Consider the following 144179-nt stretch of genomic DNA (forward strand, 5'->3'; position numbering starts at 1 on the left):
TATCGCTTTCAGTTTAGACTGCAAGAAAATCACAAGTCGTGATGCAAAGCCTCGCTTCAAATGTCACTTTGTGCTGGGGAAGTAACCGTATTCTATTGAAAATATTTTCATTAAAGCCAAGGTTAACAAATTGCAGTCAAGTATTACTACATCAGAAATTATGCAATTTTCACTTTTCTTACTGGGTGGGTAAAAAAACGCTTAAGCAGTCTGCCTAATCGTGTTCATTAGCTTTTTGCTTGATTCCGTCATTGCTAACCGCTTGTGGGCATGTACACTATTTGTTGCTGTTTATTTAATGTCGGACGTTCACGTTTGGGTATTTGATGACGACTTAGCTTTATAATATTAAATGTCTTCCCTCTTATTAGTAGTATTCCCAACCAATGATATGAATTCCTTGACACGCTGCTTCTGACTGGCAGTTGCTCCCTGACAGTATGCGAAATTTTTCTCACATTTGCATGATATAGCCAGTGTCTCTATATTTCAGTGACTACAATGCTTGCTTCGTGCTGATCGGTATCCCACCCTGCCCTGCGCACATGGTCATGTGACTCAAATTAATATTAATTGGGGGCAAAAATATTGCCTAGACCAGTGTTTCTTAATCCTGGTCCTGGGGACCCAAAGGGTGCACGTTTTTGTTTTTGCACTAGCACTCACACACCTGATTCAAATTAAAGACTTGACATGGTTTCAAGCTTATATCCTCCTCCAACAGTACAGATGACGGAATTAGCATTTGCCGAATGTACATACAAGGCGTAGTTGCCACTACGGTGTGGTCTAAAAATGCAAGGTTGCACAAATAACTCCAGGAGACAGAAAATCATAGAATGTCAGTTGCCCAGACAGCCTGGTCAAAGGCTGCTAGACAGTTACTATATGGGGACTTAAGTTGACTATGCTCTTCCCAATAAGGAATGGAGCTCTGTTCACCTGTAGGATGTAAGTAATAATAACCCCCCGCTGTTCAAGAGCTTCCTCCTAGAGAACAGTTTCTTATGGCGGTTTTATGGCACAGGCAGAGGCCTGTTTCTCTTACTGCTAAAAGGAGCCAAGGCCCTGCTCAGCCGACATTCCATTCATCACTACCCCTGAACACAATATACTGGCATTATAAGTTGGAGACAGAGAGAGAGACTAGGTTTCTAGCATATGTGTAATTGATAAAAAAATACAGAGTACAAGACCCTTCTAATAAAATAATGAATAAATAAGAATGCCAATAAATTATTTTTCTACACTATCAATATAGGTGACTGACTTTTTCGTCAAGTGAAAAGACAAGAGAATCGTGTAGCCAGTGAAGTTTTTGTCTATCATGAACAAATCCTAATACATAATTAGAAAATCCACCAGAAATAGTTGTACTATAACAGTGAACAGTTTTATTTTAGGCTTCCTATAATGTATCTACTGAATGGTGTAGCCAGCAACGTTTTTGTCTATCCTGAACAAATCTTAATTTGCCACTGGCCGTTTTAACAGCTAATTAGCCATTCGAGAATAACTTTGATATAGTATTTATCAATATAGGTGACGATAACTGACTTTTACGTCAAGTGAAAAGATAAGAGAATCTAGTTCACGTCTCTAATCACTACACTATTTAACAAGGGGAAGTCAGTCAGTCAGTCTGGCACTCAGTCAGTCAGTCAGTCAGTAAGAGACATTCGCTCTTCTTGGCCGGCTCCGTTTACACGGTCCGGCAAAAACAGTTTCTCACTTTTAAGTTATAATAGGAAATTATTATGATGACCTCCTGCTAAAATAAAAGTAAAAAAAAAAATACTACAGTCAGTGAACATTAACAACACGATATAATTGTAATTAAAATGTTATTCTACCCACACCATACATACCGTATACCATAATTAACAGTTAATGCTTGCCAAAATGGGGATATGTTGTACATTACTTTAATATGCCTTAAAGTAATACTTAGCAGAGGTAATATACATTTGGTATTCACAAAAAGACTAGGCTACTGACATGCTCTCCCTTTGGCATCTCTCCACAGGCCCCTGTCACCACAAATGTCAGCTTCATGATGACTTGTCAGTTCAGTCGAGCTGACAGTAGGTTGTTTCCATAACAACATGTCCATTTTGCCAAAGTCGTCTTACCAGGACAGAACAGGTTTTTTTTGAGTGCTTCTGTTTTGGAGAGGGAAGATATCCTGTTTTTAAACATGGCACCTACTCATATTTTCCTCTTTGAAGGCTTAATGGAGGTCCATTTAGGATAACATACAGTACACATACAGTACACATACAGTGTGGCACTTACATATGATTTGCCAATATACAATTTAATCATTATATCATCTTTGAGCAGAATCTCATAGTGAATGTGTCCTCTATCAGTGTCCAGTGTTCTGCTGCTGCCTCTGGGTCACATGTACTGCTGCAGCATGGTTTCAGGTCCGGCTCACAAATCTTTCAGTAGAAACTCAACAGTATCATTCGCAAACACCAAAGCCTGTCAACATGTTTTCATTCAACTATTTTAATCATTGCCAATATGCTGGCTTTGTTTTCTGTTCATTTCAGAGAGATAAAATAAAATACATTTAAATATTCAGTTTTTTCTTTCATATGACCCACTGTTATCTTTTGTCAAGTGCAAATGTCATTGGCTTAATGAAGGATACATTTCTCATTATTAGAGTTTGTCAGTATTTAGTGATAATGGGTTGAACGTAATTTGAAAATGTAAGAAAACTAATTTACTCCCTGTAAATGTTTCCCCCCTAGGGCATATTGGGAGGTCCTAGTGGTAACTGACCTTGAAAGTTTACCTGTTTTTTAAGAAGGTTTTTAAAGTCATACACAACTGTTTCTTAATATCTAACAAACAACATGGAAAGCGTGGCAGCCGGATGTTTCTAAGCATTTTGATTTAATTATTTCAGTAGAGAGGGAGACAGGAGCAGGAGAGTGCAAGGACATAGAGGAGTTTCAGTGTCAATTTTGAGAGGGTGCAAAACATATCAATGTAGTACAGTAACAATAACCTATAATGAATGTTAAGTATTAGAGTTACAAAAGACAATGAATACAATTCAACAACAGCAAATAATTGTATACCTGTGTTTAAAAATATGACCTTGCATTCTTCATTCACCCTTTCAAATGTTAATTTTGATGAGCACCTGAGCGAACTTCCAATTCAGCACATGAGAACTCTTAAAATCTATTCAGTTGTGCAACTGTAGGTATATATCGTTTGTTCTCTGCAAGGAAACAAATGCTAAACCAGCTAACCAAACTATTAGCCTCATTAAAGTGATTATCCTGCAAGCAAAGGGATTCAGTTAATATAAGATCTCTAACACTAACCCGGGGTGTTCAACTCTTAACTTTTCTGTTCTACCTCATCAGTAATTGCACCCATCTGGTGTCCTAGGTTGAAATAAGCACCTGTTAGGATTGAAAGGAATAAAATGGAGTGGAACTGGCTTTGAAGTCCAGAGCTGAATGCCCTGAGCTGAATATATTTCACTAATGTTTTTACTTTCTTTACAGATATGCATGCTCCATCTAAATAAGTATGAGTGAAGAACACATCATCCTCTATAGTTCACTGATACTATTGATAAAATAAGTATGACAAGAGCTAAGGCGAGAAATCCCGCTTCAATTTGAGAAATTATTAGTGAGGAGCAAAGGCACCCACACCCCACAATTCTTTTAATTAATGTGGAAACAGTGACTTACACTTGAGCACTATGACCAGGACTCGAGCACCGCAACCCCGATTTTGGCCATAGGTCTGGTGGCTTGGACTCAGATTTACTGTGACTCAACTCTCAAGATTTAGAGACAAAACTACATCTATAGCCATTCTCTACCAACTGAGCGACACAGAGCGCACTTTTCTTCATCATCACCAATGCACCTCTCTCAAACGGCATCGCTAATGGGCAGGGGGATGACATGATTATGCAGGTGCAGTCTGGACGCTGTGCGTTGGCGCTGGTCGCAAGTACTTACCCACTGGTTGCATCTGCAGTATCTACCCACATCTTGGGTATCCATGGCCAGAAGAAGCGCTGGAGGCCACCAAGATGTGGCTGTGGGCTAGCTGGAGTACCGTGTCCGTGTAAGATCTAGTCATCATTAGGAACACCCTAACGACCCTGCTCCTTTTAACTAGCCAATGTAGGAGACCCTGTTAAATTAAGTAAAAGGGAGGAGAGGGCTCATCTGCCGCGTTGAGTGGCTTGTTGTCAACCATCCTGTCTCGCCTCATGGCACTATGGAGAGCCGGATCCATATGTTGGCCTGTATTAAACTGCCCCGAGGGGTAGGCTACCCAGCTGATTCTGTTTAGGGGCAGGCGTACGGTCCACATCCCCCTCTGGGGTGCTGGAAGCAAAGCCTCTCCAGGTACCTTCCACCACAGAGCCTTGGAAAACCTGGCAGAGTCATTGCTCGTTCCTCCATGTCTTCCCCTGGAGAGCCACACCAGGTCCTCTCACTGGTGGTCTCCCGGAACAGTTGGATGAGCCATTGTTCCTGTAGCTCAGGTGAAGAGCTGCTGGACGTGAAGTCCCCCTGGAGGGCCGGTAGACGCCCATGGTTCTTCCTTCTACGCCCTCTCTTCCCTGCAGAGTGAGCAAGGGCTTGTTGCAGAGGTTCCCGGTTGACAGTGCTGACGACAGGCCTTCCTGGGGATGTCTTGGCAGAGTCTCGACCCAAATGTAGGGGAACTCTGAGATTAGCGGCGGCTCCCGCTTTGATCCAACAGTGTCCCTTGGGTGTGAAAATGGTGGTAACCCTTCGTTGTAAATGGACTAATAGGATTTCAGCCATAACTGTCATCCCAACACAACTGAACTGTACTGACTGTCAGTTAAACCGTTGCATGCAAAAGCCTGCCAAGCTCCCCTTATCCCTCAAACATTTTTATAAATAATAATACAGAAACTACAGCACATTGAAAGAATATGGTAATAACTGTGGTCTAGGAATTGTTTCTGTTTTTCAGTGAAGGGGTGTATCCATTGTAAATTACAGGGCCCTGGTGAAACAAAACCCTGATCTACTATTTTAATGATTCCGAGGTATACTCTACACACAATGATCCCAATTAATCATGTAATAGTTTGTGTATTAACAACATGTTAGATTTCTATGCTAGTGAGTCACACCAAAGATTGGAAGGCACCACTGAAAAGACAAGACTCTCAGCTTTCAGCAGACACCCTGGATACCCAGATAGGGCCTACCTATTCTCATTTAAGACTGAATTTAATTAAGTAACAGATGTACCCCAAATATGGGGTACTTACATTCAGGGAGTTTTAACTAGGGTGTGAAAAAATCTGGTTTACCTAGCACAGAAGTGACACAAAAGGTTATTTTGGTCTGGGCCGGGTGTTCTGGTGTTCTGGTGTCCTGGGGTTATTTCGACCTACTACCTTCTTGTGTTCAAATGGCAACTCATTGTGGGCTTTGTCCACTATTACTGTTTCCAACATATGATCTACCCTTTCTGCAGGCTCTAGCTTGTTCCTGGTAGTCCGTACCAGGGAATAGAGTTTGGCCTACACCGGCTCTTCCGGCTAGTACCTCCACTGATGGAATTTCAGGGCCCTATGCCTTTGGGTGATAACATGCCAGAATTCAGTTCAGAATAGTCAGTTGTGTCTCCGACTCCAGGTCACAAAAGGCACTCTGTGCAACTCATGTCAGTAGAGGAGTCAGTAAAGTAGCCCGCTCCCCTATTGGCCATGTCTCTTGCGTCACAGTTTGCTCTAACATTGCAAGCCTCAATGTTATTTTCTAATGAGAGGTGAGAAAGGATTTCCCTCAGCAGAGTGATGCATTGGTCTTTCCTCAGCTGTGCGTCTGGTCACTTCCTGTCACAGTAATTCCAGGCTTGCCTGCTGTGCCAGTGCGCATGTCACCAGATGGTTTAAAAGGTTTACACACACGTTTTCTTGTTTCTCTCCTGGATGAAGTGAAAGAAAAACCTCTACTCGTCCACCTTAGAATGCCCACATCCTCCACCAAAGTAAGCTGTTCGGGAAACAAACGACATTTAAGTCAAAATAAAATTGAGATATGGTCAAGACAGATGGAAAATAATGAGGTTGTAGAGTCAGGAAGCATTTTTCTTTTTTCTTTTATATAATTAACTTTTTTTTCTATCAAACAGAAGATGGAGTCGTGCACAAACACAAAGTAACAGCCATTGACTACTGGCTAAGGCTTTTAGTCTTACAACTCTTCCATAGTTTATTAAACAAAACAAAACAAAAAAAACAAGAAAAGGAACGAGGCAAGCCTTGTTCAGCCGGCCTGTAATTAGAAGGAATAAATGTTGTTGACCTCGCTGGATTTGAACCGACATTGTTAAACAAACCGGCGTTCTGCATTGTTAAACAAACCGGCGTTCTGCATTGATAAACAAATCAGCGTTCTGCGTTGATAAACAAATTAGTTCTGCGTTGTGAAACAAACTGCCGTTCTGCATTGTTAAACAAATTAGTCGAAACTCCACGGTTCTCGAAACTAGTTCCCAACATTAGGTAATATCCAAACCAACAGCAGGTATAACAGGGTTGATGCATTTCATTCAATACATTAAATTAAAAAAAGATTACTGTAAGGACCAATAGGTATATTCTACCTCCTCATAGAATTTTCTCGACATTAGATAATTTGGTCATACATTAACATCATGCCAAATTTTAATATTTAGCTAGATGCCATTAAGCATTGTGTTAAAATGACTAACATTTGTTAAGTTTACTTCCACCACAAATAGCATCTATGAACTGTACATGTAAGGAATCATGGCAGACCATAATGTTTATTGCAGAGAACAAGGGGTCAAGCAGGAATCGTAGTCGTCAGGCAGGGTCATGCACAGCAGGCTAAGGTACCGGTGGGGCGAGGCAGGAACGAGGTCGAGGACAGGCAGGGATCAGACATGGGCAAGGATTGTAGAACTAGGCGACGGTACCGGAAAGGCAAAGGCGGAAGACGTAGTCGGTGAAATCAGTCCAAAGCAAGGGTCGAAAACGAATATCCTGGTCACTGTAACAAAAGGGCAAGCACAAATGACCAAACAATCTCTCACGACGGTCTGGCAGGGACTGCTGGCTTAAGTACCGTGGCTGGAAGCAGATAACAAGCTCCAGGTGATCAAGATTAATCAATATTCAGGGGAATGAGATCTGCCAGAGTGGGCGTGGCCAGGTGCCTGTGAGTGTGTGGTGCGCTGGGGAGAGAGTCGAGCACTGGTGGGACCCACAGATCTGACAGTTTGGCTTTTGTCCACTAGCTGTTTTAACAGCTTATTAGCCAGTAATAGGCCTACTAGCATCTACTAACTTACTACTTGGAATAGTCATAAGAGTTGAGCAATTGCCAGAGAGACTGAAGATTAACTTTATACTGCCAAGGCTATTTCATTTTATGGCACATCAACGTTCGTTTATCGTTCATTCGTGAATGAAATTGATGAAATAACTATCAATATAGGTAACGATAACTGAGAGAATTGTTGAAACCCAACCTCTTTTACTGCGCAAGGGGGTGTTGTATACCATCCCAAAAGCATGCATGGATGCATACTATGAAAATCCACAAGAAATAGTCACAATTTAACTGTAAACAGTTTCATTAAAGGCTTACTACATAACTTAGCTTCTGAATCTTAAAGCCAGCAAGGTTTTTGTCTATCCTAAACAAATCCTAACGCATACTTCATTCTGTCGCAGGCGAGGATCGAACAACGGTCACTTGCATAGAAGTCCTTGTCTCTAACCACTATGCTATTTAACAATGGTCCGTCAGTCAGGCAGGCAGGCACTCAGTAAGAGACACTCTTCTTGGCTGGCTCTGCTTACGGGGTCTGGCAAAAATCAACAGGAAACAGCCAAAGGCAAGGAAGGGCCTTATCAATTTTGTCCTGTGTGACAGGCTTCCAGGTTCCCCTGCAATGTCTCCACTTGGTAAAAACTCTCCTTCCCTCACCAGAAGACAGCACCAGTTTTATTAAGGGACAGGGAGAGAGATAATTATCCCCACAGGTGCCATTTACTCATGTGCTGGGCAGGGCTATTGCTGGGTCTTAGGCACTGCCCCGTATCTGACTTGTCAAAGAACTTTTAACTGTTAGTCAGAAAAGTGTTATTCAAATTTTAAATATACTGTAATTTGTATTAAAGAGCAAGCAGGAAGGTTCCATGTAAGATTTTATTTTGCTTTGAAAGCTATGCTGACAAATTATTCAATATTGTTCAGTCTTAAAGGAGGATTGATTAATGCCAAAATAAAAAATCCCAACATGTGGTACATTCCTTTTTTACCAGTATTGCTTTTAAATAAAAATGCAAATATGGGAACAATCCCAAAAATATTTAATGAATAACCTTTCATTAAAATACTTAAAATCTTAATATCCTTTCCCCGCTGGTATTCTGTAGAATCAGCCTTTATCAGATATTTCTCACAGTTTTACTAGCTAAAGCTCCTGAATCTAGCATTTTCATTAAACCTAGTTGTCTTGATGGAATGTTGTTAATTGTATTCTCACTCTGCCTGTTTTATTCACAAAAGCTTATTCTTCTCTTCCACTTAGTAAAGAATAGCTTATCTTGTAATTGATTAAAGCATGCAAAAACCTGAAATGCACGAAAAAAACTGAATGCATCACACTTTATGTTTTAACAAAAGAATATAGCTAGATGGAGAAAATAAAGACACATTTATTTTACTGAGAAATATTGGAATTGGGATCATTGTTCAATGTTGCAGCCGGCATCAATTACATTGAGCCATGATTAAGCAGTTCTATTTTTGTTAATGACACATTTTCTGTACATTTTCATTTGATAAGGCAACAGCATTTTTAAGTAGAGACAAAATAATAAAGTAGAGGCTACTAATTTAAAGATATTTATGTTTTACACTTAGTTTGCATTAAAGGATGTATCCAGTAGCAATTAATCGTGTTAATTAATTTAACCTGTGACTCTCTACTCTCGAGTTCATTAGACTAACACAGGATGAAAGATTTTATTGTCCTCCTAGCCAACAAGTTCTGCATATTTAATTAAGAATACCATTCTTTTTGCAGGTCATTTCATAAGGGAAAAAATATGAAGACACAATCAAATACAACATTGGGTGAGAGAATCCTTACATTCACAGAAGGTGAATTACCTTACATCAAACCAGATTGAAAAGGCTGATTAAATCAATATGCCAAAAGACATTTCGTTTTAATAATTTAGTATGTGAGATTAAAAAGGAGAATAAAAAAGAGAAAGTAGAACAATTTGACAATGACAAAGCTTTTTGTCATTATAAGTGGTGAAAACGATGATTTATAAAAATAATAATAATAATGACTTCAGAGTTCTCAAAACACCTCATCTAAAATATTATTTTCTGCAAGGTGGATTGCAATTCAGTTGCTGAACCCACACACACAGCATGTATTTAGTAATACTGTTGACGACAACAGATGGAACCTTACCCCAGGGTAGCACATGAAATAAAAACAAAAAGAGCCAGATTTTATATTTAAATATCCACACCAGAAGTTAAATCAATTTAGAGCACTCAGGGGAAGATAAACATTCCACACAACACTCATCTCTGCTCATGAAAATGTGATGCAGAACTATGATGCAGATATTTTCAATGCATCAAAGAAAGGCTGCTGTTAAGCTAATTATATGTTCACCAACATGAAATTACATGGAGTTGGTGGACCCTTGGATAATTGGAAATTATAAATTTCTAGTATTCATAAACACCTCTAGTAGAAGTTTGACATTTCACATTGAGGTAAAAAAAATTATCTCATTCTAGTGTTTCAAAAGTAGTCTTCCAGCTTTTAAATCTTCATTCCCAGCTGCCGTTTCATAACACAGCTACAAAAGCAACAAAAATAGGCCATGAAGACAAGGGAGTCACAACAAGATACATAAATTCATGACAGAAAATGAAATTCAATTTCCAGAGGCTAGTTGATGTACCATTTTCCCCCTCTTGGATCGTAATTAAAAAGCAGTGAGCTGGAGAGGTGCTTAGGAGCCCAGTAGCGGGGGAAGACACAGACCTTTTTCATCATCCCAGTTGTTGCATGGTGAAATCCACAGAGAACACAAGTGCCTGAGGAATGAGACAGGAGAGACATCTTCCTCTGCATGTGAAGCGTTAGATCCCCAAATCCAACCTTAGCCAGCTGTGACAGGCCTACTAACAACAGCAAAGGTTTATGCTCTAAAAATCACATATATAAACAACATTCACCTGATTTAATTTTCACCCCTCGAGGATCCATGTACTCTTGTGTGTATTTTCTGAATATTCATGAAAGAGATATATATTTATTATTGATGAATTAAATAGTATTGGCAGCTTTATTTACTGAGTAATGCACTCACTAATGATCACACGTAACATATTTGCTATCCAGCTAATTAATCTGCAGTACCAACATCAATAACTAAACCATTTGGGCCATAACAATTATTTTGGTGAACATGTATCAATCTGTTTCAATATCGATGCTTCTTGCTGCAATTGGACTGTTACTATAGTCCTGTTTATGCAGTGGTTCTCAAGTGTTCACCCCCTTGGAAATGTCCACATTTTGTTGTGTTACGACACAAAATCAGAATGGATTTAATACGTTTTTTTTGCTATTGATCAAAACAAAAAAAGTCCCAGATTTAAAGGAAAACTTTACTTTTAAAAGTTGTTTTAAATAATTACAAATATAAACCAGAAACAATAGATTGCATAAGTATTCACCACATAAAATATGGTGCCAGGGGGACTGGATGTATTGTTTTTTAAATCGCTAAACTAAATATTGGTTATACAGTGAGGAAAAAAAGTATATCCCCTGCTGATTTTATACGTTTGCCAACTGACAAAGAAATGATCAGTCTATAATTACAATGGTATGTTTATATGAACAGTGAGAGACAGAATAACAACAAATAAATCCAGAAAAATGCATGTCAAAAATTTTATAAATTGATTTGCATTTTAATGAGTGAAAATCCCTTGTTGGCATTTACAGAGGTCAGACATTTTTTGTAGTTGGCCACCAGGTTTGCACACATCTCAGGAGGAATGCTACAAGGAATGTTGCAATCAGGAGATAGAGGGTGTAAAGGCCTCCCAGTGCCTCAGCTGCGCCTAACAAACTTCCCAGCGCCCTGGTAGAGGTCGATGCGCGGTCCACTGCCCAATCACCCCCAGTCAAGCAGGTCAGAGTACTGGCCGAACCCCAGCAGCAGCTGGTGCACTCAGAGATGATTGTTCTGATGTTGAAAGACAAGCTGGATGACATAAAGACCAGGCAAAGAAAAAGGATCTGAAAGACGTTGGTTTCCCCCGAGGCCGAGGAAGGGAAGGATGCAGTGAGCTTCCTGGAAAACTGGTTGCCAGATGTCTTGGGTCCACCCCGTGACAAGTTTTAGACTGAGAGAGCCCACTGCACAGATGAGAGATGCCCAGCAGATCTTAGGAAACCCTGGGCCTTTTTGCTCAAGCTTCTCTTCTACATAGATGCCCTAAGGATTCTTGAAGTGCACGCAGGAACACAGATTTTTTCCGGGTACTCACACAGCATGATCTCTCCGGAACTCAGGGAAAGAGCATGGCTTCCAACCCACCGAAGAAATAACAATGGAAAGTGGAAGTCAACTATGGCGTATTTTACCCAGCAATGCTCAAGGCTGACACACCAGTTGGCGGGCCATGGTCATTCAACTTGGTGCAGATGGCTGAATCCATCTTCTGAAGAGGGTATACTGATGCTTTTGCATCATCTGGCTGAATGGACTAGATAGCCCACTAAATTCTGTTGATAGGGCAGCTTTAAAATGTTTATAGTGTGTTTTTATTTTGTCATTACCACCATAGCGTTTATGCCCAACTTTGACTAGACTTTCTGCAACTCCCAGTAGGCCAGAGAAACCCACACTTTGTCTCACTTGACTGCAGGATGACAGAGCTTACTGGGTTCTGCTCTTTTGGTTTTCCATAATTTCGAAATGCATGACATGACCAGAGATATACAGTACAATGGATCATTTGGGAGGCTCCTGTAAGACCTTGAATGTTAAAGGGATACACCACTATATCAAAATGAAGCACGTCCTCAAATATCTTACGCAGCACAAAATATATATAGCATTATTACTGGAGAGTCCTCTGATGTATAAGGAACATGTTAAACCTGCACAGTGACGCTATAACCATGTATTCTACTGCTCTTTCAACTCACGTTCCAGGGACGTGGCTATTCGGATGAATAAATACAATTTAAATTGAGCCCTATAAACAAAGATAAGTAGTAATTCAAGCTCTATTTGTTCAGAGCCTATCACCACAGTGAATGCCTATGGTGGCATTCACTAATTCATCTTTCAATCTTACCAACCCATTATATAAGATATTCATGAAAGATATCAACCTGGTGCTGGATCCCTTTTGAGACCGGTCATTAGCTAAACATGCCATTGTTATATTGTGCTAAGGAGTTAAAAAAGCAGATCAACAAATTTGTCCTTCATTATATATGGCAAGCTCAGAATAGAACAGCTCATTAATAGCCATGATTTCAAGGCCAGGACTCTATTCGACCATGCTGCTTTACAGGTCACAATCCATGAAGTTGTATTTTCCCCATAAGAAGATTTAGTTTTTAGTTGTCTGATGGTACTGACTTTGTTGATTGTGAGGTTTTCACACATAGAGATTTTCTTTAGTTTAAATTAGAACAGCTTCATTGATCACATTTGGGATTCCCATGAAAGCATATCTAAGGGGTCAAATAATATCATATAGCTCTGGTAAACAAGAGATATCAGACGCGTATCTCTTCCCTTTAAGAAAGCAGATAAAAGTAGATACAAAAAGTTTAATTTGGGCTCACCTGATGGTCAAGTTTACCAACAGCTAAGGGCTAGACAGTTATACATGCCACTCTCACAACACATAAGGCAGAGAATCCTTTTAAAAGAATGAGACAGAGATATTATGAACACAGTGATGAGGCTGGCAAGCTGCCTGCATGGCAGATAAGAAGCCAGCAGAACAATATATGCTGTACACACAAGTATTGGAATAACCTCTGACCCTCAAAAAATTAATGTAGCCTTCTTTGACTTTTTTATATCTCTCTATACTATGCAGGGCTCCTCTCTTAACTACAGCAATTTTTTGATAAAGCTGAACTCCAGTCTTTAACTAATGATAAGAGGTATGGACTAGAGGGTACACTTTTGAAAGTGTTGAAGGCATTGGAAGCCTTATCCAAATTTGCACCTGGAAAAGATCCTGGTTTGGATGAATTTCCTATTGAGTTTTATAAGGCATTTCCACCAGCGCTGATAGATACTTTACTTACAATGTGCAACTATGACAAAGAAACAGGTTAACTGTCTGAGTCATTACAACAAGTCCTGATCACAGTTCTGCCCCAGCCCAACAAAGACCATAAACTGTGGGCTCTTACAGACCTATATCTATTTTGTCAAGTGAATATAAACCATTTTCCAAAGTGCAAGCACTCAGGCTTGAAAGTCCCCCAAGCAATTTGAGAAGATTTGTCATACACAGCTGTGAGTCTGACATCAGAACCACGTATTGCCGTATCTCTAGATGCAGAAAAGACAGAATTGAATGGCTTTTTTTATTTGCCACAATGGCAAGAATGAATATCTACTTCCAATTTATAGAACTGATTAAATTGTTTTATAAGCACCCAATCTCCCAAGTGCAAACCAACAGTGATATTTCTGCTTCTTTGCCTCTGTCGCTTGGCACAAAGCAAGAATGTTGTCTGTCACCACTATTATTTGCTCTTGTCAAACAACCCCTTGTGGTTGCAATTAGATCCCACCAACTTATCAAAGAAGTACAAGTGGGGGGTTCAATTCACACCTTATCTTTCTACACAGATAATATCATGGCTTATTTGTCGAGCCCCAACATACAGTGGGGAGAACAAGTATTTGATACACTGCCTATTTTGCAGGTTTTCCCACTTACAAAGCATGTAGAAGTCTGGTACTTCTAGGTACTCTTCAATTGTGAGAGACGGAAAAAACAAAAATCCAGAAAATCACATTGTATGATTTTTAAGTAATTAAATTGCATTGTATTGCATGACATAAGTATTTGATACATCAGAAAAGCAGAACTTAATATTTGGTATATAAACCTTTGTTTGCAATTACAGAGATCATACATTTCCTGTAGTTCTTGACCAGGTTTGCACATACTGCAGCAGGGATTTTGGCCCACTCCTCCATACAGACCTTCTCCAGATCCTTCAGGTTATTGCCTGTCGCTGGGCAATACGGACTTTCAGCTCCCTCCAAAGATTTTCTATAGGGTTCAGGTCTGGAGACTGAATAGGCCACTCCAGGATCTTGAGATGCTTCTTACGGAAGCCACTCCTTAGTTGCCCTGGCTGTGTGTTTCGGGTTGTTGTCATGCTGGAAGACCCAGCCACGACCCATCTTCAATGCTCTTACTGAGGGAAGGAGGTTGTTGGCCAAGATCTCGCGATACATGGCCCCATCCTTCCTCCCCTCAATACGGTGCAGTCATCCTGTCCCCTTTGCAGAAAAGCATCCCCAAAGAATGATGTTTCCACCTTCATGCTTCACGGTTGGGATGGTGTTCTTGGGGTTGTACTCATCCTTCTTCTTCCTCAAAACACAGCAAGTGGAGTTTAGACCAAAAAGCTCTATTTTGGTCTCATCAGACCACATGACCTTCTCCCATTCCTCCTCTGGATCATCCAGATGGTCATTGGCAAACTTCAGACGGGCCTGGACATGCGCTGGCTTGAGCAGGGGGACCTTGCGTGTGCTGCAGGATTTCAATCCATGACGGCGTAGTGTGTTACTAATGGTTTTCTTTGAGACTGTGGTCCCAACTCTCTTCAGGTCATTGACCAGGTCCTGCCGTGTAGTTCTGGGCTGGTCCCTCACCTTCCTCATGATCACTGATTCCCCACGAGGTGAGATCTTGCATGGAGCCCCAGACCGAGGGAGATTGACCGTCATCTTGAACTTCTTCCATTTTCTAATAATTGCGCCAACAGTTGTTGCCTTTTCACCAAGCTGCTTGCCTATTGTCCTGTAGACCATCCCAGCCTTGTGCTGGTCTAAATATTATCCCTGATGTCCTTGCACAGCTCTCTGGTCTTAGCCATTGTGGAGAGGTAGGAGTCTGTTTGATTGAATGTCTGAACAGGTGTCCTTTATACAGGTAACCAGTTCAAACAGGTGTAGTTAATACAAGTAATGAGTGGAGAACAGTAGGGCTTCTTAAAGAAAAATCATACAATGTGATTTTCTGGATTTTATTTTTAGATTCCGTCTCTCACAGTTGAAGTGTACCTATGATAAGAATTACAGACCTCTACATGCTTTGTAAGTAGGAAAACCTGCAATATCGGCAGTGTATATACTTGTTCTCCCCACTGTATCTATACTTGCACTGATACCCTCATGGAATATGGATTCATCTCAAGTTTTGCCATGCCTCTTAAAGCCTATACAAATATTAAGAAAACACCTAGAATAAAACTGTCAGTGCTCCAGATGTCTTATAATTAAGGTGGACTCATGATCACCAACTTTTAAGTATTTTCCATGGCTGCTCAGTCATGTGCTGTTTGGATGTGGCAATCTCTCCTTCAATAACCGCCCCTGTTGGCAACAAATCAAACAACACCATCTTAACTAAATGCCCAAGGCAGCGATTGCATGTGTATCTTTTTTTAAATCTCTTGATCCTTTAACCTCAAACCTAATTATTTGGCAGCCTTTTAAGCTATGGAGAACTGTCCATAGAAAGACTGTCTGTATTCAACCCATGTATTACTTGACTCCTTTCCATGCTAATTCTCTCCTGCCAGAAGCTCAGAGAAATGGAATCACCTAAGTGTTATGCATAGAGGGGTGTCAAGAAAGTTCTATGTAAGGAGCATTCCCTACCCCCTTTTGCTGAACTTAATTAAGTATCTCAATCAATCAATCAAATATATTTATAAAGCCCTTTTTACAACAGCAGTTGTCACAAAGTGCTTTACAGAAACACCCAGCCTTAAACCCCAAGGAGCAAACAACAGTAGGGTTGGATTTCAGTGGCTAGGAAAAACTCCCTAAGAAGGCCGAATTTTAGGAAGAAACCTAGAGGGGACCCAGGCTCAGAGGGGTGATTAGTCCTCTTCTGGCTGTGCCGGGTGAGATATTTAGAGTCCAATTGGAATAATAAATACATTTCTCTTGGCTAAATCCAGAGTCTATTTGATTCTAGACTAGGTCAAAAGTATGACCAGGTGGACAAGGACAGGGACAGCAACGGGCCCCCCAAACCAGGTACTCCGCAGATGTGGACCAGGACCTCATCTCCTCCTAAAATTTAAAACTGGAGGAGACTGAGAAAAGTTAGAAAGTGTATTCCTCATATCCCCCAGCACAATAATATAGCGGCGTAACACCATGGAACTGAGACGGGGGGGTCCGGCGACACTGTGGCCTTACCCGGGGGAGGCCCCGGACAGGGCCCAACAGGCAGGAAATCAATCCACCCACATTCTCCAGGTTATGTATTACATTACTACCGGACAAAGAGGTTGTCTGTCTCCAATAGTCAAATTCCCTCTCGAGAGGATGCTAATTCAGTAAGAGGGTGACTATGGGTTTTATATCGTATGTTTACTCTGGTATCTATCAACTCATGGAAAGGGATGAGTTCACATCTATAAAATGTGATGACTTCGGACACAATTTTTTGGTAAATACGTTAGGATACTTTTAACTAAACCACCGACACAAAATTCCACAAATTCACCTACAGTTCTACACACCAGAAATAATGCACCAGAAAAGAATGAGTGTACAGAGATATGTCCCAGATGTTAAACATTTTGGAGTAATGTGTTTGGGGTTCTGGCATTTTAGCTGTAATTTGGGGCAGAGCCCCTACCATGCCCCAGCGGGTTCAACAAGTCTGCACATGGAATTTCCTTACCTTTGTACTTACAGTTTGATGTACTGTAGGAATCAATTTCTGAGTGGTCATGTCTTTGGGAGGGCTATCTCTGGGATGGACCATCGTTAAACATTTCTTTGTTTTTGTTTGCTTATTGACATCTTTGCCATACAATAGTTCTCTCTGGGTTGGGTGAGAGTATTTTACTTTATATATTCTACATTTAGAAAATGTTAAATCAACTATATATAAGATGTTTATAGTATTACAAACATTAATACGAGTATACTGTAATGATACTGGACAGAGGTAGGTACAGTGGTGCCAGTTGCAGTGTGCACCGCTTTTATTAATAACAGGAATAAGCTGGAGAGGTACAGGCTTGGGTCAAACACAGAATGGCAAAAATACAGGCTGGTGTATACAAGGGCCAGGCAGTTCGCCAAAACACAGACAGGCAAAATGTCAACACACGTAAGGAACTATGAATGAAAAAAATAGCAGACTAGGAATGAACAATAAATGTGGTCTAGGAAAGGCTAAATAGGTCATACACAGAAGGACATACATATACTTACTAAGAAATAGCTAGGAACGAAAGGCTTAGTAATGCTGCAAATCATACAGATAATGCCTCACAACCTGAAAGCTGGGAGTGAAAGTAACAGGTAAGTGACACAGGTGATGCATATTCAGGTGACTGTGAGGCAGGAAGAGGGCTGTGGATTGGAAGGTTGTTCTGCGCTGGTTCCAGATGAGGGGTGATGTGAACGAGATGAACCAGGTCAACGTGCTGCGATCAGGTTGCGTGTTGGTTACTGAATCGGGGAGGGAGCTGGTTTCTGATGACTGGTGACGTGAATAAGGCACAAACCTCACACATAAACACCCAGAAGACATCTTAATGTTTTTAAGGTGATGTTTAAAAAAATATTCAACGAAAAACATCTAAGTGTCTAAAATATTCCCCATTAGATTTTTCTCATAGGTCCATCTTCAGTTTGCATTGACGTCTTGTCTCCTCATAGTTGGTTTCGACTCTCACTGTACTATCTCTCCAACCTAAACCACACCGGAGGAGACAAGTTGTGTTATTGTTTAAATTCAATCTAGTAAACATTACAGGCAGGATTCTACACAGTATCCCTTAATGAATAGTATTGAATCCTCAAGCTAAATCCACCGGTCAACCCTGCAAACCTGCAATTACTAATAACTAATAAGGTTTGTACACTTGGCTAAATTAACTTTGCCTTCCCTCAAGAAAATGTACAGTATGTGCATGAAATTCTGGAAAAAAACATGTTCCCAAAATGACACAAAGTGTTCATAATATATGTACAACCCAGTTTGTTAAAGAAACATAAATCGATTAATAAACTGATGTCATCTAATTCTCTTAAAAATAAACTGTATTTATTATAAACAAATAATAATAATAATAATAATCACAAACATGCTACTTATAAACCGTTTTTCTTTTGCCCATTTTTTTATCCCCAATTTCATAATTTACAATATGTGTTCAAAGCTCTCGTTCATTGCAGCAACTCTCAGATGACACAAGACAATTAATGTCAAGATTTGTGTCATCCGAAGCTCATCTGATGTGGTTGCTCAGTCAACCAGAAAGTCTAGCCTGAGATCCTTATGTGTTGGAAGGAACAAACTCTCTGACTTTACGTCTATGTTAAAGACTTACAATACCAAAAGGCCAAACATCTCATAACCCTTTAGAATTTATAGATTCAAATTACTGTAGTGGCCACAGACGGACATAATTTATTTAACAATAGTATTTGGGTAAAAATCACAAATTTCTTGTAATGAAAAGCGTTTCCGTATTTAGCAGGGTATTCAGCTAACTATAGTTGGTTGTTTTCTTGCGTTTCTTGCGATTTCATTCATACATGGAAACCGCCATAGCTAACTAGACAACTAATTGTCTAGCAGAGATCTAAAACATACATAGCAGGGGGCGCCCAGTAGCAGGGTTGAGAAACACTGATATAGATACTGTATGTTAGCCCCACTAAATTAATGTAAAATCTGATGAAAGACTATATTACAGAGGTGTGTACATGCTTTCTTTAGGGTTGATCATGTTGTTGAATTGTACTGTACTGTTGTATGTTTTAATTCTGTAATGTATTGACTGATGCTGCATTCTTTGCCAGGTCTCCCTTGTAAGACTCAGGGCTCTTTCCTGGGGGGAAAAAATCTATTTGTTTTTCACTTGAACATTGTTGGGTTAAACAATATTTTTCAAGTGACTCAGGAAGTGTGATTTTTCTTGTTTTTACTTTAACAATAACAAAAGGTGCCTTTTAAATAAGGTGTTTGGAATTCTGATATCCAGGAAACAAAATGGCATTGTTTTGGTGCGGCTTGATCAGAATTTATCAGTGATGCCGCCAACTTTTTCCCAAACCAACTGTCAGGATGAAACCGTTTGGGAGACAAATCAGTATCTGATTCATGGTCTGTGGATTCCTAAGAAAAAGAGAGTTGGTCAAAGTTTTGCTCTGTGATACAAACAAGCTTCTGAGAAGACATTTGAAAGTATGGAGAGTACTCATTATGATGACACAAAGAATACCTTTATACTGTGGTCTTATACCTCCCAGATGGAGGATTGACACTTCCACACATTGAAATGTATATGGATTTGTTTTACTATGCATGCATTTTGTAATGCGGTTCTATACAGCATACTATTCTATACAACATTTTACTGTAACTTTAAATACATTTTCAAATATAATGTAATTCCTAACATTGTCTTAAAAATCAAATTGTTAAATGATCAATCATGTGTGCATTCATTTTATGTTCAGACTATTAAGGGAAATACTAGATTTTAAATAGGCCAGACATTGAAAGAGGTAAGAGTGTAACACCCAATACATAATCTGTATTTTGTTCCCCTTTGGCAACATGCTTATCATTCCGTGTCATCCCCCACCCCCATGGGGGGCATGGCATAATTGAGCAAAGATTCTGCACACCTTATACAATTTTGAGTTTTGTGCCCCAAAGGTGAAGGAGCCTAAACGGCCTAATGTAGAGAGGGCAGGGGGAGATAGTTAAGCAGCTACAGAAAAAGAGAACAAGTGGGGCATCAGAGGGTGCAGGAGGTGCTGCTTCTGTTGTGTGAAGCTACATTGAGCTGTCGGGTCCATCATTGAGACATTGCTTTGTACACTCACCTAAAGGATTATTAGGAACACCATACTAATATTATGTTTGACCCCCTTTCGCCTTCAGAACTGCTTTAATTCTACGTGGCATTGATTCAACATGGTGCTGAAAGGATTCTTTAGAAATGTTGGCCCATATTGATAGGATAGCATCTTGCAGTTGATGGAGATTTGTGGGATGCACATCCAGGGCACAAAGCTCCCATTCCACCACATCCCAAAGATGCTCTATTGGGTTGAGATCTGGTGACTGTGGGGGCCATTTCAGTACAATGAACTCGTTGTCATGTTCAAGAAACCAATTTGAAATAATTTGAGCTTTGTGACATGGTGCATTATCCTGCTGGAAGTAGCCATCAGAGGATGGGTACATGGTGGTCATAAAGGGATGGACATGGTCAGAAACAATCCTCTGGTAGGCCGTGGCATTTAAACGATGCCCAATTGGCAGTAAGGAGCCTAAAGTGTGCCAAGAAAACATCCCCCACACCATTACACCACCACCACCATCCTGCACAGTGGTAACAAGGCATGATGGATCCATGTTCTCATTCTGTTTACGCCAAATCTCAACAGAAATTGAGACTCATCAAACCAGGCAACATTCTTCTAGTCTTCAACGGTCCAATTTGGGTGTAACCTCTTTTCCCTATTTGTAGTGGAGATAAGTGGTACCCGGTGGGGTCTTCTGCTGTTGTAGCCCATCCCCCTCAAGGTTGTGCGTGTTGTGGCTTCACAAATGCTTTGCTGCATACCTCGGTTGTAACAAGTGGTTATTTCAGTCAAATTTGCTCTTCTATCAGCATGAATCAGTCGGCCCATTCTCCTCTGACCTCTAGCATCAACAAGGCATTTTCGCCCACAGAACTGCCGCATACTGGATGTTTTTCCTTTTTCACACCATTCTTTGTAAACCCTAGAAATGGTTGTGCGTGAAAATCCCAGTAACTGAGCAGATTGTGAAATACTCAGACCGGCCCGTCTGGCAACAACAACCATGCCACTTTCAAAATTCTTTAAATCACCTTTCTTTCCCATTCTGACATTTAGTTTGGAGTTCAGGAGATTATCTTGACCAGGACCACACCCCTAAATGCATTGAAGCAACTGCCATGTGATTGGTTGATTAAATAATTGTATTAATGAGAAATTGAACAGGTGTTCCTAATAATCCTTCAGGTGAGTGTATGACATCATTCTACAGTATATTCCAAATAATTCATATTCATACATCTTGATTAGTCTACATACTGTACATTTGTTTGTTGTTCTCAACCCCAACACATTTAATGAGTGGAACTTTTTCATTACCCGTCATTACCCATAACCAAGACCCGCCTTGAAGAATCACTGCCATACTCATGTGCAGTACTGTGCAAAAAGGCCTGTTTTTAGAATGTCCATACACTCAGTCAGAATCTCTGTTATGACAAGAAGTAGAAGCCCAGTATTGACAATTCATGATATATTGAGACTTTTCTGAGACATGAAGAGTCAGCTTTCAAAGAACACTGATCTTTGCATGTGTCAATTAGCTCCTAACTGTTGGCTATCGTCCTCATTCTCATTCCTACATCTTTCTTAAATAAAGGTTAACTCTAAATGTGATTAAATAAATATCCAATGTCAGATACATTTTTAAAAGTGTGAACTCAGGCCTTATTTTCTCTCTCTGCCAACTTCAAAGCAGTGATTTGCTCATGCAGGTTCTTGCTCTACAATATCCGTAGATTAGGACCATACCTCACTCAGAAAACAGCCCAAAATGTCATCTCATGTCTGGATTACTGCAACTCACTCTTGGTTGGGCTCCCAGCACGTGAAACCAAACCCCCACTGTTCATTCAGAACGCAGCAGTCTGTCTGGTGTTCAACCATCCCAAATTCTCCCAAGATACCCCCAGTTTTGCAATCTACACTGGCTTCCAGTTGAAGCTTGAATCCACTTCAAGACTATGGTTCTTGTTTACGGAACTACAAGAGGAGCTTCTCCTTCCAACCTTCTGGCAGTGTAGGCAGGGTAGGCTAATTAGGGTAATGAGAAATACACTAAAATCTGATAGTCTACTCACTTGTCAGGTTGCACTAATTAGCAAATCTATTTCTATTACTATTTCTATATGTCATTAGATTGGAAGCCTACAGGTTTTAAAGGCAACTGTACTGTCATTTTCCCATACACGTATCTATTAAGGTTGCCCTGGACAATTCCTTTACATATATTTTGTAACCGGTTTCAACTGCAAGACTAAATAAACAATTGAATGCGTGAGTTGCGGACGATTGCATAACTAAAGCATTTTTCAAGATCACATCAGCGGAGTCTATTTACAAAACAACTGACCCTTTACAAAACAACTGATTAAGCAAAATACTAGTGTGTCTGACTGACAATCCAAAAACGTTGATCCCCAATCCAGCAAACAAATATAGCCTACACAATCAGGGAGTAGAGGAACCAAATTTAGCTTTGTAAAAGTACTTTATTTGAAGATGAAATCCATTCACCAATCCTTCTGAACACATTTGGATTGCTGTTGGCAGATATTTCAAGTCAGCCTAGCCAGCTACTTATAATAATTCATTTTGGAAACTTCTGGTAATCTTCTGCCCCTTGAGCTTTTTAAAATCCGTAAGATCATTTGTTGGTCTACCCTTTTACAGATTTTTTTTCCTTAAAATATAAAGTGGAAAGTTCTAGATGTGCCAATGAATTTGGCACTTCCATAGCACGCTAGGCCAGTTAGCTTTGCTATACATTCTCATGGGACAGGAGAGCCAGTGGGTAAAATATTTTGATTGATAGGAAGCAACAAGCACAAAAGCACAGAGCTTTGTGCTTTTCCATACCCATCTGTAAGAATATGTGAACTTAAGCCTACTATGCATGCGCCAACCGTCAACATTGTTTGCATTCACTGGAACCAAGGTTCGAATTACGGGGGTTGGGTGGGGTTTGACCCCCCTAATTAAGAGGAGTTTTGACCCCCCAAAATAGGTCAAAACAACAGGTCGGGGTTCAAAACATCTATATATCGTTCTTATCCATAAACGTAAATATAACAAGTTGTCTTATAGCCCTCTGACTTGACTTGAAATATGGGGAAAAGCAATGCTTTTGCCCCATCCTTTTTGAGGAGCAGAGCCAGCGTGAGAGGGAGCAAGTGCGAGCGTGAGTGGTGGAGAGCGATACACTACTTAAATTAAATTCACAAAATCAAAATGACATTTTCTGGATTAATTAAAATGAAGTTTCTGTTGACAAATCAATAATCACTGCAGAATTTATTTTATTTGGAACACAATATCATATCTTACCCCAGGTCATGCAGTGCCAACCCTGCCCACCCAGACCGCATGTCACTGCCTTCAGACAATGGCAGGCTTGCCCTCTCTCTCTCGTTTGGATCACGGACACTCGATTTGTTGTTTATCGCCCTCACTTGTTTCCCTAATCACTGTTCCTACTTAAGTGCATCCTTTCCCAGTGTATCTTGTTCATCTTTATTTAGCGTATGCCTTATGTTTCAGTTGTTCTGTCCTGTCTCATTTGTGTTTTGTTTTTTTAAGTTCTTTTATTAAATGTCCTCCATTCTCCGTGCTTGTGTCCTGCCTCCTCAACTGTTACATTGCCTCTGCACTTGGTGGGTCAGCAGGGAAGCCCCCCAGGAACCAATGTATTTAAATATCAAAATGTCTGCAGCATTAAGACAATTCAAATGGTTTCTGGACATTTATTAACACTGACTAATTTAAGGTACAGTATCTCACAAAAGTGAGTACACCCCTCAAATTTTTGTAAACATTTGATTATATCTTTTCATGTGACAACACTGAAGAAATGACACTTTGAGTGTACTACTTTAAATAACACAACACATAGCCATTTATGTCTAATCCGCTGGCAACAAAAGTGAGTACACCCCTAAGTGAAAATTTCCAAAAATAGTTTCAGCAAAACACCAGTCTCAACATCAACAGTGACAAAGCGACCTGAATCCGTATCGAGTCATCAGTAGTGGTTGTCACACAGACAATTGGTTGGATGTGTTTAGTTCTGCTGTAAGATGTCCAGCGTCCATGCTCTCAACCTAAAGTTAAGCTAAGGATTCAGTGGAAAATCACCTTTATCAGGTGCACTTACAAACACTTACAAAATGTGCAGTACCTGGTACAAGAACGTGGTTTTGGTTTTGCTCTAGGACACCCACAGGATGATTTACAATGGTTAGGTTAAGCATAGAGCGCTTTTGGAAAATGGACAATGAGGGGAAAAACTTTTCACAGAACAAAATGTAAAAAAAATATACTTATTTTGGAGATAAAATAGGCAAAGCAGTAAATATATATATATATATATATATATATATATATATATATATATATATATATATATATATATATATATATATATATATATATATATATATATATATATATATATATATATATATATATAAATAAAATTCACATCTTATGGAAGACTTGGTATATGCTGTAGAAATCACTGTTATGCACAGTAACACTTAATGCACTTCAATAAAATCAAATCACTTTTCTTTGTTTTCGAGAAAGCTACATACGCCGTACAACTCCATATTAAAATACACAATTATCTATGCAAAATGTATCTAAAACAATTCATATGTTAACTTTGCACTCACTTAATTTAGTGCAATGGAACTGTATGCATTAATGCAGACACCCACAGAATCAACAAGTAAATGTAGTGTAGAAAATGTCTAACCAACAGCCAGTTATGTTCAGGAATCAGTGTAGAACACCTGTTTAGTTCTTCCCTTAGGAGAAGGATGAGGAAGGACTAGAATGGAAAAACGACCTAGCTTTTCTTTTTCATCCCCCAAAATTGTATTTCTTAGTAAATAACGGGAAGACATGCATATGAAGAGGGCTTCATTAGTGTGTTTATAGCTTTTGACAACAAAGCTATAGCAATATCCCAAAATATCCATATGAAGATATTTTAGGCAAGGACCAAACCATTAGCATTACAAAGGGAAGGGTGGTGGCATTGCATGGGGATTGTCAGTAGGACGCCAGCCAATTTATTTCCGCTGTGTGGGAAAATGAACCACAGAACGCCCTGGCATAGAGAAATGTTAAGTTGTAGCCTGCAAGCCTCGATAAAATATGGCATTGGAAAAGGCAGGGTCGACCCCATTATTTAATCTAATATGGCCTCAGGTGTTGTCATACATGAACTCTGCCCTATAAAGGTAAACAAATAACAAAAAGCTGTACAGATAAAATAATAGTAAGAGCTCTATATCCTAATTGTCACAGAATGTGACTGAGGAATAACAATAACATGCATTTATATTACCGCACCGTCCTAATGTGACAGTCTGTCACTGTCTCGTCCTGGCACAGCAAGCCTGCCATGCCAGTGGAATCCTCACTCACTCACTTGGAGCATGGACACCTGTTTGTTCATATTAACCTCCCCTCACCTAGGGTTGCGTGATCTACCGGTAATATTGATATTCCTCCATACCATAAAAATAGAATGGTACGGTATCATAATTCTTCTGTTCACGGTACCACAAGACAAGAGGGCGCTGTTCAACTAAGTTTGGTAACCATTGAAGGTAGTTCAGCCAAGTAACCCAGACAGCAGTGTGCATTTCGGCAAGTACCCCTGACTGCAGTGTGCAATTTGGGGTTAGGATCAATGTGGGTGGAGTCAAACATTTGACCCCACATTTGACCCCGCCCACCGTTTTTTTGTCCATCAGAGGTTTGACAGTCACACACTGAATACAAATGCACACATTTGTGCCAGGCACATGTTGAATACAGATGTACTTCATTTTTGAAGATCATAATAAATATTATATTAAGTGATACCTGCCAGGGTATGTGGGCGGAGAGCAGACAGAAATCCCGCTCATCACTCTCCAGCGAAGGTAACGCTCTGCTTCACCGCTCCACATCTTTCCCATATAAACCCAAACAAGTAGCACTATATTATTTGTTTATTAAAAAATTTTTACAACAACAAAATACACTAGTAAAGCATTTTCGATACACTATTGGCTGGTATATTATTTAAGATAAATGACCATATCAAAAGGTAAACTTATTGTAACAGTCGGACTGGTACCTTCAGTCATAAAATAAAAATACCCAATTAAAATATAAGTAGAATTAACTAAATGTTTTAATCCTTAGCTACAATATAGCTACCTACTTCGTTCCTTTCTGATAGCATGTGCATGTTTTCCATAATGATTCTTTAGTCATGGTTACTACATCACTGCACTCCCTCTCCTGCATGTCCTTGGTTATCCTAATTTCTGTAAGTTTCCTTTATTTCGCACCAGTGGGTTTGATCAACGTCTTTATTTAATTATTGAGTAAACTTCATGAAAGCTTAAGCAACTAGATTTATATTTGTATTTATATCTGTGTAGGATAGTTTCGATTAAGATTAGCTTTTGTTGATGTGGATACCTTCCTGAGCTGCACACTGCAGTCAGGGCCTTCTCAGTTCAGCCTGTGAGACAATTTGGTACTTCACAGCTTGGATAAATTCTGAGCGTTCGAAAACTCATTGACAAGCGGTGTGGTAAGAGCAAAATCTGGCCCTATTTTGCATACAAGTCGAAAAAAGGAAAACTAAATTCACCAGTGTGCAAAAGATGCTTGAAGACGCGTGCCGCCTCGGGATGGAATAAGTCCAACCTGTCTAAACATCTGTCCCTGGCTTATCCCAAGTTATACAGGGAATTTAAAGATGGACAGGTCAGTATGATAACAAACATTTTAAGTGTCAAGATTGCTGCCTTATTATATTAATTCAAACTATAATGTTACATGTTACATGTTTAACCCTTATGCCTGGTTCACACACATTAGCCATTTACTCAACCACATGTTGCTCCAAATGCATATGATTTAATTCATGACACAGTATTATTCAAACACGTCTCATCGTTGAAGGTAATCATATTTGTATGGAACAAAATGTAAAAACATCCTCAAAATAACATTTTAGATGAGATTTGTTTTGCACACTTAATTTAATCTGTAATTTATGGTGTTTTATTTGTTGCTAAAGTGTCAATTTAGTAACGATACCGAGGTACCAGAGCTGATATCAAACCGAAGCCAACAGTTTGGTAGCCGAGCAACCCTACCCTCACCTGTGTTCCTCATCAAGGTCCCTATTTAAGTTCCTCCTTCTGTAGTGTTTTTGTTTGTCATAAATTATTTGGTTCTTCACACCAGATTTTGTAGTTCTGTTTTTTGTTACTCCTTAGTTATGTTCCTAAAAGTTCTCTGTTATCCCAGCCTGCACCTGTGTCCTGTCTCATCCCTGCAGTGTTACAGTCATCTCTTAATATTACTAAGGTACTGTAGATATTTACCTTAAATGCCACATGTAGATTGTGCTCCTGTTGTGGTGTTGGATAGCAGAGTCTAGGACCTACCTGGACTGGTCTCAGAGTAAGCAAATCTGCTTGAAATTTTGTAATTTCAACATTCAAAATGTTTTGATATAATTTAATTTAGCTTTATCTACTGGGTATGTGAGGCTGCATGGTGAAGAGCCAGATGGTCTACCATGTCAGACTTGCCAAATTGCCTTCTGAATCATGGCTTCTTAAAACGAAGGAGAGAAAGTACAAAAAACATTCCATCATTTCCTCTCTCTTCTTCAGAGGGTTTGAAAATAACCCAGAAAAAATAAAGAAAATCTCCCTCCAGGGACTGAACCCTGATGTCTGGATCTATTCTATAGAATGACTAAAATAAAAGCATAGACAGCCAGTATGATAAATTATACAGACACCTGAGTGGTGTGAGGACAAAACACCACAAGGGATTAACGAGTTTGGTGGACTCCAGTTTTGCTTTTGAAGACTGCCTCTACCTATGTTTACATTGCATATCTGTCCTTGTGAAAAATGACCAGCTTAATGCAAATGTGGTAGTCACATTTCATTTATCTATTCAGCTTCAACAAATTGACTCAGAACTTATTGCCGCTATTATGTTACTCTCAACTCAGGGACTAAATCCTTGGCATAGCCTGTTTCCATGACAACATATCCTTTTTTACATGTTGGTCAGTGCAGCATTGTAAACTGCCTCTCAATATGTTATAAAAAATTGAAAAATACAATATGGACACAAAACCATGCTCACAAAGAACTCATATAAAACTCGCAAGAATAGTTTTATATGAGTGTGTCCTTGATTTCCATTTCAAAGAATGAGGATAGCTTGAATCCAGTTGATGAATGCAGGGCCATGAGGAACATATACATTCCACATTATAAAATCACAGATACACATACAAATGTAACTTTTTGACAAATGCAATATTGTTGATGTATGTCATTAGTTAAAAAGCTGTGAATTAGCCACAGCTGGTAAAACAAGACAAAAGCCAACATGTTCCCCCCTTTTATTACAGTATAACAACTGAGAACACTGACACTGCAAAGTCAGTATAACTTAAAGCTACTGTCATTTATTGAAAAGGCAAGGGCAAAACAGTGGTGGAAATGATTGCCTTGTTCTTTTGTGGTGCTCACAATAGGATTTGGACTTTCACAAGCTCAGAAGCAGGCTGTGAGAATCTGATGAGCGACAGCTATGGCTACACAGCACGGGTATGACAAAAAAACTAAGCGACCGGCGCTATGAGCTACTTCATAATTCAAGAGAGCTTCTTTGGCAAAAAAAGTAAATAATCACAACAAAAGATGCTGACTAAGATTATTTGCTTTCATGCCTAAATCGGTATGAGTGTGACAGCTATTAACTGCCATTTTGCTAAAGCTTTGATGTGAAGGATTCTGCTATAAAACAAACAAACCAGGTCTATCCATCACTGAGTATTCATAGGGGTTACAGTATGGTATAGGTCAATTACACACTATTTTGTTGCATACATTTTTCAAATAATACATATTTAAGAGCTTTGCTCTGTCACCATTTGGTATGTACACATTTTACAGCTGGATATCACACCCTAACATTGAACTCTGCTGAGTAACACCCCCAGACCCATCCATGGGTCCCTCCTCATGTCAGAAAAGATCTACCAAAAAAACCTCCATAGAGCAACAGACTAGAGTTTTAATTAACACATCAACTTGGGGAAACATTTGTGAGTTGAATGAGGCAATTCATGGTCACTAAATGACCATGAAATTCAAATGTACATGTATCTTATAGTGAAAGAGGTTTGAGATATTTTGTTTTGTGTATCACAAAAGTGCATGTGTCATACAATTAGGCATGCCTATCCATAGCTCTGTGATGAATGGACACTGCTGCTCTGTTTCCCGTCTGGTGTATCCAATTACAATCAAGGGCAGGGCAATCCCATTATCTAAAATATGTGTTTTAAGGCCGATCTCTCTTTGATGCGTGAAGGTTGGTGTGCCATTGGAGAATGAGTGTAAACTACCAGGTGAACATCCATCAGACTCCCACTGAAATCTGTCATATTCAAGTGAACATCTGCTATACTCGCATTGATATCCATCAGACTATAGTTAACATCCATCATACTAACGTGAACATTCATCAGCCTCACTGGAACATCCGTCAGACAAACATGGACATCAGTCAGTCTCAAATGGACATCTGTCAGACTCTCTGTTTTCATCAGTGGTGAACGTGGTTATTGAACCTAGGCATTCTGGGAGAGAAATCATGGTCTAAAATATTTGATTGAACTGAATAATCAAGAAAAATCTTTGAAAATAATCAAGAAAAATCATCACAGCATCACTATTACTTTATGCACCCAGCATATAATCTAGCTCTAATGCCAGAGAATCAATGCTTTTTTATGACATGCAAAATTTATCAAACAGGCCTGAGCCAGAATACGAGTGCAGTGGAGCTAGAGTGGAGCGTGCATAATTTGGATAGAGTGCAGGGCTTTTAAAGAGTTTGCCTAATCACTGGCATAGCCTATGACTACTAAGATTTTTAGCAGAGTGGAAAAATGACGTTGCGCGCATGGGGAGCAGTGCTCATTGAGTGGCGAAAGGACGTTGGGCGCATGGGGAGCAGTGCTCATTGAGTGGCGAAAGGACGTTGGGCGCATGGGGAGCAGTGCTCATTGAGAGGCGAAAGGACGTTGCGCGCATGGGGAGCAGTGCTCATTGAGTGATGAGTGGGTGTACTTCGCTCACATAACGTATTGGGACGTGGTCTTTGGACAGCAAGACAGCAGTATCCTACCAGCTCAGAAGTATGTGATAACATGCAACAAAAAACAACATTATGCCTGTACTAATATTTACGAAAACAGTCATGGATACAATTTATATGACAGCTAGTCTCCTAAAAAGACATATTCAATCCAGGTCGGCAATGCACCTACATTATTTTATAAAACAGATCTACGAGGCTAATAAATAAACAAAAAAACATGTCATTTAAAAGCATTCCAGCCTGTAAGTGCCAAACATGAAAATAGAAAACACATTTCCAAATCAAAATGTACAACTATTACTGCCCATTGTAAACATAAATGATCACGTTCAAAACAACACCATCAGTCTAGCATGGTCACATATTTCTTTCATAGACAGCAAGCCAGCTGCAAAATAATAATTGCGACACTTACCAGATGATGATCATTTGAAATATAAAGACTTCTGAATGTTCTGGAGGCTTAAAATAAATGAATAGAAAAAGCATGTGCAAACAACACATGCTGTCTATTCAAACTCATTTAGTTATATGTTTCTGGGCCTTCTACAATGCATACTTTTCCTGCTCCTGCAATGATGCAGACAGGTACCTTCTGACCAAATCCTGAAGGCCTAGCCAGGATTTGTGTACCCTGAGATCCAATTTATGATTGGATATATTTTTTTCTCGTTCGTATTAAAGCTTCTCTTTTCAAAACAAATTGAAGAAATTTGGAAGACCATTAACATTGAAAAGAAGAAAAGATTAAATAAAAAGGTAATTAAATAATGCAAAATTAAATACCGCTCTGGAAAAAAAGAATGAGACCATACTTTTTTTTAAATCAGCATCTCTATATGTATGGCTACAAGCACTGTCTCGCACCCACTGTGAAATTTGGTGGAAGATCAGTGATGATCTGGGGATGCTTCAGCAAGGCTGGAATCGGGCAGATTTGTCTTCGTGAAGGACACATGAATCAAGCCAAGTACAACGTGATCCTGGAAGACCACCTGCTTCCTTCTGCTATGACAATGTTCCCCAGCTCTGAGAAGTATTTTTTCCAGCAGGACAATGCTCCATACCACACAGCCAGGTCAATCAAGGTGTGGATGGAGGACCACCAAATCAAGACCCTGTCATGGCCAGCCCGATGTCCAGACCTGAACCCCATTGAAAACCTCTGGAATTTGATCAAGAGGAGGATGGATGGTCACAAGCCATCACACAAAGCCGAACACCTTGAATTTTTGTGCAAGGAATGGCATAAAGTCACCCAACAGCAATGTGACAGACCGATGGAGAGCATGCCAATATGCATGAAAGCAGGATTATTCCACCAAATATTGATTTCTCTTCCTAAGTTAAAACATTAGTATTTTGTTGTTGAAAAAGTAATATGAATTTGTTTTCTTTGCATTATTTGAGGTCTGAAAACAATGCATATTTTTTTTGGATATTTTGACCAGTTGTAATTTTCTTCAAATAAATACTCTAAATGATAATATTTATATTTGAGAGTAATTTTGTCAGTAGTTTATAGAATAAAACAAAACTGTTCATTTTACTCAAACACATACCTATGAATAGTAAAACCAGAGAAACAGAACATTTTGCAATGGTCTCTTACTTTTTTTCCAGAGCTGCATATTAAAAATATACACTACCTTTCAAAAGTGTGGGGTCTCTTAAAAATGTCCTTGTTTTTGGAAAGAAAAAAATTGTCCATTAAAATAACATCAAATTGATCAGAAATACAGTATAGACATTGTTAATGTTGTAAATTACTATTGTAACTGGAAATACCTGATTTGTAATGGAATATCTACATAGGCGTACAGAGGACCATTATCAGCAACCGTCAGTCCTGTGTTCCAGTCGAACATGCTAATCCAAGTTTATAATTTTAAAAGGCTAACTGATCATTAAAAAACTATTTTGCAATTATGCATGGCTGAATTTTTTTTTTTAAGCATTTAAAGTGCCTTTCGTTAGACTAGTTGAGTATCTGGAGCATCAGCAATTGTGGGTCCCATTACAGGCTCAAAATGGCCAGAAACAAATAACTTTCTCCTCAAACTCATCAGGCTATTCTTGTTCTGAGAAATGAAGGCTATTCCATTCAAGAAATTGCCAAGAAACTGAGGATCTTGAACTACACTGTGCACTATGCCTTTCACAGAACAGCAAGAGGACATATTCATTAGACTGTCTAGTTTGAGAAACAGATGTCTCACAGAAACTCAACTGGCAGCTTCATTAAATAGTATCAGCAAAACACCAGTCGCAATGTCAACAGTGAAGAGGTGACTTCTGGATATTGGCCTTCTAGGTTGAGTTGCAAAGAAAAAGCTATATCTCAGACTGGCCAATAAAAAGAAAAGATTAAGATGGGCAATATAACATCGACATGGGATAGAGGAAGATAGGGAAAAGTGTTATGGACAGACGAATGAGATGAGTGTTTGAGGTGTTCAGATCACAATGAAGAACATTTGTGAGATGCAGAACAAATGAATAAATGCTGGAGGAGTACTTGACACCATCTTCCTTGCATGGTGGAGGCAATGTGTGATCTGGGGGTGCTTTGATGGTGCTATAGTGGGAGATTTGTACAGGGTAAAAGGGATGTTGAAGAAGGAAGTTTATCCATTTTGCAACGCCATGCCATACCCTGTGGACCGCACTTGATTGGAGCCAGTTTCCTCCTGCAGCAGGACAATGACCCAAAGCACAGTTCCATACTATGCAAGAAGTATTTAGGGAAAAAGCAGTCAGCTGGTATTCTGTCTATAATGGAGTGGCCAGCACAGTCACCGGATCTCAGCCCTGTTGATCTGTTGTGGAGCAGCTTGACCGTATGGTACGTAAGAATTGCCCATCAAGCCAATCCAACTTGTGGGAAGTGCTTTAGGAATCTCTTCAAATTACCTCAACAAATTAACAACAGGAATGCCAAAGGTCTTTAATTGCTCCAAATGGAGGATTCTTTGATGAAACCAAAGATTGAAGGACACAGTTATTATTTCTAACCTTGTCAATGTCTATTTTCTATTCATTTTGCTATATTTCCATGTATGTTTTCATGGAGACCAAGAATCTTTCTAAGTAATCCCAAACTATGAAATGGTGGTGTATATTTATATCATCCTTAGACCTCTGACCATTAGAAGGTCTGACCATTGCCCAATGGTTATTTTTTTCCTACCTTGATTTTAAAAATTTGTTTATTCATTCAAAGACATCACCTCATTAAAAAAGTGGCTTTGTCATTATGTGTGCAAGTTAAATTGCCCAGCTACCTGCTATATAGTTAGCTGCTAAAGCTGTCTAGAGTCGTAAACATGTTGTTTCTGATATTCTTCTTGTAGACACTAGATGGCTGAATTGACAAATCTCTCCTTTAAATGTAAAAAAAGAATTATATGCACATAAGCACAGCAGCGCAAACAAGGCAATTGTCTACACTGTTTTCACTGCACTAAGCAATTTCATGTGACTGATGTAAATATCAATTAGAAAATGGGGAGATATAAAGATATAAAAACTAGCATGGGTGTAGATATTTTGACTTGGATGTCTTTGGCAGCTGGGCAAAGAAAGTTAATATGAAAACCAATAGAACATAAAATAAATTAATACTGATTTTAATGAAGCATTTTGGCCTATATGCTAAGTATTAATTCCATTAACATTTTATAGTTGATACAAGGCACAGCAAGACATTTCAAAATGACGAAACGTTTTAATTAAATAGTTTCAAAATGCTTAATGCACAGATCGCAAAGTGAATAATATGTAAAGGGGATCATAACTGCTCACTCTTGTGGCCTTGATCTGAACAAACATGTGCATGTACAGTATGTCAACTGAATAAACCCTTTTGAAGTCAATCAAATCCTACGGTATCTTTATCACACGAGTGATGTTTAGCTGACAGTATACCTCTGTAATTACATCTCATTAAAGTTAAGCTACGTCATCCCACACATCCCGTTTCAGCATCAGAATGGACATAAGAGACTGAAGCCCAAATACTACCAATATCAACCGACAGCATTTGGGCATTATTTATGAAAGATTGAATCACAGTTTAGATGATTCCAAAGTTGGCCTTTTTAGAGACTAATATTTTAATCCAATTATCTATTTCATTAGAAGCCTTTCACAGTGAATGATCTACAGGCCCTAAAGCCACGTTGACACAGCAGGCAGCCTAGTGGTTAGAACCTTGTTTCAGGAAAGGTCATTGTTTCAAATCACCAAGCCAACAAACAGAAAAATCGTAATTGTGCCTTTAAGAAAAGCACCTAATCCTAATTGAATATGAATGTTTGTTAAATGACTCGAAAAAATGTATAATCTAGGAATGTCGAATTGCACTACTCAATAATATTGGGATGTGATTAAAAAAGTTTGTCTGAAGTCATGAATTTAGCATCAAGGACCAAATAAATTGGGCCTTAGGCATAGCATTTAATCAAGCTCATCTTTAAATACGTTAACACACTGTCTTGAAAACTAGCAGATACTAAATGTATAATTGAAATGGATTGCAAATCATTCATAGGAAATCTATGGAGATTTGAATGAGTTTTCGATATATAATGCAGGTAGAATTTATAGATAGGTACTAGACAACACACAAAGCTTACTCTTCTCGAGGTAAATTGATTCTCCTGCACTGATAAGAGGAAACTGGTGTCCATGGAAACAATTGTACTAGAGGGTTTTCAAAGTGAGATTTGTCATTAGACCATTGTGCATGTCACACTACAATAAGAAGCAGAACTTGCCCGGGTTAAAGATAGCTTTTAATGTATTGCAATGGAAGAAAGCACTAAACCTCAAATTGTAGTATACTATTGATGTGTTCCAAATGTTAACTGGGATACAATTAAAATAATAAGGACAGTAGCAGTTAAAACAAGTAGCAATTAAAACAGTTTTGAGGTATTTATTTCTATGTATTCAACAACAATTTGTAAAGGAAAAACAACACTTTCACGTGTAAAATTATTACATTTCCAATTAGTGTTTGGAACATTTTACATGTGGTTTGATGTTTTAAGCAAGAAAACAACTAAACATTGTCATTATTATTGTTGACTTCTATGTTGTTTATTTACTGTGCTCAAAGACAAGGCAGCAATAATTTAAAGAAAATTGTGTTTGAGGAAGTAAGCAACAGACTAGCTCCATAGTTATGAGTAATACACTGCCATGACATTCTGCAGTGAGCATTGACTCCCAGCCCTCCCTTGGGTGAGAATTGTTTGCTATTCATGTGTCTGTTGTCACTTTGTGATCTGAAAAGGTTAAGCCAAGGTGATGTGATGCAGGGAGTGAGTGGGTGCGCTGTTGCCATAAGACCTCAAAATGACTGAAAACCTGGGGCAGAGAGAAAAATACACCAGCCCTAACCGAATCTTACCGCAGTGTGTTTTGTATCAAATAAAAATGCAATACTGACCCCTAGTGTCACAGGCTGAAATGTCAGCACAATATGTTTTTTACCTAGAGTAAATGTTAGATTAAAGGTTATAGGTTAAAGCGTAAATGTGTCAAATAATTGTTTTGATTCAACTCATACAGTAGTTGTGTTAATACTGTACGTTACAGGTAGCATTAGAAGCCTGTTTATATATATATATATATATATATATATATATATATATGTATATATATATATGTATATATATGTATATATATGTATATATATACACACACACACAGTGGGGAGAACAAGTATTTGATACACTGCCGATTTTGCAGGTTTTCCCACTTACAAAGCATGTAGAGGTCTGTTTATCATAGGTACTCTTCAACTCTGAGTGATGGAATCTAAAACAAAAATACAGAAAGTCACATTGTATGATTTTTGAGTAATTCATTTGCATTTTTTTGCATGACATAAGTATTTGATTAATCAGAAAAGCAAAACTTAATAGTTGGCACAGAAACCTTTGTTTGCAATTACAGATATCATAGGTTTCCTGTAGTTCTTGACAAGGTTTGCACACACTGCAGCAGGGATTTTGGCCCACTCCTCCATACAGACCTTCTCCAGATCCTTCAGGTTTCAGGGCTGTCGCTGGGCAATACGGACTTTCAGCTCCCTCCAAAGATTTTCTATTGGGTTCAGGTCTGGAGACTGGCTAGGCCACTGGCTTTGTGTTTCGGGTCATTGTCATGCTGGAAGACCCAGCCACAATCCATATTCAAAGCTCTTACTGAAGGAAGGAGGTTGTTGGTCAAGATCTCGCGATTCATGGCCCCATCCATCCTCCCCTTAATGCAGTCATCCTGTCCCCTTTGCAGAAAAGCATCCCCAAAGAATGATGTTTCCACCTCCATGCTTCACGGCTGGGATGGTGTTCTTGGGATTGTACTCATCCTTCTTCTTCCTTCAAACACGGCGAGTGGAGTTTAGACCAAAAAGCTCTATTTTTGTCTCATCAGACCACATGACCTTCTCCCATTCCTCCTCTGGATCATACAGATGGTCATTGGCAAACTTCAGATGGGCCTGGACATGCGCTGGCTTGAGCTGGGGGACCTTGCGTGCGCTGCAGGATTTTAATCAGGTCTTTTGAGACTGTGGTCCCAGCTCTCTTCAGGTCATTGACCAGGTCCTGCCGTGTAGTTCTGGGCTGATCCCCCACCTTTCTCATGATCACTGATGCCCCACGAGGTGAGATCTTGCATGGAGCCCCAGACCGGGGGAGATTGAACGTCATCTTGAACTTATTCCATTTTCTAATAATTGCGCCAACAGTTGTTGCCTTCTCACCAAGCTGCTTGCCTATTGTCCTGTAGCCCATCCCAGCCTTGTGCAGGTCTACAATTTTATCCCTGATGTCCTTACACAGCTCTCTGGTCTTGGCCATTGTGGAGAGGTTGGAATCTGTTTGATTGAGTGTGTGGACAGGTGTCTTTTATACAGGTAATGAGTTGAGAACAGGAGGGCTTCTTAATGAAAAATCATACAATGTGATTTTCTGGATTAATATAAGTAATATATATATATATGTATATGTATGTATGTATGTATGTATGTATATATGTATATATATATATATATTACTGTCACACAATGGGCAGTGGGTCTTGTGCTTACCTATATAAAGCTGTGTGCCAATGTATCCAACAGATAACAGTTAGGACACAGTGCAGGCCTGCAATAACATGCATTCATCATTTTAGAGTTTAGAGGATATTGAAAGGCAAGGAAATAGGGTGAGCAATGGTTCTACATTCCTACTACCTTTTTGTCAATGGTTCTCATCTTAACGAAACACAGTTTATGACTGTGCTAAGGATCACAATGCAAAACCTGCTTCTCATTGTTGATATCCACACCAAATGTCCATGGTATTCATTTAGATACACAGTGGTTGTACATTGATTTATATTGTGGACAATTATAATGTATCAATGTATTGCATCTAAACCTCATGATATTAGGGTATTAGCTAATGTCCACAAGATGGCAATGTAGCTTCAGTTATGTTTCCGTGTTTTTTAGTGTTGCAGATTATGCTCTCCCATGGCATTGTATTCTACTCTACCACCGATATAGGGCAAACTTCCAGCTGTGTACCTGCCACAGCTACTTTATATTTTTTCCACTAAGTACTACACTGTTAATCAAGACCACTGCATGGTAGGTTGAAGTTTGAGAAAAAAACACTAGTCAGCACATTACAACTGTATCACAATACGTTGTATGCAGGAGCAAACAATAATCTGTCAGTCAGTCATGCTTGTAAAATTGAGTATCGACTTAGTATTTATGTGGTCTGTTGTGAAAAGCTGACAGCCCCAAAAGGACAAGTTGTTCATTCATGAGAGAACAGTTAGTTAGCCATGTGGGCAGGAGCTGGGCTGGTGCTCCGGGCCACAGTGAGGCTGGGGGGAACTGACTTTGAATAGGGAGGAGGCCCTCTCTCGGCATCCTGGCACTGCCATAAAGAGCCCTGTTATGGACAGCGGAGGTGGGTTGGGTAGGGAGGCTATGCCTGGGTTGGGGGAGTACCTGTCCCAGGCAGAGACAGAGTGGGGATTGTGAGGCAGGCCCGGACCAGCTGGGAAGGGACAGAAGGAGCTCAGTGGTGAGCAGGAAATGGGCCCTGTGTGAGGACACACACTTGTATGACCACACACATATACAAGATACACACTGGCATGCCCACACACGCATACATGGCACACGCACTGATTTTGCTGCAAGGTCAATATAGACGCCTTGCGTTTCAGATGCTCAGGGGCATAGATGCTGACAAAAGAGATGTCCCTCAATTGCTGGTGACTGTTAGCTACAGGGCCAATCCCTATTGCTTGTCATGCTAGAGTATCTGTATATTTTAAAGGGCTAAAAGTCTTCAGCATCTATACAAGGGAGGAATTTTGAATTCTTAAAACCCATTTACAGCACTGTCATTTTTCGTTTTATCATCAAGTATACTCCAGAACCCTTGGCGGCTAACTGTGATAACAGTACAAACTTTAACTCTTCATTTAAACAGTATTGCTTCTTTCGCACTAGATGCCCTGACTTGGGCTTGAACACATTAAGAACACTTACCCATAAAGCATCATTACCTAGAATTCTGCAAAAGCCACGGCCCTTGCAAAGCAAGGGGGGGATATACTTCCGTGTTGCACTGCAAGTGAAATCACCGAATGAAATGCTATTAGTTTACCACTAATTAGCTAGCCATTTCACACTATTTACACTCACCCTATTATTTGACCCCCTCCTTGTCTGCAGCAACCCTAGCAGCTGGGCATTCCCCAACTGAGTGATCAAGGTCAACAGCATCAATGTAGTATTGATGAACCATTGGCTTGACTTGCACCTGACCAAATGGAACAGTTAACCCAGAGAATATTTTTTGACTATATTGGACCACCAAACTACGCAGTTGAAGTTTTATTGTTTAGGACCTACTATTGTATCTTACTGAGACACCAACTGATGCATAATACAATAAAAACTACTTTGGTTTGAAAATAAACATCATGTAACCTATACAACCCCAATCTTTTCCATATGGTTTCTTCCTGCACAGACTGGATGCAATTTTGACCACTTCTAAAATATTTGGTCACATGATTACATTTTTGTAAATGGTATCCCAGAATCAAGGGTATCTCAACTTACTTATCTCATGTCCTCTAATTTTATGTGGATTTTATCAATTTGCACGGCACACTGTACTACTGTCACAAGATCAGGAAGTCTCTGAAGTAGCTTGATATAACATCAGTGCACAATTGTGTCCATAACGTTGCTAAGACATAAGTCTCTGGAACATGTTACGATAATGTATGACAAAGTGAAAGTCCTGCAGAAATATCCAAATTATTTTCTCAAAATGTTCTCCTAGTGCGTACTGAAGCTTTTCAAAGCTTATATCTACTATTTCAATACTTTCTAGATCTAATAGACATATTCCCAACAGTGCTAATATTAATGATAATCTATGGACTTTCACTAAATCCTCAGTTATGTTTTCTGTGACATGAAAATAGATGTTGCTAACAAGGTTTTATGTCTGTTTTAAATGGCAGTCTCATTCAGTTAGATTACAGACAATGATGCCTTCACGTTTGGGCTTGACAAGATGGCAGCCATAAACAACAGAAAAAACTTTTGCCCTATGACTTTTCCCAGTAAACCCTTGTCTTGTTGAGCTGTGCTTTCAATCTTGTCCCCTCGGTAGGAGGCCTCATCAACCCTCTGACCGTTCTTGGTCCACAGTGTTGAATACTGCAGTCCACCGCCTTGAGACATCCCATTTCCACAAGGAAATTCCACATTTTTCTGGCCTGGGCTAATTCCTAGTGTTTTGGATTGTGTTTACCATTGAAATACTTTTGTATTCTCTTTCAGTGCCAACCCAGTCTCTTGAGTCTGACTTCATGCACATATTTGTGCAAAACGAAGGGAGCACCGCTGCTACCTTACTATCCCTCAGAGAATTAATTGAATGCAGCATCAGATAGATATGATAACACATAGGAACTGAAAAGGATAGTCTGTAGCCACACCTTGAAACCGCTCACCATTGGATGGCTTCTTGGAGTTTAGAGTCAACTTTACTGTACTGCAGGCCTATGCATGTATTTATTGAAGTGACCTGAAACTTGAGAGGAATAGGAGATGCAATAGTGAAATGCTTTAATGAGAAGCAATGTAAATGTTGCTACTTTAAACTCTGTGTCAGGCTGGTTTCCAGAGTAACCCTTAATGAAAAGATTGTCATTAGACTACACATTCAACTATCTCCATAAACACGTTTAATGAAATCATGAACTGCCAATCTGGGAAGGTACATACACTCAAGGACTCAAAGACTTGGCCTCCATTGTTGACCTTACCAACTATAGCTAGGCTACTCATAATGTGTGCTTTGCTTTTGATGTGCCTTGGGATTGTTATCAAAAGCGCTATGGAAATTTAATCCATTATTATAATGCAGAATGTGGTTGACACTGGGCTTCAATAAGAAAATGTTGGATGTAAGAGCAGTTTCTTTTGTTTTAAGCGATCTTATTAGCATAGCTCAGATGTACATCTGTGGCACAAACTGTAGATGGGACAGTGCTTTTCTCAAAGAAACTGAGAACTTTACTGGCTAAGTAGGCTAAAGCACAGCATGTTGAGATAACACCAGACAGTAGCACTGCACTCTGCACTAAGCAGATCCTGAAAAAAACAAGATTAATATTAATAATTTACAAACATTAACTATATGTAAACTGAAGTAGACTGAAATTGCAAATCCATTTATTACAAAGACAAATACCTGTTTTTGTGAATTAAATCAGATTTAACCCTATAAAAGTAATATTGCAAGGACCTGCTTTAACAATTTAATACTGTGACCATACCTAATTCCTTCGATATGGTCACACCACAAATATGAACTTGACTTTTTGTCAAAAAACTATGCAGGAAACCTAATCCATAATTTTGTGATTGCAAGATTAATCTATTGTAATGCTCTTCTCCCTGGTTACTTTTATGAGACACTAAATAAACATAATTTATTACTCAATATGGCTGTTACAAACTAAAAAAAAAATTCGGAATTTAAAGAAATCATCTCATAGCTTTAATACTTGCCTCTCCACATTAACTGCCAGATAAGGCTAGGACTGATTTCATGTAACATGAAGCTGGTGCCGTGAGTGTTCAAAGCTGTCATCAAGGTGAAGGGTGGCTACTTAGAAAAATATAAAATCGACACATTTTTTGGTTACTACATGATTCCATATGCAGTATCTCTTAGTTTGGATGTCTTCAATATTATTCAACAATGTGGAAAATAGTAAAACTAAGGAAATACCCATGAATGAGTAGGTGTATCCAAACGTTTGACTGGTTCTGTACATTTCATAAAGCTAAATAAAGCATTGTTTTACTTGTTGCAATTGCAAGCAATATCTTTTTTAATGATTTATTTTAACCATTGATGTTAATGATGTTATTCAACCATGGCAGCGAATTGAAATGAGTGTCGACCAAAGAAACACAGGCTTTTGTCATGGTATGGTGATGACCAGCGCCATCGTGTCGTGCACTCCCGGTTCCCGTCATTCCATGAACTCACCCCGGACTCATTCATTGTCTTGTCTCCCATAATCATGCACACCAGGTCCCAATCTTCCCATCACTCTGTTTAAATGTTTCTCCTCGGCTCCCCTCTCTTGTCGGTTATTGTTGCTACATGTCGCACGTCAGTGGTGAGTTTCGTGTCGCTGTTTAACCTCAGCCCCTTTTCTTTCGTTCAGTTTTGTTTTTGTATTCGGTGTTCTTTTCAATTAAAATCCAGCACGAATGCAATTTTGCCTGCGCCTTGTTCCTACTCTATACGACTACAACGTGACAGCCTTGGGAGTGACCAGAGAAAAACGATAACTCTAGTTGTACTGTAGTTTGAGTAAGTAATATCAGTGATTTGGGTCCCTGAGAGAGTGCATTTATCTGTTGGCCATATATAAAAAAAATATATCATACTTTGATCATCATTAAGGAAATATTATCACTGTACCACTCATTTTAAGTCACTATTGGTCTTATTACACTAATTCTTTCCTTAGTTATGACCAAGCAAAATCCAAACTGTTTCTCCTCATTGAAATAAATGTCAGCCATCCTAAAAACTGCTGAAACTGATTACTGACCAAATATACACTGATCAGCCATAACATTATGACCACTGACAGGTGGAGTTAATAACACTGATTATCTCGTTATCATGGCATCAGTGGGTGGAATATATTAGGCAGCAAGTGAACATTGTGTCCTCAAATTTGATGTGTTAGAAGCAGGAAAAATGGGCAAGTGTAAGGATCTGAGTGACTTTGACAAGGGCTAAATTGTGATGGCTTGACGACTGGGTCAGAGCATCTCCAAAACTGCAGCCCTTGTGGGGTGTTCCCAGTCAGTTATCAGTACGTATCAAAAGTGGTCCAAGGAAGGAAAAGCGGTGAACCGGCAACAGGGTCATGGGCGGCCAAGGCTCATTGATGCACGTGGGGAGCGAAGACTGGCCCATGTGGTCCGATCCCACAGACGAGGTACTGTAGATTAAATTGCTGAAATTGCGTACGGGGCTACGTAGCCGCAGACCAGTCAGGGTGCCCATGCTGACCCCTGTCCACTGCCGAAAGCATCGACAATGGGCGCGTGAGCATCACCACTGGACCACGAAGCAATGGAAGAAGGTGGCCTGGTCTGAGGAATCACGTTTCCCTTTACATCACATGGATGCGTTGTGCTTGTCACTTACCTGGAGAACACATGGTACCAGGATGCACTATGGGAAGGAGGGAAGCCGCAGAGTCAGTGTGATGTATTGGGCAATGTTCTGCTGGGAAACCTTGGGTCCTGCCATTCGTGTGGATGTTACTTTGACACGTACCACCCACCTAAGCATTGTTGCAGACCATGTTCACCCTTTCATGGCAACAGTATTCCCTGATGGCATTGGCCTCTTTCAGCAGGATAATGCTGTCACAATTCAATGTTAAGTACCCTGAGCTGGCTGTTGAAGTGAAATTGTTGTAGTCTGTAGATGAGATCCCTGATCCTGCATGGGACATGATGCCAATCTAGAGCTGCTATAGATAAGGTAAAGAGGATATTTGAATTGTCATGGGAGAAAACATGTGAATCTCCCTATTAAAACCCAGATATATTAGCCAACATTTGGCAATTGGTTATAATGTGGTGGGAATGTGTTCCAACCTACTGAATCAGTGTTGTACCAACAGAAGGCTTGCAGGTTCCGGATCATTCTGGGGCCAGCTAGCAGGGTCTGCCCCGCTCCTACACACCCTGCTGCCATTGGGACCTTGTCACGGGAGGCATTTAAAAGCTTGAGGCTGAATACAGAACGGCCAGAATGGAAGACAGAACAGGCAACGCTGCATGACGGAGATGAAGGGTGCAAGTGGTGACAAATTTACAACCACCAGCACCCATTCCTCCCACACCACCACTCAAAGGCTGGCCCAGAGATGACACCTTCTCCACCACAAAGGGGTTTGTCAATTGATATAGATTTTTCTCATACTTCCTCTCCTCTCACTTTTTCTTTTTGTTAAACCTTTATCCTAAACCCTTTTCCGGTTCCCTGTGTCTCTCCCAATAACAGTATGTGTATTTTACAATTTTTATGTAAAAGTATGAGTATGAATTTCAACCCCAATATAATTACTGTCATTGTCAACAGTCTACTGAATTGCAGCTAAAAACTACTTTTACTTCACCTACCAATTTCATTATGCTAGCTTTGCTACCATCTGATTTGAATTGCATGTAGCCCTAACAGTCACTATTCTCAAACTGAAAAGGATAATTTCTGTATGTTTGGCAGCGAAAACAAGTATCAAAATCGGTTTTATATAATAACATTTTTGTTTTCTCCCACAAGGGGTGTGTCCTTCAGCATTCTATTACATTCAAATTATGTCTTTACAGCATCTGTATGTTTGTTTAAATCATATGTTCTAAATACTTTACATCTTCATTGCTCTGTTTCTTTGCAGTGGCGATGCACACTCTTCTAGACATGTATTACCTATGATTCTTTTTTTGTTGGCATATGTAAGTGAGAGCATACACTTACATGCTCCACTGTGTACCTTACATCACAAATATAGTACATGGGGGAACATATACTGTAAATGTCAGCTTTATTTGATTCATACCCCTGATAGCCCTGCACCCCCCAAAATGATGTGATTTATCACAGTGCACTAAATCTGTACAAATTGCAATGTAAACTCATTTATAACTTGTACCCCTGCACGTTGGAAATGATGTCATTACAACCATAGATTTATATTACCTCTGGAAATCACAGCAAGTAAGATCCGGCCTTTGACATGTGCAATGCACTGTACATAACTATACTGGTCGGACTCCAGAGCCTTTTTGGGGACTTTAGGGAGTCATTATGAAAAATTGTATAATCTAGAGATCCGTTTGTTGCGTCTGAAGCATAAAGGCAATTTTGACATTTTCTGACAGCATTAGGTTTAATATTTGTTAATTATTTCAAAGACATTTAGCCTAGATTTGTTTTTCGATAGCTTTGGTTACACTTACTCCTTAAATAAAAATCTAACAGTTCTTGTTAACTGAAATAAATTGTTGTACAATTTGAAACATTACAGGCCCAGACTATACTTTAGCTGTTATAGTTATCTACTTTGATTAAGTGCAAAGCATTAGAATACCACTGAAATACTGTATCCTGTCAAACTTAATTAGCATTCCCCTAGGAGTACAATAAAACAAATTAACTGCATCCAGCTGTATCAAAGACAAACACAGTATACAGCCCACGTAACGCATGCATACTAGCCTACAGTGCTTGTCATAGCCATATTTCCCCAATGTCCTCTACGATGACTTTTACATTACATTAACCAGACACAGGCACTTGGCATTTCTTGGCATTTCCTTCTTAATTCCCAATTTAAAACTTGAGGACTGACTCTGTCCTTGACCAGAGCCAAGTGATCAACTCGTCCATGGCACAGGCCCCACATTCATTAAATACTTCATTAAACATCGCAACGGGACAGGCAGCTCAAGCTGACAAACCACATGGCCCCCACCAGGATATATAGGAGCAGCTATACAGATAGTCACAGCAAGTAACAAACATGCTTCTCTTTCTGAACACATCCTGCTCTCTCTCCTGTCTTACTCTCAATCTGTACCCAACCTTCTCTCTAGTATGGCCAATAATGCAGCAGCACTGTGAGACTGAGGATCTTACCTCTTTCTTCTTTCATTCACATGCCATTTATTTTCAAAGTTCCCCAAGATGCCACCTACTGTCACACTTCTCATGACTTACAAAGGGTGATAGGCACATTTAAAAATATATATATTTAAGTAGGTTTGAGCTGCTACTGCTAAGGATCATCGTTTAAGAAAGCTTGTGGTAGAGGTGGTTCAGAGTGAATAAAGTGACTTTTGGTGCTTTTAAATATATTTTATTTTGTTCAATCACTAAAATCTATCATTAATTAGATTTTCCAGTTTATTTGGTTTTGGAATTAAGAAGTGCTACTACGATACTTGACATTTGCACTTCTTTCAGAAGGAGAGTGAAAGAGAGTTTTCAGTCGCTTTACTGCAAACAGGTTCTCATGCAGTTTAATTTTCACATAGCACTCTAGCACTTCCCAAGGAGGTCGGGTGTTAAGATCAGATTCTATACCTTGACCAATATACAGTTCATGCAATATAGTATATAAACAATGGATAGGTTGTTTTGCAATGCAGCTACAATAATACATTTGTAAGATCTTCAATATCATGAAGAGCAGCACAGCATGTTTTTGCCAAAGATATTAAGTGAATTACTATAATTCATCAAATCACTACACTAGATGGTGTACCTGAAAGTACAGTATAGAGCCTGCAAAAATAAAATGAAGGGAACACTTAAAGGGTAGTTCGTCCAAAAATCATGTTTTTCAGATAATTCACTTACCAAATGTTATTCCAGAATGCACATAGAGTAACTTTTTCCAACCATACATTATTCACCTCTGTCCCAGGCTGTAATTACCATTCTTATAATCATCCAAATTCATGAATGGAAACTGTTCGTAACCACTATAGCAAAGCTGCATTGCAAGCGGGAAAACTACTCCAAAACATTCCAAACTAAGGCTAGTGGTGTTGTTTAACTCAAAGAACATGACAAAGTTGTATTCTTCTAAAAAAGTTGTAGGTTTCGCGATACAATTATCATTTAAAATAAACTGGTCCTTCCTGTGTTAGCCGGTCAGTTTTGTTCACAACTGCATCAATCCGCACATTTGTTTGGGAAGAGGTGTACACGTCACAGTAAACAAAAATGTGTATTCGCTAGCTAGAAAGCAAGTTACCTATTTCATCATTGATATTCACCAAAGGACAGTCAAAGTTGATTTGCTTGGGAGACAAAAAATGTACTAGAAAAGACATTCTAGGCCAGAGGGACCCAATGGCCAGCTCTCAAAATAGTAAGTAGCTACAGTGGGGAAAACAAGTATTTGATACACTGCCGAATTTGCAGGTTTTCCTACTTACAAAGCATGTAGAGGTCTGTAATTTGTAAAGACAATGGTAGATACCAAACATGTTTTCAATTATTAAATCACTTAACCCTTTGGCGCGTACGATCACACCAGTGTGATCAATCTAGAGTGGTCCCTGGAGCGTACGATCACACTGGTGAGATTAGAACGTCCTGTTTAGAACGCACCATTAGCATACCTAGCTACAAGTAACGTAACAATGGCTGGTAAAACCGTGCAATTATTTACTCAAATCGGAACAAGAAGCGTTACTTACGTACCAACAGACAGCCAACACTAATGCACAAAAACGAATTATATTAGCGACTACTACCGATCAAAACCATTGCAAAAACTTTCTAGAAGTTACGTTCCCCGTTGTATGCATTTTATATAGTTTATTCATTTTCACTGCACTGAATAACTGGTCACGATTTGTTAGCTAGCGGGCAGCTGACGTTTGCTAGCGGTTAGCTGACGTTTTCTAGCTAGCTACAGTTATAAATCAACCAACTTTTGCAGCTCTTAGAATTCGAGTCAACGAGAGAAGCTTGCAATGCAATGCATGTAGTGTTCCTTACCTAGCAAGGTGACTGTTCAAATGCTGGTGTGAATTCAAATGCTGCAGAGTACTGAAGTCACGTGCAAAAAAACTCACACTGGGGGGTCGGTAAGGATTATTTGAAACTCACGCGTGAAAAGGTTAAGTAGCTTTTACAAGAGTCAATAGACCTGTATATCTAACTAAATTGTGTGTCAATAATGGTAGAATGAAATGTTACATATCATGTCTGGATTAAAATATGGCAAGTCTCCTCTCCCAGCTCCCTGGTACCTTTCTTTGCAAACAAAACACGATCGTGGCATTTTCCACACTGATAAAAATAAAGCTGAAGTCCACCGACGATATTCACGATAATGGACCAGCTAGAGAATCTCTCACCTCAAGTAACTTCTGGAGGTTAAAGTTCACTCCCACCCAGATTACATCATTGCCGAAGGACAGAAGCTGTGTTGATTGGCTATAGGAAATAGTTTGCTAGTGCCAATTTGGATTGACCATATTCCGCCGGCTGTTTGGTCAACAAATTTGTTGCTTTGCTGTGCAGTTCTACGCAGTTGTTTGTTTGGCAAACTGGGTACTGGGTTTTAAATGATGCTAACGCTGGTACTTCATCTGTGCGTTATTACTACATCATTCAGAACCCTTACTGTGATTTACTTGTTCCCTTACTCAAAGACTATTGAAAGCTGAAATACGATCCTTACAGCTGAAATGGCCAATGCACATGCAATATTTGTATGACCTTTATATTAACAAAACATAATAAATGCATGGATGTTTTCTACCTTTAGTTCATCCAGAGTAGCTGTTTAACGGTCAAATGGCGAGCCTAAGCTACAACATTTGTAAATTTACTTTTCACGTTTTATGTTATCTTCAAATAATCAAATTGATGCAGCAGGCTTAACATGCAGTCCCAACTGTGTCTTTACTGAAAGAGAATCATCCAGTTGAGCGCTTATCATTTTATGCTGAGTGACGTGAGAATGTATGGTTTTCAGTAACTTTGTTCAGATCACAGATAATGAAATTAAATAATCAGATCATATCCATACCCGGCAAATTGCTCATATCTGTCATGATCTTTGTTTTGTCCTATTACTCAGAACACCCCTATAAACATAAATCGTAGCCATATGTTTAGCAATATGTCATAAAATAACATGTAAAATAATAGTACCATACATTTTTGTAATTATTAATGAATTTAATCATTTCAGTGGTTCAATAGGCATGCAAAACAATTCCCTTCAGAAATGTATTTACAGATCTCTACAAAACATATCCACCTCTCCTTCCTATAGGTGTGCAAAGGTTGATGCAGTATGAAACTTTTCTTTCAGCATTCTTGAGGTCAGCCTGAAGATGTCTAGCAGTTGTATGAGGTGCTTTGTCAAACCTCCTTTTGACCAGGGCGACTGGTCATTAGGGGCATGTGTCAACAGAAGGAACTGCAACATTTTTATTTTTATTCCTATAATTTATTATCTATGAATATAGCATCTTCCTAAATTGCATATAATTTGTGTGAGGATTTTATGTAAAGTTCATTGGTCCTTGCCTTGCTGCTTCAGACTGCGTTCAGCCGTTTCAAGTTCGCAGTAGTAGGCCATAGTCTAAGCGTGGATGAGGGGCTAGCCCCCATACATTGTATGTATGAAAATATTAATACGCATGCTCAGAATGTTTGTGTGATCAATGTAGATCACATGAATTTGATGCGAAGTGGGGCTGACAGCCGGTAGCCCCACCACAGCATAATTTTGTATTTCAGACCTGATTGGCTGTCTGTCAGTCTGGCACCAACATTATCCGGCAAGAAGAACGAGGAGGGTAGATTGTCTTATCTAGCTTGTTAGCTTCACAAACACCAGATAACTTGAGAAAATGAATCAAGTGGATTTCATACTCAAGCACCAGTATGAAACCCTTTATTTGGAGGAGAAACTTGAAGTAAAGCGACTTGGTGCCCATCAGCCATGGGATATTGTCGTCACTCAAACTGCTGGTAAAAGTAACCGTGTGCTTAACATGGAGAGGTTTTTAAAGAAAAAGTGGCTAATGGTTAACATACAAAAGAAGGCACTCTTCTGTTTTCCATGTTTGCTAATTGGTGGAGATGGTAATTGGTCGAGGACACGTTACAAAGATTTTAAACATCTTTCTGAGAGGATTGCAAAACATCAGAGCAGCAGGAGTCATCTGGACAATGCTGTGAAATTAGGCTTACTTGGAAGGGTAAATGTTGCAGCCCAAGTTGACAGTGCATACAGGCGCTCCATTGAGCAGCATAACAAACAGGTGGAGGAAAACAGGTACGTTCTCAGTCGGATCATAACGTATTAAACTGTGTGGAAAATGTGAAACCGCACTGCGGGGGCACAACGAGTCTGTGGACTCCCTGAATCCTGGAATATTCAGATGCATTTTTGAGACTGTGTGAGGCCGATTCAAGACTTCAGAGGCACTATGACGCTCAGCTCATCTTCAAAGGGACATCTAGCACTGTACAAAACGTACTGTTAGACTGTATGTATGAAGTGTACAGGAAGGAGATAGCCAAGCAAGTGGACGAGACATCATAGCCATACAGGCAGATGAGACTACTGATGTCTCCTGTAAATCCCAAATGGTGGTTGTGTTGTGATACATGTTGCCTGACAATACAGTGACAGATAGGTTTTTGGAGTTTGTGGGAGTCAAAGATAAAACTGGACTCAGCCTCTCTAATAGCACCAAGGGTGTGCTGGAACCACTGAAGCTGGGAGAAAAGCTGATCCCTCAGACTTATGATGGAGCGGCTGTAATGAGTGGAAACGTCCGAGGAGTACAGACAGTAATGAAAGAGACATACCCACATGCCCAGTTTGTTCACTGCTATGCATACCAGCTGAACTTGACCTTGCAGCAATTTTGTTCAGCAAGGATGAGCATCCTGAAGGTGTTTCTTGCAGACTTAACTGCTTTTGCTACCTTTTTCTGTGGCTCTCCAAAACGTGTTGCGGCACTTGCTGAGGCATCACAGAGACGCACTCCAAGGCCACCTGTTGTACGATGGAACTCTAAAAGTAGAACTGTCAATGCAGTTTGGGAAAACCGCGCTGCTCTGCTCCTGCGTATGGACATACACACACACACACACAACCAGGATGGGATGAGGCCACCATAAGTATTTTTTTTCTCTTCCTTATGCCAGAAGTTGATGTTTTATACAACACTCTACAAAAACGGAGCATTGATACATCTGGGATTAGTAGTGCTCTCACCCGTTTCAAGAAGAATGTCCAGAATATGCGGAAGCAAACTGATGAATGGGCTACCACCATTCACGATGGAACAGACGAGCCAGGCCGACAAGTAACCAACACAGCGCAGATGATGAAGGAAGCATGCGACACAGTCATCTCCCAGGTGGAGCAGAGGTTTTCACAAAGTGACCACCTGATCGCTGCCAAGCTGGTTGACAGTTCGCTCTTCCCACAATTTGTCCTGTCATTCCCTACATCTGCGCATGAATGTGCGGTGAAACTATGGCCTCTAGGAAACGAGGAAAAGTGGAAGTCTGAGCTGACCACTGTACCGCCACACTGAGCTTCACACTGGTAAGATGGCCCTGTCTCTGTTAAGATTCATCCATGAGAACAACCTAGAGGAGGCTTTTGCTGAGACCGTCACTCTGCTAAAAATGATCATAACAACACCTATGACAACACCCCTTCAAACCAGGACCTTCAGCATGCACTGGGACGGTTTGCAGCTGAGTGTGAAGCGGTGGGGAAGTAAAATCAGTACCTCCAAATCCGAGGCCATGGTCCTCAGTCGGAAAAGGGTGGCTTGCCCACTTCAGGTTGGTGGAAAGTGCCTGCCTCAAGTGGAGGAGTTTAAGTATCTAGGGGTCTTGTTCACGAGTGAGGGAAGGATGGAACGGGAGATCGACAGACGGATCGGTGCAGCTTCTGCAGTAATGCGGTCGATGTAACGGTCTGTCATGGTGAAGAAAGAGCTGAGTCGCAAGGCGAAGCTCTCGATTTACCGGTCAATCTATGTTCCTACTCTCACCTATGGTCATGAGCTTTGGGACCGAAAGGACAAGATCCCGGATACAGGCGGCTGGGCGATCCCTTAGAGATAGGGTGAGAAGCTCGGTCACCCGGGAGGAGCTCAGAGAAGAGCCGCTGCTCCTCCACATCGAGAGGGGTCAGCTGAGGTGGCGTGGGCATCTGTTTCGGATGCCTCCTGGACGCCTTCCCGAGAAGGCCATCGAAAGCCAGCTGACTCAGCTGCTACCTGACTTAATTCCCAAAGTAATCGAAAGGTTTGCCCAGAGGAAGAACTGCCGTGCCGCCTTTATAAGTGAGCCCTCAGCCTTGGTGTATGAAAGCATATTTTATCATCCTGCCTTTGTGGTGCAGGTCAATGCGTTGGGCATATTTTTGTACTGGATCGATCGATTGATATAGATGGTGATGAGTGACAGTGTGTCCATGCCTATCTATTAGGTTGTTGTCATAGAATGGATCTGTATCCCTAAAAAGTTGTCTTTCCGCTTCGTTGTGGCCTTCAGTGGTGTTGAGCTCATTGCTGTTCGCGAATGGCCTGTAGGCACATTGGTTCTGAGATGGGTTGCATTCTTAATTTAGGTTTGTAAAAGTGACAGTGGTAATTTTGCACATGTGTGAGAGAGAAGGAGAGCAATTACACAAGGTCTCTCTCTCTCTCTCTCTCTCCAGTATGTGAACTACAACACCTGATAGAAGCAAGCCGCTAAAAGAGTCATTAAAAGAGTTTTGTGGAGCCACGCTGTTTGGTAATGTGTTAAATAAAACACATCAGTAGCAAGAGGGAGTTTTGTAGCTGTACTGGTATGTATCCTATATTTTGGAATGGTTTGTGCCCGATAAATTTTTTACATAAAAACGCCACTGCTTTTGACAGCATCTAAGGTTGAGCATCTTATTTCTGCAACATCCTGGGAGGTTAACCATAGTTTCACGTGCTGCAAACGTTATTAGAAAATAATTGTCAGCTCACAAAAATATACTTTGTCCATGGACAAATAATATTTTGGGGTCTTTAATATTACAAATTGCAAACTCTGGATCTGAAGTGAAAGGCATTTGTAAAAATGTGCCTCAAACAAGCTTTACAGTCTGTGCAGTAAAAACACCAATCCATTTAGTTTCCCCTCATTTTAAGTCACTTACAGTGGGGACATACATGACTTTCTCAGAGCAATCACCGACCTCACAACATATTGTGCTGCATATGCACATGCACCCCACAAATCGGCGTTGCGCCAACCCTCCCCAAGAGAGAAAGCCGGTAGCTTCCGGAATTTACCCAGTGCCCCGGCAGAGCCTGCCGAGCCTCCCAGTGCCCCGGCGGAGACCAACGAACCTCCCGGCACAATGTGGCACTGAGCATCGCTGCACGACGGAGGTGGAGCAGGAAGCTAGCAAGGGCATGGAGGGTGCAGATGCTGCCAAACTCCCATTCCTCCCAAACTACCAACGGGAGCCCCCCCCCCAGGACAAAGCTGCCTCAAATTAAAGGGGTTTCTCTTTTGGTTTAGATTTCTCCCCCACATCCTCCCCGTTTTTTGTTAATTAAATGGCCACCACGGCCCTGAAAACATCCTTTGTGTCTGATCCCTGTTTCTATCCCCGTTACAATATGTAATATGCATCACAATCTGAATTTTGTTGAGCGTAGAAAATTATATGATTGCTGTTATGATTACAGTTGTAGCCACAACTTGGGTTTTATTCTTCTAGCCATCTGTTTTTTTTTTGTATAAAAGGATCAACACTGTAATACAGAAACTTGCAGCAAAAGGCATCAGTAAACTGTCTGATACATTCTGCTCTAGAGAATAGAGCAGGCTGAGATTGGCCTTCCCACATAATTAATTAGGTCTGCAGTGAGCAGCAGCCAAGACAAGGAAAAAAGGACGGGCACAGCCCTGGGATTTCTTTTCAATAAGCATTATTGCAGACGAGCAATGCCCCTCCACCGACATTTTATTATTCTAAGGAAATCACAGTGTCCTCTGGGGATAGTTTGGATATTGTGTGTACTGAAGACGTCTGTCTCCTCTGCCTGTGTTTCTCTGTTCTGTGTTTAAGGGGTTGGTACGTTTGTAGACCGAAGAGGAGGGTTGGACGCTGCTATGTAAAACACAATATTCAACAGAAACCTGTCAGTGGATCTCCAGTAAAGTGTGAAAACAAGTCTTCTGCTAAATTAGCATTTTGCAAGTCCAAAAGAACATACAAATTTAAAAAAGACAAATGTATACAGCATTTGTTGAGTTAACCTAAACGTCCAATGTCCTACACATATCATTGATTTGAAGGCTACATTCTCTTAAACAGTTAAATAAACTGTAATTGTGTAGAATGCAAACCAAAAAGACCACCCCAGCAGAGGAAAAGGTACTAAACATTTATATGACATGAACTACAGACTAATAGCCATTTAACTTTCATTGAGATGCCTGGAGATTAAGACATATTATACCATATTAGCTACACTACTCATCTGCAATGTATAGATAACACTGATCAGAATGCATTTAGCTCCAAGTCTAAACAATTTGTTTAGTGGGTATCATTGTGCTAGAAAGAAATGGCATCTGTAATTAGCTAAGTTTGGGTAAAAGGTTTACACATTACCAACCAAAATCCACATGGGCAAGAATATCACATGAGAAGTTATTATTAATTAATAATTTACTTAACTGACTGAGCTCAATTGGCAAAACGTTTCATAATATGGACAATCATACTGGTTAGATACAAAAGGTATCAAACCTAAATATAGTTTTTAAGAAAGTGTGTTGAAATGTCTTCTGCACGTTTCAAAGTGACACTGCAACAGAAAAATGTACAGAATTAAGACCATCTGTGAATCATACTGTTTTGTAATTTAGCATTGGCATGTTCCAGAAACATAAAAAATGTCTTAGTTATGACAAGATGCAGTGAAGCCTCGTCTTTGCAAAGCTTCTGTTGGGGTGTGTGTGGCTGCCTGCTCTGCATTGCTCGGCAGTTCAGAGGAATCACAGAAATAAGATCACACACTCGCGTTTGCCCGAAACAGCTTTGAGCATTTGCAGTTTGCCATTACATAACAGGCTCAGTCCTAATTGCCAGATACTTGCACAAGATGAAAGCTTCATTAGGGATATGCAACAGTCAGAGCTACCAGTTTCCGAAACGTTGCACACCAAGGAAGTTTTGCAAGTTATTTCAAACATTCCACAGGCAAGTGATTACAGGATATGTCAGGAATGTCAAAGAGGCACCAATTGTAGAGAGTGTGGTGCTGTAGGTATGAGGGGATCATGAGAAGATATAGAGATCAGATGTGCCTCTACAGAATCTCTGAGTATAATCCCATTCCCCTCAAATGTTTTGGTTATTTCATAATTTATACATATTCTATGTCAGTCGCCCCCCCCCCCCCATGGACATAGTTTAACTCCATAAAAATGAAATGATGCTCAGATCTGGTGATTGGAAATGCCATGGTGTTCAGAAAACCACTCCTGAAATTCATTTTGTGACGTGTTTTGGGGCATTATCATCCTGGAATACTGGAAGATCACGAGAGAACAGTGTTTGCACCATATGGTGAGCCTTGTCCTGGAAAATGGCTTCATATTTCCTGGCTGTTATACAGACAAGCAGAGCAATCATCAGACTCCCATGAGATGGCTGCCCATACTGTACCATTATAGACCCCCCACCATGTTTAACCGTTGTCAGCATTTTGGGCGGAAGGCATCCTTCGGTTTTCTTCAAACATCAACCCATCCGAATGTAGAAAATAGGGTGGATGATGAGTCATCAGACCATATTATAATTGGTTTCCATTGCACAGGGATCCAACATTTTTGCATTGGCCTTACTAGATATAAGCACTTTCCAAATAGCAGCCCCGCCATAAATTTCAGCTTAGTGAAGCTCATGAAATACAGTTTTTGTTAAGACTGTGTCACAGAGGTGCTGATTCGGTGCAAATTTATGAGGCAGTGCTTTTGGGGCATTAAACAACTATCCTGTTAAATCCTGTATAAGTGTCCATCTATCCCTGTCAGCCAGCTTCAACTTGTGACCACTATTCTTCCATTCAATTTCGCCATGTTCGGCATATGCTGTCATAGATTTTGAGATTGTTCCCCTTGACACATTGAATAATTCGGATGAACCTATAATTTGGGCACTGGCTACTTGATCTCTTTGGAACTTTTGTTAGTTGCCTCCTGTGGCTTTGAAAGCTCAAATATCAAAGTATTAGTAGTGAGAGCTCTTTTATAGCTAATGCACATGTTGTGCTAATTTGCACTCAACCTAATAATTACCTTCCTAGCTGTGTTTGTTTTGTGATTAGTTGACTCCAAATGAACAAGACCTTTTCTATGTGTTTTCTATGTGTACCTTTTCTTTTTTGTACACCTCGTACATGTGCACAGGCACAACCGCCTGTCCATGTACGTGTTTTTGCCGGACCACGTAAGCGGAGCCGGCTAAGAAGAGCAAATGTCTCTTACTGAGTGACTGACTGAGTGCCTGGCTGCCCCTTGTTAAATAGTGTAGTGGTTAGAGAAGCAGACTTGTGAACTATAGGTCCCAAATTTGTATCTCCTCGCAGGCGAAGCGAATTACGCATTGTGAATTATTCCGTATTGGCGAAAACTTTGCTGGCTGAAACTGTATACGGTTATATTGCGACTCTTTCTGGCATGGAATAGTTCATCTTCAGTCTTGGTAGAAATTGCTCAATTCTTATCAATTCTTATCAAGTCTAGCGACTGCTGACACTTGTGATGCTGTGGTGTAGTGGTTAAAGACAGTGTCTTTCATATGGAAGACCTATGTTCGAATCTATTGAGAGCAACAACATTAATAATTTCTGGTAGATTCCACGATTCTCTCGTCTTTTCACTTGATGAAAAAGTTAGGCAAAAGAGGATTCGTTCAGGGTAGAGACAAGAGGCTATACTGACACCCAGCAACTGTATAGCTCTGTGGTGTTGTGGTTAACGACGCAGCCTTTCACAAGGGTGACCTGGGTTCAAATCTTGAAGTGGCAACATTTTCTATTGCTGAACTAGGCTTGTCTGGTTTATTGTTTTTATCAAATTTTGTTGCAATGGGTACAGCATTTCATACTATTCATTTGTGCATGATGACATCAAAGCTATATCATACCACAATGGATATTTACAAAATTATGCTTTTTACTTTTCTAATTGTCTTGGTAGCCAGTTCATCATAGCAGCAAGGCACCACAAAACGTCTTACAACAATACAGGAAAATCTGTATGAACATCACATCGCCCTGGGCCAGATAATTCTACCTTTGGTACTGACGCTAATATTGGAGAAGGGCCAAAGAAAGAGCCAAGTTGATTTGGTGTAGTCCCATCTGACACCACCTATCCAAAAGCCATGCCTCTTATGTTACCATGCTGAAGACCAGGGCATGAATACAACATGTTACAATGCTGCCAGAAGTTAGCGCTGGAGTAGGTGAAAGCATTTGAAAGTGTATAAAAGACCTTACTGGGTCTAGTACCGCATGGTATGTGCGTACACTTGTTTGTGTATCGAGGAACATTTGGTTCCAGAAGAAAGCCACAAAATATAAGGCGCAGCACAGAATGAGTGGGTATTGCCTTTTCAGCTTGTTGAACCTACTCTTCTTTCCTTTTAACACATGGCACAGAAATGATGAAGTTGTCAATAGGACAAAAAGGTTTTCATTGGATGGGTGATCTGGGAGTTGTCATCAGCCATTGTGTTTGGAGTAAACAGGCTGTCCTGTGAGGACTCATAGCCTGCCAATGACTAGCATCTGGAGACAATGGAGCCATTCACGGGTGGAACTCTAAGCAAATGCTTTGGAGAAGCTTGTAGAGGGCCAATAAATAGAGCTTTTATTTTGGGCCTATACCATGCCAACATTCTGCCCGGTGCTATAACTAACGCTCAGGGATCCGCACACAGGATTCCAGACAACCGTGTGAAGATGACCTTGAGTGACAAAAATATCCGCTTGAATAACAGCCCTAAGACAGCAGGCTTTCCCTAGAGATTATCACTACAGTAAATGGTCTACAATTACAAAGATCTTGCTAACCATTGCCAGAGAAGCCTATAACCCAAGCCAGGATAGAAGGAAGACCTATTGTAATTAAAATGGAGAAGGCAGCTTCCTCAAATCTAATTTTAGTTTCCAATTATTTGTTAACAAGTGAATTTAAAGTGAAATGCTTATCCGTCGACCCTTTCCCCAAACATATAAATGACACAAATGTACATATAATTTTTATAAAAGATAGATGGTATTAATAAAAGGAATACATACCCAGTTACAGTAACTTTACAGGGAATACAAGTACTGGGTCGTGGGCATGGATACAGGTCATTTATGTTTAAGCACCATCCGGTAAAGTGGTTTTAAATCATCAAGTAAGGCTTAAGTGAATGAACAACAAAGAAACAAATGCACATTCTCACCCTCACTTGGGTCACGGACACCTCTTTTGTTATTTACTGCAGGTGAGGACCTGTTTCCCTAATCACGGTCCCTATTTAAGTTCCTCTTTTCCTAGAGTGTCTTGTCAGTCTTTGTTTGGTTCATAGCCATGTGTAACATTGTCCTTCCTTGTTTAGTGGTCTAGTGTTTGTTTTAGGTTTAGTACTTTCATTAAATGTCCTCTGTTCTCCCTGCCCATGTGTCTTGCCTCCTCAATGTCACAGTCACTGGGTTACTGTTGTTCATCGTTGCGGTCCTCTTGCAATAGGAGTGAAGTCAGTGGGTGATTCTCGCCACTCATAGTTCAGGGAGTGTCTACGTCATAAAAAGATGATGTCACGATTTCAAAGAAGCAGGACCCAAATGCAGACTTGAAGGAAAAATATAGGATTTAATGGTGGAACTGAAGCAGGTAGACACAAAACAAGGAAATGGCAGAAAAACAGGGAGGCAGGCAAAAACACTGGCTGGTGGCAGGGACAGACATAAACCAAGCAGAAAAACACAATGACTGACAAAGGGCTAACAGAAGAGGGCAAACTAAATAGGGTCTAACGAGGACCAACAAGACACAGGTGCAAACGACAAGGACAGGCACAGGTTGCGGGTAAGGACACAAACAAACATCAAACGTTGCGGGCTACATTCAAAACCAAAACAGAACGTCACATTACACATTACCCCCAATAAATATTCTCCCCTCAATAGTGCAAAACATAACCACAAAATACAATTAACCCACCCCCAATAAAAATTATCCCCCCATTAGCGCAAAACACAACCAGTAATATGATGAAACACTCCCAATACAATACACCTTTCCCAAATATAAACGCATTCCCCCAAAATATGAAAAAACATTAAGTCAAAACGGAAAGGGTAGGTACAAGACTCTCGTCTCTCAGGTCAGGGCCTGACCACAAAGGTGCCTCGCTCATTGTTTGTGTTCAGTTTGGCACCTCAGTTCATGATTGTTGTGCTCCTAAGTTTCAGTTTGTTTTTCTACGTTAAAGAAAGAGGGAACTAAAGGATGTTTAACAAGGCTCACTCTGCTCCACATCTCCTATCTACAAGCAGCCGTGATATCGTTGCTGACTGGATGCAGAGCCTGTTATTCAGTGTACACGGGAAACGACAGTTTAGAAGATGGCTGTTTGGCTACGGTTTCAAAGAGGCAAAGTGATATAACAAGATAGGGCCATGTATTGCACTTAATGTGGCTATAATTTTAACAAACTTAGATTTACACTGGTTCTGCATAGTGTAGCGACCTTGGTAACACCACTACTTGTCCCTATAGATATCCCTCTTTGGAGTAGTGTGGGTTGTGAGCCTTGCTGGGGTACCAAATGTTGTTTCTTTCCTTCATGAATGACATTGATACAATAACTATCAATATAGTTGATGATAACAGAATTTTTCATCAACTTGAAACACCTTCTCTTTTACTGCACCAGAGGTTGTGGTCTGTATTATTCCAAAAAGCATGCACGGATGGGTACTTATAAAATTGGCGAGAAATAGTAGCATTATAACCATGAACAGTTTTACTTTAGGCTTAATATAATGGAGCTTTTGAAGCCTGTAGTTAGCTAAGTTTTACTCTACACTGTACAAATCCTAATGCCTATTTTGCTTGGTCTGTGGAGAGGATCAATCCCCGGTCAACTATGTGGCAGTCCGCGACTCTAAGCACTATGTTAACAAGGGGTAGTCATTCAGTCAGTCAGTCACTCAGTAAGAGACATTCACTCTTCTTGGTCGGATCTGCTTACACAGTCGGGCAAAAACATAATGAAAAGACCCATACCTGCCATGGACCATGAATGAGAATGCTTTTAAGGCTAACTGAGGACTATGGAAGAGTCTGTCACTGACATACTTTAATGTTGGGATCATTAATTTCAACAAAGTGGTCACCCCACAGTTTTTTACCGTAACAAATGTCTCTGACTGATAGCCTACCCATTGTTAAACAGTGTAGTGTTTAGAAACGCAGACGACCAAGCATCTGTCCAGAGTCAAAGATTAGCTGAGAATAAGCTGGCTACAAGCATGATCAGTACCTTCATACAGTAAACCAATCTAAAATGACAAAAGGAAAATTCACAGGCCTTTGAAATGCAGAACTAAAATCACTAGTATGGAATGTCATTTGGGTCTTTATGTCTCTGAATTAACATATTAAATAATCAGCACTTGAAAATGGATTATCTTGACACATGTTTATTGTTTTTTACATGTAAACATTTAATTATAATTCATAATGCATGTAACAGTGATTCATTTGTGCGTATATAATGATGCTGGGACAGTTGTCGTTGCAAGAAAGGCATGCTTCAATACTTGTGGGTGTAACGGTAGGTACAACTGTTGGCCTGACATTTTTTTAGCTGATGGTTGCTAATAATGCTGTATCCGTTTGGTGTTATTGAGGTTCAAAAACGTAGTGATATTGTGCACAGTGATCTGATGTGCTATATGTCACAATACTGAGGAAACCACTCAGAAAACAGCAACTTATTCCACCATTTAAAACACAGACCCGTGACACAGTATGAGGAAAGCAGTGCAAATAATGAGAAAGAGACCCATAATAGTTTGTGCAAGTTCAATTACCATTACAAATTATTTAGCACCATAACCTCCTGATCAGTGTAATGAAATTACAGATGCCAAAACATTCCTCATCACAAAAGACATTTCCCCAATTTCAAAAACTGAAGTGGCTTCAAAAATATGGTTTACACTCTGGACATGAAATACAAAATGCTATCAAGAAAATCTTTCTTCAAAACGATATTGCTGGCCCTTTACAAAAAATAACATGAGGTGGAACAAGTGCCGTTTCACAACATCAACTAACATTCAGCTCCGGAAAAAATTAAGAGACCACTGCACCTTTTTCTTTCCTTTCCAAAAAAGTTGAAAAGGAATTGAACGCTTCTGTTCCTCACTCAAAACCATCCTTTTCAACTTTTTTGGAAAAGAAAGATAAAGGTGCAGTGGTCTCCATATCTGTCCATATCTGTCCATATCTCAAATCAGACCCCTTCAGCCAGTACTTTGTTGAAGCACTTTTTAAAGTGATTACTGCCTTCGGGATGAAGCTACAAGCTTGGCCCACCTGTATTTGGGGAGCGTCTCAGTTTTCTGTACAGTAGATTATCTCATGCTCTGCACAGCCATTTGCATTTTTCTCCAAAGATTTTTTTCTTGAATCATATTCAAATACAGGCACCAGCTGGGCAACTCAAACTTGTCCCAAATCCACTGCTGCATTGTCTTGGCTGTGTGCTTTCCATCATTATCCTGTTGAACTTCGCCCCAGTATAAGGACCTGCACACTCTGGAGCAGGTTTTCAATCAAGGATCTGTCTGTATTTGCTCCATTTATCCTTGATCCTGACGAGTCTACTAGTCCCTCCCACGGAAAAACACCCCAACAGCATTCTGCAGATTTGAACAGGAAGATTTCTAGGATTTAATCCTAATGCCTACAGACCCTGGTGGCTTAGCCCATATTATTTAAAAATATGTATTGTTTCAGATGTCATACTTTTATTTCTAACAACTATAAAAAAAATTAAGACAGAACCACAATGTAGGTAATCTGCAATTGTAGATACTGCCAGTGCTTGGAGTAGCTATGAGTTATTCTGGTTCTGAGTCACCTGGTTCTGGCCTGTTATTCTAATGTCCTCATCCTGACTCATTCACCATGTTCAGGTGCAGCATGTCATTAGTTAGTATTAGTTATTATACCCTATGTACTGACCTTGACATTAAACTTTTAAGTTAATGTTTGCATATGTGATATAAAAATCAAGTGTGGATGAAGTAGGAATAAAGCCAATGAAGTAAAATAAAATTGTCTGATTTGAAACTGATATAATGATCAAAATACCCTGAAATGACAACAACAGAATTCAAACTTTTTGGTAAAATAAATTGCCAAACTATTAATATATATAAGAAACCTTGTGTTTCAATAGCTTTTTCTTAGTTGTAAAGTTGAAAAAGTATAGTTAATTACTGCATTACTATAAAAATGTGAAATACAAAATTTGTATAACCTCATAAACAAACAGAGGTGTCTATTCTTGTAAAGCAAAAATGACAGATATCAGTGACTGCTCAGCCAGTTGTCATAATGAATTGCATAACATAGTTGATTTGTTTGATTATATTTGTAATTATTTTCTTATAGGAACTCTCATGTCATGACCCATGTTTGGGAACCACTGCCCAAACCGTTCTCCGCTTGCTTTCTCTGTTGCTCCAGCTCATCTTCAGCCTCATAACTGAGCGCCACACAGTTGTATCTCATCATCTCACTTGAAGCATACTCTCTGTAAAGTTATTATGAGAGCTTGGTAGCTAATTTCGGATATGCTGTAGTCAGGCTCCATTTACGCTTCTTTTTAATTCCAGTTGGCTAATATGGCCAGAGCCCTTTAAACACATTCCTGCAGGAGAATTCTCTGACTGAAGTCTTTGAAGCCCAGGCCTAACAATGCCACTGCAGTTGAAGAACATCATCAGTTTCCTACATTATACTGTAGATTCCTTTCTAAATCCAAATTGTCTGACTGTGTATTTTAGTTGTCTGCAGAGACTGCTGTGTGACAGAAAATGTGAGTTTTAGATTCCATTCGTTTCCGGATTATTGTCTTTTGATGCATTTTCTTTTTTCTTTTTAATGGAGGATCTGCTTTGGTGTTTCAGTGATACCCTTAGATGTATTACTACCTGTAAGCAGTTGCTTAAAAATAGATTTTCTTGGAGTATCTCTAACATCATGCTAAATAATGCAAGGGTGAAATGTCTCAAACCTTTTTTCAGTTGTTTCTGGGCTAAACGCAAACAAGAAATTGAAGGAACGAATGTAAGGCCATTATAAATGTTGTTATCCAGAAAGTTTTTTTAATGACATTTCATACAATATGCAGTCTGAAGAATAGGAGTTACCATCCTGTTCACGACCGGCAGAATCAAACGATGACTTAATAATGGTACGTCCGTTTGACTTTCAAGCTATGTAGATTTGCTAACCCTTATACTCTTTCCCTTGATACTTAACTTTGAAATGCCACGTCACTCATCTGTATGGCATAGATGAAAAATTTGAAACATAGATCCGTCTCCTCACAATGGGTTACTGACATTGTATGAGTGACACATTTTACTAACACAAATTAGTTAGATGTATTCATACTGTTCTACCCTTTCACAAGGAAAAAGTGGACACAAATCTGTTGTTTCTAAACAAGCCAGCTGGTCATTCATATGAGTTACATTGTCTTTGTTAAAACCAAATGGTTGTCCATTCAATTTCTTTGAGTATCTGTAGACATTGACGAGTCAGCAAGAACAGTCTGTAAATGATAGCGCTCTCTGTGATCCTGAAAGTCACACAACGTCCTTCTTATCTAGCAGGCAGATTCATAGAATAGGCTACAAATGACCTGCCTTATTTCACATGAATGGTGATTATTGTAATCATATTAAAGCTACACTAGGTGGGATTTCTGTATCCCCTATGAACATGTTTTGTAAGCTAACAAGGTCCTCTAAGAGTTGTTACAGACAGCTCAGTGCCAGTGAATGTCAATTCCATATATAATGTTTGGAGCATGCTGCTACTTTGCTGCCAATTCTATTCCAGCAATACTGTTCCATCCAACCGCCTTCTGAGAGGCGGGCCTTCCTCCTTGGCTTATTTTGAGAAAGTGCATTTTACCTGGATGATACTGTATATAGCATAATTATGCCTTAGGGAGCGAAGTTCACTTACTGTAAGAAACTATAATGGCAGCTAGAGACCAGGATGACAAACTGCCAATTCCTTCATTATCTACTACAGCATACACTACGACAACTGCAAAGAAGTGAAAGACTAGTTCTCTATAGCTAGCAACCAGGATCCCTAACGTTAGCAAATGTTGGCAAGGCTAAGAATAATATCAACCTCTGAGTTTGTTTTTTTGGAACAGGTAATTACATTTTTCACATTATTAAAAAACAATTACAGCATTTTGCAATTACTTACTGGTGAGTAATAGCAAAATGCTGTAGTAGTTTTTCTTTACTGAAAATCCTACCTAGTGTAACTATAAACATCTATAATACAACATAAATGTGTAGTTTAATGTGAAACAGGACAAGAAACAGTGGATTTAATTGCACCTGTTATTTCTGCTATGTATACCAATAAACAGTATGCTGATGAGATTTCATCTCATTCTGACACATTCAAATGGGTCAGTGCCATGCATTAAAACATGTTGCTATGCATTAAATCCTGTTGCTTTCTAACAGATTCAGAATAATATACTTCTAGGAAATGTCCTAATAAAATGTGGCAAACCAGGAAAATTAAACAACAAAACATTCTGGCATACCACAAGTTGTAAAACTGAACCAGAATTTTAAGACGTGGCTCCCTAGAATATTGAATATTGCAAGCACACCTGTTTTATACTGCATATTATAGGTGTGACCTGACCAAACATTAACCAACAAAACTATAACCAAGCAAACACATGTTTTTTATTGACTGCTCCCGGGCTAGTGGCCCTGGACAAGGTAATGGTTAGCTTACAAGTGACAGTAGCTAGCTTGATTCTTACAAAGAGCTCATCAAGTGGAGTAACATAGCCAACAACTTGATTTTTAGGTCCATATCAGTGTAAATATTACAAATGGCTCCTTTAAACACAAAACAAATATTGCTCTTTATATAGCCTTCATATGCAATAAACAGTGTCCAGTAAAATAAAATAGTAAAAAAGGACCATATTTTTAACATTACACAGAAAAAACTTTGATTCAACAATAGTTGAGAGCTCTCAAACTCTTCCAACTGGTGCCTAGTCCAGTCCTAGCTGTAGCACGTTTTTAGACTCAAATTATTATTGTTCTGTGAAGCTTTTTGATTTAAAAAGTGTATTGTAGAAACCTAAAACAGTTACAAAGTTATAACCATAAAAATCTACTTATCTACTGTTATTGACAAGAAACCAGGCAAGCCTAGTTCACCCGGCCTGCAAAAGAAAGTGTTGCCATCTCTAAATTCAAACTCGGATTGCCCACGTGAAAGGCTGTGTCGTTTACCACTACTCCACAGAGCTGTACATTTGATGGCTGTCTGTATAGCCTCTTGTCTATACTGACACCTGGCATCTGTATATCCTGAACAAATCCTCTTTTGTCACTAGCCGTTTTAATAGTTAATTGGCCATTCGTGAATGACATTGACTAACGTTTCTTACTAAGTTTACCTCCACCACAAATAGCGTCTATGTATGTCGTTTGCCACTGGCCCTTTTAACAGCGTATTAGCTAGTAATAAGCTTTACCGGTATCTACTAACTTACTGGAATAGTCATAAGAATTTAACAATTGCTAGCAAATCTGATAAAGCTATTTCATTTCATGGCGTAAGAACGTATTTATTTCTTTCATGACCAAACAACATATTTTTTTCTTTAATTAGTGAATGACATATATACAGCAACGACCAATAAAGGCGACGATAAATTAGTTTTTCATCAAGTGAAAAGATGAGAGAATCGTGGAAACTACAACATGTAATTAATAATTGTCATTGCTTTCAATAGATTCGAACATAGGTCTTCCACATGAGAGGCACTGTCTTTAACCACTACTCCATGGCATTACACGTTTCAGCGGTCGCTAGACTCCATTGAGGATTGTGTTAAACTGACTAACATTTCTTATTAAGGTTACCTACACCATTGCGTCTATGAACTGTATTGCTTTTGCCACTGGCCGTTTTAACAGCTTATTAGACAGTAATAGGATTACTAGTATCTTCTAACTTCCTAGGAATAATCATAAGAATTGAACAATTGCTAACGAGACTGAAGATTAACTTTTCCATGCCAGAAACAGTTGCAATATAACCATATACAGTGTCAGTTAAGGCTTACTATAACGGAACTACAGTATGTTAAGCCAGCAAATGTGTTTGTCTATCCTGAAGCAAAATTAATGCATGGATGTGTACTTCGAAAATCCACGAGAAACAGTCGTAATATAAACATCCCAGTTCTTGAATGGCCAGCATACTCACCGGACATGTCAGCCATTGAGCATGTTTGGGATGCTCTGGATCGACGTATACGACAGCGTGTTCCAGGTCCTGCCAATATCCAGCAACTTCGCACAGCCATTTAAGAGGAGTGGACCAACATTCCACAGGCCACAATCAACAACCTGATCAACTCTATGCGAAGGAGAAGTGTTGCACTGCGTGAGGCAAATGGCGGTTACACCAGATACTGACTGGTTTTCGGACCCCCCCAATACAGTGAAATGGCACATTTTAGAGTGGTCTTTATTGTGGCCAGCCTAAGGCACACCTGTGCAATAATCATGCTGTCTAATCAGCATCTTGATATGCCACACCTGTGTGGTTGGATGGATTATCTCAGGCAAAGGAGTGTATTTTTTTCAGTGTATGTTTTTGGCTCAGGTTTGGGATCATTGTTTTCACAAATATGCTTTCTCTGGGTGATGTCATCCAGAAACACAATGTCATTTTTCACTGCTATGCAGAAGACACACAGTAAATTGTAAATTTCAGTGAAACACAGCAAAGCAATAAAATGTCATATGTGGAAGATTGTATTTCAGACAGAAAGAAGTGGATGACAGAGCATGTTTTAGTTTTAAACTCAGGAAAAAAACATAAATGCTAATTTTATGTTCAAAGAGATTTGCTGTCAGATCTCACTGAGCTTTGACGGTTATACAGTCCTCTTCCAAAAAACCATGAGACCTCAACATTACCCCTGCCCTGATCTCTCCTTTGATGAACACAAGACGCAGTCCTCCTTACTGTACTTACCATTTCTAAACAAACAGCTGGAAGCAGGGCTTTCTACCATAGAGCTCCATTTTTGTGGATGCAAGGAAATATTTTGGATGCAAGGAATGCTGTCTCCAACTTTTCTGGTGTCCTGTTGAATCTTAGGAGGAAATTAACACTTCAGCCATGCCTCAGGAATACCTGGCCTGAGGACTCCCAGCTTTTCCTTTCCATAGTTTTCCTGGTTGTGTTGTATTTCTGGATTCCGCACCAACAGTCTGGACACAGCCCATCTGCATTTGTTGATCTGTTGATCATCTGAACATGCAAAAATATATTTATGTGGTGAAAAAAGATATACCAGCACAGCCATAAGAGGTACCTCAGAGTCCCCAAAAAGTATATTTCGAGATTCTGACCTGACTAATTTTTTTCTTGTCTGGGTGTCTGTAAACTACTGATGTGAAACTGGCTTTATAAAAATACATTTGATTGATTTGATCATACTATGTATGCATTTATTGATTTGGTGTTAAAGGGAAAACATCATTTTAAGGGTTACCATGATTTTTTATTCACTTAATATTATTTAATTTCTTTGTCCTGTCACATGACTATACAATGTCACATAAGAAATGTCTTTCAGCTCACATTTTCAAACCACTGTACTGTGAATGTGTGATGAAATGTAGAGGAAGGGATGATACCATTGCTCCGCCAAATTATGGAAAGATCAAAAGCTTTAAAAGTAGGGAAGAAACCCAATTAGGAGAAAATATATGCAATTTGATGATTTGCGATTCCCATTGAGACTATGATAAAATAGACTTCTAAGCTTTCAATCTCTTCCTGTTTATGCGTTAAAAAAGGCAATGAATAATGTTGTACAATTTCAGACGGAGAAACGGGGTCCCAGGAGTGTACCGCTCAATGTCTGACGAACCCAAATCCCCAATACCCTAATACTTCTGGAGGCAGAGCCTTGGTTTAGATCCTCTTGATAAACATAATGAGAAGGCGGCCAGGACTCAACGATCACACTACTACTGAGTGGGTCACAAAAAAAAACAATCTCCATCTCTGGAGGATTTGTTCAAGAACCTCCTCAGTGACAAAAGCATTTTAAATTAGAGATCAAACAGGTGCTTCTTTACAAATGTGCCAACAAGCTGAGAATCCAAAAAAATAAAAATGCCTCTATAAGAGACATATTGTGACATATTGTGTGTCAACAGGGATATAATATAAGTCCTGAAGAATTATTTTGAACCTTCCTTGACACATAATGTACTGTTGCTTTCTTCTGACCTACACAGGGATCTACTGTAGTTCATGTGGTGTCACCTGAGCAGGGTGCTAACACATAATGATTTCGTTGACACGTACAGTCACTGATCTCTGAAGCTGTCAGCTGCTGCATAGTGTTAGCTCACTGCTGAGTGTTTCATTAAAGATAACAGCAGTGTGGAAAGCTATGATTTGAGATTCACAGTAGCAACCAGATGCTAAAGAGCTGATGGAATTTTCACACATTTTTCCCACTGCAGCAAGAATTATATGCAGGACACCATCAGAACCATCATTGTGTAGATAGCATTACATTCTTAAGAAGAAAAAAACATAATAGAAATATATGTGAACAACTTGGCAATGTTTTGTTATTATGCACATCTTAATTAACATACCTCAACAACATGTTAACCAGTGGCATGCATAACTAGAGGTATGCTTTGAAAAAACATGACCGTTTGCCATAATTTTCAAAAATATCTCACTGTTTCTGGATAACCTTCTATATTTCCATTACAAAAAGACAGTTCATTAACGACTATGTCATAGGGAGTATGTTGACATGGTGGAGTGCATCACATGGCTCTTGTTGGCAGGATTACAGCATTAAGTCTGCTTGGTGTTCTACCTTGGTCTTATCAGACTACAACACATTTCCCACATGGTTTTGGGTAATTGAATATGTCTTCTTGCAAAATGTATATAGGCTTGGTTGTTGTTGTTTTTTTTAAATGAGAAATGGCTCTAGTGCTCAGGAAAATACACGCAATGGTTTTACTGTGTGGGAGGGAGGTATACATGTTTAGCATTAATTAAAAAAATAGTATTCATCACCCAAAGTATACAATACCTACTGTCAGGGCATAGTTGTAGTTGCATCATGCTATGGGACTGTTTTTCTTCTGCATGGAAAGTGGCTATTGTCAGTATAGCGGGAAACAATGATTTAAAGAATTTCACCTTTTAACATGATCATGATACAAAGCACACAATCCCCCTCTCCAAACCATAAGCGCTATGTTTGGAGAGGGGCACGAAAGCTTCTCTTGGGACGCTCTTGGACTTTCCAGCACGACAATGACCCTAAGCACAAGGCCAAGTTGACCCTCCAGTTTTTACAGCAGAAAAAGGTGATGGTTCTGGAGTGGCCATCACAGTCTCCTGACCTTAATATCATCGAGCCACTCTGGGGAGATATCAAACGTGCGGTTCATGCAAGACGACCAAAGACTTTGCATGACCTGGATGCATTTTGCCAAAACAAATGTGCAGCTATACCACCTGCAAGAATTCGGGGCCTCATAGACAACTATTACAAAAGACTGCATGCTGTCATTGATGCCAAAGGGGGCAATACACAGCATTAACAACTAAGGGTATGCAGACTTTTGAACTGGGGTCAGTTCATTTTCTTTGTTGCCATGTTTTGTTTTATGATTGTGCCATTCTGTTATGATCTACAGTTGAATGTGAATCCCATATGAAATAAAAAACATGTGTTTTGCCTGCTCACTCATGTTTTCTTAAAAAATGTACATATATTTCCAATTCTCCAAGGGTATGCAAAATGTTTAGCACAATTGTAACTTTATATTAACCATTGTATATGGTCTCTTTGCAGCTTTTGGGGAATATACAATGCCTTTCCATTTAATACAACAACACAATCAATGAAAAATGTTTTTTAGAGGTTTAAATAGAAGTATTGATCCTATAGCATTAAATGTTGAGTGCATAATAACATGATTCCTTTGCCTTGCTTAAATTTGGTTATTGAACATATTTGTCTTGATTAGTGTAACGAGCCCCAACCCCGGGCCTGGCTCCAGGGTGGGGCCCCGGCTGCGCCATGCCGGGCGACGTCACAGAACACATTATTTTTTTCTTCATTAAGGGGTTTTTGAACCGCTCTTAGTCTGACCCGTCGCCTAGGACCTGTTTGCCTTGGGAGACCCTACCAGGGGCATATAGCCCCAGACAACATAGCCCCTAGGGTCACTCGGGTACTCAAACCCCTCCACCACGTTAAGGTGGCAGTTCAAGGAGAGGTAGTTTTAGCTCCCCAGCTCTCTGGAGAGGAGAATACGGCCGATAGTAGAACCTCGGATTCAGGAGGAACAGTGTGGTTTTTGTCCAGGCCGTGGAACACTGGACCAGCTCTATACCCTCTACAGGGTGATGGAGGGTTCATGGGAGTTTGCCCAACCAGTCCACATGTGTTTTGTGGATTTGGAGAAGGCATTCGACTGTGTCCCTCGCGGCATCCTGTGGAGAGTGCTTCGGGAATATGGGGTCCTGGGTCCTTTGCTAAGGGCTGTCAGGTCCCTGTACGACCGAAGCAGGAGCTTGGTCCGCATTGCCGGCAGTAAGTCAGACTTGTTCACTGTGCATGTTGGACTCCGGCAGGGCTGCCCTTTGTCACCGGTTCTGGGCATCCCTGCTTAGACTGCTGCCCCCGCGACCAGGCCCCGGATAAGCGGAAGATGATGCTATGCTATGCTATGCTAACTATGCTAAAATAAGTTTGCAAATTAAATTAAATTCCTCAAGCAAATCTCAATGGGAAAGTAAATATTGTCACTTTCCACTTAACGGTTTGTCCCTTATTTTTATTGACATTACTGTCTTTAAGATTGTGTCCTTAATTTTGTATTTTACTACTATTATTATTATATCTGACATTTATACTTTTGTATTATTTAATTTTATGAAGTTATACTTTTATTAACTTTTGATGACTTGTTCGGTGTGAATTGTATTTGATAATTTCATCATTTCAAGATATTCAAGGTATTTCATAGCTGTTTTGACAATAAAAATAAAAAAAATAGCTGTTTTGATAGCTGTTTTGACAAATAAAAAATAAAATCATGGTGGTTCCTTGCTAAAAGTAAAGGCATGTCCCTGGCTGGAAACATTGCCAGTAAAGATCGATACCCTCCATTGACTTCTGTTAACGCTTCATAGTTCCTCTTTACCAAAGGTTGTAAGATTAACTTGCTTTGCTCAGTGGCCCAATGGTAGGGGAATTATTTAAGGATTGAAACACAGCCATCCTCCAGTTGCCAGATGCCATCTGCACTTTTATTCCCCCTCTATCAAGCTGATTACCACCCCAACACCTACTGTTTTTTTCATCATAAAAAAAACAGACATTCTTTGTTTTACATTACAAGTACATTCCTTCTTCTTGGGTTATGGATTTAATTTATAAATGATAATATACATATATATGATAATATATATATATAGTATTTTGCCATCAATCTACACACAGTATAAGTGAAAATACATTTAAAAATGTGCCAATTTAATAATATTACCAAACATACCTTTTTGGGAAGAATGGTCTCTTCCTATGGCTTTTGTGGTTAGTAGTCGTGTAATACATTTTCAAGGATGTAAAAACAACATACAACTTTTTCATAAATGCATGCACATGCTAGACACGCTGTGTGTTTGGCTAGGTTCAAGAATTTGTTCACATATTTGAAGACAATTGCCGAAAAAAACACATGGCTAATAAACTGGACATGCTGACAATCAACAATCATCTTTGAAGACTTTTCTGAGATCACAGTGAGCTACATTACCTTAATGTTACATTGGTTCCTAATCTGGTTCCTAGACACTGTGGCATGGAATAATGTGTCAGTATAAAATTTTATTAGTTCTGATCAAAAGTTGACAAACACTATTGTGGAATATGTCACACTACATATCTGTTGTTCATCAATACATATACACTTTCCAATAAGGGTACTTGAACTACCATTAATGAATACTGTAGTTAACATGGACGAATGATTAACAAAGACATGAACAAACAATTAATAATGATAACCCTTTCTTTATTAATGATTTACAAATGCTTTAACAGTTTGTATTGTAACTTGTTCATGTTTGCGCTGTCATTTGTAATGTAAACCCCTTTGAATTGCCACTGTGTATGAAACGTGCTATACAAATAAACTTGGGTTGCCTTGGAGCTGTTCGGAAGGCAAAGATTGGCCCTACTCCTTTTGACCGATGTACCTGAACTTTTGGCCCAGACTATTTGGCTTGTTTGAAACAACTCTGGTCGTTGCCTCATGTTGCTTTAAAAACTCAAATGTCAAAGTAAAAATGGTTAGACCTCTTCTATAGCTGACACATGTACTGCTAATTGGCAATCAAACCAATGAAACCTTAGCAGCTGTGTTTATTGTTATTTAGTTCCTTCTAAGAAATAGTCCTTTTCCATTTGTTGTTTCTATTATTTAGTAGTCCACCCTGTATTTCCTCTGTGCCAAAATAATATGTAATCCATTGTTTTGTTATAGACATGTTGGTAAGGAAGTGATGCGGGGTGTTGTTCACATCAGGAATTCTGTATTTTTATGTAATGCTGTTAGCCCATTTCACACGCTTACCTTCCTCCAAATAAATTAATAGTGAACTACTCAGCAGGTCACCCCCAAAATGTTTCTCTCGAGCTGCAGCATGTATTATTGGGTTTAGTGTATGCCCTGCACATTCCTGTCATGCAACCAACTTCTTGGTAAGCTTGGGACAGAGCTCTACCTGGACAGAAGTGGTCCTGTTTTGTTGAGAAGATTATGTGTTCTCAACAAAACTCCACCAGGTATGTAATAGCATTCTGGGAACTAAGAGAGAAGATTCATTAACAATCAGCAGATTGACAGGAGATGCCTCTGCCACTCCAAGTAGAAGAACACTTGAGGGCATGTTGGCACAAATTAGCAATTTGTTATTTAGTTGAACCCACTGAGGATGCAAACGATATCTCCCCCCCAAAAAAAGTAATGTAGCGCATGTTCATGTGCATGAAAATAGAGTCACGACATACAATCACTTAAAGGATTATTAGGAACACCTGTTCAATTTCTCATTAATGCAATTACCTAATCAACCAATCACATGGCAGTTGCTTCAATGCCAAGACAATCTCCTGAAGACAATCTCCTGAACTCCAAACTGAATGTCAGAATGGGAAAGAAAGGTGGTTTAAGCAATTTTGAGCGTGGAATGGTTGTTGGTGCCAGACGGGCCGGTCTGAGTATTTCACAATCTGCTCAGTTACTGGGATTTTCATGCACAACCATTTCTAGGGTTTACAAAGAATGGTGTGAAAAGGGAAAAACATGCAGTATGCGGCAGTCCTGTGGGCGAAAATACCTTGTTGATGCTAGAGGTCAGAGGAGAATGGGCCGACTGATTCAAGCTGATAGAAGAGCAACTTTGACTGAAATAACCACTCGTTACAACCGAGGTATGCAGCAAAGCATTTGTGAAGCCACAACACGCACAACCTTGAGGCGGATGGGCTACAACAGCAGAAGACCCCACCGGGTACCACTCATCTCCACTACAAATAGGAAAAAGAGGCTACAATTTGCACGAGCTCACCAAAATTGGACAGTTGAAGACTGGAAGAATGTTGCCTGGTATGATGAGTCTCGATTTCTGTTGAGACATTCAGATGGTAGAGTCAGAATTTGGCGTAAACAGAATGAGAACATGGATCCATCATGCCTTGTTACCACTGTGCAGGCTGGTGGTGGTGGTGTAATGGTGTGGGGGATGTTTTCTTGGCACACTTTAGGCCCCTTAGTGCCAATTGGGCATTGTTTAAATGGCACGGCCTACCTGAGCATTGTTTCTGACCATGTCCATCCCTTTATGACCACCATGTACCCATCCTCTGATGGCTACTTCCAGCAGGATAATGCACCATGTCACAAAGCTCAAATAATTTCAAATTGGTTTCTTGAACATGACAATGAGTTCACTGTACTGAAATGGCCCCCACAGTCACCAGATCTCAACCCAATAGAGCATCTTTGGGATGTGGTGGAACGGGAGCTTCGTGCCCTGGATGTGCATCCCACAATTCTCCATCAACTGCAAGATGCTATCCTATCAATATGGGCCAACATTTCTAAAGAATGCTTTCAGCACCTTGTTGAATCAATGCCACGTAGAATTAAAGCAGTTCTGAAGGCGAAAGAGGGTCAAACACAGTATTAGTATGGTGTTCCTAATGATCCTTTAGGTGAGTGTACATTTATTGTCTTGAATATATTGGTGGGCATATTATGAAAGTTCTGGTGTGACCGTGTTAAATACATATAGATGGGCGACAGCTTTAAATGGACAGAGTAGAAATAGACAGCTGAGAGACACAAAAAGAAAAGTTTCAGGGGAAATTGAACCGGAATCTTCAGTGCAGATAAAGGTTATGCCCTCACTTTTCAAATACAGGGGTGTTACAATTAGACCACAGGATTTGTTGCTGTCATTCTATCCCATGAAGCCTGTAAATGCAAGATTTAACTATTCCATGTATTATTTCCCCAAACACGATGTGGACAACAGAAGTTTGATTAATGGAATGAAAGTGAATTATGTACTTGATTGGTTTGCTCTCCGTTGTAATTTGTTGTGAACAAATCTCTAAAGGAGCAGCTCCTTGTTGATTTGGGATTAAAAATGTGTTTGACTGAGAATGGTACGGGGTGATTTGGGATCCAACATGATTTTCACAACATGAAAGACATTCCAGCAAGACACTGACAGCACTGATTGGTTATCCTGGATCGCTCACAGCTGCTGATTTGCATAATTATGACGCCAGGTTCGCACAGCTCAGGGGCTCACAGCCCAATTCTCTTCTCTAAGCTTTTCTGTCATTGAGAATGAATGTCAGTGACGCTTACCCAGCGCTTGGACACTTGTTAATGTGTCTTTAGTGGCAAAGTGTTTGTTGTGGCAAAGATTTTGTATGGCAGCAAGCTGGGTTTCACCTTCTATATTAGGTAAGGCCTTATCACCTTGGTGCCACTGTTTTTAGCCAGGCACAAAGTGCTAGTGATATACTGGGTGTGCCCTAGGAGATTGCTAGCATGCCCAGGTGTTTGATTCATGATGAAGAGCTGGCCTGAATTGATGTGGCTGAAGGTGGGTTCTTAAAGCCTAGGATGTGCGGTTTTCTGGGTAGTTCAACATCCATTTGTCCTTATTACAAGCGGTTGCTTTCTCAGTTAGTTACAAATCAGGCAGAATAGGCTATGAAAATGGGAATTCCAAATGACACATTGTTATATTGTTAGCTAGGATGCCAAGGTAGCTAGTTGTTTTCTATGGTTTGTTGCTACTGTAAGGCTGAAATCATAAATTAATTGTTTCTGCTATTTTGCTAGGAGCCTGTACTTACAAATGTCATAGTTTATAAGTTAATAAAACTAGTTTATAAGTCCAGAAATAAGGAAGATCTATATATTTTTTTTATCAAATCTGATCAATCTATCCATACAATATGTTCTGAACAGACACCCTTTTATCTGAATCCCCTGACTCAACCATGTATTTTCTGGTGAGTGATGTGGCGTAGTCATAGTCTGGCTTATTATACAGTTACACTTGGTAAAAAGAGTGTGAATATCTGTGATATGGTGAGGTAGACCCTCCCTCATGATACTCCATCTGTCTGTCTTCCTTGTCAGCTTGTGGGGAGATCGATGTCCGCAGAATGTTAGCACTATCACTTTAAAACGAAACACTAGCTGTGAGTCTCATGTATAAGCCATGGGCCCTTTTCCCCCTCAACAGTAAATAACTCATCCACTCTTTCTCTAGGTTTTTGTCCTGTAGCCAATTTAATTTCACTTCTGTCTGTACTGTTTACTCAGTAGAGATGTAGAGATGTTCTCTTATTAGATGGAGTCAACAAATTCTGTCCTAACTTCTGAACTGCAAAGTGTTGACATTTACCATTTGGTTTACTATTACAGGAGAATTGTTTGAAAAAGTTGTATTGACCTTACCAGGGCTTACAGACAATAAATGCTCACCCTTAGTTGAATCAATGTTCCTCTTTCCGCACAACCACACAATAAATCCTATGCATGTTTAGACATTATACCACAGAAATTGAAATATTATGTGTGCATTATATTTCCAATGTTTTCCATATTGCATGCACAGTGGGAAGAACAAGTATTTGATACAATGCCGATTTTGCAGGTTTTGCCACTTACAAAGCATGTAGACGTCTGTATTTTTTATCATAGGTACCCTTCAACTGTGAGTGGTGGAATCTAAAACAAAAATCCAGAAAATCAAATTTTATGATTTTTAAGTAATTAATTTGCATTTTATTGTCTTATAAACAAAGATCCCATCCAACCATGAGTCCTATCCAACTGATGTGTATTAAAGATAATGATGTGTCCAAAGATTCACACCAGAGATAAAATGTAAGGCTGTGATGATAGACAGCATTAAAACGTTTTTCAACTGACACTAAGGCATACATGCATAGCACATCACCATAGTCTAGCAGTGACATAAAAGTAACTTCACAAGTGTATTTCTATGTTGAGCTGCCATACCTGATTTAAAACCAGAGGCAAGTGTTTTTATGCAGGCCCAATGAAGACAGCTTTTCCAGCAAGAATGAATGATCTGTATCAAAAGCCTCCAGTACAGTAGCTCAACCAGCAGAGTAACATGGTATAATTTCTCATTCGGACTTTGACTCACCACCAATGTACAGTAGTTACTGTAATAGCACTAGGTCATTTGCTGTTTGTTCCAGTAGTTTGTGGCAGAGAACCAAATGGAATTACATTTAAAGGTACTGGTGACTTTAGTAGGGTGTACTGTGCAACATGGGTTATCAGATGCCTTATTGTGAAATAGAAAAACAATTCTGGTTTAGGTTTTAGACAGAAGGTTGAACGAGACTAAATAGTTCAACTAACACTTGCAGGCACTAACTCATTTTTGTGAAGCGAGCAGGTAGAACATTTATTTTGGAACAGTCTGCATTTTATTGTATTGAAATTGAGTAGTTGTGGTAGATTAAGTCATGAGAGCAAAGGTAAATGGTGGTAATCACAGAGAATAGTGAAGGACCCAGATGCATAAAAGATGTTGGACAAGGCTATCACTGAAAACATGTGAAACATTAGTGTTGAATACAGAGAATAGGGTCAGCCCAATGATTCTAAGGGACTCCCATTGCAACAGCCATAAGCCCCCTACATTTCTTCAAACTACACTTTAAGAGTTGTTTTAAAACCTGGCCATGCAGTTCTCTGAGGACCTCCAGTAAGGTTGTTGACGTTGTTTATTAGGATGAGCTGACTGACGGAGTCAAGGATTTGGCCAGATCTGGTTGGATATAATCTAGAAAGTCACCACCCCCCTTCAAAATGTTCACATATGGTGCCTTACAGCCTGAAATTAAAACACAGGACATCAGAACTTTTCTGGCTTTATTTCTACACCGTAACCCACAATATCCAAGAGAAAAAGAAAATCTAAAATCTCTGAAAATGTATTAAAATAAAAACAGTAAAATGCCCTATTTGGATAAGTGAACCTGAGTTAATACTTGGTGGAACCACCTTTTGCTTTAATTACAACCATGTGTCTCTTTGAATATGCATCTACTAACTTTGCACATCCAGACAACAGGTGTACGAGTCCCTGATGAAGTGAAACACCCACACAACAGGATGCTGCCCACGCTGTTTTACTCTAGGCATGGGGTTCTTTGGGTGGAAAGATGTATTGGGTATTCGCCAAAATCATATTATTTTGGGTTCAGGCCAAAAAGTTCAGTTTTGGTCTCATCTGATCCGGTAAGACATTCTATAGCCACTGTACTGTACATCTAGACTGGAGCATCAGCAATTGTGGGTTTGATTACAGGCTCAAAATGTCCAGAAACCAAGAACTTTGTTCTGAAACAAAGTCTGGTCATGTTTCTGACCTAGCCTAAATTTAAATAGACTCTGGATTCAACCCACATGCATTTATTTATAATTCCAATTGGACTTAATATCTCACCCGGCACAGCCAGAAGAGGACTGGTCACCCCTCTGAGCCTGGGTCCTCTCTAGGTTTCTTCCTAAAATTCTGCCTTCTTAGGGAGTTTTTCCTAGCCACTGAAATTCAACACTACTGTTGTTTGCTCTTTGGGGTTTAAGGCCAGGTGTCTCTGTAAAAGCATTTTGTGACAACTGCTGTTGTAAAAAGGGCTTTATAAATAAATATGAGTGATTGATTGATAAGTGTGTGTGGGTAGTGCAATCCTGACAGCTCTAAAGTCAAGCTCTAGATGGCTCTGAGGCTCAAAAATGAAAAATCTGTTAATGTTTATCCAAACATACTGTACATTCCCACAATCTACATTGCTAAAGAATTCTCACAAATGCCTTGCTCTAGGTCATTCCCCAACATTCTATGAAAGTATAGAAATGTAAAAATGACCACAACCCTTGTGATTGCTCATCAGAAAATGCCACAAAGGGTATCATGTTGTTACTGTTTATTTCAACATTTTTCAATTAGATTTTATGTTGCTAATATGCTGTTAATCTTTTTTTTCAGCCTAGGATAGCTGATTTTCTTTTTCATTGACAGTGCTGCTTGAAATGTGAACCCCTTGTGAAGTCATAGATGTTTTTTTATTTCACCATGTAATAAGTATTTAATAACAAGAAACCAGGCAAGCCTAGTTAAGCCGGCCCGCAATAGAAAAAAGTGTTGCCATCTTGAGATTTGAAACTGGGTCGCCCACACAAAAGGCTGTGTCATTAACCACTACACCACAGAGCTCTTGTCTCTATCCTGAACATATTCTCTTTTGCCACTGGCTGTTTTAATAGTTAAATGGCCATTCTTGAATGACATTGATACAGTTAAATTGACTAACGTTTCTTACTAAGTTTACCTCCACCACAAATAGTGGCTATGTATTGCGTTTGCCACTGGCTGTTTTTACAGCATATTACCCAGTAATAAGCTTTACTGATATCTACTAACTTACTGGAATAGTCATAAGAATTGAGCAATTGCTAGCGAGTCTGCCCAATATATTTCATTTCATGGAATAAAAACATTTTTTTCTTTCATATCAAAACAACATACTTTTTTATTTCATTCGTGAATTGCATTTATACCCGCAACTGTCAATAAAGGCGACGATAACTAACTTTTTCATCAAGTGAAAAGACGAGAAAATCGTGGATTCAAACTTAGGCATAACACATTTTAGCAGTCGCTAGACTCCATTGAAGATTGTGTTAAACTGACTAATGTTTCTTATTAAGTTTACCTCTACCATATCGTCTATGAACTGTATTCCTTTTGCCACTGGCCATTTTAACGGTTTATTAACCAGTAATATGCTTACTAGTATCTACTAACTTCCTAGAAATAATCATTAGAATTGAGCAATTGCTAGCAAGACTGAAGATTAACTTTTCCATGCCAGAAATTACTTACTATAACGTAAATAATGTATGTTAAGCCAGCAAATGTGTTTGTCAATCCTGACTCAAATGCACGGATGAGTACTTCGAAAATCCACCAGAAACAGTCGCAATATAACCGTAACAATTTTATTTCAGGCTTACGATAATGTAAATACTGAAGGTTTTAGCCAGCAACGTTTTCGTCGATAGGGAATAATTCATAATGTGCACTTCGAAAAAGTTTTTTTTCCTTTTGTTTTTGTCAATGATTCAATAAACCTGCTTTTTGGCTTTTGGAAGATGAACCTGCCTGCGCCTACTTCTGCCTCAACCACCAAGCCTGTGACAATAGCCTTTTCCATTTCGATAGTGCTTGGTTATGTATCGAAAGCATATAATAGCACTGGCGATGTATTCTACTACTACACAGGCATCAATAGGAAAATGTAGGGTAACATGGAGCAAATAGCCCCCTGGGGTAAGATGCCCCCCCATGTCACTCTCACAAAAAGGTAAGTGGGGTTTAAACAACAGGGCCAATTCTTTTAAACCCTTCGGCATTATCTTCTATTGGGATATGATTCCCCAGGGGACAACTACCCCAGTAGCTGGAAAAAATTCCCCTTTCCTAAAAAATAAGCATAGCCATATTTAACATATTTTAACACTATTTTTTGTGTCAGTAAATAAACATTGCTTTTAAGGGGGGGGTGTCTTAACCCAAACTACCCTAACACTCGAAGAAGTAGTGAAATTTAGGGTGGATCAAACTGTTATATCCAACCAAAGGACTTAAACCAATCAAAATTATATCCCCGGAAAAGACTGTGAAGCTCAGTGCGAAGAGCCTATCCATGCACTTATTATATAATTTGTTAAAATTAATTGGTCTAAATCAAAACTGTTTTGATCATTTTTATTTCTTCTATTGCCATAATATTAACATTTTGCGATCACTCCTTGCATGTTGAGGGAGGCGCAATTTCACAAAAACTGTAGTGCTGTTACGATGGACAAACGAGTGGTCCGGAACAGTCGTTAATTAATGAGCGGTCTTACCTGCCACTTAAGTAACAACGCTTTAAGCATATGCACCAATCACATAACAAGGCACTTACATGCATCTTATGATTATCTTAGTGCTTTGGGAAACTGGGCCCATGTAAGTTTAGCGTTACCAATACTGGTGAATGCAAAACACCACGCAGAGAGGAAATTACTCCTCAGATGACAACAGGAAGAGGGTAGAGGGAGCAATCAGTCTGGTGAAGACTACACAACCAGATCTGAGCTCAATCAGTCCACTGTGAGGCAAATAATTTACAAACGGAAAGCATTTAACATGACAGCTAGATAACTAGATAGTGGCTGCATAGTTATGTAGACGTGGACGCCTTTTCAAAATATCCCCAAGCCCCACCAGAAAAATTATAAAACAGGTACTGTAAATGCCTACCCATACATAACATCTGGAGATTTGTAGTCCTATTTTGCTGCATCTCATGTTACTGTGCATGCTTCAACAATAGGAATTACACTGAATTGAAATAGCATTTATGGGAGGGTTACTAGAAATTATCCTCTGCTGTCACTTTGCCAGAGACCACCTGGACAAACCTGAATGTTTCTGGAAGTCCATCCTGTGGACAGACTAGTCCAAAATGTGTCTTTTTGGTTGCGTTCAAAACACCTATGTTTGGTGAAAAACCCAACACTCTCTACCACCTAAACAGTCAGGCATGGCGGTGGAAATGTCAAGATCTGGCGCTGCTTTCCTCAAATTCTTAGGTATACCTGGAGATTATTGAACAGACCATCAAGCCAGCAGTCAAGGAGCTTAAGCTGGGCTGAAAATTGGTCTTCCAAATAGACCATGACCCAAAGCATTCAAGCAAATCTACCAAACAATGGCTCAGGAGAAAGATTTGTATTTTGGATTGTCTACCAAGTCAAAGTTCTGACTTTGATCCTATCGAGATGCTGTGGCAGGACCTGAAATGGTCAATACATACCTGGCACCCTCAAATCTCACTCAGTCGGCCAAGGCCTGAGTGGGACTCATTTTCAGCTTGTGAGTTACATGGTGCCCCAGCCCATTTGGGGGTGGGTTGGGTGGGGGTGGGGTTGTACTAATGAAAACGACATGCTTTTTTGGACAATTTACAACTATATTATATTACAAATGCTTTTCAATGAAATATGTGAAATATATATATATATATATATTTTAAAAACTGTGCTGTCAAACAAATAATATAATTATGTCAATCTTCAGTCACCATTCATTTCAAATTTAGAATGTGTTTCAAATGTTGCCCTTAATACACACTTTTCTGTATTAAAATCAGTGCATTATGTTAAATACATACTGTGTTCTATTGTAAACATTGGACATTGCTTGAGTTGGAATGAAATAAATGCAAGTTGTCACAGCCCTTAAATATCAGTCCATAACTTGTCACAATAACTAACAGCTTCTATATGTAGTCCATGTAAATCTAAATAGAAGGTTGCTGGTCCCATACAGTAGTTTTACCATCTTTATTGTTCTATTGATTAAGGTACCAAGCACAACGTAGCTACGTACAACAGCTACGTAAGACTACTGTGTAAAACACATACAGTAGCCCTTCTTAGCTGGAGAGCAGGGTGGGCAGACATTTGATCCAAGAAAGTATCACACGTAAGCTTTTCAAGGTATTTTACTTTGATGTTTAAGTTGAAATGTGGTTAGAATGGGGTTCATTATAATTCCTGATGGACGGTTAGCCACAACCAAATACTTGTGTTTCTATTAAATAATTCCCAAATTCAAACAAATGAATAAAATGCAATTTCGATTGGAAATGGCATGAAGTACTCAAGGTTGCTAAGGGTTGTTTATCTACAAACATTAATCAGGGAAGATCTATAATTTATGCTGAGTAGGCTGGCAAGTTGATTGTTAATTCCACTTTTAGAATATGCTTCGGTGGAAATGCGACTGGGCGACCACATTAGGCTAATGCTCAGCGTAGATAAGTAAAAAAAGTTTTATGACAATTTACCAATCTACAAGAAAGGTGTTAGCAGGTGGATTCACACAACATTTCTCAGGCCTGTTGGTAAATAGGTCCCGACTTAAGGGAGGCATGGCTGGCCTTTTCATTCTATGGGTTTTTGGAGGAAAATGTTGTTGCAGAACGCAAGGAAAGATTCCAATTTCCACGCATCAATTGAAAAAAAACTTGTGTAGCTTATTAACGCGTTATTAGTCATTCATAAATCACAACATGAATGCCTAATCTTCAATGTTATTGAAAAAAATACCAGTGAAGCACTCAGGACAAGTCAAACGCCAATAAAGTTATCGGAAAAACACTATAGTGCAGGGAAGTTGCCTACTGCAATCCTGACACCTTGGCCAGACCAATTCCGCCCATTGCGTTGTGTATGCATCGTTTTGTTGCAAACCCTTTCCATATCGCTGCGCATAATTTTTTATTTACGCAAGAATAACACACAACAAGGTAAATATATTAGCAAATACATGACATGAATAGGTATTTTCTATCATTTATTTACATAGCTCAGTAAGAAAATAACAGCTCTTAGATGAGCAGTGTACAGCATTAAACTTTCCACAATTCGCGGAGAACTAATGGTCTTCTGGAAATAGGGTATTTCCTTCAGATTGATGGACTTATCCAACCAATGGTATTGGTTGTAAATATGCAAATGTAACTGGTCAAGAGTAGAAGAACCACCCCCCTCTTTCTTGCGTAAGGAATTTTCACTTACAAACCTCGAAATACAGAACGTCCCAATCCCAATGTCCACACTCTCAGACTCACGGACTAAGAAGCACGTTCTCGCTAAGTCTGTGAGGGCTTAGGGCTGTCCCACTCTCAAATCGTCAAGTGTGCAAAGGCTCTTTCGCAGACATTTTGAGCATTTCTGCAGACTTTGCCTGAGGGAATTGCCCACAGTTCATAACGTTGTGACGTGAAACACAGGGGTTACCAGGGAAAGCCCGGATGCAAGAGAAAAATCCCAGAAAACCCGTAAGAGAAGAAGAACAGTAAACTGCACTACATTAACCAGGATTTAAGATAGGACATAGAACACATGAAATCAGAGGAATGTAATCACCTTATTACACACCTAGTATATTAAACTATTTATTTTAGTTTTTGCTTAACAATGCTGTTTTGACCAAAAATAGCACATTGATTATTGACAAATATATATTATTAATGACAATTATCTCTTAGAGCCTGCAATACATATAAATCAGGCAGTCGGCCTATTAAGTACCTTGGTATTGTAGAAAGTAAAAAACGTGAAATAAAAAGGCAAACGGCATACATAGCCGCTATTTTTGGTGGAGGTAAACTTAGTAATAAACATTAGTCACTTTAACTGTATCAATGGTATTCACGAATGGCCAATTAAATATTAAAACGGCCAGTGGCAAAAGAGGATTTGTTCAGGATATACCGTTGCCGGGTGTCAGTATAGACATGGTATATAAGAGGAAGACGTACTGCTTTCTCAATCCCACTGGTGGTTTCTGCGATGAGACATGCTTGGAGGTGAAATTACGGGGAAATTATATTTGTTGAAAAGATGGTAAATGATACAAGGCGTACTGAGAAAAAGTCACAAAATGATCTCAAGATATCAGCCTGATAATTTAAAACAGATTGTCTAATATGTTGAAGACTTCTCTTCTTAAGTAGCGCTTAATGAAATAAAAAAGGTAATTCTCAGGGGAATTTCCCATCAAAGCCGATCGGCAGTTACTGGAATCCTTGTTCAGCCGTTTCTCATGTAAAAGGCATAATATGTATGCTGTTTTGTTATCAGTATATTTATCATTTAGTATTGGGTGTATAAAGCAAAGCACATGTTTACCATTCCCGAGACATATTTATTTAAAAACACTTGAGCCCACAAGGACTCATTGCCAATAACAAACCTAATCATGTGAGTATCCCCAGCAGAAACAAATTATTCAGTTCTTCTTTAACCTATGAAAGGCTCATAGACTCTGTATCAGACCCAGGGGTCATATTGGGTCGACTTGGTTCGATTTTTTTAAAGCAGTTCTGGCTCTGGTGTGGGCTGGAGCTGGCACAAGTGAGGTAGAACAGCTCCAAGCTCTGCTTACGTTTGATCTGTGACCTTGAGGGAATGAGTGCTGACGGCTGGCTTCCCCTAACTATAGTAGTTTCTATGGTACAGCTGGTCCTGATAAGGCTGGCAAAGACTGATAGATGTCAAACCTCAATAGGAAAGGTAAACCACAACCACCTATACTTGACCCGAATCTAGTCACCCAGAGAAAAAAAAAAACTACAATCATAAAGTATTGTATCAATCAATAGACTATTTACATAGCACAGTTCTTAAATAAATTCATTTTAAATTAATTTCAAACGGGGCTGTAAGTACAGCTTGCACCCTGGTCCGGCGTAACCAAGCCTCGCCAGTCGGTTCAGGCAGGCAAATGGTCGACGCACAGTCATCCAATACAGGTGGGCAACAGTACCGAAACACTAGGCCGATGGGTAGTCGAGAAGGCAGGCAGGTAGTCAAAACAGCAGACTAAAATACAAGGCAGGCAGGACAGACAAAAAGGGTTAGTTAGAGTTGGTACACAAGTGATGTTTACGGGTGAGACCAAATCTCTGAAGCATGTACCAAGTACCTAGGGGAATTTCTGCCGAAACCTTGTGCCGAGGCTTGTATCGTTTTCAGAGAATGACATCACCAATGACAAACGAGGCCTCGGTTTCTGTAGGACCACATGATAAGCTCATTGCGCGTTTGATTGTAGATTGAAGGAAGTGAAACTCAGATTGTTATGTGGGTTGTCGTTGTAGATTGTGGTGTTACAAGAGCAACCTCAGTCCCCGGTTAAAGAAGCACTTTTATTGCAAAATAATAGGACCATTAGGAGGCTAAAGGAGGCTTCACTAAAGGTTTTGGTTCTGACTTTTGGGACAAATAAATAGCCAGTGCCAGAAGACCAAGCCAGCACATTTATGAAACAACATGTGAGATATTCTTACAGTTGTGCTCATAAGTTTGCATACCCTGGCAGAAATTAAATGTTGGCATTTATTTTGTAAATATGACTGATCATGCAAAAAACTTTAGCATTATGGATAGTGATCATATGAAGCCATTTATTATCACATAGTGTTTGGCTCCTTTTTAAATCATAATGATAACAGAGATCACCCAAATGTCCCTGATCAAAAGTTTACATACCCTGGAATGTTTGGCCTTGTTAAAGACACACTGTAACGGATGGGACTGTTCTGCTTCGTTTTCTGTATGTTCTTGGTTTGTCATGTCCGTGTTTGGTTTTTGTTTCAGTTGATCAGCTTACACCTTTCACCTGTGTTTAGCCCCCACCTGTTTCTCTTCACCTTGTTAGTATGTGGCTATTTTGTATCTGTAGTGCTCTGCACTTAGTTTTCTTTTCCCTTTTGTTCATATTAAAAGCTCCTTCTTCGACCCCTGCATTTGCCTCCGTCCCGGTGCACTGTTACACACGCAAGGGGAGACACAAAGGTGAAAATGTCAATTAAAGGTGAATTTCCCACACCTGTGGCTTTTAAAATTGCATTTAGTGTCTGAGGAGGCTAGATACTTAGCCATTGCATGGGAGCAGAAAAGAACTGTCAAAAGACCTGTGTAACAAGGTAATGGAACTTCATAAAGATGGATAAGGATATAAAACATATCCAAAGCCTTGCAAATGCCAGTCAGTACTGATCAATCACTTATTAAGAAGTGGAACATTTGGGGATCTCTTGATACCAAGCCAAGGTCAGGTAGACCAAGAATAATTTCAGCCAAAACTGCCAGATAAATTGTTTGGGAAACCCACAGGTAACCTCAGGAGACATACAGGATGCTCTGGAAAAGGATGGTGTGGTTGTTTCAAGGAGAACAATTTTACTGCTCCAATGCCACAAAAAAGCCTGGTTACAATATGCCTGACAACACCTTGACACGCCTCACTGCTTCTGGCACATTGTAATTTGGAGTGAAGAGACCAAAATAGAGCTTTATGGTCACAACCATAAGCGCTATGTTTGGAGAGGGGTCAACATGCCTATAGTGAACAGAATACCATCCCCACTGTGAAGCATGGTGGTGGCTCACGGATGTTTTGGGGGTGTATGAGTTCTAAATGCTCAGTATAAAACGATGGATACAGCAGAGAAATGTAAAGGTTCTGGAATGGCTATCACAGTCTCCTGACAAACAATACAGTACCTCACAAAGGCTGAACTGAACAGAGCTAAATAGGGACACAAACCGGAACACAGGTGGGGACACAGGTGATCAGAATGAGGGTGACTGGGACCTGGGGAGTATGCTACGTTGACGGTGAGAAGGATGTGCACTATTTCCAGGAGTGGGGAGCGGAGAGATGACCTCACAGGAACACTTAAATCACATAGCGGATCTCGGTGAAGGAAATACAGCTCCGGAAAAAATTAAGAGAGCACTGCACCTTTTTCTTTCCTTTCCAAAAAATGTGAAAAGGAACGTTTTGAGTGAGGAACAGAAGCATTCAATTTGCGGTGGTCTCTTAATTTGAACCCATCGGTTCCTCACTCAAAACCTTCCTTTTCAACTTTTTTTGAAAGGGAAGTAAAAGGTGCAGTGGTCTCTTAATTTTTTCCGGAGCTGTATATTAAAGGTCAAAATCTTTACTGTACATTGTGTAATTCTTTGAGATCAAAATGACATAACAGTGGTCAATGGAAACCAAAATCACCAACTGATTGAGGGCTGAATTCAAACTTACAATAATCCAAAATCCAATTAAACAATTGAAATCACAGGCTAATCCAACTTGCATAAATTTAATCACAGCAACGTACAATGTGACTCAGTAGTGTGCATGGCCCCCACATGTTTGCACTTCCAACAACGTCTGGGCTTGCTCCTGATGAGATGGTGGATGGTGTTCTGGGTGGATCAGTCCATGGGGGCATCAGTGAGCTCCTGGACAGTCATTGGCACTGCTTGGCAGCATCGGATTCACTGATACATAACGACACAGAGGTTCTCAATTGGATTCAGGTCAGGGGAACGTGAGGGCCAGTCAATGGCATCAATGCCTACACACTCTGGCCACATGAGGCCGGGCATTCTCCTGTACCAGGAGGAACCCAGGGCCCACTGCTCTAGTGTAAGATCTGACAATGAGTCTGAGGATTTCTACCCTAACAGCAGTCTGGGTAACGCTGGCTAGCACATGGAGGTCTGTGCGAACCTTTAGGATATTCCTCCCCAGACCATCACTGACCCACTGCCAAAGAGGTCATGCTGGATGATGTTGTAGGCAGTGTAATGTTCACCACGGCGTCTCCAGACTCTTTCACATCTGTCACATGCTCAGTGTGAACCTACCCTCATCTGTGAATTGAACGGGGCGCCAATGCCGGACCTGCCAATTCTGGTGTTCTCTGGCGAATTCCAACCGGGCAGCACAGTGCTGGGCTGTGTGCACAGTGGACTAGAGGACATTGGGCCATCATGTCACCCTCATGGAGTCTGTTTCTGACAGTTTGGTCAGAAACATGCACACCAGTAGCCCTCTGGAGCTCGTTCCTGCTGCTGGGTTAATGCTCTTCTACAGCCCTTTCCAGCTCTCCTCGTGTAAAGGCATGTCTCCTGGCGTCTCCTCTATGCTCTTGAGACTGTACTGGGAGGCACAGCAGACTTTCTTGCAACGGCACGTATGAATGTGCCATTATGGAGGAGCTGGACCGCCTGTGCAACCTGAATGGGCTGCAGGTACCGGCTCATGATGCCAGTAGTGACAAGGCCACTAGCAAAACTAGAGAAAATCAGTCAGGAAGGATAAGGAGAGAGCAATTGTCGGTGGCCACCACCTACAAAACCATTCCCTTTTTGGGGGTTGTCTTGCTGTTGCTTCTCCAGTACACCTGTTGTCACTTTCATTTGCACCAACACCGGTGATATTGTTTCACAATCGCTTATGCTTCCTAACTGGATAGATTGAAATTCCTGAAGTTTTATTGACTTGGTGTTATTCTGTGATATTTACCTGTTCCCTTAATTTTTTTGAGCGGTGTATTTTAGCAAATTCCAAATAGGTGTATTGAGTGAGGTACAAATTAATAGTGTACTGAAAGAGAGCAGCACAAATCACCATGGATTAGAACTGGAAAGTTAATATGGACACTGCTTCATTTCCCTCATATTGTAGGCTACAACAGTTGGTTCCCTACACGCTGTTGAGAAAAAGGCCAGAGTACAGGAGGTGAGCCGAGGGTTTCGGGAGCAACAGCTGAGGATGGATCATCAATCTACCCCAGGACCTGAGATGGATGACGTACAACCCCCTCCCCCTGGGTGTTTGTCTCTGAACAGAACGAAGAACCCAGTAAAATAGAAAACTTTCAACAGCTCTGTGAGGAAATGGGGAGGCCCTACATAGATCCCAAATAAGGACTATGGGAGGGGTGGTAATCTGTGGTCATGTGATAGTGATAAACCAATCATTGAACATAGTTGTATAATATGTATATCCTTCATACACAAAGGGAGGGAACTGAAATATGATATTATGGTAAACCAATCATTACGTAAAATGTGTACTTCCCTCATGAACCTCATGAATAAAAAACGTTATAAAAGGGTCTGGTGGGTTCGATAAAAGTATTTTTTTGCTTTTGGAGCGAAGACTCGAGAAGAGTTGATCTGACTCTTGGCTATTGGACCCTCCCGGGAACCTGGCTCTGTCTGTACTAGTGATTGACTAAATAAAGGTAGGAACTTGTAAGAGCTCTGTCTCCCTCTTGGTTTCTGTGTGGGTGTATGATTATCAAATGCTTTATCATAATTCCTCTGCCTCTGAGCCGCAGTCCTGTTTTTACTAGAGATAGTAGTCAGTGAGATTCTGCGTACTCCATAAATCAAAACTTAGACCTAGAGACGAAATCAGTTCCCTGTACAGGTCCCTTGCAGGCAACTGAGAGAAAGGGGTAGACGTGATCGTTGGTGAGAGTGTGTTTGGTAGTGGTTTGCTCTACGGTTGGGTAATAAATACATTAATTCCTTGAGGTGTTTGTTCTGGATTTACTATAAAGTAAGTATATTATAGTTATGATATTATATGGTAGGGCAAAAAAGAAGTAGGTTGACCCAGGATTCGTTACCGAAAAGGAATACAAAACTTGAGACCCCACCATGAAAAGAGCTGAGCGGAGACCACCTGGTCTGACAGAAGATCAGCATTAGTTATATAAGATTTTTTTTTTAAAGGGTTTGTGATTTACTGCTGGGAAATACCCACACCTTGGAGAAAACCAGAAAATAGTTTAAACGGACCGTAAGGGGACCTAAAGGCTATATAAAGCCAGCGCAAGTACGATAGGGGCGACTCTCAGTACCTCAGGCTCAGTGAGTGAACCGGTTCTAAATAAGCACAACAATACATTTTGTTGAGCGTTAGGAACCGCCGGGTGGCAACATAAAAAGTTCCTCCGTCGGAGGATTGATCGATAGGACCGTTCCATACTTAGGACGCGTGTTATAAGCCGGGGTGGAAGTTAACTGACCTTGCAGTGGGTCAAGTTACGCCTTACGCTACATTCCAGTGCCTAGTAAACTGAGTTCGATGTAATCCCTCCAAAGATGTAAAATAAAAATAAAATGATCATAGGGCAAGTGTGAAATAACCAAAGACGCTTGGCACCGTCACCTGATTAAAATTGATGTCTGATAAATAACAGGAGGTAAGTTGATCGGGTGATCCCAGAGGTAAAGGCCGCGGAAACGCATAGGCCTAATTTACTAAGGGATTCAAGACATGGAAGTTTCTTTATAGATCATAGATTCTAGGTTTATCAGTGTCAAAGTAGCCTGCCATTTCAATAATTTGTACATGCACTACAATGATTTTTCTATGTATTTTTTATAGATTATTCTCCAGTAAAATTGCAATAAATGCATTTACAAAAGGCCACATTTTCCCCAGACCCTGTAGGCATGTGTGCCACTTCTGAAAACTCCTTTATGCCACTTTGATAAATTATGCATTATTGTAAAAAACTAATGTAATGTATTCTGGTACCTTGGAGCCCCCCATCTCAAGAATCTCGGGATTTACAAATTAAGCACTGTTTTTTTATTTATTATTTTGGGTATAGGAGAGCTTCACTCTTCTTTTCCCAAGTGTTCATGGAGGGTCACATAAAAAAATGTAATTCGCTGAAGGGAAGGCCACCCATGTTCATTAATGAGATATCAGCAGGAATCACTAATTATAAATAATGTACATTCTCATGGCTCCACTGAATATTGTATATTCCAGACAAAGAAAAATTCTAACGCCTCCATGTTTATCTGTGAATTTCTCTATCTGTTTTAACTCTGGATTTTGCAAACTCTATCAATGCAATGCGCAAATGCAGATTCTGTTTCATTCCCACATGTCTTCTCTGGTAAAAGGCATTCATGTATTGCATTGCTTAGGGCTTATGGAAAGCATCTTAAAAAGCAGAGTAAAAGGTTCCAAAAAAGTAGAAAATAGCAAAAACATCTGTATTACTCAAACAGTTTGAACTACAAATTACTAATGCACATATCCTGAAGTTTCAGTCTAGGGAACCCACACAAGTGATTCCCATGGAGGGCCAGTGCAATAACATATCAAAATGTATGCATTCACTAATGTACATTTCTCTGCATAAGATTGATTGCTTATGGACATTTTATTTCAGATTGATCCATGTCAATTGACCTCAATGGCATAATCACATTTAAAGGAATAATTCATCCTAGATTCATATTAGGGTGAAATATCATTTGTCTTGAGTTTTTCTTGAAGGCCCATGGAGAATTTTTTTACAACCAGCCCTTATTCAACTCTGTCCAAGCCTGGAATTAGCGTTATTAGCACTGTCCATATTCATGAATTGAAACTGTGTGTCCTTAGCAACAAAAGCTGCATTGCAAGCGGAAACCTACTCCAGAACACTTCTAACTAAGATTAGTGGTGTTTTTTACCTCTAAGAACCTGCCAATGTTGTATTTCTTAAAATAATGTTTTCATTGTTGCTAAATAAATCTAATTTTCAACTGATACTTCCTGTGTTTACCGGTCAGGTTTCTTCACAAATTATCAATCTGTGTTTTTTCAAGTTTCAATGTAAAATGATGTGACCAAAGTTGAGCTTTTAGGCCTGAATGACAAGCATTAATACCATCCCTACAGTGAAACACGGTGGCTTGAGAAGATCTACAAGGAAGAAGTGGAGAAACTGCCCAAACCAAGGTGTGCAAAGCCGGTTGAGGCATACCGAAAAATAATCCAAGTTGGGATCACTGCCAAAATGTGCAAAGTATTAAATAAAGGGTCTAATTACTTATGTTAAGGAGATTTTTCATTTTATTTGCAATAAATTGGCACACATTCAAAAACATGTTTTGTGTCATTACTGGGTATTATGTGTAGGTTGATGGAAAAACATTTAATGTAATACATTTTCAGTTAAATCCATAACACAACAACATATAGAGAAAGGGAAAAGTTATGAATACTTTCCAAAGGTAATGCTCTGCCCTAGATCTGACTGGCTAAGGGCAGATCATCAGGAATAGGTCAGGGTTATCAAACTAACCAGCAATGTCTTCCACTTCAATACCAACATTATCAATCTGAATTTACTAACATAATTATCAAGATGAAAATATGGACATATGATTGCGAGAAGGATTAGCTAGCAAAGGAATATTTAAATAAGACAAAAGGAGGCGCATGCAAATTCAGTCCCTGAGGATTTGTATATTTGTGACTGCCTGCCAGAATATTTCATGAGCTTTAGTATAAAACTAAATAAAATAATTTCCATTTCAAAGGGCTTGTTTCACCGTTCACCTAACTAAAGAACATGAGGAGTCAACAAACAGACCAAAGCAATTGAGTGGATGGGAAAATAAATATGCATGCAGTGTAACTGCCTAAAAGGATGTAACAATGGCATTCTCATCTTGATAACTGAAAGCCTAATTTACTCAGACTTAAACTTCCACTGTTTGGGTTAAAAGGAGACATCATGCAGTGTTTTTTCAGGAGCTAATTTAATGGAATAAATCAAATTAAGTTACTCCAAGCATTGCTTGTGGGAAGAGTAAGTACAGTTCTAAAACTCAACAAAAGGTCAAAGTGAATTCATCAATCACGACAGACAAATTAAGAGGCAGGCGGTTGTATAACCATAATTTCTACCCTGCCTCCAGGTGGACATTTTTTTTGGGATGGAACTATAAATAAATGTTGTTATTATTCATGTTTGGTAACTGTATTGCTATGATAAAATGAGAGGTTGGCCTAATGCATGCCAAAAGGCCAACTCTGTCATCTACAAGAGGTACAATAAGGTCTAACTATGTTATGTGTTGAATTTGCACTTGTTCTTTATTAATGACCAGTGCTGAAACTAAAACACATTGTACAGACAAACCATCCTGTTTTAGCCACTTGAATTCCATTAAAGTAAACAATTATACTGAGATGTCCAACATAATTAGTCACATAGAACACATTGAGAACACATAATTAGTCACCATCAAACCAGCCCATCATGACTTTAAAAGTAAATTTTGAATTCAAATGTAATGAACTGTCCAGTTTATTAAAATGTTGTCTGGCATATTTGAAAGGTTTATTCCTGTCATTACAATTCGGGGGAGAAGACAGGTAGAAGTGATCACCCATAGACATTTGAAGACTTGTTGTCTGATAAGTACTCTATTGACAAAAAGCTGGAATCTTTGTGACATACAGAAGATGGTGGAGGCTAGAATATTATCTGTCATGATGTGTAGCATTGCTGTTATGCACCCCTTAAGGTTAATCTCAAATTGAGGGACGTTTTAGTGTATAGTATACTGTTTAGAACCTGTTTCTGGAAATGGATCCACAGGGGACTTCAGATCATCATCTAAAAATCAATTGCTGTCAGTGGGCCTGTTTCCCCTAGTCTTTGTTCATCACAGGAATCTGCCATCAAATAAGCAGTCAAGCCTGATAAAAGTGAAACAGATTAAAGAGTTGGTTGTGTCATCATCATGTAGCTTTGTAACAATGTCTGTGGGCTGGCTTGTTGGCGTCACAAGGATCTCAGAGGAGAATTTGAGGTTTTACTGTGACAAAACATTTTCTCAATGTGAGTGTTAATGAGTGGGAAAAGGCTTCTTTTCAGCATCTGGCCTTTAGAGAACAAAAGGCCACGACCATTTTAAAAGCCACTGCAGTCACACCTGTGACGGTTTGGAATATTCATGAAGAAGTAAAAAATAATGATAAGGTTATCTAAACTTAAATCTCTAAAACATTCTTTATCGAAAGGAAAGCCATCAACTGATAATGCTCTATCCACAAAAAAGTTTAATTAAGCGCACAAAACATCCTTTGTCTCAATAAAACAAAGCAGGGAGCCCTTGCAATCACACCAGCTAATACTGTGAATAAGACCATATAAATGAGTAGAGGTTTTAATCCTGCAGAATAGGGAAGGCATTTACACAGTTTTGTTGATGAATGCTACTCATTGTGCATCTTTGAGCTATTGAGACAGTTAGACCTGTAATGCTACCTTGCACCCAAGCATCAGTAGCCAGTAAAAGGTGATTTAATTTTCACCTGGGCCTGACTGACTGACTGATGGTGATGGGAGAAGGGCTGGCATGGGAAGCTGCCTCATCCAGCAGAGCCCAATAAGCCCCACTTTGAGAGGAGCCGGGGCCTTTCAGCATACTAATCCCACTGAGCCTCAGCAGGCAAGACAGCTCAGCCTGCACTACAGCGTCTGGAGGCAGATCTACAGAGTACAGAAAGCCCATCCAAAGACATCTTTAAAGGAAGCTGCAGCCACCAGATAATCTGTTTTGTACGTCAATCATTCCTAATAAATCACAGTTTCCTTACTCAGTTGGCATTCCAAGACATACCTTTTAAAACCAACAATCCATGCCTTTATGAACAGACTTTTAAGAGGAATCTCAAGGATATTTTCTTCTTAATATGAGTGTAAAGTATGCTGCGGGTAGTCAGTGCCCAAGAACACATATCTCTTCTTGTGACAGAATGTCCTATAAAGTTTGCCTAGCTGAGCCACTTACTAGGTTTTTGTATATTTATTGTTTTAGCCCATTTTCTCCCCATTTTCATGATATTCAACACATGATTAAGGCCCTTCCCTCAGATATGGTTCTTATCACACTGCTTAACCAGGATGTTTAATCCAGTATTATAATGGGTCTGAGGGACTGCATTCCCTCTGATCTTGGAACAACGAAGAAAGGCACTCAAATTAAATTGTTAACCTTCCAGATTAGATTGTTGTCTTGGAGGCTGCTGGCCAATTGAACCACCCTATGCAGGACCCTTTTCAACCCTGTTCTCACAATGACACAGCAGTGACGTATCAGGGCGTATCGTGGGGGTGGTACTGAATATCTATCTCAATCAACTGATCAATCAATCAAATATATTTTAAAATATATTTTATATCCCTTTTTACATCAGTAGTTATAAAACACATTTTTTACAAACACCCAGCCTGAAACCACAAAGAGCAAGCAAAAACAGGGATGATGTAAAGTGGCTAGAAAGAAACTTAGAGAGGAACCAGGCTCTGAGGGTTGGCCAGCCTTCTTCTGGCTGTGCTAGGTGAATATTTTAACAATACAACTTTTTATGATTAAGAAATGCATGTGGGATGTGTCCACAGTCTGTAAAACATAATCCAATTCAGCCTCATGAATGGGTCGACAATGACAGGGACAATCAGGTGGGGTCAGCGGAGTGGCAGCCAGAACCGTTAGGTATCATCAGATACTTGATCTGCAACACAGTACCTAGAGTACTTCAGACAGGACAGTTATGAGTCCTTTGGGCCTGGTAGTCCCGAGATGTGGTCCAAGGGCTCATGTCCCCAGCACAATAATATAACCGCGTGGCTAAGATTGGGGGTTCCAGTGTCACTGTGGCCCTATCCGAGGTTAACCTTGGACAGGGCCCAACAGGCAGGAAGAAACTCCACCCATCTAACCAAAGGGTCAACAACCAACAACAACCACCATGAAAGAGGGCCAAGTATCACCCGCTGTGTTAACTACCATTGTGAGAGGACAGCAATGAGGCAGGATGTATGAGCAGGGTGAATGGAGGACATTAATAACAGAACTAGAAGTACAGTAGACAGTGAGATGAGACAGAATAACATTACATATGGCTATGAACCAAACAAAGACTGAAAAGACATATTAGGAAAAGACTAACTTAAATAAGGACTGTGATTAAGGAAACAGGTCAGGGCAATCAACAACAAAACAAGTGTCCGTGATCCAAATGAGGGGGAGAATGTACTCCATTCGCAAGACACACAAGAAGCAGTGGCAGGCGAGTCCCAAGGTGGCAGACGCTGATCCCAAAGCTCCACCAAAGTCCACGGACCCATACAGGGAGGGCTCCTTGGGCAACTAGAAAAAAGCTGGCCCCAAACACAGACTGACACGCTGCTCCAGAACCAAAGACTGGACAGTGGGACAGTGCAGGCCACTCCACTACATTTTTCATCTTCTAATTTATTTTGGTTTTAAACATGCAATTAAAAAAAAACTTCACTTAAAAGGAAGTGCTTGAATGCATCATCAAGAAAAAAACCTTCAAAACATCCAGCCAAGTGAAGAACACTCTCAAGGAGGTAGGCGTATCATTATCCAAGTCTTCCATAAAGAGAAGACTTCACGAGAGCAAATACAGAGGGTTCATTCAAAGGTGCAAACCGTTTATAAGCCACAAGAATAGAAAGGCCAGATTAGACTTCGCCAAAAAACTACTAAAAAAGCCAGCCCAGTTCAGGAACAGCATTCTCTGGACAGATGAAACTAAGATCAATCTGTAGCAGAATGATGGGAAGAAAAAAGTATAGAGAAGGCTTGGATAATATTAATTATTATTATTATTCATTACATTTATATAGCACTTTTCAAAGACCCAAAGACGCTTTACAATACATACATAAACTACTACAGATAGAGCAATGAGACAAACGGTAGCTAACAAAAGAAAAACAAAAAGGGGTGGGTGGGTCAAACAAAATAGGCATGGGGCTAGGGATAGGCTTGTTTGAACAGATGAGACTTGAGGTGGTGCATGAAGATGGCAACAGATTTAGAGCCACGGATGAATTGTGGAAGGGCATTCCAAAGTCTTGGAGAAGCCCGTGAAAAAGCCCTGTCTCCAAAGCTCTGCAGCTTGGATCGATGGATGATAAGGAAGCCAGCAGTGGCAGAGCGGAGTGACCTGGAGGAATGGTATTGGGGAATAAGGTCCGAAAGATAAGGTGACGCAAGTTGGCGGAGGGCTTTATACGTGAGAAGAAGAATTGGGAGATTGGGAGCCAGTGGAGTTCTTGTAGGATGGGGGTGATGTGCTGCCAGGATATGAAGTCGTGCAGCTGAATTTTGAACTAGTTGTAGTTTATGGAGAGAGTGAGGAGTGAGGATGCCAGTATGACACAGAGGATGCGTGCATGAGGGGATGGAGATACAACAGAGTAATCAATAGTGAGGGTGAAGGTGCTGGCTTTGGTTAGTGTGGATTTTGTAGCAAGTAGTAGAAGTTCAGTTTTGTCACCATTAAGCTTCCGAAGATCCGAAGCATACTGTACCACATCAATCAATCAATCAAATGTATTCATAAAGCCCTTTTTACAACAGCAGTTGTCACAAAGTGCTTTTACAGAAACACCCAGCCTTAAACCCCAAGGAGCAAACAACAGTAGTGTTGAATTTCAGAGGCTAGGAAAAACTCCCTAAGAAGGCCGAAATTTTGGAAGAAACCTAAAGAGGACCCAGGCTCTGAGGGGTGACCAGTCCTCTTCTGGCTGTGATGGGTGAGATATTAAGAGTCCAATTGGAATAATGAATAAATGCATGTTGGTTGAATCCAGAGTCTATTTAAATTTAGACTAGGTCAGAAACATGACCAGATAAACAAGGAAAGGGACAGCAACTGGCCCCCCAAACCAGGTACTCCGCAGGTGTGGACCAGGACCTCATGTCATCCTAGAGTTTAAAATGGGAGGAGACTGGGAAAATTCTGAAAATGCATTCCTCATTCCTCAGAGGGGTCAGCTGAGGTGGCTTGGGCATCTGTTTCGGTCCCGTCCCACCGGGAGGAGACCCCGGGGAAGATCTAGGACACGCTGGAGGGACTATGTCTCCCGGCTGGCCTGGGAACGCCTCGGTGTCCCCCCGGAAGAGCTGGAGGAAGTGTCTGGGGAGAGGGAAGTCTGGGCATCCCTGCTTAGACTGCTGCCCCCGCGACCCGGCCCCGGATAAGAGGAAGATGATGCTATGCTATGCATTCCTCATATCAACAAGATAAGTAAGTAAGTTTGACGCGTACGATCACACCTGTGTGATCAGGCTAGAGTGGTCTCTGACACTGGTGTTATTAGAACGTCATGTTTAGAACGCACCATTAGCATGCCTAGCTAAAAGTAACGTAACAATGGCTGGTAAAATCCACGCTATTATTTACTCATATTTAGCTCAAACAGTGTTTATAACTTTATTTCCTGATTGTCATTGTTTCAAGACCACACTATGATATTAACCAGGTAGAAAGCATTCAAATCGGGACAGGAAGTGTTACTTACGTACCAACACACTAGTACACAAAAGCGAATTATATTAGCGACTACTACCGATCAAAACCATTGCAAAAACTTTCTAGAACTTACTTTACCTGTTGTATGCATTTTATATAGTTTATTAATTTTCACTGCACTGAATAACTGGTCACGATTTGTTAGCTAGCGGGCAGCTGACGTTTGCTAGCGGTTAGCTGACGTTTTCTAGCTAGCTACAGTTATAAATCAACCAACTTTTGCAGCTCTTAGAATTCGAGTCAACGAGAGAAGCTTGCAATACAATGCATATAGTGTTCCTTACCTAGCAAAGTGACTGTTCAAATGCTAGCGTGAGTTCAAATGCTGGAGAGTACTGAAGTCACGTGCAAAAAAACTCACGCTGGGGGGTCGGTAAGGAATATTTGAAACTCACGCGTGAAAAGGGTAAGGACCAGATCATCTGTAAAACACGATGGAGGCAGTGGGTCACTAGTGTTTATTGATGATGTGACAGAAGACAGAAGCAGCCGGATGAATTCTGAAGTGTATAGGGATATATTGTCTTGTCTGATTCAGACAAATTCAGCAAAGTTGATTGGACGGCCCTTCGATTTACAGAGAGACAATGATCTAAAACATACTGCGAAAGCAACCCAGGAGTTTTTTAAGGCAAAGAAGTGGAATATTCTGCAATGGCCGAGTCAATCAGTGATCTCAACCCGATCAAGCATGCATTTCACTGGATGAAGACAAAACTTAAGGTAGAAAGATCCAAAAAGAAACAACTGAAGACAGCTGGAGTATACTGTAGGCCTGGCAAAGCATCACAAAGGAGGAATCCCTGCATTTGGTGATGTCCATGTGTTTCAGACTTCAAGCAGTCATTGCCTGCAAAGGATTAAAATGAAAAATGTATAGATGATTGTGTAAATTTGTCCAATTACATTTCAGCCCCTGAAATAAGGGGAATGTGTAGGAAAATGGTTGCAATTCCTAAACATCCTAAACGCCTTGAATTAAAGCTGAAAGTTTTCACTTCAATTTCATCTCTGTAGTTTCATTTGAAATCTATTGTGGTGGCGTACAGAGACAAAATTATAAAAATTGTGTCAGTGTCCACATATTTCTGGACATAACTGTATATTAAAGATCAAAAAACTGTCAATGGAAAACAAAATCACCAACCGATTTGAGGCCAGGAATCAAACTCACACTGAAAATCTAAATAAACAATTGAAATCACAAGCTGATCAAAGTAAGCAATTGAAGTTACAGGCTGTTCCAACTTACGTGAATTTCATCATGGCTACTCATAATGTGACTCAGTAGTGAATGGCCCCCATATGCCTGTATGCGCTCCCAACAACGTCTGGGCATGCTCCTGATGAGACAGCGAATGGTGTCCTGTGGGATCTCCTCCCAGACCTGGATCAGGGCAACAGTGAGCTCCTGGACAGTCTGTGGTGCTACTTGGTGGTGTTGGATGCATCTATACAAAACGTGGGTCTTAGGATTTCAGCCCGGTACCTAACAGCAGTCAGGGTACCGTTCACTAGCATGTACATATTGCCCCCTTAATGTTTTTAAATATAATCATAAAGAAATTATTTTACACATTGTTAAAAATGTTAAGTTACAGGGATAATAATATATGTACTAAACTGGGGCTATAAGGGATGGGTTTTAAATTACAATAAATTATCTGTACCCAAATGTTTTTAAATGTAACTTCAACTCCAAACTACACTAAGGTTACTGTATCATTCTGCTATTAAGGCTTTTTAGGTATCTTACTTTCTCTTATGAATGTCTTTACAGTTATTTGCTTGTGCACAAAAAAACACATTCATTTCTCAGGTGACCTGCTTGATATTGAAAGTACTTGAGCTCTGGGACCATGACTTAGCACGTCACAGCCTGATGACTGTTGGATGTACCTGTCCACACTCCTGCTGTTTCCATATCTTCTTGCTTGTTCTTTTGGGTATTATGTTAGATATACAGAATGTGTAATAACCTTGCTTTACCCTTGCTGAAAAAAGGGTGTAATAAAATATATAATTGATGGATTACACAGACTTTCAAATCTGGAGAAATTAAAAATAATTACAAATGTTTAGGGACTTTATTAGTAGGGTTCATGGCATAGAACATCATTACCTTATGCAGTTTGGTCTGCCTCTGTGATTCTAATGAGATTCTCTGAACACTCATGCCCTAAAATGATTCATAATCCCCAAGCAAATTAGGAAAAGTAATCCCAAAAACAATTACTTTAAAGTTAAATTGGTTAAACTCAAGTTCATAAAATGTCCTACAACTTCAGTACTAATGAAAGTTTCAACTTTAGATTATGGGTTTGAATCTGCTTTAAGCATTAGTTATGGCTGGAAAACATCTTCTATTTTTATTGGTGAGGATAAGCTCCCTGTCTAGTCTCCACTCTAGAGGACTAAACACATGACACGTTCATAGATGTCTCTCTTGGCAAGCATGGAGAAAAGCATGGAGAAAAGCCTGTACAGTATGTCTCCCTGGCAGTGCATTGAAGATTCCTCTTCCAATTCTTCTATGGTGTTTTTGTAATTCTCATTCTTTGATTTATCTCCATGGTTTATAGAGAACTTTTAATGTGATGAAAACATTTTATGAATCCGCATGCGGGTTCAGTTGAGGTCTCCTGTTTTTGTTTTTATATTGAAACTTGTGCTGTGATTTTTGGCTATGGCTATTTATTTCTCATTTTGCTGATATTTATTTCTCATTTTGCTGAATTCAAAAATGAATTCATGCAAAACGGCAGAACTAAACAATGCTCATTCAGAGAGCAATCAAACACCAAATCCAGTTATCTTGCAAAATTAACAAATCTGAAGAATTGGAAATGAAAGTAAATGTCTACATCTGACTACTTAAATAACATTATTAATAGAATTTGTCATTATAACTTTATTATTCATTGGTTGGCTGACTGTAAGTTCCCCATACAATACAAAAGGCAACTTTTCAAATGGACATGTCATTATATGAGTGACTTATGCACATGCACAAGCATGTATTTGTTTATTTTATTATATGTTTCTCTATTGCTTAAATGTTTATGATGTCACTATTCAAACTTTCACTAATCCAGGCTTTTTTTTTGTCTAGGTACAGTTGTTAATTGAGTCTGAGTCTTTTTCCATTGACAAGAAATTCCTGTTTTTAGAAATAGCGGTATCAAGTGGACGTTGTCTTGAAGGCTAGGTCCTTTCAAGTGGGTAGACTTTTCTCTGGACAGTGTGGGAAAGGAAGCCGGTGCATTCAGTGCAGGTCCTTTTACAAGCCTCTCTCCCTGCCTCTACAGGCCTGTGAAAAAGAGGCCACCTCCACTAGCTTTTCTTATTCAATGACTTGCTTTGTGCTAAAACCCGGGTTCCAACCCAATGAAAGTGCTCAGCTAACACTCTTGCTATTCACATCAGTTTTACAGAGTGTGCAGAATGCCAGATATGCTGCCCCAATATTTGTCTGTTTCACACTGCCAGCTCCATTATTATTTACTCTTGATGAGAGCAAACCCTCTCCTAAGTGATACGATAAGTTTGACTTGCTTTTTTTGGGTTGTCTCTGAGTTTTATGTTTGTCTCTGAGTTTGTATGCCACCACCAAACAAGAATAAAGCATTTGCGAAGGAGAAATGGCTTTGTACTTTAGAGAGATGCAGTCTTAAAAATTCAGATTGAAGAGACAACTAGAAATGAAAGCCAATCGGCTCTAAAGTACAGAAATCATTAGGCATTCTCAAAGTTGAAGAGAGATGAATGTTTTCTGTATGTTCTTGGCTTTTACAACTTCCCCATGGGTTTTATTTCTTAGGGACAGAATATGCTGAGGCACGTTAAAGTATGTGGTCCAAGTGAGCACAGTGTAATCAAATCAAAAGGCATTATTACTTTCTATTCAAATTGAATAGTTTGTAAGTAACCATATATTTCTAGTTGACATTTGAGGAACTACAGTATGTAAATATTGAACAAAAGGGTCATGTTATAGAAGTAGGAGGTTTACAAGCCATGTTTAAGATGCCATTTAAATGTTATAGACACACCAGCTGTATCTGTCTGTATCATTAACAAGAATAACATTACATATTAAACAGCTTTTCTGAGCTTAAACTTTAGCCACCAACAGTGACGAGATATCATGAGCTCCTTATGTTACGAAATGCCTTATGTTATAAAATACTATAAAAAGCCAGCTCTCGTACGTTTGTGGTCTTAACAACTAGATTCGACTAGACTTGTCATTATCACTTAGGCACAGAACTGCAAGTCAATACTTCAGGGACCTTAAATAATATTAGTGGCCCGATCCATGTTTGACTAAGTAAGGCACTGTCCACACAAGTGCACCTTTTAAATGAATCAGACGGTCACGTTTGTAGCCTCCTCGAGCAGTGCCACTCCTGCTACCCTTCACCATCATCGCCCTGTCTGCCTCTCTTACTGGTGTCGTGTCTAATGAAGGAAAAGCAGAGGTGTGTCTCCGCTTACAGCCCTGTCCTGTCACTCAGTATGTGTTTAGAAAGACAACGGCACATACTTAGCATTTTAAACATATCCTGATTGTCAGTGGCACACTCAGAAGTAGGCCATTCAATTTAGGCTGAGTAAGAGGGGCATATGACATTTCTACTTGTTAAAGGATATTTTGGGATTGAATATCAATTATAGCTGCCTCTAATTTCATGAGTGCTAGCCAGAGAAACGTGAGAATAACAAAGGTCATGCACATACATTCAAACTTGATTCCCATGTAATTTATTCACAGCACATTGAATATAATGACTATGGCATTTCAATCTCTCCACGGTGCTATATAGTTACCAGTTAATTAACCCTCACAACCCAGCCAAAAATATGAGTTCATGACACTTGACAATATGACCTTGTTTAATGAATTAAAACCTAAATTAAATTAGTTTTGATTACACAAGACACATTATAATAGTTAAATTAGGCTGTGCAAATTAAATTAAATAGCACAGAGATGGCAAAGATAACTAAAATAGCCTGTATTCAGGTTAATAACCCATATATTCCAAAGCAAGCTGTATTACAGTAACAGAAATATAGCAGTCAGTGATCTGGGCTCTGGAAAAGAAATAAGGTCAGGAATGGAAACCTTTAAACAGCACATGGAGGAAGAAAAAAGAAAGAGAAGAAAAATGACTCCAGTGCCTCAGAGCAAGCCAAGAGATAGCAGACTGAGCACTCTCGATCTGATGCCTTCCCAAAGTGGAGGCATGTTAGGGGGTTGGTGGTTAAGGGGGACGGGGAAAGGAGTGGCTGTTTTTCATATTGAAAGGCATTATGATTTTTTTTTTTTTATTGTGATAATATTTGTATCTGTCCATACAATTGAATGCATTTGTACTGGATAAACACTCCACCCAAAATAATCACATAATAGTGATAAAAATAGTAATAAAACATAATAGTTGTATAAATAGCACATAAACCTGAATGGATATCCCTTTCTGAAAAGAATAATTGTTTTGATATGCTTATGCCAGAGGGCACTTATAAAATAATCTGATGAACAGTACTAGATGTGAGAAAATAAGCCTCATCGTTTCTGGAGTGAGATTAAGATAGAATGGTGCCACAGGGCAATCCCTGACCTTGTTCAGTGCCAAATAGATGTCAGGAATGTATGCTCCATGGTGGCGGCGATTCAGAGGACATGACCAAGAACTGAGTAGGTCTGTTGTTGCCTGCCGGCCACACTTTCTTCTTGGAATTCCAATGCTGCTTTAGGAAGAGCACTTTAAAGTGAGGGATCATATGGTGCAATTTAAATCATGCATCAAAATGTAATTGGACTTAATTTAGATTTACTGGGCCAATTGGGGCTTTGTGTTAACAGGAACAAATCTGTAAAAGCACAATAATCCACATGACACAATATAATAAAATTACATTATCAAAAAGGCCTGGATGAAGAAACCCTTGTCGAAATTTACGAAAAGAGTTCATTGTACCAAAACATGTTCAACATTTGACCTCTTTAACATCATAATGTATGAATCTTTTCACACATAATATTTATCAATGGACAAATGCCATCAGTGAAAATGTTTTTTTTTGAAGGTTACGTTGAGCTATTTAAGGTAATTAACTGTCATTTAAATTGTACTGTATTCTGGGAGTTGTAATGTTTATCTGACCAAAGATTCACAAATCTGTCTGGAAGACCAGCCAATGTGAATGGTCATCCTGTCTCAGAGTGACTCATCTTATCAACTTTATCTTTGGCTCATTCGGATAAGCAAACATGGCAGCACCCAATAACGTTTATTACTCCTGGATAACGTAATTTCTAGAAAGTTTTAAGTCTGTGATTTTGAGCTTTGTTTAGTTAATTTAATGTAAGTTGTGTATACTGTGTATATCGGTAGCTATTGAATGCATTTATGTGTTAGTAGTATGATGTTTATTTTAGCTCAAATTGACCACAGATGTCGGTTGCTGCCTGAACCAGGATGCACATAAGTTACCTTTAATCAGAGGATTTGGGCAGGAATCATGGATTCTGTAAATGTTCTAGACTATTAACTTAACCACTCACATCAAGGACATGAAGTTACCAAGACTGTTTGAGCTAAATAAAAGTAAATACCAGTGTGGTCAGACCGACCAGTGATTGTTGTTACTAGATATTCTAATCATACCTTCTGTTGAAGTGTATGATTGTATGCTTGTTTTTGGTTAGATAACAAAAGAACATCTGTTTAACTGTACACAGGAAGTCACGTTCATTCAATGTGCAACAGTAAGTAGCCAATGGGCTTACGGTAATTTTGTCCTGCGTTGTCTATAAAGGTGAGTACAACCGGAATTTCTTTGAGATTGAGTGAGATGAGCTTGTAAAATCATGAAAAATAGAGTTTTAAATACTGCAATACATAATTGAATTACTCTCTCCCTTGACAACCGGGTACATGATCATTATTTCAACCACTACACAAAATGGCTGATTTCTAACACTTCTAATCACATTGGTGTGATCGTATGCTTCAGGGACCACTCTAGCATGATCACAAAGGTGTGATCATACATGATAAAAGGTTAATAAGACAATACATCCGACCAACAGTTCCCAACCTTTTGTTCCAGGGACCACCAAGTCATAGTCCAATGATTTTGAGGACAACCTATGTGTTTGCATTTATTTTAACTGTCTTTTTCTGCAATCCCCAGTTCATCAAATGCTATTATATCTATTGGGTCTCATTGCAACAACTCTCAAAACAAAATTGGGAGAATTGAACATCAAGTCTTTCTCCTAGGCATCTGCAGCAAGCTATTCTGCTTTTTCCACATTGCTCTTCTAATCAGGACGTCATATGGGTTAATGTGTTTGAGGGCACGATCATTCACCAGTTAAGGTTTTAGGCGCCTGAACTATCTAAAGGAGTTGAAAGGATGGTATTAGCCCAGGAAATCTTTGTTATCAATGGGTCTCATTCACCAACTGTTCTTGAAAAGAGATCCCTTCTTAAAACCTACTTCCTTCTAACTATGAACAACTGGCACACACTTTCAATTTACAAGGATAATGGGATTCATCATTATAAGAACATGAATCTGACATAGACTTTCAAAGTACCTTTCTCAATAACAAAATTAGGAAGATATTGGTGAATGAGGCCCAATGTCTCCACATTCCCCAGACAATGCTAGCTAAGTTGCATTGCCCATGGAGCTTGGACCACTTGGCAGTTAGTGACACAGTCAAGGCTAGACTTCATGGTGAGCTATGTGCTATGAAAAAGTGTGTTTACAGTACAATTTATACACATATTATTAATGGAAATATTCTGAAACCTTTTTTGCAGACCACAGGTTGCCACAGGTTTCATTGAAACCTCTGCATTTATGTAAAATATCAAATAAATTCATACCTTAATAGATTGTTTGTTGGCTGGTTAAAAAAAAAGTTTGCGTATATATTTGTCTCTCACTTCCAGCTTTTGATAGAGTGCCAAAAGCCAAAAGTGCAATTTCAGTCTATTGGCAAATGTCCATGATAGTTAACATGGCATACATCAGATTGTTGCCCTAGTAAATCGATTCTCTTCTTCTTTTCATCTGGCAGTCCACTGTTTCTTTTTTGGTTGCCCTCTTAAAATTCCCTGCATGCTTTACAGAACATCACTAAGGGATTTGGGATGATCAAACACTGATGTGCTTTGGAGCTTTGCTGGCACCAACATAATTCTTTAGCTGCACAATTTAGATCACTGCTGACACACAAAGTACATTATGTACTGCTGACGACACTGCCAAACAGCACCTCTTCAAGAGTTAACATGAAAGCTCATTGTTGAAAGGATGAGGGAGGAATAAAGAAATGCAAATGATTCATCTAGCAATTCCATACGAAACTGGCAAAACTGGGGTGGGAGGGTGGGTTCACAAAATGTAATCCATAGAGTGTTCCTTTGGCTGAAGGATTGTTAAAATAAACTGTATATGACATTATGGGGAGTTACTTGGTCAAACTTTGCATATTGATGACATTTGGCCTTCATTAGTCCTGACCCCATTATGTTTATTCTGTGAGTGCACAGCAACTCTTAGTATAATATAAAGCTTTACCCTTTGCTCTGTAATATGGGTAGTATTTTAATTTCAATAAAAAGAAAAACATGAAGAAAAAAATAAGTAAAAAACAAGTTTGAAATGGCAAATGTATATGCATTTTAAACATACCCTCAGGCCTATTCCAAAGTTAGACATCTGTTAGTTTAAATTTACAGACACATTACAGCTTTTTTTCTTGTATCATTTTCTGTCTTGAATGTTCATGGGAAATAAAAAAAACTATGAAGTACTTTGTTCAGCATGATTGTATTCAAGCGCTTTTGAAGTAAGAACAATTTCTCAACAAATAATTTAAACTAACTCTGGCACTTCTGAATACTCTGCAACAGTTGCACATACCACCCATTAGACTGGAACACTATGGGACTAGCACCGCTGTTTCCCAACCTGTTTGCAGCACCCAAAACCACAGCCAGTTGCATGCAATGAATCACATGTATGAAACGTGGGGCTAGCTAACAAGAGTGCTTCATGAAGTAATTGGCATTCAGATGCAAACATCATGACTGGTTGTGTTCTGACATGAGAGATGGTTTATGAGAAATATTTAGGCTACTAAGTCAACAGAGATAATGAGCTAGGCTACTAAAATGAAAAGGGATAATATCACACACCCCTTAATCCCCCCTACCAGAAAAACAAAAAACATTCTCATTTCCACTTGGCTAAAATATGAAAATATATTTGATATGGTTTCCCAAATATAGTTATGTTTCTTGATAGAAAAAGCCTTTGGCATAAGTTCATACACTACCTGCAAACACAGCCAGCCCAATTATGATCCATTAATTGTGACAAATGCTGCCAGAGTACCCTGTAATTTAAGTAACATTTGTGATTAGAAATGACTCAAAATTTCCCTGTATGGTAGTTTTCTGAAATATAAAATCTACTAAACTTTTAGTGTTACATTGAATCCAATGGCAGCAACAAAGTAACAACAAAAAATGTAAAAGTTCTGAAGAATTGATTTGGGATAGCACTCTAATATAACGGAAATACATTTTGTAATTTTGGTTGCATTCTGATGTAGCAAGTGTAATGTGTGCATATTTGTAGATGCCATAGAAAATAAATTGTGTTATTAGAAACTCAATACTTTTTCAGTGTGCGTGCACAAACATCTTTGTTTCTTTTCCTTCTGTTCACATAAATGTAAGTTAGGGAGCACCATTCACTACAAAAATAAGAAGCCACCGGCTAGGCTAGCTACAATTTGTTATCTACCAACAGAGAATATACATTTTCCTTAATACTAAATTATACAAAAGTTATCAGCCATTTACACTCACAAGATCAATCAGGCAACTTAAATATGCAGTCACAACATACAATTTAAAAGCATTATCAAAAATATATGTACTTGCCTGATTACTGGTGAAAAGTACATAAACTAGCAAAATGACAACAGCATTTCTCAGATTATTGTTGATTACCTGTATTAGCCTGCTAGCTTGCTAAATACATTATATACTGGACCTCATATTTCAATTTCAATATATGCAAGACTCTTATTTCAAACATTTAAATATTTGTTGTTTGGAAGAAACCTTTGCCTGTCCCCTTTAACCTTCAGTGCTCTTGGAAGCTTTATTTTGCACTGACTTGACCATTTTCCAGAACCCTTTAGGGTAAGTGCTACAGACAACAATGCTTTTGTTTGTAATTAAGGCCTGGATTCGCCTTCCTTATTGAATGTATGCACTGGTTCCTAGTTTGCTTAAAGTGTTGCCAGTCCTAGGGGTTTTTTGAGGGTTTTGTTATATGGCAGAGACAGACTTTGCTCTGGATCAGCTCAGCAGGTTTGGTGGTAAAGCAGGGTCTTTAGTGATTTTATGATCATAGTTTCCTAAATTATTAAGGCAAGTGTGAAAAGCATCTTTAAAATAGAACAAGGCATCCTCATCATAGAGGATAATGCTAGTTCTAAGTTTGTGTACAGATGCCATGTCATTTAGGAAGGCCAGTGTTTTAGGAAGGATTTTATGATAATATGAGCAGAGTGCTTTTCACAAAGATGCTGTTGTAGACACAGGCAATAACACAATGGTTACTAATATCTTTCCAGAAAACTGCAGGGATGCATTTGGCTGGAATTTTAGAGAATATCATATCAATGAGAGTTTTGTTAAGGTTCTGGTGGTATAATCTGTGAGAGACTTAGGGCATCCAGTTGAAATTACAAAGAAGGGGTATTTTTCCAGTTTAAATCACCTATTAACATAAATTCTGAGGTGCAGGGCAGTAAATTCACTGAAAGCATCAAGGCACAACTAGTAGTTGATGGGATTCTGTAATAGGCAGCCAGAGTAAGATAATTGCTTGTAGAGAATTGAACTTGAATTGGACTTGAAGAATGATGAGAACACATTTACTTTCTAAAGCTGTGTAACACTAGTAAACTATTTAATATCTGTGTAAAGACATTTTCAGTGTCAAAAACATACAATCTTTATCTACACTTAGAAAGGAAGGTGTAAATATGTATGTATGACAGACTATAAATCCAATATATATGCAGATGTCATTTTAGCTGAGGGTATATTAGCATGCCCATGTCACACTCACCAATGCTAAAGTATGGGGGCTGAAGCAGCAGTATAGGATAACATGTCATAAAGCCTTTAATCCAGATTAAATGTTCATTAGGAGTATGATACTGGACTTTGGATCCTGTAGCTGACAGAGAAGACCTCTGGCTAAATCCTCTTTAATATTAATATTCGGCATACAACTAAGGAAGAAAACTGTTTGAATCTCTTTGAGATATGTGCTTCTATGGACTATGCCACCAAAGGGACAAAGCTATTTGCTACAGTACGTTACTCTATGCCTCCACAAAGCTTTCAAACCAGCACAGTTCACAAACACAAAAAAACACACAGTCATGTTTTTAAAATGTTTCAAGAAATGGACAAGGAATTTTGTGGCGGTCATTTTCAGGAAATATTGCCTTTCCGTTTTTTGGGAGAGAAAAACTGCATATTGCCAAATAGGTTAGGGAGTTAAGTAGGGAGTAAAGTGACAATTAAGTACAGAATGTACTGAACCACCACTAGAGTATTCTTTTGTAGTTTATTTGACCATTTAAAATATGAATAATGTTACACCAAGTACACATACAACAGGAAATAAACACAAAGTCCAAAGACCTTTTTCTATTGTGGTCCTCATTTAAAGGCAACGGCATCAAGGCAATCAAGGCAAATATATATATACATACACTCACGCTGTCTGTATATATACATATACATACACTCAACTTGTGCTGTCTCCTCTAAAATGTGTGTGTGTTTTCCATCCCCGTCCACCTGTCTTCTTGTTGTTTTTATATACACACCCAATCCCATGGCCAAAGCCATTCTAACTGTGTTAGAATGCCTAATCATGTTTTCTCAACCCACAGAGCCCATGTGGAGTACCTGCTTTCTGGCAGTGTTTGTAACTGTCGATCTGCTGTCAATAAGGCGAAGTTCATCTTGGACTATGCTGCACTTCAGGTTCTAACAGAGACATGGATTAACCAAGAAAATACTGCAACTCTATGGTAGCTCTCTTCATCAGTCCAAGAATATCTGGTCGACATGGTAGATGCACAGGTTTACTAATTTCTTCAAAATGGAGATTCTTTGCTTCCCTCTTGATCTCCTATTTCCTCTTTTGAATTCCATGGTGTCAATATAAGCTGTTCATTCAATCTTAACATCATTGTTATCAACCACTTCTTACAAAACAGACAATGCACTTAATCGAACATTCACTAGATGCTGTCTGTTGACCACTAACCAACTCCAGTCATCTGACCATTACTTTGTCTAATTTTCTCCTTTCTCTCTCCTCTACCCCTACACGGTTAGCCCCCACCAATATCTCACACAAACACAACACTTATTCTTTCTCTGCAAATGCTCTCTGTTCCTCCATCCTGTCATCTCTCCCAACTCTTAAGTCCTTCTCTGTTCTGTCTCCTGAGTCTGGATTCAGCTTGGTCCTCTCCTCCTGCTGTGGATAAATGACTCAATGTGAGCTCACAGAATTTGGCTTCAATGTGGAGGAAACATAAAACTTCAGAATAAAAAAAACTTTCCAATAACTCCTTGCTACCTTCTCTTCCTACCTATCTACTGCTAAAGCCACCTTCTATCAACCTCCTCTAACACCAGTAAACTGTTTTCCTCTTCCTCAATCCTTCACTCTCCAACTCCTCCCCCACCATCTTCACTCTCTGCTGATGACTTTGTGAACTGGCTTTGTCTCAGTGGACTTCAAGATAGCCATAGTTACTTCCCTTTCATAGAAGCCAACACATCTGATGTCAAAAACTACAGGCTGCTATCATTTTTGTATTTCCTTTCTAAGTCACTCGAAACATGCTTTCTCCAACCAACTCTCTTGGAACCACTCTCACAACAAAATTCTCACACTGATCTACTTTCAACTGATGTGCCCCAAGGCTTGGTTTTAGGCCCTCTTCTGATTTCTCTATACAGCAAGACCCTTGGCCAGTTCATATCCTCTTTGGTACGACGGGTGTGTTATGGGAAGTGTCAGCCCTTTTAAGACGTTATAAAGGGGTAAGGACAGGCATTTTATTTAAAACAAAGATAAGGCAGATGCTCAATTAGCTTGTTTGGGGAAGGGCAGCTTGGCTTCTGTCCAGGCAGAAAGGAATGAGTTGAACTGTAAGTTGTAGCCTATGGAATCTAGCAGTAGCACCTAAAACCTGGTGTGACTAATGCAAACGTCCTAGAATCAGATGACATTCAATCAGGCTTGTGTGATTTTGGACTGATTATTCAAAGAAAAAACACTATACAGAGTACAAATCTTCTGTTACCGATTTCATGTCTTAGAACAAATGACCACATTTAAGTAAAACATAGTAAAGTGATGGCATATAACGGCTGATCCGCAAGAACAAACGCAACAAGAATCAGGTTATGCATGGCATAATGGCTATGATGGGTTAAACAGGTAAGGTAACCCTATCTCAAGCTAGAGAGACACAATGCAACTTTGTCTCACATGTTTGGGCTATACCAATACAGTTCCAACAGAACATTTTCTTGGCGGCAGTCATGTTTTGTTAAACAGAGGATCGGAGGTTTGCAACCAGTGTGGAACCAGGCAAACTGTTAAGGTAAGAGTTAAGGTTTGGCTAGCTGCGGAACACTGTAGCTAATATTCCACTTTTGTACTGCAGGGGTAAGTTTAAAAAGACTGATCCTCAGACGACACTGTACTCAACACTGTAGACGCCTTCCACAGTAACCTGTCTCAAAACTTGCCATTGCTAATAATTTGGACTGTTCACTGACAGATCTCCTGGTCCCACACCGAGCGCAAACCCACAATCATCTGCTTAGCAACACCTGTTACCGCCCACTTATGCAATTCTTCTAAGGTTTGAGGTACAGCATATTGCACACCCCCCTCAGCTGCTTGATGGCCGATGGGACGAGGGGCATCGGGTACCTGTACTTGATAGTGATGTTGTTCACCCCTCAGTAGTCGATACAGGGCCGAAGCCCCCTGTCCTTCTTCTTGATAAAGAAGAAACTCGCTGAAGCAGGGGAGGTGGAATGGCGGATGTGTCCCTGCTCCAGTGTTTCCCTGATGTAAGTCTCCATGGCGTCATTTCTGGCCACCGGGATAAAGCCGGCTTCGGCGGGGCACGGCTTCTGTTGATGCAGTTCCAGGAACTGTGAGGAGGGAGATACCAGGCTTTCTCGCTGGAAAACACCCCGCTTAAATCTGCATAATCCGGAGGGATGTTGGCTGGGAGGTTGCCTTCTGGGCTGTCCACCAACGTAGCTTCACACGTGATGGTTAAGCAGGTCTTCCGACCCTCCGGGGACTATGCCTGGATCTTCCAGTTGCTCCAGGCAATGTTGGGGTTGTGTTTCTGGACCCAGGATGATGGGGTGTATGGCCAATGTCATCCCCATTAATTCCAGTCTCTCTCGATGGCAGCCCTTGACGGTGAGAGTGAATTACATTGGTAATGGACCCGGACCTCACGGGACGGCCATCTAAAGCCTGGATGGGCATTGAGGGCCTCAAACGGTGCAATGACAGCCTGTGAGCTGATACCAGAGAATGGTCAATGACCGCAGCTCCAGAGTCAATCAGGGCTGTGGATGTATGAAATCCACCAGACAACACCACTGAGCAACAGAAAGCACTTGCTATATTCTGCAAATGCAAGGCACATACTGTGCCAGCCTGCACTCCCTGGCTACTCACCCCCATCCTGCTCTGCGTCTGGGCCAAGGCACACCCCTTCCGGAAGTGCGGTGAGCCTCGTAATTCCCAGTTCTATGGGCTCAGGTTCCTCAGGGCCCCACCCAAGAGGAACAGGGATGGGTGCGGTGTGTCAAACGGTCACTGTCCCGGAGAAGCCCGTTAATAGCATTTACCCGGGCGATGTAAACATCCAGTGGCATGGAATCGCTGATGCACGCAAGCTCCATCTGGACCTCAGTTTGCAGTTGACTGCCAAAAGCAGTCCGTAAAGCCGGCTCATTCCAGCCACTCAATGCCGCCACTGCCCCAAACGACAGAGCGTAGTACAAGGTAATGCTCGTTCCCTGCCTAAGGCGCACGCCCCATCCCATCCCTCTGCGAGATGGTCAAACATGGCTCGGAACTGAGCGATGAAACCAGGAACAGACCTTAATTCCTCAGACCCAGTATCCCATAGTGCCGGAGAGAGACAGAGCACGCAGCGGCACGCGGAGCAACCGTCAAACTTTCAAACCTCCCCATTTGTGTATTCTAATACAATTATACCACACTAAAAATATAACATAATTCATGAAATGACATTTGACTTACCGAAAGGAAAGAAAGAAGAGATCCTTATCGCAATCCTCAGTGTAATCTGTGTCATCCGGCTTTGTAAATAATAAGGTCAAAACCTGTAGGGAAGATTAGATGCTAAGGTCAGTCACACAGCTGAGAGAAAAATAGGAAAAGCCTCTATAATCTATAATAAGAAATGGAGAGCAGGTGATAATGTGAATAGAAATCTATCAGGGATATAGTGAAATGCGAACTTGGGTGTAGTTTGGACTGGTTGCAGACAGAAGATGGATCCTTCTAAAAAATATTAGTAGGGTAACTCCATTGATTAACTCAAATAATTAAATTACAAAAAAAAAATGTATGTAGGTATTGCCTCGATTCATCATGGCAAGCCAGAGGATTTTCCTGTTGGTCCTGTGGGGAAAAAAAACATTTGCAAGCATTTTATGCTAAAAGTGGAAACTTCAGAATTGCTTCCAATTTACAGCATCACATTATTGACAGATAATTTTTTTAATAACCATCTATTCACGCAGGCATGGTGAGGTTTATGTTCACGTTTCCAATATGAATTTGCAGCCTCATCCCGTCACATAGAGAATGGATGTAACGTTAGCTAATGGAATTAACTTGTGAGCAGAGTGAGGGTTCTGTTGACATTAGCCATGTGAGTTTGGCAGCCTTGATAATGCAATATACCGTCAGATAGGACAGGGTATGTGATGTTAGCTCATGGAGCTGACTAGCCAAAGTACTCCCCAGATAGCACACATACGTCTTGCCGACCCAATATTTGGCCAAATATTTGCATGATACATCGGCAAGATGTATGGAGATTCTTTGCTCATTGGTAAGAAGTCGCTCATTGGTAAGAAGGCTCCTCAGCTTGTTTCAATGAATAGCCCTTATTCCCGGTATTTTGTGATAAAATGATGTCTGCTACAATATAGGATTCAGCAGACAGTATTTCCAAAGCAAGTTACAATTGGGATTGAATAAATTAAAATTGGTGGTCCTGGGAGTGAAACCCACTAACATAGCATTGCATGACAATGTTATAAATGTTTTCAAAAACTAAATATCATTAATAAAGCATTTACTTAGAAGTACTTATTTCACCCATTATAAATAACTTAATTTTGCTCATTTTTGACATAATAGATTAAACATTTCACATTGTTATGTATGTCACACAGTTACACAATGTTAATGAACTCTTCATAATGAATGACTTATGGTTATAAATGCTTTATAAAATATATGTAGTGCTTATGAAGGCACTATGAAGCTTTTACAAGGTCAACATAATTCAAAGCGGGATCAGAATTTGTTAGACAAAACACTGATGCTACTAATAAATTTTGATAGGTAACAATTATATAAAATGTTTAAAAGTTGTTTTACCAGACATTGTGCATTTCAAATATTGTGCACATATCAGAAAAAGCAGCAAGGACATTAAACAATCTTTTGAACCTTTGATAATGTTAGACACATTTGTGAACATGGTTCACCCAGACAAAGTTTTGCAGAAGGAAATTAATTAGTATCTCACTGCAGAGAGACACTGCAAATGCAGTGAAAAAGACAACCATCAATAAGGATTTGTTATCTCTTGGCCTGGGCCACACTACCTCTGATCATGACCTTTTCTTTGTGGCCCAACCTCTCTTTATGAAGATAAGCAGTTATCATCTTTCATGCAAACATATTGTAATTATTTCCCCAACCATTTTCATACATTTTATTATTTATTATATGTATGATTTTAAACTAGCTGTCATTCACTATGAACTGGTTGTGGTGGTAGTGTATATTAATTCTGTGAAACATAGAATGTTTGAGTTTTGGTTTAGTTCCGCTAAATATAATTCCCTTATTATGTATATAGGAAACCCCTTGCTTTCCATTTTGACCAATGCATTACACAGCATTTCAGATTTTTAGCAATATCTAACAATAACAATATCAGTAAGTTTAAAAAGAAGACCCATTTCTGACGAACATTTTGCATTTGACAGTTCTTATTTTTTTCTGCATTTCCCTGGAGGTGTTATTTTCTGTTATTCAATTAAATCAAGTAAATATATGTAATCCTTCTCTTTCTGGAAAAAAGACCTGGCCAAAATAACACTGCTCATTGGATTGCAGTGTATAAAGTAATATGGTCCAAATGAAAGCAGAATTGATAGTGAGTTTCTGTAAATGTATTCAGATGCCAAACCATTAATTTATGATTTGTTGTTTGAGAGGTTGACCTAATGCACTTTAAATTTATAAAAAGCCCTAGGCAGATCTAAGAAATGACTTGACTTTCTTCCGCAATTCATTTATTTATGGTGATCTGTGTTTGTACCTATTTGTTTAACAGCGTTTGAGGGAATGAAATGCATTTGGCTTGTTGGGTGATATTGAGAGACATTAATTATTTTTCATGAGAAGAGATTTCTAAAAATGCTATCAATATTTCATCCATCTGTTTTCATTTCAGACCTGTGGTACATGACCAGGTCACAAATTACTTTGATTAAATTAAACTTGCAGAAGGATAAGCAAAGTCAAGATAATCATATTTTATAGACACATTTTATTAGACAAATATATTCTTATCTTACCTTATTTTGTTGTCAGAATCACCCAAATACATAGGATTTAACATTATTATTCTGGCCAGTTTCTGCACTGCCCTGCTTATTCCAGACAATATCATATTTCCTGCTTCAGAGCTAACTTATCAATTTAGCGTTTGTAACTAGGTATGCATAAAATATTTGGACAGTGACATTTATTAATTTCTGGACCTGTATTCCAGCAACTTTGAAATTAAATGACACAATGGCTAAGGGTGCAAACGGCCAGCTTTAATTTCAGGGTATATTCATTAATCAGATTAAACATCTTGAAATGATCACATGTTTTGTACATAGTCCCCCAATTTGAAAGTGCCAAGAATAGTTGGACAGATGAACATAACATTAACATTATAGTAATGTTTAGTACTTGGTCACATATACTTTGCATGCAATGATTGCCTTAAATCTGCAACTCAGACAATGCCAGACACTGTGTATCATCCTTGGTGATGCTCTGCCAAGCTAGTACTGCACCCACCATCAGTCTCTGCTTGTTTTGGGGCCCTTTTGCCTTCAGTCTTGTCTTAGACAATGCTCAGTTGGATTTCAATTCAATGATAAACCTGGCTAGTCAGGAACCTAACACTTTTTGGCCCTACAAAACCCCTGGATACCTAAGGAAGTTTGTTTTGTCCTTGTCAGTGACTTCAGAAATCATTCTGGAAGCTTCTGTTTGCAGTCACATCATCAGTAGAAGTCAGCACATTGCAGTTGGAACCATACATGCCATAATCAGGGCAGACATGTGTGTATGATACAGTGACAGTACTATTTTATGTGTAGTCGTGCACGTTTTGACAGTAAGTACAGCTGCTAGGGGCAGTAGTACAGACATCGTTTTAAAGGTAACGTTTTGCTAGGGAGTCGTGGTCAGGGGTGGCGGCCAGACGTAAATGCCACCGGTTACCAGATTGCCAGGCAACAGTCTTTGGCTTCCGGATGTGATCTGCTGATATGGTGCAGGCGGTTGTAGAGTTGGCAGTTCAGCACACTCCTTTCTCTTTTTTTTTTATGTTCCTGTAATTCGGTGGCTGAGATGCAACACTAGTCAGGGATTAAGCTCTCGCTCCTACTTTTCTTTCCCTTCATGCTCAACGTAAGCCAATCCATGCTGAGTCCTGTTGAGGCTGGAGTGGTTGCAGATGCGCCTCATCAGGTTTTGTCTTGTCTCTGCATCTCTGGACCTGTTGTACTTAACAGGGCATTGATCTGATGCTAGGCGATATCAAAAACATTCTGTGACGGATAAAAACAGCTAATTGAGAACGTGCAGTACTATTTTAGAGTCCAGGCAGACAGACCAGAGGGTAAGAGACACACTTAAGAGAGAGGACGCCAAGGAACAAGAGAAAGACAAGTCAATTACAAACCTGGATAGAAGTAGAACAATCTCGGAGTGCAGACCAAACTGTAAGAGGCTCATGGAGAGAGAGGAGAAGAACAGAGAAGTCAGCACATAATGCAACCTTTATGATTGCAGTATATTAGACACCTGTCGTTTCCACTGTTAACACTGACGAGCTGTCAGTGTTTGGACCCAGTTACCTGAATAAAACTCTGGAAAAGATGTGATTGTCCTACACACTGTCAGCATCACCATTGCCACCACCACCTCCCACATACAGCATAATGTCTAACAATCTCTATGTACCTGGACATAACCAATCCTCAACTTCACAAAGCAAATCAATCCACTGGTCTGATTCTCACACAACCCTTACCCTCTTTCCTTTCATTAATTTGCTCTGTAATGGTAAACCACATCCCCCACATCAACTCAGAGAGGAGATTAGTTGGGCCTTTGCTTAGAGCGGTTGCATAGAGGATCAGTTGGAAGGGCTGATTTTCACATACCTGGACTGGCAGGCCATAGAGAACTTCTATGAGGTAATCATCTATATTTGCTGAGTTTAGTGACAAGCATCATAAATCCACCAATATTTGTTTACTAAATTTGACAGTCAATTGAATTAATAGTGTGACGGTTTGGCTTCCTGTCACTATACCAAGGTGTGGGTCGCAATAAATTATCAGACCAGAGACAAATTCAGGGGATTTGTTATCAGTGTATTTTCTGTATTTGGTCTTATCTTTTCTCTCTTCAGCCCATTACAAACATATTAATGCAGTTCCAGCACCGACCGGGTTAAAGAAAGCAAATGAACATAAATTCCAATAATGATGGATCTTCTAGAGTTTTCCTGTACTCGCAGGACGAATCGTGGAGATCCCAGCACTTCTGTCCTTGGGTTTCCCTCCCTTATCAGCAAGTCACCCAAAATGAAAAACCCTCACAATTGCCAAAAGCCACACCTAAATAGAGGGCACAAGGTGATTAGTGGGTACAGCTGTAAATGGGTGGGTGGTGCTACAGGTACCTGACTTCTGGGGGGGGGTTCAAGAGCAGAATGTTCCCCTGCATTGGTCACTGAACCGTCACAATAGGTATTATTGTCATACAAATACAAAGCCATAACATAGCACTGGTATAAGACAAAGAGTCTCATTGCCCTCCATTCAGTTGCATGTAAGTACAAATACCATTAGTCATTATTGACTTGTACTCAATTAAAATGTTTAGGATAAGTCTAACAAAAGCAGTTGCTGTGTATCACATGGGTTTGCTGCACGTCAAACTGATTCTATATCATAATGCTGTGTATGTCATACAATTTATAGACATACCGCAAAGTATTCTGCAAAGTATTCCAGCAAGAACAATGTGACTTTCCTGTCAAACATGAACATTATGAGATGCAGCAGTGCAAACCAGGGGCCCATCATGCTTTTAATGCATATAAGACTGTCCACAAAGATACCTTATTAGTGCCTTTGTCACCTATGAAGTGCTGTGGGATGAAGAATGTTAATGTTAAGATCAACAGGTTCACTTCACAATAGTTTTGAAATAATTGAAAGATTGTCAACTGATTTTTATTTCCTTTCAATTTTGGACAGCTACATGACGTCCAAAACCCCAATGAGAGGAGTGTTGGGAGACTAAGCAAGTCATTGTGTGTGCTAAAACACATTTTTAGGCAAGCACCATGCCATGGACATGTTGCTTTGCATAAAAACAATGGGAGAGAGTTCATTGCTTTTCCAAGCTTTGATAGGAATCTCTGATCCAAAGTCATGTACACAGACAAGTAGGAATGGATTAAAGGAAAACTCGATAAGATGGAAAATACTGACATGACATGCCTATGTGTCTGTGTGGTACCACATTACTACTCCTAAAGCCTTTGTGTGTAAAGAGCAAAACAGGGAAAGAGGCTGAACATGAGACACATTTAAAAATGCCATAACAATGTTTATGCCATCATTTTAATACAATGCCAATGAATTTTCCATGGGCTTTAATTCATTGGTCTATTATCTTAGATAGGGTCTATACTCCGTATTAACAGTTAATGTAACTACTTGTCAGACGGCAGTAGCAGTATAATCTGTAATATTTTTTGCCTGGTTTAGGTGGCACAGAAAATGACACACAAAAATGCATGCACAGACAAAATTGGCATTAAAGTCAGACGCAAAAATAATTTGTTACTGTCAAAATATAAAGAAACAGCCCAGAAATTGTTTACTCAGGCTTTTGAACCTGTTTTGTCATGCCAATTAAATATATGTTTTAATTACTTAAGGGGATATTTCAACCTAAAATCAATATTAGGGAAAAAATATACCCTTACTGTACCTGGGGTTGTGTCTGAAGGCCCAGGGTGTCACATTTCAAAATATTCTTTACTTCTCTTCCAGCCTGGAGTAAGCATCATCAGCTTCCAAATTCATGAATTGAAACTATGTGACCAAAACCTGCATTGCAGGCAGAAATGAAATTGAAAACTGTCAAAGTAAGGCTGGTACTGTCGTTTACTCAAAGAACCTGTTGATGATGTCTTCCCAGAGAGAATGTGGCTGCCACTGGACTGGCTTACTTGATTGATGATCTAACTGCTGATAGCAGCAGTAGGATGAATGCTGAAGTGTACAGACACATTTTGTCTGCTAAGATATAACCAAATACCTTTAAACTCAATTCACTTTGTAGCTGTACAATGACCCAAAACATGCCGCTAAAGCAACTAAAGAGTTCTTCATGGCCAAAAATTTGAACGACCTTTACTTGTCAGGTCAATCACAGACCTGAATCCAATTAAGCATGCTATTCACTTACTGAAGACAAAACTGCAGGGAAAAATGGACGAGCAGGAACTGAAGATGGCCACAGTACAGGCCTGGCAAATCATCACATAGACATGAGGATAGGTCAGCAATGTCTATGGTTTGCAGATATCAGGCAGTCATTGAATCCAAAGGATTTCCAACCAAGTATTAAATAAGATGTTTTATTTACAATTACGTGAATTGGTCCAATTACCTCTGGTCCCTTTGAATGGGGGCTGGGCATATGTATAAAAAGGGCTATAATTCCTACAAAGTTCATGGTTTACCCAAAAATGTATGCTGACAGTCTAGCCTTTAACCTTTAATCAGTGTTTCTTTTCAAATTCCATGTGTTGGGAGTACAGAGCCAAAACAACAAAATATGTGTAAATGTGTGTATCATATAAAATAAATGGTGAAACTTTATAAATACATTTGATTAATTGATTATGGACTGCACTGTAAACTCAAAAACAGGTATGACTAAATCTGGAGGTTTTTTTGTCTGAACTGAGCTCACACCAACCCATCTTTTTGGCTGGCCTGTATTACATTTTCTATCTTTTCTCGGTAGATTTCTCTCAGTTTATCTCTCATTCATAGTGTAATTTATTTGCAATATATTTATTTTGTACTAAGGGGAAAATTACTCAATAGTGGACTCTGCAAAGAAGTCAGAAATGAGCACAAACACCAATATTATTTTCGGAGACACTTTGACGGGAGATGATCATCACATTAGTCTTTTTTTCCAAGACAATTAGTAATACATTGATTGTGTTAGCCAAATAAGCAGAACATTCTGTAAAAATAGGCTATTGCTAAGCACCGGAATACGACAAGCAGGTTTATCATAGGATATTACTTTCTAAACATTTGCATTTTGTCAGTATATATATTGTGTAATTTCTGTATTTTTTTATAAAATAACTTATGGACCATAGATTGATAATTAATGCAAATAAAACAAAGTAGATGCTAATTTCTATAGACAGAACATAACTTTTGATTACCCTAAAATTATCCTAAACGGTTATTTTATAGAACGCGTTGCTTCTTATAAATACCTTGGGATTTAGTTAAAACACATGTTACTGATTTGACTGAGAGAAGAAGCTAAAATTTAAGTTGCTTTCTTTTATAGTGTCACGACAATGCGGGTACAGGACACAGGAGCAGATGTTCTTCACAAAGCGTGTTAAATCCAAGATATCCAACATAACTGAAACAAGGCAATAGCAAGAGCGACAGCGACAATGACAAATAAGAATTACAGGGGCAGGAGAAACTTAAATAGGGACTTAACATGGGGTTAACAAAACGCAGGTGAAAGCTATACACTAATGAGATTGAACATATAAACAGGAAAACTAGAACTAAAAAACACAGAAAATAGAAACGGATTGACCGGCAAGGCCAGCTGTTACATATAGGAATTTATGTCTGTCATGTCAACATAGAAAATATATTGTGCAGGCAAATTTTATCTAGATAATGGATAATGGTGATATACTATACAGTACATCCATGCCCCAGCTTCTGTACTCAAAACTCTGGATGCAGTCTTGTGGGCTTCATCCCTGGTGCACATTTTTCCACTTTCTGTTATATGCTTCAGTTGGCAGGTAGTCAATGACAATCAAATGGGCCAAAAATTGGTTGATGTTTTTATATGTCATTCAAAAACTTCCAGGATATGTAGCAGAAATGTATTTTGTGATGAACATCAGTTACCAAACATGTTGTCAAGTCTTGATAGTGCTGGAGCAAATGTGGTCCCATTCAGTATTTGGCCAACTGCTGGTGAATACATTGCCTCACACTCTTGGAATGCTTAAGTTTAATGTTTTATTGACATAAAAAATGTCTTATATATGTCTATATATATATATATATATATATATATATATATATATATATATATATATATATATATATATATATATATATATATACAGTGGGGAGAACAAGTATTTGATACACTGCCGATTTTGCAGGTTTTCCTACTTACAATGCATGTAGAGGTCTGTAATTTTTATCATAGGTACACTTCAACTGTGAGAGACGGAATAAAAAAAAAAGCAATAGCAAGAGCGACAGCGACAATGACAAGAATTTGTTTGTCATTGTCATTGTCTAAAATATAAGAAGATTGCCAAGAACCTAAAACTGAGCTACAGCACGGTGGCCGAGACCATACAACGGTTTACTCAGAACTGGCCTTGCCATGGTCCACCAAAGAAGTTGAGTGCACGTGCACAGCGTCATATCCAGTGGTTGTCTTTGGGAAATAGATGTTTGAGTGCTGCCAGCATTGCTGCAGAGGTTGAAGGGGTGGAGGGTCAGCCTGTCAGTGTTTAGACCATACGACGCACACTGCATCAAATTGGTCTGCATGGCTGTCGTCCCAGAAGGAAGCCTCTTCTAAAAATGATGCACAAGAAAGCCTGCAAACAGTTTGCTGAAGACAAGCAGACTAAGGACATGGATTTGCTGGAAACATGTCCTGTGGTCTGATTAGTCCAAGATAAACCTATTGGTTCAGATGATGTCAAGCGTGTGTGGCGGCAACCAGGTGAGGAGTACAAAGACAAGTGTGTCTTGCCTACAGTCAAGCATGGTGGTGGGAGTGTCATGGTCTGGGGCTGCATGAGTGCTGCCGGCACTGGGGAGCTACAGTTCATTGAGGGTACCATGAATGCCAACATGTACTGTGACATAATGAAGCAGAGCATGAGCCCCTCCCTTCGGAGACTGGGTCGCAGAGCAGTATTCCAACATATTAATAACCCCAAACACATCTCCAAGACGACCACTGCCTTGCTAAAGAAGCTGAGGGTAAAGGTGATAGACTGGTCAAGCATGTTTCCAGATCTAAACCCCATTGAGCATCTATGTGGCAACCTCAAACAGAAGGTGGGGGAGCGCAAGGTCTCTAACATCCACCAGCTCTGATGTCGTCATGGAGGAGTGGATGAGGACTCCAGTAGCAACCTGTGCATCTCTGGTGAACTCCATTCCCAAGAGGGTTAAGGGAGTGCTGGAAAATAATTGTGGCCACACAAAATATTGACACTTTGGGCCCAATTTGGACATTTCCACTTAGGTGTGTATTCACTTTTGTTGCCAGCGGTTTAGACATTAATGGCTATGTGTTGAGTTATTTTGAGGGGACAGCAAATGTACACTGTCATACAAGCTGTACACTCACTACTTTACATTGTAGCAAAGGGTAATTTCTTCAGTGTTGTCACATGAAAAGATAAAATAAAATATTTGAAAAGATGTGAGGGGTGAACTCACTTTCGTGAGATATTGTATATATATATATATATATATATATATATATATATATATATACAATATATATAGATATTGTATATATATATATATCTTTGTCACGTCCTGGCTATGCCCCTAGCCATCTCTGCACTAGGCTGGGGGCATAGTCAGGACAGGACAGGAGGTGGCACCTCTAGCCACCTCCAACCCTTTTGGTCTCCCCAATTGGAGGCAGGTGTTGATCGTTGCCTCCAATTGGGGACCCTATTTATGTTCCTTGTTTAGCCACACCCGTGTGGTTCATTTTGGTTTTGTCTGTGTATTGGATAGCCTACATCACTGGTTGCTGCTTTTGTTTTGTCTACTTTTTTTTTATTATTAAACATGGATTATCTGCATTTATTTGACTCTGCGCCTGTGTCCTACCACAACCTCAACCATGACAATCTTGATAGATTTTCTTATTGTATGCTTGGTTTTTTTTATTGTAAAATACACCTTTGTCTCAATTGATTTCACTATATAAATAAAAGTAAATAGAACACGCCTTCTCAACCACTGCTTCCTTGGATTTAATTTTTCTTCATTGTTATGATACTTTTATTAAGGTAATTATTATTAGTGGTACTTGATTTTAAATGCAGTTCTGTTAAGCAGTGGTTTGTGCTGCCCCCACCAGTCACAGCCTACAACAGCTGGTTAGCTTCAGAGGGGTGTATAAAAATCAAGTACAAGGAGTTAAATTTTAATGGCATCTGCATCATGAGAATTAAATTGCTAAGGTAAGAGCTTCTACAGTATTTGCATTCAAATCTTTCTCTACAGTGATTGAAATGGAAGAGAAATGGATTGAGCGTTTTAGGGAGAAAAGTGCTGACAACAATGTGCGGCCTGATTTCATAACACCTCCATGTGGTTAAGCACAAGTGAGTAATATATGGTCCCTTGCAAAAGGATCCAGAACCCAGAACAATCATCAAATTTTACTGTAATACTAATAGTACATTAAATGTGGTTATGCTCGATATTTTAAAAAACAAAAAATATATGATTGTAAGGTGACATTAGTTTTATGTTGAAAAATATTAGTAAAAACAAATGGAAAAAATTAAATAGGTTGATTACATACTGTGGATATAAAACGTCTACACACCCCTGTTAAAATCCCACGCTTTTGTGATGCAAAACAATGAGACAAAGGAAAATCATGTCAGAACTTTTTCCACTTTTAATGTGACCTATAATGTGAACAATTCAATTGAAAAACAAACTTAAATATTCAAGGGGGAAAAATTAAAAATAAAAACCTTACAATAAACCTGGTTGCATAAGTGTGCACATTATTATAACTGGGGATGTGGCTGTGTTCAGAATTAAACAATCACTTTCAAACTCATGTTAAATAGAAGTCATTACACACATGCAATCATTTAAAGTGACTCTGATTAATCACAAATAAAGTTCAGCTGTTCTAGTAGGAGTTTCCTGACATTTTCTTAGTTGCATCTTAGAGCAAAAGCCATGGTCCGCAGAGAGCATCAGAGGGATCTCATTGTTGAACGATATCAGTCAGGAGAAGGGTACAAAATAATTTCCAAAACATTAAATATACCATGGAACACAGTGAAGACAGTCATCATCAAATGGAGAAAATATGGCACAACAGAAACATTACCAAGAACTGGACGTCCCTCTAAAATGTATGAAAAGACGAGAAAAAAACTGGTCCAAGAGGCCTACAGCAACATTAAAGGAACTGCAGGAATTTCAGGCAAGTACTGGCTATGTGCTACATGTGACAACAATCTCCCGTATTATTCATATGGGGAAGGTGGCAAGACGGAAGCCTTTTCTTACAAAGAAAAACATCCAAACCAGTTCCAAATACCAGACAATTTTAGCACAAACCTTCATGCGTTCGTAAGAAAGCTGAAGATGAATAGGAAGTTCACCTTTCAGCATGACAACAACCCAAAGCACACACCCAAAGCCACAAAAGCATGGGTTCACCAGAAGAAGATTAATGTTTTGGAATGGCCCAGCCAGAGCCCAGACCTGAATCCAATTGAACATCTGTGAGGTGATCTGAAGAGAACTGTGCACAAGAGATGTCCTCGCAATCTGACAGATTTGGAGTGCTTTTGAGAAGAAGAGTGGGAAAATATTGCCACGTCAAGATGTGCCATGCTAATAGACTCCTACCCAAAAAGACTGAGTGCTGTAATAAAATCAAAAGGTGCTTCAACAAAGTATTAGTTTAAGGGTGTGCACACTTATGCAACCAGGGTATTGTGATTTTATTTTTTTCTTCCCCCTCAAGGATTTCAGTTTGTTTTTCAATTGAATTGTTCACGTTATAGGTCACATTAAAGGTGGAACAAGTTCTGACATGATTTATCTTTGTCTCATTCTTTTACACACAAGAACTTGGCATTTTAACAGGGGTGTGTAGACTTTTCATATGCACTGTAAGTATTCAACATCTGTGCTGTGCTGGCTTCCTTTTTGCACAGTCAAAAAATTATTCACCCTAACAATGGTATAGGTACCTTATTTCCACCTGTGAATCATACATTTTATTTATCTTTTTTTCTAATAGGATACACTTTGGCAGCCACCAGCTAGGCCTAAGGTCTGCACCCTTTCCAAACAATGTTTGAAATAAGTCTCAGATTGTTTTAAATTCGCAAGAAATCGTGTTTCCCAATGCATGTGAAGAACAAAAAGGATTTATCACTGATTTAGACTGCATGATATATAACATCACAAATGAATTACCAAAAATCCAAACATCTGATCAACTTAAGATATTGTCGGCTGCCAACAGAGATGTATTCAAGGATGCAGTCAATTATTAGCCAGATAGCTAACATCACAGCTCCTTTTCCGGAAACTCTGAATCACAAACACAAACGTTTAGACTCAGCCAGACTGAAGATGCCTCTCGCATCTTAAATAATGTTATAACATGATGGATCTTCCTGACACATATAGGTGTAAACATGTTGCTTCTTATAAGGGCACCTCATAACATTGTAATTGCACTGTATCACTTAACATTTTCTACAGGACACTTCTACAGACCCTGACCTTTCATCTTCACCAAATGCAAAGATGGTATGTAATTTGTTGGTTCTTGTGCTATTTGTGCTGCTGTTGTGAGATTTGTCTCTGGTTATTGAGCTACTTATCTAGGAACCTGGACAAATGTAAATCATTGTTTATTGGCATTATCATAGCACATTGCCCAAAACTCCAATCAGTTTTTGAATAATGTTTTATGCACCAATGGTATTTAATCTACAGTTGGAGTAAAAGTTTAACTCCGGCTATTTAATTAAAAAAAATAACGAGAAATGCATGGCAATTGTCCAGGATTTTTTTTTTTCATATTTATGACATAGATGCAGATGCAAATTTCTGTGATCCAAGATAAAATCTAATGAAACATTTTCTGCTTAAATGTCAGTTCAATGACATCGTCCTGGCCCCCACCTCTATTGAAGTGCATGGCACAACGTTAAGAAGGGATGGATCAGACCAGGGGTGGAGAGAGGGAATGGGACTGTTTCATCTGAAGCAGGTTCACAAAGGAGCAGTGCAGGGCAGGCCTATAATATTTAAATTATTATTTTTTTATATACTATGAGAAAATAAAATACCCCAAAGTAAAACCCAGGGTATGACATGTAACAGTGATAAATGCTACATTTAGATTGACAATTACCTTCAATTGTTATTTTTGTTTTGTTTATTTATTTGTTATAACATACAGAGAAATCAACTGAGACCAAGGTTTCTATCACAGCTGAGCTCTGTTTTACAATACATACAAACGGACATATGATAAACATAAAAAGACAATCCCAGGCAATAAAAATATAATTAGTTATATTTAATTAAGGTTAGGCATAACAGTACTAGCAGAAGGGTTAGGAATAAGGTTTGGGTAAGGTTACAAAACAGAAAAATGTGTAAACAACACAATTCCCAAACAAAAACATTCTCAACTCTCGCAGGAATCGAACTCGCAACCACCCACCATCCCCAACCACAATGCCCCAGCAAATGGCCAGTCTGTTGAACTATTAAATTAATGTATTCATAATTGCCGCTAGCTGCCGGTTTCCAATGGTACAGTAGGTAATGGCACTTAAATGTTGACACTAAATAATTTTTACAAATCTTGCTTGCCCTTCAATATGCATTCTGACATACCATTCCAATTCGCTCTTTCTGGCCAATTATTTCTGTGCAAATCTCAGTAACCTAGAAATCTTCTAAATCTAAGGGTCCTCCAGGGTGAAATGCCCTTTTAATGTACACAGCCAAAACAGAAAGAATGGGTTAGTCCAAGCTATAAGTAAGGAGAATTAAGGCTATATTATGGCAGATCTATGCTAAATAAGTGCTGAAACAAACAGATCCAAATCTGAGAGGTGCCGGATACATTGGCAATGATCAGGTCAATAAAGTGAACCTTTAAATTTGCTTGTTGTATATAACTGAATCAGAGGCAGAGTCAAAAATGTTTTGGTGGGTGGTACTGCAGAAATATTGGTGTGCAGAAATGTACACTGTTAAATTGTATTGTAAAATTGTCCTGAAAAGCATAGACTGCCATAATGCTGTATTTTCTATACATACACACAAACTATGTAACACCTAAATTTGCTGACTCCATTGGTTTATTATTATTATTTATGTAAATATAATTACTATTATTTGTGTAAATGTAATGCCTTTTATTTCACTAGCGACTGATGTGTACTCAATACACTGACTTAGCTGAAGTTTGCTAGCTAGATAGACAGTGACAATAACGTTAACGAGCACAGATGTCAACCTGTTTTGATAGAACAGACAACAAGTCCATTTACATGTCAATGTTACAAAAATAATGAATGATTGGGTATCATAAATGGCAACCTGAAAAAGATAATTAGGAAAATATTATTATATTTTAACGTTTTATGTTTTAAGATAATAAATGTATGATTTTGCAAACAATGGTTTATCATGATGAATAAAATTTCAGATACGTGTTAAGTAGCCTTCTGCTTTCATGCTGCTCTGAACAACATAATTTGCATGATTGTATTTATGTTTTATCACTGCTTCTTATGTCTCATTGCATAAGTAACACATAGGCTAATATTACTAAATAATAATGTAATGTAAATAAAACAAAAATCCATATTACCATATTTACTAGCTCTGCCACAGCACACTAGATTATTAACTAGTGTGCTAATTAAGGTTTAATAAACACTGTTTTGGGGTAGAGATTGCCTAGCAACAGCTCTAGTAAGAGGAAGTGAAAGTCCTGGAGAAGCAGAGGGGACTTGTGATTACAACATTGCATTCACAGTCATAGGTAGCCCTAGGTATCTCTCTCTCACACACACACACACACACACACACACACACACACACACACACACACACACTGTGATTTTAATAAACAATAATTGACTACTACTTGTCATTTTACTAAGTGATTCAGAATGAAATGATTGCTTAAATGTGAATTTTATGCCGGATAATTAAATGGGTATTAAGGGACACTTCACCATTCACCCTAAAGGGGCATTTCTTCCTGGTGAGACCTTAGGTTATGTGTATCATGTTTGAAAGATTTCTAGGGCAGTAAGAATTGGCCAGAGGTGGCGCAGAATGATTTTAGAGCAGCAAACAACCCACACAAAAGCATGACAGTGTGGATAGATGGGCGAGCAAGATAAGAAAAATAAATGTCATGTTTTATTTCATTTTGCAAAGCCTCTATGTCATACCGATCGCACTACAAGTCAATTTGTGTGTAGTCACGGCTCCTCTTAATTGATGTATTATTGGATGTCTTTCAACAATGTTACTGAAAAACATTGAATGGCTATCAGCAGATAAGTTAATAAATGTACAAGGTGTGAATATATTTCCTCTTTCTAAAAGACTTGTACACTGTGGATAGCCCAGTCCTTCCCTGTCATCTCGGGGATGTTTTGCTAGCTAACTAGCTAACTAACTTTACATCATGAAAGATAAATTTTTGAAAATGATTTTACAATCTACCGTTCATATTGTGATACAGTCATTCTAGATACTGTATGACTTGTTAAAACTGCAAGTTCACCACAAAACTGAAGCCTAACAAAATGGTTGGGATCTGTCTGTCAGGATAAAATTAGCTGTAAGTTGTTCTGGCTCATAAGTGTAAATATGAAAGAGAACAAAATGTGCTTTCGTTCATAGAATTAACTGACCAGATTTAGTGGAAAGTTGAGAAAGCATGAATTTGCTTGTTGGATCTCTCTGCCTGGATGACAGTTAGAAGTTTGTCTGGTTAGTTAGTGTGAAAATGTACAGTACAGAAGACATTGTGGTACCGTTCATCAAACTAATGACCAGATTTAGTGGAAAATAATTGGATTAAGTTATTTCTACTAGTTAAGTGCAGTTCACAAATGAGTTTTGAACTAATCTTTCTAGTGGCTCGAGACTCACAAGTACTTTTTTCTAGTGAGTCGTTCAATTGTATCATTCATTTGAACGTTTGACAGCGGATTTCTACAACATGATCATTTGCTTCATACTCGGACCTCCATCTCAGTTCTCTGATCAACGTCTATGTACATTCACAGAGAAAAATAGATAAAGGCAAGAGCATCATAAAGATATGTTTATAACTGATAATTGAACGTAGACTAATAATTAATATAGTTAGTTGATTACTGATGTCATGAAAAACACTGATGCACGGAGGACGGAGCCTTTGCCTTAAAAAGACTTGTGAACAACTGACTCGTTCAGATTTCTTGTTCAATTGAACGGTTGTTTCGTTCATTTGAACGAGTGGCATCAGAGTTCTATCCAACCACGTAATATGCTGTTAGTTTTACGTTCGCAAAGAAAAATAGATTACACTATACACTATACCAGATACTGTACTACAACACAGTAGCTACTTTCTCCGCCTATAGAACAAATGGAATTAGGATTAATTTGGTTACTTTTCACTAACCTAATTATCCCTTATCTTTACCTGTGCTCAAAAATAGTGGATTCACATCATACTACAACTATACATAAATCACTCAATGTTAACCTCCTTTATTGATAACAAAACAACAAACTTTTGAACAAACAGACATGCCCAAAAGGCACGCGAAAAGCCAACATACCTAGCGGACAGGGACCTGAATGTTGGGTACTGTCAGGTCCTGGCTGGGGGCCTAGGCATCTCCATGCACCTGGGGTCCACAGTCAGGACCTGATCGCAGAGGTACCTCTGTTTTTTGTTCTCCCGAATTAGAGACAGTTGCGTCTCGTTGTCTCTAATTGGGGACCCTATTTAAGTTGTTCTGATTGGCTTTCAGTTTGTTGGTCATTGTTTGAGTCATCTGTCTGTGTTGCTGCTCTTCAGTTTATGGTTTGTACCTCTCCTTTGTTTTCTTCCTTGCTAAAAAGAAGCATTAAAACATGGTTCATTAGCTCTGCGCCACCTGTCCTGCCTACTCTGAACCATGACAAATACGCACCATTACACTGCACAAATCGCTTGTCGACGCTACTTACCAACTTATATACCATCTTTTCTTGCCACTTGCTACTAGAGAAAAGGAACGCTACGTAAAGCTACATACGTTACACAGAGGGAAAATGAGTAACGCATTATTTATGTGAAAAATTAACTAGTAAAGGATTACTTAAATAAGTTTTGAAACAATCTTTTTTGTCTACTAAAAATATAATCATATTCTCCGATTACTTTTTTGACAGTATTTATTTTCGCAATGAATTTCTGGTATTTCTGTAACTTCTGGTATTTTGTGAACTGACCAGTACAGAGAAAGAACATACTGTTATTTGCTTGATTTTGTCGAGTAGAGGTTTTTATGATACATACTACTAACATTAGTGATCAGTACATTAAGCATGTAATTTATTATATATAATAAATTGGCAACAGCTGTAAACATTTGTTTTTTTCACTTTGTCAATATTAGGTATTGTGTGTACAAAACAAAATGTGAATAAAGTGAAGGTTCTTAAAACTTTAGTCACTGGGTATAGGTTTTAACATAGTTAATGCTTTGTTGTTTTGCCAGATATATTCCTTTATTGATAAATATACCAATGTACCACAACTAGACAGCTCTATTTCATCCATTTCAGAAGTATCCACAACTTACATAACAACAAAAGGGAAATGCACACTGGAGTGTTACTTGCATTGTTGGCATAGTCTACAAACAATTTAAATAATTATAAATAGGGACAGACATGTGACCAACAATAGCTAACTTTCTCACTCTCTCAGTCAGATGTCTTCATCTTCCACAGCAGAGCATTGACTTACATGCCAAAAAATGTGGACACATACTGAAAATAAATAGACAATACATATGAGTTGACACCACAGGAGCTTCAAGCATCAGACACCACATAGCAATTTTTCAGGATAAATCATAATTCAAAGCAGACTGCTGTGGCTATATCTGTGGGGACTGTGTGTGGAATGCACAACAGCAAAACCCTTACATTTGATTATGTTTATTGGTGTATTAAAGAAAGCTGTGGTGTCCAGGGCTGCTTGCCTAAGATATGCCTTAATGTGCCTTATTTACAATATGACTAGGAGGGTGGCTTTGAACTTAAATCTGAATTTTTTGCAAATGTAACAGGGAGAGGTTTACCATGTGAAATGTAAACTACATGTTTTATAAAGAACAATTGACAGATGACCACTTTGGTAATCTCCCAACATGTTTGTAGCCTTATTAAGGCTAATTCAACATACTGCCCAAAAATGTAAGATAAATGATTCTCTGTGGCTGTGGTTGCTGATTCTCTGTGGCTGTGGTAAGCAAGAGTTTTGGTAAATAACTCTTTTGCCTGCTCATATGCTTGGTTGATGAATTGTTTTCATTGCAGTCGTTTGTCAAAATGAGCTGCGTGCCCTGCATAGAATGGGAGGAACTCCCTTTCTGGAGGTTTTGGTAGTCTTTCCATTGGAAATGGATGTTTGGTCCACAAGGATTTCACTGGGGCTAGGAATGGCATTGGATTCTCCTGGGTTCACTGCAACACAGTTTTTTGCTCGCAGCAACATGTGATTTTGTTTTTGATTTATTGACTTCTCTATTGGACTTAAAGGTGGGGTTGCCCACGGAATGGATTGGGAGACACTTTTTTACAAGGATTTCTTAGGATAACTCAATGTCACCTGTTGTGGTGCAAATGAAAGTGACAACAGGTGCACTGGAGAGGCAACATCAAGATAACCCCCAAAATGGGTATGGTTTTAGAGGTGGTGGCCACAGACAATTGCTCTCTCCTTACCCTTCCTGGCTGATTCTTCTCTAGTTTTGTATTTTGCTAGTGTCCTTGTCACCACTGGTAGTATGAGGCGGTACTTGCAGCCCATTCAGGTTGCACAGGTAGTCCAGGTCCTCCAGGATGGCACATCCATACGTGACATTGCACGTGTCCTGTCTTCCTCCAATTGTGACAGAATGATCCACCACCAAACCAGGACGCAGAGCCAAGTGGAGTAAAGAACACGAGAAATGTCAATTCCCTGTTTATTTACATATTCCATGATTCTTCATTATTTAGTGTGGACATGTATACCTATGTATTTTATTTCAGTCCTAGCAGGCAATCATTGGAATGTTAATGGTTTAGAGATGTTTGTGTAAACTGTGAATGCAGGGACAAAGGGGTTTGCTTGTTATTGCCTAGCTAGCTTGCTTCTCGAGATGACACCACTTTGTCTTATAAGACGGCCCCAGAACAGATAGGAATGTGTGTCTAATCGATGATGGGTCTATTCTTTAGGAATAGTTTGTCATCCTTTGGTCAGTAAACCAACCCCCATGCCTTTAGTTCTGAGATATTAACGAGAGTGGGGTTTGGGGAAGCTCTCTCTTGCATTTTCCTCCTTTCTGCCTGCATCTTTGCTCTTGCAAACATCTTGAATCTCTGGAGAACTTTCATCTTTGATACTTGTACTGTAATTGTTATAGTCTTTAGATATTAAATTCATTTGTTACATTAATTAGTTGACTATCTGAATTAATCCCCCGCCCTGAGCCACCAGTACCGGCCCCCCGCCCTGAGCCACCAGTTCTGGTCCCCCACCCTGAGCCACCAGTACCGGTCCCCCACCCTGAGCCACCAGTACCGGTCCCCCGCCCTGAGCCACCAGTACCGGTCCCCCGCCCTGAGCCACCAGTTCCGGTCCCCCACCCTGAGCCTCCAGTACCGGTCCCCCACCCTGAGCCACCAGTACCGGTCCCCCGCCCTGAGCCACCAGTACCGGCCCCCCGCCCTGAGCCACCAGTTCTGGTCCCCCACCCTGAGCCACCAGTACCGGTCCCCCACCCTGAGCCACCAGTACCGGTCCCCCGCCCTGAGCCACCAGTACCGGTCCCCCGCCCTGAGCCACCAGTTCCGGTCCCCCACCCTGAGCCTCCAGTACCGGTCCCCCACCCTGAGCCACCAGTACCGGTCCCCCGCCCTGAGCCACTAGTTCCGGTCCCCCACCCTGAGCCACCAGTTCCGGTCCCCCACCCTGAGCCACCAGTACCGGTCCCCCACCCTGAGCCTCCAGTGCTGGTCCCCAGCCGGGGCCTCCAGTGCCGGTCCACTGCCCGGGGCCGATCCCACGACTGGGGCCTCCAGTGCCACCCTTAGAGGGGTGGGACAACAAGCCACTGCTGCCACTACCTCCAGAGTGGCGGTCTAATGAGCCCCTGCCCATCCTGCATCTGGGGCAGAGCCTCCTCCCTCCACTCCTGCTGTTACCCTATTCTCACTCTGCGCCTCTTGTCTTGCCTTCCTTCGACCGTGACACTACCTAAAATAAGTTGTTGCCTAGATGCCAAATTATTTCTTAGCAGTTCTGATTTGTCTTTTCATTGTGCATTGCAATTTAATCTGCGTGCTCGGTAGGCTAATCTGGGAAAGCTACAATGATCGAAGATGAACATTCAAAGATTTATTCATTCATAATAGCAGCTATCTAAAAATGTAATAATATAAGGGCTCATTAAATGGCTTTCACCACCACATGGAGAGACCCTACAGGTCCTCGCCAGAGTATAAGGAATATAAATAAATAAACAATTAGATAAATGTAATTGTTTAATTAATTCATAGTGTGTTGTATAGAAACAAACTTTCTGTGATTAAAAGGGAGACGGGAGTTAAAGTAGTATTTTGAGGAATCTGAAATTAAAGAGAACATTAAAACTCATTAACTATATTCTCAATCAAATGGACATAAAATGTAAAGTGTTTATTTCTGCTAAATTAATTCATCATAATGATTTTCTAGTTCAGGTTTTGAGATCCATTTATGGTTCAGATTCTTCTCAAGAAAATGTTCAGATTCTATTAAGCCCCCGGAATGGGTGAAAACACTGCCTTGCAGTGCTTCATTTAACAGACATTTTCATGCCAATCTTTGAATTACTAGTGAGGTTTCATCAAAGCACTTATGTTAAATGAGACATGAAACGTAAATTTGCTTAATCACTGAAACACTGAAGTGAACTCTTACGTAATTTGGTCAGCTGCATGATTAACTACTATGTTTAAACATGTTAGAGGTTGAAATATCTGGTTAGCAAAAGACTCCACCCATTGCAAAAGGAAACTCAGAAACAAGTTTGATATATAAAACAATTGGTCTTTGGTTTCCCACCAGAGATTGGATCCACCAGCTATCTTCCTTCACGTTATTGTTCTGGAGGAAGTGAAAATATTGTTTGATGAATGCTAGGGGCAACTTCAACCTAGGCCTAACATGCATGTTTTCAGATGAACGGTTAATAATATATGCTGTACTGGCTAGGTCTGTTTATGAAAATTTAAATGTAAATGACACAAGCTGAAGCAACTGTAAACAAAAAAAAAGGTTTATTCAAAACAACTATCCAATCTAATCTGACATGTTCCTTATTACAAGGGTAAGGGACACAACAGGGAGGATTCACAGAGACAGTGTTGTTAACTGGTTGGATCATTTACTTGAATACTGCCAGTTCTTGTTATCCCAGCCGCAGCATCCATATACCAGAGTATGTGAGCGCAGTTGAGCAGCCGGAAATCCCACTCTTTGCTCTCAGAGTAAGGCCTTCTTGGCAAATAGAATCAAGAAATTACTATAGTTTTCTTGGTTAAATAAACAGGTATTTCTTTTGTACATTAAATATTTTTGCTGTCACTAATTATTAAGGAATATGTATGATTTCTGTTTAAATTGGCTAACTAACTATCCTTAAGAGTTGAATCATTTTAACATTTAACAGTCCTTTTTACTGAACTAATTAAATGGCATAGAGAAAATGGGCAGAATGGTCAGACAAGCAAGTTCGCTTAGTTGTATGCGCATTGTGAGCAGGTTTGTTGCTAGTAAAATCTTGACAGCCAGATAAAGAAGTTAATAGGGTTTATTTACTTTTTCTTCATAAATGTTGGCTAATTATTGCTGGATAGCTGCTATAGTTGTGTACTGTAGGCTGTCTCTTATTGGCCCCCTGCAAATCCAAAAGATTACAATGTGTTGCTGACAATGAAATAAAGTCTACAACATTTTTATGTAATAATGATCAGCCGACTTCCTGCATTAAAATGTGTCAGACTGTAGTTATTTTGTATAAATGTATATATTCAGTAGCCTTTCTTAGTTGTTTTTAGTGTACTGTATTATACACTCTGACTTAACCATTAAACTCATACTTGCGTCTATATTTCTGGATTTGCAAAACTTTATATTAAAGGGTTACAGTACACCGATCAGCCATGACATTATGATCACCTGCCTAATATTGTGTAGGTCCCCCTTTTGACACCAAAACAGCCCTGACCAATCGAGGCATGGACTCCACTGGACCTCTGAAGGTGTGCTGTGGTATCTGGCACCAAAACGTTAGCAGCAGATCCTTTAGGTCCTGTATATTGCGAGGTGGGGCATCCATGGATCAGACTTGTATGTCCAGCACATCCCAAAGATGCTCGATTGGATTGAGATCTGGGGAATTTGGAGACCAAGTCAACACCTTGAACTCGTTGTTATGTTCCTCAAACCATTCCTGAACCATTTTTGCTTTGTGGCAGGGCGCATTATCTTGCTAAAAGAGGCCAATGCCATCAGGGAATACCACTGCCATTAAAGGGTGTACATGGTCTACAACCATGCTTAGTTAGGTGGTATGTGTCAAAGAAACATCTACATGAATGGCAGGACCCAAGGTTTCCCAGCAGAACATTGCCTAACGCCTCACATTGCCTCCGCCAGCTTGCCTTCTTCCCATAGTGCATCCTAGTTTCATGTGTTTTCCAGGTACGTTACGCACACGCACCTGGCCATCCACATGATGTAAAAGAAAACCTGATTCATCAGACCAGGTCACATGCCCATTGTAGTGGACAGGGGTCAGCATGGGCACCCTGACTGGTCTGTGGCTACGCAGACCCATACGCAACTGCGATGCACTGTGTGTTCTACACCTTTCTATCAGCATCAGCATTAACTTTTTCAGCAATTTGAGCTACAGTAGCTCGTCTGTTTAATCGGACCCCACGGGTCAGCCTTTCCTCCCCACGTGCATCAATAAGCCTATGATCCTGTCGCGGGTTCACCACTTTTCCTTCCTTGGACCACTTTTGATACGTACTGACCACTGCAGACTTGGAACACCCCACAAGGGCTGCAGTTTTGGAGATGCTCTGACCCAGTCGTCTAGCCATCACAATTTGGCCCTGGTCAAAGTCACTTGCCCATATTTCCTGCTTCTAACACATCAACTATGAGGACAGAATGTTAATTTGCTGCCTAATATATCCCACCCACTGACAGGTGCCATGATAACGAGATTAACCGTGTTATTGACTTCCCCGGTCAGTGGTAATAATGTTATGGCTGATCGGTGTATATTGCATCTGTAAAACCGCAAGAAAATATTTATTTTATTAATTTAATTAACTTAATTAATTGTTAGATTGCACTATATTACTTACAATATGGAAAGTAATAGATTTAATAACGTAAATAATTTACTGAATGTGCCACAAAAATTGTTCCAATGGTTAAGAAATCCAATAATAGTATGTTATACTGCTGTTACAAATGTATTATTCCAACAGTAAACATACCGTACTGTCCTTGAAAGGGAGGAAAACCAAACTAAAATTAAAATAAATTACAATGAAAATCCTAATGTGGTATACAAATTCCAACAAACAGAACAAACATGCAATAACTTTTGAATACAAAGTAAATCTTAAATAAGTATGATTCATGTACTGTTGTTACATCTTCTCATTTATGGATCTTATCAATAAAGCTCCATTAATTAAATTATCTTCAGCAGTGAAAAACACTGCATGATATTTTCCTTTGGGTTCTCCACCTTGCTGGAGGCACATATTGACTTGCTAGCATTGCCTTTGTGTACAGAATCATCTGCATGTGCTCCTACATCTCCACCATTATGATCATAGTTATATTTGGATGGTTTGTTTTGGTGGTTCTTTGACCATATTGGAGAGCTGTCCTTTCAGCTTTTGCAAAGCAGATGAAAAAAAATCCTTACAGCACCTGTACTTGTAGGGGAGAGCGGGGTATTCTACCACACTTTTACATTTACAAGGCACAATACATCACAATGGTATAAATGTCATACCAAATGAAAGAAGGAAGTCCTGGGCACATTTTGTATTCCTCACCTCTTCCTAGGGAATTTGGCAACTCTTTTCAATCAAAGTAATTATGCTGGCATAGCAACTGCAACTTCACCTGCCTCACTGCTTTTAACATTATGTCAGGTGGTGTGAAGTCATTTTCTGTCTTTTATCATTTCTAACCATGTTCTTTCCTTCCCTTTTCCCTTCCTTCCTTTCTTCTTTCCTTCAAAAACACATTTCCTCATTGAAACTGCATATTCATCAACTTGTTTCCACTGTCAACTTGCAATACATAACACCACACTACATTCATGACGCAGTATGAAGTAATGTGTGTGTGTGTGTCACGTGCTGGGGTGTGGAAGGACACAGGTGCAGAGTCGAAATAACAGGGATAATCCATGTTTAATAACATGCCAAGCTGGCCAAGCGCTGGCTGCGCTGGCTGCGGCTCCCGGGGAGCAGGGGGCGCTGGCTGCGGCTCCCGGGAAGCAGGGGGTGTTGGCTGCGGCTCCCGGGCATCAGGGGGCGCTGGCGGCGCTGGCTGCGGCTCCCGGGTAGCAGGGGACGCCGGCGGCGCTGGCTGCGGCTCCCGGGGCACCGCGGGGCACTGGCTGCGGCTCCCGGGCAGCGCGGGCACCAGGGAAACACCCAGCGTCTTGGGGCTGGCACCAGACGTAGGCCAGGTGTTGGCTTCGCCAAGCTGGCCGGGGACTCTTCCTCAGGCGGCGAGAACCGGTACGGCAGGTCCCTGAAGCCCCACCAGTCCTCACTCCGCCCAACTACCCGGAAGGCCTCCGGGGGAGGCAGCCGCGCCTCAGGGTCCTCCGGCTGCCCCCAGGGCGCCGCAGAGCTCGGGGCAGGAGAGGGCGCTGCAGAGTCCGGGGAAGGAGAGGGCAGCAGGGGGCGCTAGCTGCGGCTTCCAGGCAGCAGGGGGCGCTGGCTGAGGCTCCCGGGCAGCAGGGGGCTCTGTGTCAATATCAGGCCAACAAAGGAGTTCCCCTACCGTCCATCTCTGCCATGTCCTTTGTAGGTGGTTCATTCTGTCACGTGCTGGGGTGTGGAAGTGCCACCTCCTGTCCTGTCCTGACTATGCCCCGAGCCCAGCGCAGAGATGGCTAGAGACATAGTGACAGTGTGAATATACTGTATCATACAGTAGGCAAGTAGTGTGTTAGTAGACGCACTGACACATGCAAGAACAGTCTTATGTAGTCAAGGTAAATGCTGCTCTAAACCATATATATATATATATATACATATATATATATATATACACACACACAAACACACTGTAATAATCCATTTACAGTAACATGTAATACTATTTTCAGAGCTGATTACACAATATTACAATATTTTTGAGCATGTTCTATGTGTCTATGTATAGTGGGACCAGTTGTCACGTGAAGACTTGACCCAGGGTAAATGAGATAACGTACCCAAAATGTGTGCTAATGTTGGCTAAATCTCAAGGTTAGCTCAAGATCCTCTACTCACTGCAAAATTCAAATTTTTAATATTAATGCTTAACAAAGTTTTCTTGCATAAAATGTAAAGTGGTAATAAATAAACTTCTGTTCACCACAGATTAGAGTGATGTTGACCAGATGAGAACAGGATGTTGACAATAGAACATGTAGTCACACAAAGAAGCTATTTGATTTTTGAGAGAGCACCTCTAGTGTTGGAGGTATGAAGAGTGTGACAACTTACCCGTGTGATGTTTACCCCGCTCTCCCCTATATGTCTTTATTCAAACTGATGTTTACAAACACTACCTAAAATATTTTCTTGTGTCATCTTTTTATCTATCACATTTATCCAGTTGGTCTCTTAGGCAGGTTCAGGAGAGTCAAAATTGAAATATATAAGCAAAGATGCGCATCTTACCTAACCCTTTTACTTTTGATAGCACTCCGAATTTCACCACGAAATGTTTGCAGGTCGTTTATGTTGGTTCGTTTTTAGGGAAATAAAACCACATTAGATTGCATAGGTTTTCAGTATAATGTATCGTGATACTGCGTTTTCATTATTAATTGAGGCACCAGCAGATACCAGTAGCAAAGCTATTTTACTGTTGCGAAGAATGCACAACTTTTCTTACCAAGTATGACATTTTGTCGACGCTAGTGACGTAGGGCTCGCATGCTTTGAATGTGGGAGGACATAGAGCAGAAATTCTAAGGCATACATAGCATTCTCAGTAGGTCAGTTGCGCAAGCGGAGAATTCCTCAGACCGTATTTAGCATCCCGTCTATCTGAGAGTTTGTTCTCTCACCTTTTCCATCGAGACAATTAAGAAAAATATAATTGGAATGTCTGTCTGCCTTTTCTTTTGCGAAAATCGAATTTAAATTTTATGAAGAATAACGTTTCTGGGGGTCAAGGCGAGGCGAGACTGTACAATCTCTATAGCTCAGTGAGTATCTCGCTGTTTCTGATTGTGCTGCTCAGGAAATGCTTGAAACTGCTGCATGAATAGTCGTGCTTAACACCGGGTATTGCAGTATATTGCGAAGCAAGCCCCCGATTAACAATGTGCCCATTCAAGCCTGTCCCTGAGTGTGTCTGGTGACTGATTCCTGGTTTAATATGGTTTTTGGATTGTAACGAAGATCAATGGAGAGTCCTACGCGTCCATGCGCCTTGATTTGTTAATTTTGGTTTGCATGTCCCCTCTGAAATTCCCTACTCCAATGCTCATTACACGTTGATGCTGGATAATTCAGCAGAATTATTGTAAAAATGCTGAACAGCGTCTTTTTGCTTAGCATATTAACTGTGACCAGTATCGCATCGAAGACAGAAAGCCGCAAAACTTCAAAAGACATTTGTAAGAACCGCTGCTCCTGTGAGGAAAAGGAGAATATTTTGAGCATCAACTGTGAAAACAAAGGATTTACAACGGTTAGTCTATTTCAACCGCCATCGAACAAAATCTGCCAACTCTTTCTCAATGGAAACTTTCTTTCGAGACTAAATGCGAATGAGTTTATCAATTATGGTAATGTAACATCCCTTCATCTGGGAAACAACGGGTTGCAGGAGATAAAGACTGGAGCTTTTACAGGATTGAGATTTTTAAAACGACTTCATCTTAACAACAATAACTTGGAAATAATCAAAGAGGACACCTTTGCTGGTTTAGAGAGTTTGGAGTATTTACAAGCAGATTATAATTACATCAGTGCCATTGAAGCAGGTGCATTCGGAAAATTAAATAAGCTCAAAGTACTGATTCTCAATGACAACCTCCTTCTATCTCTTCCCAACAATGTATTTCGATTCGTTATGTTAACGCATTTGGATCTAAGGGGGAACCGTCTTAAGATTCTGCCTTTTGCTGGTGTTCTCGAGCACATAGGCGGTATTATGGAGATTCAACTGGAGGAGAACCCATGGAATTGCACCTGTGATCTGATCCCTTTAAAAGCCTGGCTGGACACTATCTCCGTTTTTGTAGGGGACATCGTGTGCGAGACCCCCTTTAGATTGCATGGCAAGGACATTACCCAATTGATTAAACAAGATTTATGCCCCCGAAGAAATGCTGGTGATTCTAATCACCGCGCAATGCAGCCCCCTTCTGATTCCCAATACCACGGCCCCTCTCCCACCCTGCACACCGGTTTCACTCCAACAAAACCCCCAAGGGCCTCCCGCCCCCCTAAAATAAGAAATCGCCCCACACAACGGGTGACGTATAGTAAGGACAAACAAGTATTTGGGCCTATAATGGTTTATCAGACTAGGTCCCCAGTTCCGATGACCTGTCCTAGTATTTGTGTCTGCACTTCTCAGAACCCAGACAGCGGATTAAATATCAACTGCCAGGAGAGGAAATTGCATAACATAACAGAGCTTACCCCTAAACCCTCATATCCAAAGAAATTGCATTTAACAGGCAATTACTTACAGACTATATACAGAACAGACCTAACCGAATACAGCTCACTAGAGCTGCTCCACTTGGGAAATAATAGGATAGCTATTATTCAGGATGGAGCCTTTGAAAACCTGGCTAATCTACGGAGACTGTATCTCAATGGCAATTACATTGAAAGTCTATCCCAGTCATTATTCGCGGGGCTGCAAAGTCTCCAATACTTATACATGGAGTACAACGTTATCAAGGACATTTTACCCCATACGTTTAACTCGTTGCAGAATTTGCAGCTGCTGTTCCTCAACAACAATCTATTGAGATCCCTACCCGACAATGTTTTTGGGGGGACTATGCTGACAAGACTAAACCTGAGGAACAATCACTTCTCGCACTTGCCGGTGCGCGGTGTACTCGACCAGCTTTCCGCATTTATTCAGATCGACCTGCAGGAGAACCCATGGGATTGCACCTGCGACATCGTTGCTCTTAAAAACTGGATGGAGCTGTCCAGTACCAGCGTAGTTGTAAATGAGATCACATGTGATTCACCCTCGAAACACGCAGGTAGGCTGCTTAGGTCACTGCGTAACGATGCAATTTGTCCCGAGCCTAACGAGGTCACAGTAACCAAGGCCCCTACAGTCAGTCCCAGCACTGACTCCACTCCTCCCACTTCCATCACGCCCACAGACCAGCAGATTCCCGAGATACACGCGGAGGTGCCCCTATCTGTTCTTATTCTCGGACTGCTCGTGGTGTTCATTCTGTCAGTCTGTTTCGGGGCTGGTTTGTTTGTATTCGTCCTCAAAAGACGCAAAGGAGTTGATAGCGTTCCCACCAGTACCAATAATTTAGATTTAAACTCATTTCAGGTACAGTATGGTTCATATAGCACGGAGCCCACTGCAGATAAAGCAGAGACGCATGTTTATAACTACATTCCTCCTCCTGTTGGTCAGATGTGTCAGAACCCCATCTACATGCAGAAAGACAGTGAGCAAGTGACCTACTATAGGAATCTAAGAGAACTAAGCTTCAGCACTATCATGGACACTAAAAAGTCGGAACCCCCAAGCCCTTATACCATAAGTACAGTGGAGTTCATTGAGAAACAATCTTGTGCCAATCGTGAGCCGGAGCTGCTTTATCAAAACATTGCAGAGAGGGTTAAGGAGCTTCCGACTGCAGGAGCTCTGAATTATAATTTTTGCACTTTACCGAAAAGACAAATACTTCCTCCATATGACACGACTAGACGAAACAACCAGGACAGGTTGAATAAAACTGTTCTCTATGGAACTCCGCGAAAATATTATGTTGAACAATCAAACAATGAACACCCTTTGCTGCCTGGGAAACTAAAAACAGAACCGGACTACCTCGAAGTTCTGGAAAAACAAACAGCAATGAGTCAGTTGTAAGATATTGACCTAATTACCATAATCACACATACCTATTATCGATATGTATGCAGGCCTATTGTATGTACTCCACAAATTGACGAGTCCAATAGAAAGCAACCTAAGTATTTTCTCTTCTTTCTTTACAGCTGTATTTGAGTAAACGTATATGCAGTTATTATTTTACTGGAGATTTAAATTATTTCTTTTACTTGAAATACATAGGCCGTAGCAGGTACCGCAAGAACTATGTAAAATAGGCTATGTTGTGCATTTTATATTCTATATTTTATCTGTGGGAACGAATATCTTTTTTTTTTTAGAACAACAGACGTGAGTCATATTATGAAATTACATTCCTGTACATAACAGCCTATCGATGGTGAGTGTGAAACACATGTACTGGTTCCGTCCACTTGGCGATCCATTAGTTCCTGAAGTGCCTTTGCACTCCACGTATTTTACCTTCG

At 39.7% G+C, this 144179-nt stretch overlaps 1 protein-coding gene and 2 long non-coding RNA genes across 3 annotated transcripts in view; 2 read left to right on the top strand and 1 right to left on the bottom strand.

Moving 5' to 3' along the window:
- Positions 1–41909: 41909 nt before the first annotated feature.
- Positions 41910–91904, top strand: LOC109615697. Its single transcript, XR_002196673.2, has 4 exons — positions 41910–42342; positions 43679–43949; positions 88738–89299; positions 91750–91904. It is a non-coding gene; the product is annotated as an uncharacterized LOC109615697 (long non-coding RNA).
- A 24623-nt stretch (positions 91905–116527) lies between these two features.
- On the bottom strand, positions 116528–118537 carry LOC109615706. The gene is made up of 3 exons (XR_002196679.1): positions 118125–118537; positions 117641–117688; positions 116528–117506 (listed from the first exon to the last, which is right to left on the bottom strand). It is a non-coding gene; the product is annotated as an uncharacterized LOC109615706 (long non-coding RNA).
- Positions 118538–140622: 22085 nt separating this feature from the next.
- The window catches only part of slitrk2 (SLIT and NTRK-like family, member 2), a 5219-nt gene continuing 1662 nt past the window's right edge, over positions 140623–144179 (top strand). The window contains exon 1 of the mRNA XM_010902005.3: positions 140623–144179. This exon is cut by the window's right edge and continues 1662 nt beyond it. Within this exon, the coding sequence (XP_010900307.1) occupies positions 141169–143730 (2562 nt within the window). The 5' untranslated portion in view covers positions 140623–141168 and the 3' untranslated portion in view covers positions 143731–144179.

The sequence above is a fragment of the Esox lucius genome, chromosome 4, assembly GCF_011004845.1.
Source record: "Esox lucius isolate fEsoLuc1 chromosome 4, fEsoLuc1.pri, whole genome shotgun sequence".
NCBI lineage: Eukaryota > Metazoa > Chordata > Actinopteri > Esociformes > Esocidae > Esox > Esox lucius.